The following is a 134,116-nucleotide window of genomic DNA, read 5'->3' on the forward strand; positions in this document are numbered from 1 at the left end:
CCATTTATGCTGGTATAACTTAGTAAATGTTTCCATATGAAACCCTAAGGAGCAGAAACTCTTATTTACGTATATCCACCCACAGGAGCAATTCCTCCAAAGGTAGCCTGCAGAAGACATTTTTGAAGGTGCTCTCAAGCCTCTTCATACCTTGAAGTAGAAGGCCTGGAAATGGTTGCAGTTAAGTCGTATATGTTCTTTAAATAATTGTTTCTTAGATACAGAGTGTGTCGGATTAGTTACTTAGATCTTAGGAATGGTGGTCAGGTTTTCCATAGCGTGTGTTTTTGAAGGTTTGCAAGGTACAGGACAACAAATGGAATTTCTTCAAAATTCATGTCACTAAAGTATTTATTAGTTCTTTAAGTATTAAAGTATTAATTAGTTCTTTAATGACTAATAAAAATAAATTCTCCATTTAACACAGAGATTTTTCTTCATGAAGAGAAGGCACTAGAGTAAGTACAAACTTAGACTTTCTCCAAGTCCTGGATTCTCAGGAAAGATGTTGATCTTTCAAATTAAATGTTGAAACCTGCAAGCAGATTGGCTGAACTGCTTTTCTGGTTCTTCAGATTTTATACTTTTCAAGAAAGGGGCATTTTATATGGGAAGATGCTCTTTTCTCTATCCCTCAACCCTCAAGAAAATCCAGACCAAAACCTCTATTTTTCCAGCTGTTTTGTCAACAACAGCAACAAAAAGCATATAATCCTATGTGTATGACAGTAGCACGAGAACTAGTGCTTGTACAATCACCTGAGCTTTTTGTTAGAAAAGACCTGAAGCTTTGGTGTGAAAATTATTTGAAAGTAAGAAAAACTTACTCAGAAAAGGATACCATAAAGGTTGAGTCCACAGACTGCTTTTGTAAAGTGAAGGAAGCCAAGTTCTCCTTTTTACAGTAAAGAAAGTGAAACAGATGGACCAAGTGGTTTGGCAGAAGCAGAAAGTTTTATTGTTGGAAAGGATTAGAGTTTAGGAATTTTGGTTTAGTGGTTTGCACACACCCTTCTGACTATGTACTTATTAATTTTTTTTAATAAGGATGTGGTTGAGATGCCGAATATCTTGGGCTTTTTTTTTGAGAGGTGGGGGAGGTAGTCTTTCTTGACAATTTAACTCATATGTGCTTACTACTATGCGCTGGAAATGCAGCACAGACAAAACTCCAAAGATCAACTCCAAAAATCTCTGTCTTGCTAGGGAGAGGGATATCCATGATTTGTTTGCCCTAGTGGAGGAAAATGTGGTCACAGATATGTGCTTGCATTCAGGCCTTCCAGTGACTGGAAGAGTTGAGGTGCAACCCAAACAGATTTTCATGCCACTCACCAGAACACGTGTGAGCCTGTTTTGGGACTGGCAATGAGAGAGGTTAACCTATTTCTTCTCTTTTGGTGAAGCCTTATGAAATGTACGTTCTGTGGATGGTTCTTGGTGTGTCGTCCCCCCAGTGGATTTCTTTCTCCTTCAACAGTCCATGTCTGGCTCTGGGCTGCAGAGTGTAGCAAATCAGGCAGGTGGAACATGTGTGTCACCTGGCTACTAGGCTAGCACTTTGAGAAAAGCAGCCATGGCTTTACACAAACTACAGCTCTAACCATGGAATTAAATGAAGGGGAAAAAACCTCCAGCAATTTCAGGCTTGTTAAGCTTGGTGGGGATTTCAAGTTAACTTATTTCAGGTTAAATGCCATGTTCCTGCACAAATAATTAAGAAAGTTTAAAGTCAGTTTCCATTAATTACTCTGGAAACAAATGTTACTGAATACAAAATAATTATTCCACCATAAAATAGATGGAGGTACTTTTTAGGATAAGCTACTTTGCATCTTTTAGCTGTCAGTGTGCTCTTTTAAATTGTACTATTACTTGTCTCAACCTGTCTACTGTTGTGTCCTTAAGTGCTCTGGAATAATCTTGCTTGCTTATAGTCTCACCTCTGTGTGTGTGTGTGTGTGTGTACATACATATACACACATGTAACATGTATCTTGTATGTACATAGAGCGAGAGCCTGAAGCCAAGAGTGTCTGCGTTGTAGCTTACAGTCTGTGTGCTCTGCTTCCCTGTTGCCTTGGTTCAAGATCTTTTCCTCCCTGCACTTCAGGGTCCTGTCCTGAGAATAGCAACCAGACTGCTGGGAGAGAGGCAGTGTGTCTGGATCAGTACTGCAGGGAAGTTGTAAAAACTGAGATGGCCTCAGGGAGAGAAATCCCAAAGCCTCTATGTGTCACTTCAGATAGTAAGACAGATGATGGGGCAGGTCCTCCTTTTGCCAAGCAGACTGCCAGAGATACTTTTGCCATCACAAAACAATAGAGAACTGAAGCTCCATTAAGATCTTAAACAGAAAGAAATCTGATGCAAAATCCAGTGGCAGTGCTGTAATTCCTGGGCATAGGAGCGAGCACAGGGCAGGTGCTGGGCTGGGCTGCACGTAAAGCAGAGTACATTCTCCACTGAGCAGCTTATCTCTCTAACCATGGCATGCCGTGGCTGTCTGGCTTGCTCTTCTGAAAGCTGTGCCTTTTGAGGGAAGGTCTCTCTGCACCAGCAGTGTCTCCACTGCAAGGGCAGCCTCTGGGAGTGCAGATGCTGTTACTGCGCCTGCTGCTGCTGTCACTTTTCCATTCCCTGGGATCTCCTGGCACTGCTAGAGCCTGGTCCAGAGTCCAGTCTCAAACAGCCTCCCATGCATGGTCAGAACTCTCATCCCAGTACTTTTCCCTCCCTATAAGCACTTCCAGTGACTAATGTGGCTTAATGGAAGTTGTCTTCGGTTACCTTTCCCTTCCCTTCTGTGCTCTCCACAGCAGTGCCTTGTGTTTTGGCCTAGAGCTATGGGCCTCCCTGAGGAGCTTTTCCTCCTCTGATTCCCAGTTTAATCTGCTGCATTGGTTTTGGCTGTTTCCCAACATTGCCAGTGCTGACTATGCTGTTTATTTATCCCATTGGACATTGTTAAAATAAAGTTTCAGTGTCATTTTTAGGCTATTCAGTGGATCAGTGCTGTTTGTACCTAAGGTGTCGTAGTCTCACTGATATTCAGAGGTTTAACTGAAAGCAGCAATCTTTCCTGAGTTCTGTCAAGTACTGAAGTCCTATTTAAAACTTACCTTTAAACAGCTTTGCACTTTGAACATTTTCTTTTTTCTTTGGTGCTTTTTTTCCTTCCATGAGCATCTGTTTCCAGATACAGACTGTTGGTGTTAGCTCTCCTGTTCACCTGAATCACCCCTTCTGCTCCTGGGTATCACAGCTGCTTGTTAGGATAGGGCCTGGGCATGGGGAAGGAGGTTGGTTGTTAAATCTCTTCATCTTTTTGCTGGCAGGAAGATGGTGATTCATCCTGTCAGCTTTCACTTGGTGTATTTCTAGACTCCAGATGTGTTCTGAGCATTCCCAGATTGGCTCTACTTCCTTGGAAGCAGAAGCTGTGGGGGAATGCAATAGAGACATCCAATTTTAGCGGCACAAGAGCTATGTAAATGCAGCTATATTGTTGCTGGCCCAGGGTGAATATCCAGCTGCACTGCATCATGTGGCTTTACGAGCCTGCGTTGTTGCTAGCTCATGAGTCTCTGTTTCTGATCTGTTTCTTGGTGTAGGCACGCACATCTTTCCAGATGTGTGTGCTCAAGGGTTCAGTCTGAGATGGTTGTAATTCTTTATCTTACCATTTCAAGTACTGGCTCTTGAGCTGTGACTGGCAAGGAGCCCAGCAGCCATATGGCAAAGGGCATACTGCCCAGTGCAGTATTCTCTTCACTGACTCCATTTGAAGTCATATCTAAGTTTTGAACCCTCCAAACTTTTGGATGGGCTAGCTTGGTCTTCCGCTTTGAAGCACACTCTCAGGAAACAAGTGGGCAACTGTGATCCTTAAACTACAAAGGAGAATGTAAAACCTTTTTCTTACTAACATCATGAAGTGAACTCTCCAGAACGACTTTTCTCAGGGAGGCGTGCTTGAAATGTGATAAGCAACATAAGCAAACCCAAATGGGTGATGATGGAGTGACTCAAGATAATAGCATTAATGAAGAGATCAGCTCTTCTAGATCAGTCGTAACTATTTTAAAAAGCCTAATCTGTCAGTTTCTGATAAACAGTACCATATTGAATCTTGCTTTGTTTGGCTCCCAGGGTTGTCCTGGCTTGCTTGTGTCTTAGGCTATAAAGTTAAGCATGTAGTATTTTTAATAAATTCTTATTCCTGTATCTTGGTCCAGTGAAGAGATGCTTCAGAATAAGCAGAACGTTGCAAAACCTTATTTCAGCGTTTTGTTTCTTTTTCCTCAAGTAATGTACTAAATGACAGACTGCATAGCAACTAAAGCAGTGTTGTCTAGGAAAGCATCTAGATATGAACTGGCGAGATCTTAACTAAGCTTTTTGTGGTAGAGCTGTTTTGTCAGTCAGGTCCCTGCTTATTTATGTGTTGGAAGAATGGTATTAAATTAATTGTTCTGCTTGAGTTAAAAATTACATACACACCTCAGCCTGCTGTTCCATAGTTTTCTACTATAAAAATTGAGAAATCCAGTGCAGAATGGCATGAATAAACCCACTGTAAATTACTTGTTTTAAACAAATGTGTCCAATATCGGTAGAAAGTCATGCCTCTGGCATGCATGTAATACTTGCTAAACTTGAAGCCTTAACTCTAGCTTTTTTCTTCCTTTAAAGCCTACTAAATATTGTTAGATACCTGAAGATCATGGATAATTTTTCAGTAATCCTGGCTTCAAATTTCTTCTAAAGGGAGAAATTAATATGCTGCATCTAAATGCTGATGGAGAGAAATGGCGGGATGGTCCCTGGCAACTACTGGAGTAATAAAACCCTTTCTTGGGCACAGGTTTAGATCATCATTTGTCAGAGTAATGTTGTGGAAGTATGGCTAATAGGGTCAAGGTACATGACTTGATATTGAAATGCTTTCTATTTCAAAGTGTGTACACCTAAAACAGAGGCACAAAACTTATCTGTACAGTTGCCTCTGATGCTCAAGTTTTGAGATCTAAAGAAACTGGGCAGCTCCAGGGAAGGAACTGCTTGCTGTACATGGTGTACATGCTGGTTGTATAAGCATAGCAGTATTCACCTGGAAGACTCAGGCACAACTACTTGCTTTTAAGCTTTGAGAGAATCCTTTCTGAATGTATTTGATAGAAACAAGCAATTTTTTTTTAGAGTTTATTACTTAAAACATCTCCTACTCAATTCCTCCAATTTAGTCTTCTCTAAAAAGCAGGTTCTTTCTGAAAAGATTACTCCTCCTAGAGTCAAGGCAGGTACTAAATGTTTATAGATAGAAGATCACCCAAAATATCAGAAGAACTGTGTGTTTTGCTATACTCCTGTGACTAACTTAAAGATAATGCAATAGAAGGGAGGTGGGAGGGAGAGGACAAAAGAAAGGAAGGGAGAGACTACGCGTGTGCAAGTCACAATCACAACCTGTACTACTTTGCTGCCGGGGGCATGGAAGGCGAGGGCATATAAATATGTGTTAGCTAAGATGGAATACAGCCCTAAGACAAAACTGCTTTTAACTTGCATGTTATCACACATCAGCCTGTCACCAGTGGAGATTAGGGGTTTATTTTGCCTTTTTTTGGTCAGTTTTGTTAAAACTACAATGTGCCCTGTGTTATGGGTGAGCACTGCGAGGTGTCATACACTGGTGTAAACTGCTCTTGCAGCTTTGCTGCTGAGACAGGTGGAAAGTATTTGGAGCTCTGCTGGTATAGTGTAACTTGCTGGGATGTTACAATATAGTAGCTTTCGTTTGCATGCTGTGCTCTTTGTAATCGTGCTTGCAGAAACTGATCATGGGAGGTCCAAGTGAAAGTTTCTTTTTCCCATCTGAAGGGAACTAGAAAAAGGACAATTCCTTCAGTAAAGATTGAATCTAACCCCTAAGTTTAGAGTAATTTCTAGAATCAAAACTTACTTTAATTGTGATCTGTTTGTGCTTTCAACAGACATGTTTTAGAGTAGATGACCTTGATTTGCTGTGGGTCACATGTTTACTCCTATGTGTAAACTGTGGCCTGTTGATCAGACAGGAAATGTTTTGGTTTGAAAAGCTTCCTGTCATGTCCTCATTCATGTGAAAATGAAGCTTCTTGCTGTTATAATCCTTTCTGGCACATCTCGTTACCAGTGTCCCAAGCTAACACATCGAAGGAACTGCACTGCGGATGTTCCAAAGACATTGCAGTGCTCTTTCCAAAAGATGCTTCTCTGTCCAAGCAGATGGTTGGCCCGAAAAAACGAGGCTTGGACTCTGGGCTGTTGCTCCAAAGAAACTGGGGAGAGAGCTAAGTGAAAAGGAATTTTAAAAGATGAATGACGTGCAAACTTGTTATGCTCAGTTTAGGAGATCTTTGCTTAAAACATACGGTTTATTTGTGAAGGAAGGTCACAGATCAAATATTGGGAAAGGTCTGAGGCAAGTCATCTTAAATCTAGATAAAGGTACGTGCATCCAGCGTTAATGCAAACTGGCAGATGTGGGATGACCACGTTTGCACCTTAACAAGTACGATCTATATCATATGATCCTGTAATAACTGGAGAACAGCCAGTCAGTCCAGGCTGACTGTGCACAGTCTCCTCACTACTTGATTCCATATAGCAAGCTAACAAACAAACCCCTTGTCTCTTTCATCATCCAAGGGAGTACCAGCTCCAAGGTAGTTCCTGCCTATGCAGCCAGCTTAAAATGAATACAGGCTGGTGGGTCAGACAAGCAGCTAATCAACAGATCTGCCTTTCCAAATGTCCACTCCTGTAAGTTTTCCTCAGTAGTACTACTGTCTGTGTGTTTTCTCCTGTCCAAAGGAGTGTTGCAGGTTTGTGGGATCAAAGCAAGTCCTACTGGGCCTGGCTTCCTGCTACAGCAGGTTTGTCAAACCTGGTATTGTAGTAACCTTGTTTCTCTCTTGGCCAGGTATAGGCTTCTCTGTACACAGGAAAACAAGGTGACCTGCTTTGGAAATAGAGGCATGTGATGGATTTGCTGCACTTCACACGACTTTTTTTATTATCTGCTTTTCATTTGCCTAGTGAAGACAAATACCTCTGCATGAAAAAGTTTGTTGGATAGTGATGGCATAGAGAACTTGGCAAAACCAAAGCATTTACAACATCTGTATCTTTGAAGTGCCTGTTTAATAGTGCCATTGTCATGCCAGTTAGAGGCAACACTTCTCTTTGCAATTGAAAGGCTCAGCAGAGCTAGCTGATAAGCACTGGTGCCCTGCTGGGAAATTGACCCTTTGAACTGGGAAGAATCTCTGCAGATAAGCAAGTAATGGAATTTTTATCAGGTCTTGTTTTTTATTGTAGCACGTTTAGAGTTGTCAGGCTTTCTAAGTTGCAAAAGTGTTTTCTCTCTAGCCTAGTAGGCGTGTGGGCAGTGTAATACTCCCAATCTAAAGATGCTGCTTCCAAGCTTGAAGCGGATAACCATGCCTTGTGCTCACAGAACGGAAAGGAAGCAATGACAATATAACCTAAATAACAAACGTATGTTGATTTAAGAGCCAAACTTTCTGAGCATCCTAACTCCCAAGGGAAGGAGTTTTGAGAATACTCTTAGTATCTTTGTAGATATAATGATATGAAGTTTTTTTCACTGTTCCCTTTTTTCTAAAACAAAACAAACAAATAAAAACACAAAACCCCCGAACCAAACCAATAAGCCAGGAAGTTTATTTAACAAACTTCTGTTTTCATTTCACTGTAGAAATAAATGCTCTTTTCTATATTAAACCTTATAGATAACATTTGTCTCTTTTTAGAGACAAATGTTGTCTCTTTTTAGAGACAAATGTTTGTCTCAACAACATAATAATGTTTGCAAGGGAAGGACTGTTAAGCACCAAGCTTCCTCTGTGCGGGTGAGAATCTGCTTTTGTTTAAATCAGGGATCAAGCTCTTCAAGGCTTTTATTTCTAAGCCCTAAAATTGAACCATTAGACTTCTTATCTCAAATCTCAGTACCAGAAAGCAAAGAGAAGGAAACAAAAATTCAGACTTGACCTGGGTTTGAGCCTTGTTGTGTCCCTGTCCTGGACACTGTTGATATTTCCATTATGGCCATTCCAGGAAAGCTCAGTGTGGGTCTTGTGGAAGGGCTGCTGTCGCCTGTGGGAGTGTTTGAGTTGGCTTTCCGTGTTCTGAACCAGGACTTTGTATATTCAGCCCATGCAATCTGTTTGGCAAAGCAGCCGTCTCTGGCAGGCTACACATCCAATACAGATGGTTTGATTAGTGAAGTTTGAGACAATAATAGAGAAGAGATGGCTCTATTAAATATGTTGATTTGAACAAATTTGTCTGGTGGACGACCTGCAGATCAGAAGAAAGCTGTAAAGGAGGGTACAACAAAATTATGTGGGAAGCTGCTGCCATTGCAGTGGGGGACGGGATATGTTGTTCTGAGTACAAATTAATCGAGTTCAGGCTGACATTCCTTCGTGTCAGGTTTCCCCTTTGGTCTCCCTGAGACAATGCTGCAGTGGAAAACCTCTCTCTCCAAGTAGTTTTATATCACTTCATTGCTCTTTAAAATGTGCTTTATTCCTTGCTAACAATATAGCACTGCTATGCTATATTAATGAATTTGTAATTTAAAGAAGGGGGGCAGGGGCTGACCTATGGCAAATACGTGCTTTAGTTCTGGTACACACATGATTTTGAAGATAAACAAAGCTGTTTCCTTATCCTCAGCATGTACTTATTTTGTTTTGCTGATAATGAGAAAAAATTAACTGAGTTAAACATGATTGAAAACAGCAGTATCTTCTGAAATTAATGTCTATGTGAATGGCATTGATAGTCCATTTGCTTCTTTGCAACTCTAGAGTTCATTTATAAAATGCATGAAAAAATTATCCTAACTCCAAAAGTTTCAAATTTCTCTATTTTGTTTTCAGTCTGGTAACAATGGTCTCTCTGCATTTGCTTCTCAAATATGTATAAAACTAAAAGTTATTTTTATTAAAAATTGGATGCTATCAAAAATTTTCCAGATTATGAAAGAGTTTCTGAAAGTATTTTATAACATAGATGTTTTGCATTGAAGTTTGTAACTACTTCCAGCACTCAGGCTGGAGTAAATCATAGTTCCAAATTTTCTTTTTTAATAAGGATGTGTTTAAAAGACATGTAGATGTGGCACTTGGAGACATGGTTTAGTAATGGGCTTAGCAGTGTTAAATTAGTGATTAGAGTTGATGATTTAAAAGGTATTTTCCAATCTAAATGATTATGTTATTCTAAGGAAAGCAATGAAAACCTAAAAATTCAGGGAAGGCAGCAGTTATTCTGCTATTCCCCATTTTAACCATGTTTATTAAAGCCAGTGGAAGACTTCTCAGAAGCCCAAGACTATATCTATCTGGGCAGTGTTTCATTCACAGTAACTCGTCCCTGACCCTGAGACCAGACTGCCCAAATCCATTGCCCTTGGCCGTAGTTTCCCTGCACTGTACACTGCAACACATACATGCCCTTCTCAGAGACATTAGTCTTTGGTGGATTATCTTTTCTCACATTCAACGTGCTTGAAATATTCATCATGGTGCTGAGAGTGTGTGTTGCATATGTTGGGGTACTATGTGAAAGCATGGCTGAGTATTCAAAGATCCTCTGAGCTAGTACTAGAGGACTGTGGAGGGAGGATGGAAATACTCAAGCCCAATCCTTTCCTGGTCTACCTGATAGGAACGGTTCATGGCCTTTCTTGTTTCCCACTCACTGTGTCCAGTGGGGCTGGTTACTCAAAACCATGCCATGGAATGTACCACCGGTGAAAGGGTGTGAGTGGCTGCAGGTTGGTGCTTGCACTTATGCGCTGTTCCTGTTTAACTTAACAGTGCAGAGATGGTTGGAGTGTGCTTTCCGTTAAAGGAGGGAGGGTTGAGGTGTTCTACGTGCTAGTATTTGGGACACTTGGCACTGAGCAGGCTGCAACTGCAGTGAAAGCTCATGGCTCATGTGTCCTGGCTGGTCATCCCTACTGATGCTCTGATGTGAGTGTTCTCCAGTGCCTCCTGGGCTGGGGTCTGAAGGTTCTCAGCACTGTCTTCTGGCAGAAGTGCTCAGTGTGACCTGCTCACCCAGTCTGCTCTGGGGGGTTCCTTTTTGGTGACTGCCTGTTTCCAAGGGCACAGTGGGCTGGGAGGCCCCAGAACACCACTCCGCAGCTACAAGAGATATGTGCAGTTAGATTATTCTGCACATGCAGTACATGAGAAGTTAATTTAAGGTTTAAAAAGAGCTGGGTTGAGGAAGTGCTATGATGGGTACCCTTTTTGAGACCAAGCTGAGATCAGTGATCTGTCCAGAAAAAAGTGTGGCACTGCTGCCTCACAATACTGTTGCAGAGGGAGCATCATCTCTAACTCTGTGCTGAAGCATTCTAGCAGAGAGTCTCATTAAAGTCATGGGAATGGAGGCTGATGCCATCAAAAACAGGAACTAGTTTATAAAGATCTCTGGCATAACCAAAGTCTATTCTCAGTTTAAAAGATAAGACCCTTCTTAATACAAAACCCAACCTCTGAATTGACATCTCTCCACCAGATCTGAAAAATGTCTTTGTGCCCTTGAGTTGTAGGAGGGGAAAAAAAAAAAAGAGAGCATGCAATTTGGAGACTTTGTTATTTTTTTTTCCTATTTCTTTTAAAGTAGAGAGGTGATCTATCCCTTCTTATCTTTTTTCATAGGCTGAGCTGTAATGTAAAATTTTTTTAACTCCTTGTTGTTAATGCTATGATGTTCTGCTACAAAATCACTGTATTGTGAACAGCACAGAACAAGCAGTGGGTTGTTTTATGCTTCTTCGTAATTCCAATTAATGGTGTCTGGTTTCTTCTAACACCTCTCACATGAGGGTTCTAGCTCTGCTCTTTGAAACAGATGTACAGCTATGACAGTAATTAGATAAACTCCAGTGACTGAACTTGGCATGCACTTCCCAGAGGGATTCTCCTGTTTTGCTTACATCAGTGCCCAAAAGTAAGAGAGCACCATGCAGAGCAAAACATGTTAGTTAGCTGGAAAAGTGGATTCTGTTGCTGCATTGGTCTTCAAGAGAAAAGATGTGCGTGATGAAACAGTTTATTAATCAAGTTCTAGTCATTCAGAACAAACCAAGCTTATTGTTTTCAGTATTTCATGAAGCATGTTTTCTTGTAAAATAACCAGACTTTCTCCATAAATTTGAACAGTGTGACATAATTCCTCTACTGTTGTGAAAAGCTTTCCTTTGCCTCTCTTTAATAACATCAAAGTAGCAAAATGTTGATAATACACTGATGCACTATTTTACAGTATTGTCAAAGTAGTGTTCAAATAAGTAATAAATCTTTGCAAGAAAAGGGTGGTATCAGCCCATGTTTCAGATGAGGAAAGCTGACAAACAATGCTGGTGATGTGTTCGTAGTCACAGGAAGGTGATACTATACCTTGCTCTGTATTTGAGGAGTTTAGTTTGTATGGGACACTTGTTTTCATAGCTGCGGTATCTTTCTTTAGATGTTCTGCATGGGTCTAACAATACAGAAGCTTCATTTGGTCTCATAGATCAAAATTCAAGGGTAATACACAAGCATCTTCCTGGGAAATGTGACAAGATACTATTATTTGGCAGGGGATACACTTGCTACGGCTTAGGATAACTAAGAAAATGTCCAGCTCTGCCTCAGATAGCATTGTCCCAAAAAAAAGCCCACTGTTAGAGGGATGCAGTCTTTCCCAGGACAGACCATGTACTTAATTATTGCCTGGGTGTTAAGAGCAGAGACTGGCTTTCTAAAGGATGGGATTTGCTTTGGGTTCTCATTAAATATTGTGTGCCGTAGTGTGACACACAATATGCCCTGCAGTGTGTCATGTGCTATGATGCTAATCAACATTCAATACCAAAGGAGGAGAGCAGCTGCTCTGCAGTCAGCATGTCTGAACAGTCCTGCACCCAGCAGGGTATCACTTAATTCACGCTAATGGATAAAGAACTGGCCTCGTAACACTTCTGTAAATGAGGCTAATGATCAGGGAAAAAATGCAAACTAGTTCTCATTTATTCATACAGATAGATATAATTAGAGGTAATAGCTGGATCCAAAAACTTGCTCTCCAGCATTTATTTGTTGATAGTACAAAATGTGAATGGCTTGTTCCACTGTTTATCTCTTGTGAAGTTATTAACTTCACACAGAAGTTGAAATATGTATGCTCTTAAATTCTGACTGAGAGAGTTACAAGGTTTAATGGGGATAATTGCATCTCTTAAACTTACCTCAGTCATTTTCACTATGTGTTAACGGATCTCTATTGTAAATCCACTGCTGAGAGGATCAGTTTATTGCTTCAATTTTTTTACCTTTTTCCATTAGCTTCACTGTCTTCTTGTAGATTAGAGAAATCAAGAGGCAACCTGTCTATTGCAATTATGGCAGCTGAGTAATAAGGTCACAATTAGGTACGAAGGTCTTACTTTAGCATCTAAGCTGCAGAGTACGAACTGCACTCTTCCATTTCCCCTGGCTTTCTTCCTCCTTCCTGGTGTTCCCCCTGCAGGTGTGTCATCCCAGTGGCACAGCTGATGCCATTTAATCATTCATGTCTTGAAGAATCAATCAGTCACAGTGACATAGTACAATGGTGTCAAGCAGAAGTTGATCAACCTGAAATTTTAACAAGTCATCATCTACTCGGGTTTGCTAAGCAGTGCCAAGTACATGTTTCTCACCCTACTCTACATGCTGGTTTTGACTATGCATATTTCTCCAAAAGTAGGTAGTCTTCCCAGTGTGATGAGTAGAGAAGAAGTAAATCCAGCCTTTATCTAATTTAGAAGTGGAAGCCGAGTAACACTTGAGGCGCTGTGGTCCCAACACAGAGCCAGTCTGATTTTATACAGGCATTCCTTATTTTCTGTAGTTCAGTGTTGTGCAAACTAGCTACACAAAATTCTGTGAGAGCAGGTTTTACTGCAGCTGATCAGGCCCCTTTCTGGACCTTTGCATGCTAACTAAGTCTTGCAAAATTTTAGGTATTATCTGACCAGTACACCAAGAATTGAGAAAGGACATTCTAATCTAACTTGCCATAATGGCGTCAAGTTGGTCGAGAAAGCAGTAGCAGTGGTCAAAACAAGGTCAGGATTATCCCTTCTTAATTAATCCATTTCCTAATGAAACTGTAGCTAATTTAACTAGATGATGTTTTCGAACCTTTTATCTTTTTTCTCTTCTTTGATGTGCCCATTAGTAATTTCTTAAGGTCCTTTCTGCATGAAGCTTACACAGCAATCTGGAGGGGTGTGTGGGATATTTGCTGATGAAAGCAAATCATCCAAACCTAAAAAGTGATTCTTGCCCAAATCCCCACCCTGCTCTTGTTGGAAAAAGTGGTTCTTGCTTTAAAACTTGGACAGTGGAAGGTTCAGAGTACCTTCAAAAGACTTGAGTTCTTGTTATCCCATGGAAGGAAAGTCCAGGCCAGCTGTCAATCAGTTGCATTTACAAAAAGAATGTAATTATTATTGACTAATTAATTATGCCTATCAGAAAAGGAGTATTGTGAAAAAGTACCAGTGAAGAGAAAGTAGATGGTGACTGAGGAGGGAGGGATGTGTGTGTAACAGAGAAATCCAAATATTACATTAAGCTGGAGAGTCAGATGTATATGACTGTTGTGAAACATTTATTCTTATCTTTCCCCTGCTTACTGATTATCTGCAAGTTAATCTTGTCCTAGCAATATCTGTTGTAGACAAGAAAGCAAATCAGGATAATACACAAGTTTAAAGGGAAAAAATAATTGAAAATTTGAACTAATACTACGCATACATGAGTATTTCAGGACATTTTTATAGACTCTGTATGTGACTTGCCATTTTTCAGGCCTCTAAAAACACTGTGTCTTGACAAATCACCTGCCAGACATATCTGAAGTCATATTAAGCAGCTCTGTTATTCACAGGTTTTACTTAACAAAACCTGGTTTGTCGAAATTTAGGGTTTTGCCTTGAGTTCACATCGCTATCTCAAGTATATGCTTTCAAAACCTGTTTAAAAGATAATGAAACATCGTGTATTTGGAAGGTTTGTATGTTTTTCTGCTATCTCATGCTGAAAGAGATTGAACTTTTTTCCTTAGAAACTGCAGAATTTTAGAAATGAGTCTTGAGCTATCTTTATGCAAGTGGTTTGACACTTGAGTAGATTAGCTCAGCCTCTGACATTGGAAGTTGTAGCATTGGTAAAATGGTTCACTTCATATTGGCTGAATGTAAATATATTTCAAAAAAATGCGTGTGGAAGTTGTCTATTCTAGAAGCATACGTTGTCTATGGCCGTAGATTGCATTAGCTCTTGTTCACTTCCATTAAATTCTGGTACTCTTTCAAAGCTAGGCATTATTACTTCAAGGAATCCAGCCTCCTGAGCAAGCTTCTAAGAAAAGCTGGGACGTGCTGGCAAGCCCAGGTGGGCGTAGCTTAAAGCTCAGAGGCTGCCAGCTGAGTATCAGGTGTCAGTTATTGTCAAGCAGTTGCTGTTTCAGCAGCTGACAGTATCATGAGAACTTAAGGATCAATGGATGCTTCTACAAAGGTCACTCATGTCAAGGGTACCAGTTGAGTGTTCTTAAAACAATCTCATTTGTACTATTTGCTTCATGCATAAGGATTTGCAGTACTATGAATAAGCAAAAATATTTTATTCCTAAAATATCCTCATATATTTTTAAGAGTCTGCAAACATTTCTATAAATACAGTTAAGGGTATACACACGTACTGGAGACTCCAGAATTTTCTGTAGTAACGTCATGTTGGTGTTGAGATGAAGCTTGATATGTAGAGGATTTAAACTGATTTTCTCTATTGTAGTTACAATTAATTATCTTGCCAGTTGGTTTGGAAAGGATAATGACTGCTAGCTAAGAAACATAATTAACCGGATTTCTATTTGAATATTTATTTAACTAAGATCTTCAATATTATGCTCCTGAACAAACAGACATCTTGAACGGACACTTCCTGCCCACTTGGTCTTTCAGTTCAAGTGCAGTGAAGATTAAGAGAAGGAAAGGAACACTTTTATATGTCCAACCACTTGATCCAACCACCACCCACTAGATGCTTAGGCCTCTAGTTCTGTGGTGAAGGGAATACTCTTTCATAGTATCACCATTGAATCATAGAATGGTTTGGGTTGGAAGGGACCTTAAAGATCATCTAGTTCGAACCCCCTTGCTATGGGCAGGGACACTTTCCACTGGAACTGGTTGCTCAAAGCCCCATCCAACCTGGCCTTGAACACTCCCAGGGGCATATCGGGCCATTGACTGCAGGTCTTTGAGTGCCACCATCCAGCCAATCCCTAATCCTTTCAAATGCTGTGGATGGTGACTCTACTAGGTCTGAGGTTTTTATTGATCTAGCACTTCTTGCCTAATCTTTCTCCTCAGTTCATACTTGAGTGTCTGTAATCCCAAGGATACTTGGCATGCAACTGAGAAGTGCTGTTGAAGCCATCTTCCTGATTGCCTTTTGATGTGGTTTTGATGTGTCAGTGTAGTTATGATAGATAGCTTCTTACTAGGAGTGGGACCATCCCTCTCAGCTTTCCTCCTATCCCATTCCTAATACTGACAACTGTGCTCAACTAATCCTGCAATAAACCAGTTCTGTGACCTAAAACAGCAGAGAAAAACTGATCAGGCTTAGAGGGAAAAAAAAAAACAAACACACAAAACCAAGTAAACAAACCCAAAATCAAACAAACAAACCAACTCCCCCCAAAAAATAAAACATAGAGAAGCAAAAGGGGGGGTGGGGAGGTGGGAGGAAGTAACCTCTAGATCAGCATTCCTCATTCTCTTAAGCAGAAAGCCTCTTTGGGTTTTCCAGAAAATGTGCTGAATCCTCCCCCTCCTAGGAAAAGAAACAGCAAGCTTCAGCCATGCATGTTTACCCCATATCTTATTAGTCATACACAGATTCATACTGGTGAGGTGAAGTTTGTACTAAGGGCAAAACCCCCTTAACACTGATTTTTATTTGCCTAGGCATGTAAATGGGGGCTGGTTTGGTGCCCATTGTGGAGTAATGGGTTACATTAACAGTACTTCCACTGGGAAACGACACTGGGAAAATTGTTAGCAAAATGCCAGCATATAGAGGTTTACGGTGCATTTAAGAAAGACATGGGAGTGAGGGGGAAACCTTCATGGCTCTCACTGAAGGAACTTCAGTTAGGTGGAGGACTTTTTCTTATTCCTCTTTTTTTTTTTCTTCCTATTTTTTAAATTTGTTTAGGGTTGAAAAGAATAAGAAGGGGGAGGAGGAGATTTGAGTATCATTTTTGTTTTAAGGCAGCAACAAAGTATAGGAACACATTGCAAAACCATGTCTTAGTGTCTGGAGTCAGTGTGTCATTCTGATGCTGTCTATCCCATGACAAGCTTTCTTAAGTGTGAAGAAAAAGTAACCTTATACAGATCAAGAAAGCTACGGTAACAGTAGTGGCAGAGAGCATGAGCTGCCTGGATAGAGGAGCAGTGAACCTCTGGTGAAGTAGAAGCCCGCCCAGGTTTGAGACAGGGGTTTTCGTTTGCTGAGCAAGAAGTGAGAGCACTGTTCCTCAGCTCACCTGGCTCAGATAATTATTTAGCTATTGATCTTTCTATGCAAAATACTAAAATACTTATCATGTTTTGGTGATGCCTTTTGGTAGAACTTCATAACCTTCTGTCTTGACAGCTCATCAATCAGGTAGTGTCTCTTGCAGCGCTCTGTTAAGGAAAGCTGATAAAGGTGTAATGCATCTTGTTATCCACCTGACATTTTTGCATCCTTCTTGCATCACTTTCTGCCCTGAGGTTGACCTGTGAGATTAATTTGGTAAAATAAACTAATAGTTAATCTAAGCATTGTTCTCTCCCCTGTATTTGTAGGGTGCTGTGCATGAAGCTTGTGGAAAATGTCGCATAGAACTGTGCAGGGTACCCATTTCACTGGCTGCTGGATTTCCCTCCTGCAGATTTTAAGCAAGAGGAGGTTACCACAAACCTTTGCATATCTCACCCTTGGCTTAAAACTGAGTTTTGTTTTTCCTGGATATAATGCTGCAGGAGCAGTGGCAATCCTCCATGTCAAACTGTCTTCACTTAAACTCTGTCACTTGGGTTTTTTTCCTGAGTTCAGGCTTTTGAAAAGTATTGCCAGTGACAGGGAAGACTGAGTGTAACTGGAGCATCACTTGTGCAACAGTCATACTCACGAAGGGTTTGAAATTTGGTTTTAAATATTAGTTCAAATATTTGAATTATTAGTTTATAGTATTATTTTTTTGTTGTTGTTGTTATTGTTATTATTTTCTTTACATGGATGCCCCACCCCTAGGGTCAATGTCCCTTTGTGTGTGTGTATGAATGTTGACCACAGTGGAAGATCCACAGAGTTCACACCATTTCCTTTTTTAATCTAAATCAATTTCCAAACCAATTTAGATAAATTGTAAGGAGTTCTTCAGAGGCAGGCCTGGGAGCAGAGCTTGACATGGGTAAGAGTGTTATTGTGCACCATCTGCACAGGCTTTGGCACAATACTTGACTGAAATTCCCTCAATAAGCAAACAGTGCATTAGCCCTGGCCCTGCAACACCTTCCACGTTGCATAATAGTGTTTGTGCTGGGGTGTTATTAAAACCCCAGGCAGCGATTCCACCCTGCCTCAGCCTCTGCTACTGGCAAAATATTGCAGGCACATGTTGTTGCAACGCACTTTGTTGTGCCTTGTGCAGCCTGGGAACAGGGCACTGATGAACCGCGAGTGTCAGTGTGGGCAGGGGAGCCCCACTCGTGCCCATCAGCTGGTGGTTGTGGTAGTGGTGTGGAGCAGTTTCCTCTGGCCTGTGTGACCGTGGGCTGAGCGGAGCCAATTACGATAAAATCAAGATTGCTGTCTTCAGATGAGCCTGTGGGGTTAAGAGTTTCCAGATACAGCAACAGACCTGTTGGTTCAGGAGCAAGTCCTAGCCCGATCTGACAAGGAAGGGCATTTTAATGAAATTTTAATTCTCTGCTGCTGAAGCGAAGTAGGATCGTGGTTTTAGAAGGTGTGTTGGTCTTCAATTCTGAGAGCATTAAGGAAAGGAAATAAAATAAACCTCTCTTAGTCAAGCATTGCCAACACAGTAGCTGATGCCAGCCAGTCCTCAGGCCATCTGTAGCTGGTGTAGGCACTGTTTCTCTCCTTGATGCTTGATTGCTTGATGCCTCAGTGGATCTATGTACTACTGGTTGGTGAAAATAAAAATGAGCTTTTTTATTATTATTATCTATTTGCCTAGTGCTACTGGATTGTCTCATTTTGTTATCTGATGTTATTATATCCACTGGATGTATTGACTTACTTTCTGAAGTCATTTGTGGCAGTGTCCTGTCTGCATTGCAACTGAGGCAGGCAAAAGGCAAGCTTTTGGATCACAAGGAATGCAGCAAAGAGGAGAGTGGAAACCAAGCACCCTCATTTAATCACAAACCCTTGCTGGGCAAAAGTAATCTTAATCTTTTTTTTTTTTTTTAACTTGTTTCATTTCACATGCACTCTTCCTTTTAATTCCTGTATCTTGTGTTTTACTACTATGTCTCCTATAGAGCTGGTTTTCTCTGGATCTTAAATGTTATTTTTAAACATTATTTAAAAATTGGCAAAGATTCAGACTTTGGAGCCATCAGAACTCATAAGATGCTGCCCCATGCCCTTTCTCTGCAGCCTCAAGAAAGAAAATACAGGCAGACACCAGTCAGTGGCACAGTTGAGAGGCCAAATTATGTTGGTAACGACACTGGTTTGCCCCTGCTGCCAGCAGCACATGGTGATCCACTGTTGGCACCAAACTCTCCCATTTGGTGAGCAGGAGGAAGCAGTGTTGAATGGGGAGAGGTTTCACCTATGGCTGCAGGTGTGAAGTGGCTCAGAGAGGAGCTGGTGGCTCAATGGGGTCCTTCAGGGCTTGAGCTTTGCTTCAAGGACATCCAGTGTGTCAGGTGTCTCCTAGTAATTGTATATAGTGTTAAAATAGTGTAGACTGTTCCCACCTGTGAAGGCATACTTCCAGCCCTCATATCTTTAACCTGTGAGAGGAAACTTAAGGGATTGACAAGTATTCCAAGTATCTGGAGATGCAAGTGGATGTCCACAGGGGTTTCTGAACACACCGAGGCAAACAGAGTAAATGTAAAGTGGTCTTGGAGGTCAGGATGTTTATATACCACTAAGCAAGTGTGTATAAACAGCCAGTTTTCCCAGAAGAGAGAGGAAACAAGGCCGGGAACTGAGCCTGCAGCTCCACAACAGTCGAGCCTCTCAGGAGTTTGTCATGGTTTTTCCTTGTGCTAACAGTGGCAGGTCAAGGAAATTAAACCAGCATTTTTCACTGGACTGGGTTTTCCAGTGGATCATCTCAGATCATGGTGAAACTACTTCCCTTATTCTGGTCTCTTCACTCCCTTGGGGCATAGACCTGGGACCACTGAAGGTGAAAAGGACTTTAGTGCTCTAAATGCATCCTAGAGCTAGCTCCCTGTGCTGTAACCTGCAGGCAGGACCGTACATGGTCAAGTCATCATCCCTAAAGTTCCTGAAGGGCATATCTGCCTGCCTGCATCAGAGATTGGCTTTGATTTGTGCATAACCCTTGGGAAACAGTTGCAGTTGTAGCTCCATGGACGACTCCTGTGCTGTCAAGTATATGAAAAACCTTTCCTGGTTTGTTTTATTTCAAAGCAGAAAACCTGGTTTATTTTGAAGAGTTTTCTCTCTGACTTCTCTGAAAGAATTATTACTGAGATTTTTTTTTTTTTTTGTTCTAGCTTCCATCCACCTTACTGCATGCTTTTACCTTTCATAGCTGACTTGCAGCTTTTTATTTTAAATGAACAGGTGAGATGATGATTAATTAAAATTCTTGGGATGGAGGTGGTGATCATTACAGGGTGATGATGCAGAGGGTGAACTCTTCTGTTTATCCACAGAAAGCTGCCTCTGAAGCACAAGCAGTTCATTACTTTTCTGCTCCTTGGTCTCTCTTCTGTGATTGCCAACAAAGGTAGCAATTACCAGGTTGTGTCAGGGGATGGTTCCTGACGTGGATAATTTGGAACTGGGAAACCACACTGACAACTCAGCAGATTTCTTTCAGGCCAGAGAACACCCCTGGCCTGGTCAGTAGTAAAAGAAAGTTATTACCAAGACTAAATTTGCCTTAGGACAAAAGGTTCCATATTCATCACAGGTCCCCTGAAGCATTCGGTTGTTTGAAGGATCAATTCCACACAAACACTCAAGAATGTGTTACGTGCTGTAAAGGGTGAGTCGTTTTGTGCCTGTCTTTTTAGTGTCTTTTTTTTAGGCAACTTCTGTGGCATAGTTTGTGCTTCACATAACAGGTATGTATGCTGTAGTATTTGTTGTTAAAAATAAAGAAAAAATCATAGCAACACATTTGTTCTTGTGGAAGCAGCCTGAATCAAAGGAGGTAGTTCAGGAATGACTTTCACAATTTGCAAATGCCTAAGGGGAGTTATGATAGCTGGTTCTTTAGCCTAACGTTCAAGGGTACCATACAATCAAGTGTTTGAGCACTGAAACACAGCAATTTGAGATTTAAAAAAAAAAGAAAAAAAAAAGAAAAAAAGACAAAAAAAAGTAGTATAAAATAATTGACTAATTGAAATAATTTAACAGGGACTGTAGTGAATTTATCAGGAGTTGTAATGGGTTTTTCATTGCTAGTACTTTTGAATCAAGATCAGATGTTTTGTTCATGCAGCCAGTAATTGTAGGAAAATCTTATGAGCACATTAGTTCAGACTAGAAGATCACAATGGTTGGTTTTGGCCTGATAATCTATAAGTGCATTGTCTAGAACAATATAGTAGTTTCTGTACTCAAAGTAGAAAAGTCCAGGAAAAAAAAGAGCCATGCAGCCAACTATCTCTGTACGTCCTCCAACACTTCAGTGTCAGAGAAAGCTTTAGTAAAATGGGGGACAGTTTGACTGACCAGGAAAGTAAGTGAACATTTCTTTGTTGGCTTCAGTAGACTCGTGGTCAGGAAACTTTGCAAACTTATCTGCAATCACTGTGTTGGTTGTGGTGCAGAAGTTCCCAAAGGTGATTCTCATTTTTGCAATGTGCTGTGCAGAGGTGTTGAGCCTCTGGTGGGGGGAGGTGCTGAGAAAAGGTCAGGCACCTCTGGAAAAGGAGTAGGTGGTATATGCAAAATTGTTGGTATTTATTCAGTCACGTAGTGGGAAAGAATAAACATTGTCCCTGACATTTCCATTTTTGATTAATGATGAACGGAGTTGGCAGATGTTCAGCTGGAAGCCACATGGGGTCTGGTCAGTCCAACAAACAGAACAGGATCAGTCTGGGTCTCGTAAAGTTTGTTCAAGTGATATGCCAATTTTGATCTCAAAATTACTTAGCCATTTCAGAACGGAGGTAGTACAACCAGTGAAACTGCTTATGGAAGCAAAATGGGGTGTGGAAGGATGGGAGCTGGTTAGTTTGCTGGAGTTTCAGCAGGTTTTTTTCAGCCGCAGGAGCCGCGGAGTGTGGCTTTGATTCCCTGAGGTTGGATCCGCGCTGGGCCTCTTGCATTCACGGTTACAGGTGACATGGTCAGGTCTCCGGCCACATCTAGTCGGTCGGTGGTGGGGATCGGCTGCTTGTAGCGTCGTTAGCCCGGGATGGGCTGTGCCACGCGAGATCTGATAGCCCGGCGTTGGTCCTGGTCTATCGGCCAGCAGGTCTGTCTGCCTGCTCCTGGCCGTGGGGAATCAGCCCACGGGAGCAGAGGGTGTGGGCTTCTCCTAGCCCGCCGTGAGACTCGCGTGTACCCGGCCGAGGGTTGGGGGAGCCCGCGGGGACGGAGGGGAACAGGGCTGGGGACAGGGACGCTGCTCTGAGCGCCTCAGCCCGCGGCACCCGCCGCGCCTGTACCCGTCAGGGCTGGCTTTCCTCAGCGCCCTGCGGACAAAGCCATTCAAATTTAGAGGAGTGAATTTAAATCCATGCAAATTCAGTTCCTGGGGGAAGCGATAAGTGTCTGTGAAGTGCCCCGTCTCAGTCCCGCACGGCGGGTCGGGCAGATAAATCCGCCCCCGGCCGCGGGGTCTCGGGGACAGACGGGACACAACATGGGGTTGGGTCACCGCTGCCCCTCGCAGCGGAAGGGAGGTGGGGGGTGTGTGTTGCCGCTTTGACCCCGAGATGCAGCGCGAATAAATTCCCTTTGATAATGACTTCCCCAGGGAGACAAAAGAGCGGGAGGGAAGAGGAAATTTGACCGCAGTGTTCACGGTTACACTGGCGGTGCCGGGGGGAAGCTGGCCGCCTGCCTTTGAAGCCGAAACAACCGCCTCTCGGGGCTTTTTATGCCTACGGGGGTGGGGGAAGTGGTAAAAGCGGGGGCTGGCAGCCGCTTAGGAAATGCACCGGTAGTCCCGGTGCTACTTCTCTGTACATAAGCTGGGGCTCGGACACCTCATTCCCCCTTGAGATGTGGTACAGGAGGCAGCGATGGACAGCTGCTCTCTGTGGTCTTCGGCTCCAGATTTGGTTTATTATTTTTATTATTCATGCACAGCGATCTAGAACAAATGATTTCCCGTCCTGACCCGAGCCCTTCCCGTCCCGGTGCGCGGGGCGGCGGTGGCTGGGCCGGGCAGGGTCAGCCCGGGGAGACCGGAGCGTGGCCAGGGTGGGGTGGGAAATCTATTTCAGGCGTAAACACGAACAAAAGCGCTGTCCATCGTGTCCTGAGCGCAGAATTTATTGTTTCTGCAGGCGCTCGGTCCCTGGGGTGGGCAGGCGGCGGGGCCGACGACCCTTCCTACCTCGGGGCCGGTGGCAGGAGCCTCTCCCCCTTCCCTCGCTCCCTCCCCCGCCTCGGGCAGCACTTTGAACGAAGATCCTCGGTGGGAGAGGTTCCTCCCGCCGCCTGACGAGGAGCGGTGAGGGCGCCCGGCGCTGGGGTACGGCGGGGTCGGGGGAGCCCCTGGGGGGAGGCGGGACGCGCTGCCCGTTCGGGGCGAGTCTGGGGAGGAGCGCTCGGGAGGCTGCTTCCTCCCTGGCTTGCCGCCCCGGGGGAGGGGGACGGAGGGCGGCGCAGGTATCTCTCCCGCTGCGCTCCCACCAGGCGGGACGGGGAAGGGAAGTGGCGGCGCCGCCCGGCAGGGACAAGGCTGGAGGAGCTCCCCGCTGCCCCTTCCCTCGGCAGAGTGGTGCCTGGCGCTGACCGCTCCTCCGTACCTGCCGGGCACGGGGGAAGCCGCGGGGAGCTGCCGGCGCCTGCCCGGGTGCAGCCCCGGGTCTCGGTGTGAAACTGCCGCGACGGGGCGCGGGTCGGGTCTGCAGCCGGCATCGCCGCTCCTGCGCCTCCTGCCCCGGCTCCGCGGCAGCCTGGCCGCTGTTCTGTACTTCTGAGGTAATTTGCGGTTACTTGTATCCGCTCTCCCTGGAGGCAGCTCGGCCGGAGGGGCAGGGTGAGTGGGTGGGTGCCGGTGCCTTGGGCCATCCGGCTGCAGAGCGTGGGGACCCAAAGGGGCTGGGTGCACCTCTGCCCCACCGGAACATCTTTGGAACTTGGTCAGGATGGAGAGAACCCCACCTGTCCTTCAGGGAGCTCTGCCTGCTGAGAACGGCACCGTCCCAGCTCGTCCGGGATAAGCGCTCGTGGTGGGGCTGTCAGGGTACACAGGGCTGGGCGCGGAATTTTTTTACTTTTCTATTCTTTACAATTCCAGCCTTGTGACTTATTGAACACTTTCTTCAAGTGTTTTCACTGGAAACTTGTCTCAAATGAGGGCTGTGAGCCCTAACAAAGAAGGGTGTTGTTCGAGAGCCAACAGGTGACGGGGTGAAACCTGAGTATATGTGTACATTGGAGTAAAGTCTGGCTGCTGTTTAAAATAGAATTTAAAAAAATCAATGGGAGACTGTAAAAGGCAAGATTTCTTTCTTTCTAAATCTGTACACTCTCCTAAGGAGAGAGGGGGGAAGCATCCGTGAGAAAACCGCTTCCTCGTCTGGAAGTTTGGGGTTTGCCTTACTGCAGCGTGCGCTTGAGTTTCCATCATCGCTGTGAAGTGCCAAGGATAACACGGCGAAATCAGATGTGTTGGCGTGGGGCGATGCTTTGTCATGGGGCTTCCTCCTTTTGTTAATAGAGGTAGCCTGTCTTTGCATTGTGGCTCGTCAAAAGAAAATACCCTGAAAAGGAAAGTCTAATTTTCAGTTGGAAAAGTAATCTTTGCGCCAGAATGCTAGAGGATGAAAGCAGTTGACTCCTCTGTCGGTCCTTGTTCGCTGGCTCATGAAAGGGGAAAAAGTTCTTACTTCTAGGGTCCATCTAGAGGTCTGTTGAATAAACAAGTAGACAGGCTCCATTCTTTCCGCTACTGCTCTGGGTAGTTCATTACTCAAAGGAATCAACAGCTGAAGAAGTCGGTGGTGCTGATACAGATTCTGCTCATCAACTGGATACAGATTTTCCAAGCATAGAGCTATAGAGCTCACTGCAAATATGTTACTTGTTCTGTAGCTAGGGAAGGGGACTTCCTGATGATGTGTGTGATACATATTGGAAATAGTCTTTGAATTATTAATAGGTTACTTTATGGTTGTTTATTGCTGCTGTATTACACCCTTCCTCTTTTAATGTAGTTATCTTGCACCAGGGATTAAATAAGCAGGTGAATGAGCTGGTCATGCTAATCTTAACTCGTTGAGCCTTCATTGTGAATGGATGCATGTGATATGCATCTTGTATCCCCTATAGCCTTGTTAACAAGCCTTCTAACAAAAAAAGTTGTTAAAACAATTTACCCTGCAGGACAGAGTAAAACAGCAGGGGATGGGCAAGGAGATGTTTGTCTAACTGTGCTCACAAATCATGACCTTTCTATCTGGTCAGGGGGGAACATAATCAGTGAGCTGGAAATCCTAGCACAGGGATAACCTTCTTACAGGCTTCAGCAACAGCTTTACTCTAAGTTTGATATCCCAGTATTTTTTGTACCCATAGGTTTGTAATTAAGAGTGTAGTTTGTCTTTGCTTCTAAGGAATTTGTCGTATTATGGTTGTTTTAATTCATCAGTGGAAAAAACACATTAATTGCTTTTCTTTTTAAATCGAATTTAGCTGTGTAATTCAATTATGTTATTCATAGTTGTCAACCTGCCAGTGAAATACCTCCTTGTAGACTATAAAGCCTTTTTTAAGAGGTACTATTTGAACAGAGCTGAAACCTCAAAATGTTCCACAGACTTAAAAAAGCAAAGCAAAACAAATCATCCTTGCTGTGTTGTGTAGGTGTCACGCCAGGAGTAGAAAACCCACCTTTCTACTCATCCCTTGGAAAGCACTTATTTTTTCAGCTGTTGTTTATATTCATTTGAATCCTCCTTAGGATGTAATCATTTTAAACAGATCACTTTGAAGGATGAGTGTGGTTTGGAGGCGGGGAGGAAAAACCCTGTAGTTTTAAAATGCAAACCAAATCACACTTGAGCAGGAGAGGAAGAAGAACTCCTAAACAAGCAATTGCTAAAACAGTTCTGCAGACAGCCTGCTGTTAAACTAGGCTGGATTAGAAACCTTGCTCTCAGCAACACCACAGTATTTGTGGCATGACCGTATTGATATGTGACGTACTGTCAGTCATTTTGTAGCCAGCTTCACGTTTGCTCTGTGGGAGCATTTTTCTTTGAAAGTGAATGATGTCCTTAGAGTAATCTCAGTTCACTGAAGATTTGTGGACCTTGCCTTGAACATTTCCAATTGCCTTCTCTGGGAAGGAGAATCCTGACAGTAAAGTTGCATTTTACTGTTGGAGGTAAGGTATATTTTTCCTTTATTCTCTATCAGCCAAACTTTCAGCTGTCCTGTATGACTGGAAACTGGACCTGTGGGTCTGTGGTTTCCTCTTGTTGATGTGCAAGCTCTCTGAAATGGATTGGTCAGAGGAGGCCCAGGCAGGACCAGTTTCTGCAGAAAAGCCGTCTGGTCTCTTACCAGTGCCTTGTTTTCCTTAGGAATTAGGCAGCACTCCTACACTTGCATACTTTTGCTTAGTCGAATTCCTGCTGTTGCCCAGTGCTGCTTTTTGCAGTGTGGAAGTAGTATTTAGCCTTAGTATTCAGAATACTCAGAAAAGTTAACACATCACCATGCATTCAGATTTTGGGTTGTTTCCTTGCTTTTCGAGAGAAGTAAGTCAGGGAAGTTAATCTTTGATCTTGCAGAGAGAGGGTTTGCATAATCAATATGGAGCAATTACTCAGTGACTGGTGGGCTTGTGTTTGGCATTGTGTGAATGAGGCAAGGGTACACTCTGCTCAAGTGCCCAGGCACTGCCAGAGCTTAACCTGTCCCTTTGCCTAAATTATGTTTCAAATTTGCTTTGTGTGGGGTGCAGTTGAGGTCAGGCTGCCTAATGAAATATCAGCAAAGACGTTTCACCTGCTGACTCCTTTCGTTCCTGGGTTATTGGACAGGAGTCAGTTCTTGAAAACTGACTGTTTGACCAACACAAGTTCTTGCGTTGCAATGCCATAAGAATTGAAAATATCATCTTAGATGTCAGTGAGTGGCACAGTATTGTAAACCAGATATCTGCCTCTTTCTAAAGGGAAATGATAAAACAGTTCATCTGCTGCTGAGATAATCTTGGAAGGAATTGGGCTTCTCAGTGATTCTCATAGTGATTTAAGAGTTATTTGGATATAGATGATGCAGGACACAAGCTGCCAACCTGAGCACCCCATCCCTCAGCAACAGTGAGCACTGTTGCCTCTTTTTGCAAGAGTGATTTCCTGACTACATCACAATGTTCCTCTGTCCCCTCCTTCCTCAAACCCCAGTTTTATGCAAACAATAACAAAAACATACCTGATGCTTAACTTTACTTCCACTAGCAAGTTCAGAAGAGAAACAATCTCGTGTCTTGTCATTTGTTTCTGAGGGCAACTAATTCAAGGGATAGAGTATGTACCAGGAAGTCTGTTGTTCTATTTTAAATATATAGGATTGAGTTTGGTTATACTCACCCTCCTTGAGAAAGATGGTGACATGGCAATGTTAAACTCAGAAGCTGTTTTGCTAACCTTCAGCTGTTCAACTTGAGTAAGATTTCAGACATGTGCCTGACACCTCACCAGCTTTCCAGAAAAAGCCTCTTCTCAGAGGGGAAGTTGGCAGGTTTGCTTGCCCCGTCAAATATTAAATTATTCTCTTATTACAGTGCAGCTATGAAGTGTGTTGGCATGTCAGCCGTGCACCAAAAATAATGCCTATGTTTTTGGACCAGAAGGTTTTGGAGTAAAGTTAAACAACTTAATTTCTTTGAGCACTAGCCCAGTGGAAGAGTTAAGTAATGCCATCTCTTTTTATTGGGTGTGGGAATGTATAGATGTATAGAAAATAGGACTAGATAAGATTGTATACTACTGGATATTGTAATTTCTCTGAGTTTGTTGCTCTGGATATATGTGGCCACTTTTTATGGAACAGGTGTAGTTTATGTGCTGAATCATCAGCACTTGGCACTAACCAGTGTCTCATGCTTGAAGGAGAAACTCCTGTTAAGTAACCAGCAAAATACTTGGGTACACAGTCTTAAATCTTCCATCAGCAACTTATTTTCTCTAATACGGTGGTGATGAGACTAGATATGTAATAACGTGGGACCCACCAGAAGCTCTTAGATTGCTCTCCACATTAGACTCACCAGCAAGGTTATATGGCAAGATTAGAATTTTCTACAGCTCAGATCTAGCTCTCACAAAATTGAATCTGTGTTTAGATAAATAGGTGAAAAAATGTCCTAAAAACAGGGAAGACATAGCTCACGTGTAATGTAGTACTGTTACAGCAAGCTTGTTCCTACCCCGAGTGGTCAAGATGTCTGCCATATTAGGACACATCCTCTGTGGTTTTGGTTATGTGTATTTATATAAATATATATATATATTCATTGAAATTACTCATCTGAATTTCCTAAGAACTTCTGCTCTAAGTTCTAATGTAAGACATTTATCTTAAGCTTTTTACTGCAGACTGCTATGGATCTTGGTGAGAGCCTTCTTTGGCAGTTGTTACTCAAAATGATCCCACTGAAATTAAGCTTTGCAGGCTTCATGAATCAACAGAAGCATCACCCTGTAGGGTTTTAAATTGACAGAACAATCATGATGTATTTTACAGAGACTAATCTGGCATAATTGAATTTCAGATACTTAGCAGGACCAACGCCCTTCCACTCCCATACAGCTAAAACAAAGTTCTCAGAGGAATCCAGCAGATGTTTGCTGCTCTGTGCCTGCCTTGTGAACAGCAGGATGCTACTTGCACAACTGTCTTTCCGTAATAATTTCTTTAGTTTTTGACAGGTGGCTGTCATGTCTTTTGTTTTACTAGATTAGTGGTAGTAATGGCTTCAGGAAGAGCTTGTGTCGTTCATGCTGTTAATATCTGCTCAATGAGTCTTTCCTAGATATAGCTCTGTACAACCTGTGATGTGAAACAAGCAGAACTGTAAAAGACGAGAAGTGTTAATATTGAAATACATTGTGGTTGTCAAATGTGGTAGTGTGTGTCTAGGGTTTGTTTTGTTTGAGTAGTTTTATTTTTATAACTCTTTCAAGAACTTTTGAATTGCTTATAGCAAGTTGTAATGAAGCTTCAATAATTTATTATTCTGGGCAACAAAAGGAATACTGAACTGTTCTAAGATCATTTACACTGATAATTAGTTGTTGCATGTTCAAATTTATTAAAGCTCTATTAATCTCTTTCTCCAGATCAGTTTCTTGATGAGCTGCAGCCAAAATATTTAACGCTTCACACTCATGCCATTGGAGATGGAGCCCAAAGCCAATAACCTCGTTTTTGGGTGTCAGCGAAGCTCAACCTCTGACGATGACTCTGGATGTGCCTTGGAGGAATATGCCTGGGTTCCCCCAGGCCTCAGACCAGAGCAGGTACCAACTATGCTTCTGCATTTTAAAAATAAGCCTCGTAAGGACTGTCTGAGGGAGTTATGTGCTCCCTCTACAAGTGTAATTAAATTCTTATAATTTATAAAACTTTAATTCATATAGAACTTTTAACTTCTTATTTTGTTTGTTTCCTGTTCTAATGAGGCTGGGTGTAGGGAGCTTAGAATCCTCAACCCTGAGGATTTTTATGTTCCAAAGAACAGTTCCCAGTCAAGGTTTTTCACTAAGTATGGGCTGCAGAGATATGTACTGTCAAGTGTAAAAGCAGCACAGAAATGTGCTTTTTCTTTGAAAGTAGTTATTAGGTTAAATTAAAACCTATGGCATACCTCATGGCATTGTGCTCTTTGGCCAAGTACTTCACTGCACTTGTATGACTCTTTAAATAATTAGGCATTTGACATCTAGGACATGGATGGCACTACAGTGCACGTAAATGAAAGTGTTCTATCACTGTGACAAATAATAACATATTTTACATTTGTTTAAATAGTTGTATGGCTGTCATTTGTCCCTGCTAGGATTCCTCTTGCACGGTGTCTGGAACCGACACTCATATAGGAGATCAAAATGAACCTCTCATGGTATTCATTAACTTGATGATATTGCAACTGTGCTCAAGCTGTGTACTTGGTAATATCCAGAACTCAGACTTCAGTGTTAGGTGGCCAGGGTGGCTTTGCAACATCTGCTAAACGAGGCAGAGCAATCCTAGCAAGTTCATACAGTCCATAGTTAAAGTGCAGAAGATGTCTCCTTTTTTGCAATGCAGAGATTTTCTTAATAGTGAGTAAAGTAACAAGTCAGCAGGAATGGCAAATAATGGGCTATTTTTAGGGCAACTCTTTTTATCACTTACTTAAGCATCTATAAGAATCCTGATGAATCAGACCTTAAGGCAAACAGCAAGCTAACATTCTTCCAGAACAATTAAATGCCCTAAAATATCCTTATAATCCTAGCTAGCTCAAACTCCCTGAAGTTTTTTTTTCCAAGATGAATTAGAACAGTGCAATAAACTTGAGAAAAGGGCATAAAGTATCTTTAAAGCTTCACTTCTTACTGCAAGTTATCTTTTTCCAGAGCTTTTCAAAATACAGTTAGTAGCAAGTGGGCTGTAAGTCTACTGTAAGTAGACTTTGTTGTTTAAGTTTTGGTTAAATGAAGACCAAGTCATGTTTTGTACAGCCTGTCTCTAATAGTTTTGATTGCTTCCTGACTCAAGTGACAGATTACTGCTTCTTTTTCATCTGCCTTGAACAGTAATAAGCTGTTGACCTGAGCATTATTTAAATCTGGATGGCAAGTAATATTTTTCCCAAAAGCAAAATTTACAGCCCCAGGCCTCGTGACAAGCTGGAAGCTGCATAGGAAAAACAATAAATCTGTAGCTGTTCCACAAAAATATTTTTTGCCATTGGGCTTTGTCATAGTGTTCATTACAGCTTTCCTGTCATAATATTCTTCTGGAAAAAAAAAAAAAAAGAGAGTGAAGATTGATACAAAAACGTTCACCCCATGAAAATTCCATGGTTAATTTGCATCTGATTGAAATGTGGCTGGATCCAGCCTCCTCCCAAGGGAAGGATGTTTTCACCTTCTTACCAAAGGCCACATGGAAGCAATGAAAGCTGATGCTTTGGGTGAACCTGGTCAGCAGGAGACTACAAAACAGCTTTTGTCTCAACAATGTGTAAAATGCAGAGAGCAAATTAAATTTGTTTATATAGTGGCTGTTTTCTGGAAAGCTTCATGCCTTGTGTGGTAAATTGCAGAGGGAAACTTGGAATTTCCACAGAGCTGTTGACCAGCCCTAAAGGGGGTGGGAATAATGAGAACATTAAATGTGCATAATTTATGACACCCCTCTAATTGTCACTGCAAATTGCATTCCAGAAAAGCAATTCAGCAGCTGGGTGCTAGTTTCATCAGAGACAATTCAGGTTTGCTGAGCTGGTTCATTTGGGTCTCGTATTTTCAGCAAAAACCCTGTCATAGGTCTAATGTAGCGTGACTTTCTTCCTTCATAAATGAGACCTGAGATAAAACAGTAGCTAGAGGATGCTGGCAGTGCTTGGGTGATGCATCTCCCTTGGACTGAACTCTGCGTTTCTCCTGGTCAGGTCCAGCTGTATTTCGCCTGCTTGCCCGAGGAGAAGGTTCCTTATGTTAACAGTCCTGGAGAGAAACACCGGATTAAACAACTTCTCTATCAGCTGCCACCCCATGATAACGAGGTAAATACAGAATTTAGGATGAACCGTCAGGGCTTGGGATCTCCCTGCCGGCTTTTACGTGGAGAATTACCTGCCTATGTATTTATTACAAGCCTCAACTGTGGCCTGCAGTGGCATCTGAGCCATAAAGCAGCATGGTGTGTACACTGAGTCCATTGTTCAGCTGTCCGCTTGGCCTGTGTGCAGATAAGAGCTGTCTGGAAGGACACTGCTTCTGCTTGTTAGGGAGGCTGGTGTCACTGCAATAAACTTAACACAAGTTGGTTTTATAGTGTTTGCAGCCACCCACCAATTACCAGGAACCTACAAATTCCTGAAATTGCATTGTAGCGCTCAAAAAGGATGCTTTGTGATAGTAAAAGGTTTGCATCTCAGTTATGCAGTGTAATTTGGAGTAGAAGTGGAAATAACAAACAAGCTCTTTGTAAAGAAAGGGGCGGGGATGTCAATACTTAAGATCTTGTGTGTACTGCAATACTTAGTTGTGGGCACTTAACCATAAATCTAAAAGACAATGTTACGACTGATTTGGGTTCATTCCATTGTTTTAGGATAGCAGCAGATTTTGGTTTGGCTTTTAAAATCTTTTTTCTTTCCTAAACAACTCTTTAGTTTAGCATGGTGGAGTTTTCTTCCTCTAATGCAAAATCTCTCTCCATACTACTTCTGTGTTATGCCATATTATCTAAATATTAAGATGGTAGAGAAGGCAAGTTGGAAAAGTTTAATGATGAGTGGCAGCAGGCCTGATGAATTCCATGCATATAAGCACTTACTTATTAATCTGTTACTTTAAAGGCTCAGTATATAAAATACATTCTCTTGTGTTTTCACTGGAAGGTGAGATACTGCCAGTCTTTAAGTGAAGAAGAAAAGAAGGAACTGCAGATGTTCAGTTCTCAGCGCAAAAAGGAGGCACTTGGCCGAGGCACTATTAAACTACTCTCAAGAGCAGTGATGCATGCGGTTTGTGAACAGGTAATGCTCCTACTGCCACAAGCCAACTACCAGGCTGAATAATCTAAAACTGCAATATCTCAGTATTAAAATTTAAGCTTATCTCTGTCTATATCTGAAAACATCAACAAAAAACAAAACAAAACAAGTTTTTTTTGAAGCTGCATGGAAGAAGAAGGAAGGTAGTGCTTGCTTAAGCAAAACACAACCTTTGATACTGGGAATGAACTGAGTCTTTGATGTATTTCCTACTCAAAAAAAACCCCTAATGCTGGTTCATACTAAAGTAATGACAAATGAAAAACAGACATGTGCTTTAAAATATTATTTTATATAAAATAAACTTATACTCACAAAAGGTTCATTGAGACACATTTTGTCTGGACCAAAATTGATAATATTTTTTCTGTCTTGTCAGAATTTTGGAATAAAATCTCATATTGTGTTTGGCGTTTTAACTTAGTTTAAATGCAAGAAGCTAGAAGTTTGGGATGGGAAGTGTGTTCACTTTCTGGGTTTGTTCCTAGTGTGGTACAAAAGTAAATGGCGGTGAAGTTGCAGTTTTTGCCTCGAGAGCTGGGCCTGGTGTGTGCTGGCATCCCTCGTGTTTTGTGTGCTTCACATGCAACGAGCTGCTTGTTGACCTTATCTACTTCTACCAAGATGGAAAAATTCACTGTGGCAGACACCATGCTGAACTTCTCAAACCTCGATGTTCAGCCTGTGATGAGGTAAATAATTCACATTTTATAGCCAATCTACACTCCTGCTGTTCAGTTAACAAACTGCAGTTGGGAAACACCTAACTTCAGATGTAGTCACTTAAGAAGTCAGGGCTCTGCTGCATAGATACGTTGGAAGGCTGAGGGGTATTTCTTGTTAAATTGGCAATATTACAAGTAATATGATGGTATTTAGAAGGCACAAACCTGTTTGTGCTTAGAGTTGAACCTTGTAGATCGAATAAGAAAAAATATCTGTACAAATATTCCAAAATATCATCTTTATAGAAGCCTCTTTAATGGTTGAATTCTTAGGTTCCTTTTTTTTTTTCTTTAAAATGTGCTGGGGTTTTTTCTTTTTTTTGCTCTTACAGAAAAGGTCAGAATTCCACAATTGCTGTGGGAGATAGTTGTTTCTGTCTTTGTATTCAAAAGGCAGCAAAATAAAAATAACTTTAGCGTATGAACTGCAGAGCTAGGATATTTTACATGCTCTAACTCCCAAGGTAAGGTTTTGGCCACTTAACTAAAAGTATCCATTTTATTTCTGAAAAGATAATTTTTGCTGATGAGTGTACGGAAGCTGAAGGTCGCCACTGGCACATGAAGCATTTCTGTTGCCTCGAGTGTGAAACAATCCTGGGTGGACAGAGATACATCATGAAGGATGGGCGACCATTCTGCTGTAACTGTTTTGAATCTCTCTATGCGGAATACTGTGAGACCTGTGGGGAACATATTGGTAAGTCCTTTTTAAGCATTAAAGTTACAAACTAGGGGAAAGGGAAAGCCAATTTATGAACTGATTTCACATTCCAGAACTATGAATTCTGCAAGTAATTTTTTAGAGAAACCCAAAGCACTGCTTTTTCTCCCTTTCTAGGTGTTGACCATGCTCAGATGACCTATGATGGGCAGCACTGGCACGCCACAGAAGCTTGCTTTTCTTGTGCTCAGTGCAAGACCTCTTTGCTTGGCTGCCCTTTCCTTCCAAAGCAAGGGCAGATTTATTGTTCAAAAACCTGCAGCTTGGGAGAGGATGTTCACGCCTCCGACTCTTCTGATTCTGCGTTTCAGTCTGCTCGATCCAGAGATTCCAGGAGGAGTGTCCGCATGGGAAAAAGCAGCCGGTCAGCTGACCAATGCCGTCAGTCTCTCCTCCTGTCACCAGCCCTCAATTATAAATTTCCTGGCCTTTCAGACAATGCTGATGATACCCTCTCTCGTAAGCTGGATGATTTAAGCCTTTCAAGGGAAGAGGCAAGCTTTGTTAATGAAGATTTCTGGAAAGGAAGAGTAGAGCAAGAAATGCCTGAAGACCCTGAAGAATGGGCTGAACATGAAGATTACATGACTCAACTTCTTCTGAAATTTGGTGATAAAAGCCTCTTCCAGCAGCCCACTGAAGTAGACATTAGATCAAGTGAACACTGGATTTCTGATAGCATGGTCAAGAGCAAGTTGGACTTGAAAAAAAATAATCCAAGCCTAGCAAGTAAGAAGTATCAATCAGACATGTACTGGGCCCAGTCACAAGATGGTTTGGGAGACTCTGCATATGGCAGCCATCCAGGCCCTGCCAGCAGCAGGAAAATCCAGGAGCTAGACATGGAACATGGGGCATCAGGATACAAACACGACCAAACACCGTGGTATGGAGGTTCACTCGAATGTTTGTCTGACTTGAAACAGCAAGAACAAAGTGTTCGTGACTCAATGGATTCCTTGGCTTTGTCTAACATAACAGGTAATGGGGAAATAAATGAACAGTTTTGATAGAAAAGTCAACCAGAGTATGAGATTTGGAGTATTTTGAACAAAAATTTTTCATTTCTGTGATTTTTAAAAGCTTTAATAGTAGGAGACGCATGTAAAGTAGGCAACAGCTTTTATCAAGCACGTAATCTTTAGTGAGATGTGTTTCTGCTACTTAAATTCTATTAGACTCTTCTCCTTTTCTCTTGACTTCTCTTTGCTTAAAGCAAAAAAATTCATAATGTCAAACAGAGTAAGACTGGCCTTAAACTGTGCATTTGTTATATACAAACCACAGCTTTAAACAAATGACATTTTTTTTTGCCATACCTTAAGAAGTTGCATTATATATTAGGATAACATTAAAGGTAATCTGCAAAACACTTCAGATAATTTCCTGATTTGCTTGTAAAAATATGTAGAAAGTCTGAAAGGATGGTAAACTTCTTAGCCTTAGGAAATTAGGTTTATGAGATTATCTTTCTCCATTGACTAAAAGGAAACTGGTAATCCGCTTTTTTGAACCTCCTTGTCAAATGTGATTGAAGTTACCCAAAGGGATAAAGTGCGTGTTAACCTTCCTTTCCTATTTTCCTAACAAAACCCCCAAACCTGTGAGTTAGAGACTCATTTTAAAAGTTGTTCAATCATCTTCTCCATTTTTTTCCTCCTCTAACCTGAATTAGTGCAGCTACTCATGTAGCTCAGGCCCAAACACAGGCTGGCTGCAGTTGCCAAGCAGTAAGGAAGGAACTGAGGAGGGGAGGTTGTTTCAGGTGGCACAGGAGGAGAATGAACTAGAGGTAGAGGTGTTGCACCTGGGACCATCACAGGGCACATGACACTATCATGGGAATGAAAGGTCAGTGGACACAAATGTGGAGTACACCAGGCCAGCTTATTGTTGATGCTTTTTAGAGGGTAAGGATCCTTCTTTGCAAGGCAATAAGCTTGGCTTTCCTGTAGCAACAGCTGGAACATGAATTTAGCAGTACCAGAAACATGAAATATTTTAGCCCTAAAAATGGCAAGCATAGACTGCAGAATCCTTTTTAAGTAATCCTTTTTCTTAAAGGCCTAACTTGTATTCATGTTTCAAAATTTTAAACTCATTGAATTTCTGCTCTTGATGTCCTCATGTTAACTAATTCTTTGGTAATCAGAGCTATACTCAAATGTTTTAAGTCAAAACAAAGTTTAATCTTCTATGAAGCTAGTCCTTTGGGTAATAGTTCCAAAAAACACTAATAAGGTCTGCTTTGCTGACAAGAAATGTTTCGTATTTTGTTATAATAGTTGTCTCTGTCATGCTTCTCTCATCTTCCTTTTCCTCCTTTCTCCATTCCCACCACAGGTGCTTCAATGGATGGAGAAGGCAAGCCACGGCCATCTCTCTACTCTTTGCAAACTTTCCAAGAACTGGATGTGGAGGACTGTGAGAAGATGAGCAACATGGGAACTCTAAATTCTTCAATGCTCCACCGGAGCACAGAGTCCTTGAAGAGTCTGAGTTCAGAGCTGTGTCAGGAAAAAGTCTTGCCAGAGGAAAAGCCAGTCCATATGCCTGTACTGAGAAGATCTAAATCCCAATCCAGACCACAGCAAGTGAAGTTTTCAGATGACGTTATTGATAATGGAAGTTATGAGAATCTTGAAATACGTCAGCCTCCAATGAGTGAGAGGACTCGTAGGCGTGTTTACCATTTTGAAGAACGTGGAAATCGGCCTTCTCACCATCGCAGAAGAAGTAGGAAGTCTCGTTCAGATAATGCACTTAACCTGGCCACAGAAAGAAGAAGCTCTCCGAGAGAGAGATTTCGTTATTACTCCCCTCAGGATCATGAAAAATTTATTCAGAATAGGAGCTCACGTGAGCTTCGGGCATTTATTCAAAACGCGGAGCTGTATGGACAGTATGCCCATACGAGGTCTGACTATGCACTGAGGAATCAGGTGGTTGATAAGTTTTTTGGGTTGTATGGTGAGGAAGATGACTCCTGGTGTTCAACTTCATCCTCATCATCTGATTCTGAAGAGGAAGGATATTTTCTAGGACAGCCAATTCCACAACCACGGTCACTGAGATATCCGTACTATACAGATGATCTTTCTGGTCCAACTACTGCGTTATCTACTTCTCAGTTTGGACAAAGGACAACCAAATCAAAGAAGAAGAGGGGACACAAAGGAAAAAATTGCATTATTTCTTAATTAATTCTTAATTTTTCTTAATTGGGAAGACCAGTTAACTCTGTTGCTACAGTATGAACCACATCTTTTTATATTAATAATTGTACTTAGGCAAGTTGCTGAAGTTCTTAATGCTTTGCCATTGTAAATGATAACCCTGCCAGAGTTTACACTGTTCAAGTAACATTCAAAAATGTCCCCACACCAAATGATCTGCTCAGATACTGCTAGGTTTACATATTGTGTTTCAGCTGTCAAAATACTGTTACTGCAGTTCTTTAGATAGAGACTTTTTGTAGATATTTTATTTTATGCTCGCTACTCACCTACACTGAATTATCTGAGAGAGGATTCAGCAAAGATAAGTAAATAAAAATGTCAGTCCTGTGCTGTAGCTATATCCACATAGGTGATCTTTGACTTTTTCCTCTTGCTGCCAAGAAAAAGAAGGCTCCATGCTGTATCTTTTCTTCACAGATAAAGCTCACTCTTCCTCTTTCAAGTTTCCTCACAAAAACTGGAATTTTTTTATTTTAATTTGGGAAAATGCTCCTTAAAGAGGCAAAAATCAGAATGTGGGAGCTGAAATGCTCGAACCCTTGATGTATCCTAAAGCAACAGTAAATGGTTTATACACTTAACTTTCATAGGTTTTCCTCCACAATTTTTTGACAAACTGTAAGGTGAATGTTTTGGGTTTGGGGTTTTTTTTGTGCCTATTTAAAGGAAGGTGTTAATTCAGCTGCTGGAATTGGACTTAGCTGCCACTGAGTGGTGATGTTTCTTCTGTCATTCCCCCCCACCCCTCAGCAGTGAGAGAGGTAAAACTGCTGGAGTCCTTTGCTCAGGCATGTAACCCCATTTAAGTCAATGAATCCACTTACTTACGTAACAAATATTTTCATAAGGGCTTAAGGGATTAGGCTCCAGAATTGTGTCTTTTCACATGCATTATCCAGGTTTTAAAATGTATTAGCTGCAATTCTAAGTCAAAAAACATTGATATTTATAATGTAGTATTTCATAGGCTTAAATGTATTCATAATTTAACAGTGCAAATACTAATGTACATATTGTACAGTTAAAATTTTAAAATCTGAATATTTTTATATCCCTGAATTTGAAGAAGTTTGTTACAAGATCAAACTAGATTTGTTAAGGGTTTAACAGCAGCATTATGGATGAAATATTGCTTGTATTTTAGTCAGGGGGTTTAAGCTGAAAAATATTGAAAAATGTTCAGTGCAAAACAGCTTAATTTTGTCTACTAGGTATTAAAAGCTCTGTATGCATGGTGGGGCTATGTAAATACTCTCTATGGCCCTCTTAATCTTGCAAGTGTTATTTATGGGTCAAGCAAAATGTAAACTATATAAATGTAAAAACCACACAAGACTGGAATATATCAGTACAACCAGTATGCAACTCCTGTGGATGTGGATTTTATTATTATTGTTCCCCCTCCTTTCCCAAAAATAATTTCTGAAGTTCACCTACATAAAGGAAGAGAGATCCTGGGTGGTTCTAGAAGCCAAGCTGGCAAAAACTATGACCTAATAGCTAATCTCAAAAGATCTCTTGAACTCAGATGTGGAGCAGGAGCTACTTTAATTTATAATAAACTTCTTCCACTGTTTTAAATAAATTTGTTAACTGTGACATCCACTAATGAAGATAGTAAATGCTAAAGCCAAAGGTTTTCTGACCACCTGAAGAAAGGAAATGAATGAAATAGTAGAGGCTTCTTACCAGAAAAGCCTGTCAAATCAAACTAAGCTTGCCCTTCTTGAGGATATAAAAGTTGTAAATAAAAGCAGCTAAAAGTAAGGAATGGATACACAGGCACTGGCTTACACCAAAGAAAATGAAGCTATTGCAAAGGCTAAATCAGACTAGCACTTGCTTGCTTGTATTTTTCTAGGTAAAATGGGCAACAGATCCTTTACTCCCAGAAGTGGTACTCACGGTGTAAGTCACTTTTCTAGTACAAACAAGTCTCATGTAGGTGAAAGCTGATCAAAGCAATACCCTGTTACATTGCATGGGCCCATGGGTGCCTCGTGGGATGGTTCCAGCTGGCAGGCTCTGCCCTGGCTCAGGCAACAGCTGCTTTACAGCCACCAGACTGCCAGGAGTTACGGGGCATGAGGAGAGATGGTGACTTCTTAATACCTTCCCCAGGATGCTCCAACAATGATTCCCTTCTTGCCTGCATTTCCAAAAATGGGAAATTGGGGTCCTCAGAAACAAAATACTGTGCTACTACTGCTGTGTCCTTTGTTGGACCAAGTAACAGTCTCATGGAGAAATGTCTCCACCAGTATTTCCTCAGATCTTACATCATCTCCTGAGATGCAGCATTTGTACTCTCCAAATGGCAACGTCTTATGGAATATTAGATGAGTAAAGTTCTCCATACATTGCTAGTTGCTTCTTAATATTTTCTTATTTAAGAAAAAAATTTAAGATGACTATACAACTTTATTTAGTTTTCTCAGCTTGACATAAACAACTTCTAATAGTTTTGACCACTTCCTATGAGAAATATTTCTAACTGGTTCTTCTACCTTAAATAGAATGGTATGGGGTTAGCACATTAACAAGTGCTAGGAGTAACTTCCACTTTCAGGAGCTCTTACAGTGACAAAGAAATCAAATTCCTCCATCACAGCATGTTTTCTTACAACAGTGCTCTTTCTACCACTTTCCAGGAGCCCCACAGAGACTGTCCACTAGACCAGAGACATCTTTTTTTATACTGATCTGAAATAAATCCAAACTACATGCTTGTTCTAGAGGAAGCAAGACTAAAAGCCATCTTTCTGCCTTAAGTTAAGGAACTGGCATAGTATATTTTACTTACATCAGAAAGCATACATCCCAAAAGGTTAAACGTGAACATTCAACACAATGTCAAGTATTAAATGGAAAATCATTATCCTCTCACTTATGAATGCAAATGAAACCTTTCACAGAAATAACACAAAAAATTAAAGACTCCTTAGTTCATGAGTAAAATTTATCAATTTCTTCAAAAAAGTCAGATTAAGCAAAGGACAATGTAACAAAACTTTTGAAAGATCTTACTGACCTGTTAGCTAATATAAAATACTCAAGAATACTGGCTGACAGGTCAGGCTCAAAAAATTATAGTAAATGGGGTTACCTCAGGCTGGTAGCTGGTCACCAGTGGTGCTTCACAGGGCCAGTGCTCTTTAATATTTTTATAAATGGTTAAGAGAGGAGTCAAATGTACTTTAAGTGCTAACACTACTAAATTGAGAGGAGCTGTGGACTCCCCTCAAGGGCAGAGAGGTCTGGATAAGCTAGTGAACTGGGCAATCACCAGCTGCATGATGTTTAACAAGAGCAAGTGCCAGATTCTCCACCTGGGACAAGGGTAGTCCTGATTATACATACAAATTGGAGAATAAGAAGCTGGAGAGCAGCCCTGCAGAAAGGGACGTAGAGGTCCTGGTCAAAGGCAAGTTAAATATAAGTGAACACTGCCCTGGCAGCCGGGAGGGCCAACCATGTCCTGGGAGGCATCAGGCAAAGCATCACCGGCTGGTTGAGAGAGGGGATTGTCCCACTCTGCTCTGCACTGGTGCAGCCTCACCTTGAATATTGTGTGCAGGTTTGGGCACCACAATATAAAAAAGAGATTAAGCTCTTAGAGAGAGGAACGTGGTCAAGATGGTGAAAGGCCTTGAGGGAAGGAGTGTCTGAGGTCACTTAGTTTGTTCAGCCTGGAGGGGACTGAGGGGAGACCTCATGGCAATCTACAACTTCAAGATGGGCAGTGGAGGGGGAAGTGCTTATCTCCTCTCTGGTTACCAGTAACAGGACTGGTTACTAGTAACAAGGAAATTGAATGAAGCTGCATCAGGGGAAGTTCAGACTGGACATCAGGAAAAGATTCTCCACTGAGAGGGTGGTCAGTCACTGGAACAGGCTCCCCAGGGAAGTGGTCATGACCCCAAGCTGCCAGAGTTCAAGGAGCATCTGGACGATGCTCCTAGTCATATGGTTCCGTTTTCAGTAGTTCTGCGAGGAGCAGAGTTGTACCCAATGATCTTTACAGTTCCTTTCCAACTTGAGATATCTATGATCGTAAGCTTAGGTATTAATAGAAAAGCACTTGAAAAATCAGATACTTTTATCATAGTAAATTTAATCAGGATTCTAACAAAGGAAACTCCTAACAAACTGTACAGTAACAATGGAAATTTTTAATCAAAAATATATTAAACACAATTTCAGTATTTTTTAATTAGTATTTCTAACCCAAAGCAGAAACTGATGTAACACCCCAAAGGTTCTCTGTCCTGTAGACAAGTAGCGAAGTGCTGTAGTTATACATCTGCATCAGAGAAGACTGCCTGTGGTTCACAACTGATCTTCGTAGAACAATGGTAAAACTGATCTTGGTAAAACAACAAAAAAATTTTGCCAGAAGGGGCAGGTCAGGTCTTGGTACTGTGTCACGACAGGTTGCCTCTCTTTCCCTCTCTCCCTCACCAAATTAGCATCCTGTAGGACCCACGAGCTGATTTCCACTCACTGTGCAGCTCACACAATCCCGGTTGCCAAAAAGAGCAGTTGCTGGTCATCTCCTTTGAGCAATGTGAACTTTAAGAAACCAGCAAAAGCCAACTGCAAAACCGCACCCTACTGACATCAGAACTAACCAGGCATCTCAGGAATCTGATGCAATGAATACTTAATACACCATAGCGAGATTTGCATGTGCAAGATGCTGTGATACATTCAGTACCCTGTACATCCAAAATCAATGCTATTTCATTTATCTTTCTGTACCCCATTCTGACAAAATCGAGAAATGGTGAGTTTGGGTCATTAGTCCTTTTAGAGTTTCACATGTTCCTAAATGTATATGCAGACAAAACAATCATGCTATTACTTACCTCTTTGTGATTATGACTCAAATTATCCCTTTCCTAAAACTTTCATAAAAAACAGTACCTTAATAAATGTAGTAAATAGGATTCCACAAATGAGTCCTGAATATTTTTCACTAGCAGCCTCTTGACTTTCCTCAATCACTGTTCCCAAAATACAAGTTGCTCCATCATGTAAAAAATGATCCCAGACTCACCTAGGTTTGAAATTATGGTGAATTTGGGGTCTTACCGATCAACTTTGCTTTACACCTAATCCAAAGCTACGATCTACTAAAGAGGTGGTCCCGCTTGCTTTCCTTGATCATCTTTGCCACCCCAATTCCTGCTCCTTCTTGAAGCTGGAAATAAAGATTACACACAGCCTCCTTATTGTTAAAACTGATGGATGAAAAGTGGTGAGAACTTGTAAGGGGGGAGAGGAACAGAGTAGGAAAAGGGAACTTTCCCTGCTCAGTGGCTGCCTGCAGTTACATTCTGTAGGGTGTAGTCAAAAACGCAGCAAATACAAACAGTAAAAAAAAAAATAGAATCCATCCTACATAATACTGCTTACTAGTAATGAGTCCTGATATGGAAAACACCAAAATTTAAAAAGCATTTGCAGAACCTGCAATTATAAAAAAATACAGCACTTCTTATATCAAGCAGTTAGAGCTGCTCTAGCAGTCAGAGACTAGAGATAACCCCTTGTGTAATTTTACAGAATTAATTGGAATGTTTAAATTAAACCAAAACAGATTGTTTAAATCATAATTGTGACCAATTTTGCAAGTCATCCCTTTCTACAGTATATATGAAAACCAGATGTATTTCTGCATATGTTGAGGAATGGGAGTTGTGTCTTATTATTTCAATAAAAAATACATAGTTTGAAGTTACACTTATAAGCATCAAAACATAAGAGTGCATACATCACACCGAACAGTTTTTTACAAGCTAATGATGCAAAGGTTTCAAAAATAGTTTGTTGCTTTACAACATTTTTGAAAAGAACGTTCTTTAAAAGGAATATATGTCAACAAGTACAGGTAGGAACAATACAATTGTGGAGACCACAGTGAACAAGGGAACAGCCACCTGAGCTACCTCAAAGGAACACAGTCTTGGGTTCATATCTCCAACAACATATCTCCTCTTTCCCTGCAAAAAGCAGATTTATATACTATGGCATACACAATGAAGAGGATCTAAAAGCATATTTTTGACCTTAGTAGGAGCCCTCTTTGAAGGATTCTGAGAGATCTTGATTGGCAGCATCATACTCAGCAATGAAATGTTTGAGTTCTTCAATGCATCGCTCACCTATTTCATGCAAATTCTGCCTCAGGGCAAACTGAATGGACTTCTCTAATGATGGATCTTTATCAATTAGCATCTTCACTACCATGCCAAAGGTTTCACAGTCTTGTCTGTAGACCTAGAAACAACACATTTTACATTAAATGTAAGACTCTTCACATTAGCATACCAACAGCCCTCATTGAATTAGATCCAAACCAAAAAGGAATATTGGATATAAAGTGAGTTTCAACTGTAAAGCTTATTGGCACTTACCTCTTTTCTGACCTGTACTAATACAAATGTAACTAGCTCAGAACTATCTGGATACCAGACATAACTTTTATTGGATGAAATGCCTTCAAAGGAGATATTAAGTTCCTCTTGCAGAAATATTTAATAAATAATGGTAGAGCAAAGTGTAAATGCTAAACCAGATTTTCATTTCAATATATTTAAACTGTGGCATGTCTAGCAATCTAATCTTTATACAAAGCATCAATAACTTAGTTTGTAATATTTCCTTATACTTTAAATACAAGCTGTGTTTAAATAACGTCACCAAATTTTGTTTGTTTGTTGGATATCTGTTTATTGTAGAAGTCCTTGACAAATATGACTTTAATTAGTTTGGGTGCACTGGTGGCTCAATGACTAGAGAACAGAGAAATCCTGACAGTGGTTTACCTGAACCCATCTGACCTCATCCTGCAGGGAATGAGGAGTTTTCAAGTAAGTTATGCACCACATTTGAGGTGAAGGAACTTCTCATTATCACTGCAACTGTTCTTCTAACAAGCATCTGACTGTGCTCTTAGGAGGTTTTCAAAGCAATCAGTGGCATTTCAAATTTGTTTTTTTTCCAGATTCCAGCTAAGTTTATTAATCTAAACACCCAGAGAAAAAGGAATTTGTCAAAGTCTTTTCAACTGCCAGGTGCAGTTCATTTTCACACCTCTTTGGCCAATTTCCATTTAGAAAATAAATTGGCTTTTTGAATGAAGATAAGTAAGTAGTAATTTTTCTATCTCCATTTTTTTTTGAGGGGAAAAAAGCTAAAATGTTGATACTCTTCAAAGTATGATTACCTTTTAGTATTCTGTACTTGTCTTCGAATTTGTTTTTCACAGATATGTGCAAACCTTTCCTCCCACATTTATCTATATTGTGGACACCAATGATACAACTGTATATAAACAATTCCCCACTATTAAAACCAAAATTAAAAAACAAAGAAAACACACTCACCCTCAACCAAAACCCACCACACTATTGATCCATAAGAACCAGTTTGAGGTCACCTTAAGCATAGTCATGTCAGAGGAGCACTAAAAAAACCCAACATTCTGCACACAAACTAAACTATTCTCAGAGAAACAATGATTGACATGATACCTTTAATAAAGACAGTTCTCAAATGTTTGAAAGCATATTCTATAAAAACAGTCTAAAGCAAGACCCAAACACCGGTTGACAAATAAAAGAAAACCTTTCAGAAGAAACTGATCTTCAGTGGTGATTAACCAATTAAAAAGAAGAGTGCAGCCCAAACCAAACTGGAGCTAAACATCTTCAGTGTGGAAACATTGTGCACACGGGATTTTTTCAGAGAGGGGTTTGTTTTCTTCTTCGTATGTTTAGTTCTTTGGTAGTAAAATACCAGCACAAAACTCAGACTCCCAGAGCTCATGTTCCACAGCAAATAAAACGTGGTACTTGCTAAAAGAACTTCAGAGTAAATTGGGTAACTTTTTTCTCTGACTCTTTCCAAAGAAAAAGCTCAGGAAGAATTGCTGTCTCTGATAAGTCATGTGACAGACAGATGAGATTTTGCTTTGGGTAACTCAGGCCTTTCAAGTACTTGCAGTATGCTTGTTAGCACCTTCACAGGATGATTTATGAAATGCTTTTTCTCCCCAAAGACATTATGCTTTGGGGGAAATAGTTTAATTTTTTTTTTTCTTATTGCATGTCTATTTGTCCTATTTTGTCACCTTCAAAGTGGTCAGACCAAGGATCTGTGAATGATCTTCCACAACTAAACAAACCTGGTAACTCTGAGTCTTCAGAGGACGCTGGCACTAACAGACAGCACAGATGCATTGTCCAGTCTTCTGCACAGGAAGGCACTCAAAGCTACAACTGAAGGAAATGCTCTACTTTTAACTGGTCTTCAAATGAATGGCAAATAGTACTATTGGCTATTCCACTCACACACCACAAAGAACTAACCCAGATGAAATTCTCTGACCTTTAGCATACAAATATTAGCTCAATCTAAGCATATTTTTCTTTAAAACTTTCACAAAAGAAGACTTGGAGGAGAATCAAGAGAGCCATGGTTGCTGCATCTGGAATCAGAAGTCACTTTGCTGTCGTAACAATCTGGATATAAACACCTTCACACAAGAGATGAACGTTTTCAATACTTTATGACAAAAGACTTAAAAAAAATAGAATTGACCTAAATTAGGGGAAGAGGGCGAAGGTGGAGCAGGAAGACAGTTCTAACTACAGAAAACAAAGGAAACAGCTCAGCTTCTCTAACAATAATTGAGCAATTTTCCCTCAAGAAGCTTTCTGCCCCAGCTGCTAATTCTGATCCTCCTGGTGCAATCTGCCTCCTTTCCAATTGTGCTGATAAACTTATTTGTATAGTTGCAATGTAAATTGCATCACTGAGATTATCCCTTTTAAAATTACTTTCCCCCAATTAATGTGATTCAATGATTCAATTCTAAAATCAGATGCATCAGCACGACTGAAAGAACTGTAAGCCATGGTCCCTAAGTGAAAATAACTTCACAAACCAGTTTATATCTGTAGTCAGTGCACAACTACCAACCTTCAGAGAGAAGTTACTATGCTTTACAGAAGGAAATACAGATTATCAATTACAAGAATATAAATACAGAAGATGTTAATTACAACTTAGTGGTACAATCAACTATTTAAAAAATGTGTGAAAGCACTCAAAGCTCTTAAAAAAAGAGGACAGTGGCGTGACATTAAAATCCATCTTTACATAGAATACAAGGAGGATATTTCTGGAGAATAAGCCGAGAATGTGATGCTTGACAAAGGAAGAAAACTGCAGAAAAGACTCCAAACAAGCAAAAGAGCTCTGCTGGAGAAAAATACTGGAAGAACTTCTGCTACAACAAGGTACAAAAATAACCTTATCTTTGAAATTCCAGCTGATACTGATTTTGATCTCAGACCATGGAAATCTCATCTGTAAACATCTGGAACTAAAAGCTGAAAATTATTTCATGTGTGGGGAAAGAGGAAATAATGTTTTTAAAATGAAAACCAAGAAAGGGAATGATACCAATGACATGATTATTCTGTCCAACATATGTCAGATAATCCTGAACACAGCTAGAGCCATAGGGTGATCATTTACCAAGGCTTTAGCATACATTTATTCTCTGACCCAAGCTACAGAACCAGCATAATGGAAAGAGCATGTACGACTTCAGTAAGCAGATGAAGGAGAAGTATAAACAGCTGTTCTATTCCACAATACATAAATATATTTATTTTATATACATATACATGGTCTTCATTTTCCTATGAACCAGAAGTATTTAAGCTGAATTGAAGTTCTCTTTGAAGAGTTTTCCAAAATCAGCACATCTGACATCTGTGAAGTCAATATGCATACTTTTATTTTATTCTCATGGAATTTTAGCTCTTTTTATTGTTACATGATAACAGCTTAGAAGCTCTGGCTGAGATCAACCTTTTGCTGTGCTGGTCTCCATATAAGCACTTGATGCAAATCTAAAGGTGTGATGCACCTGTGACATGTTAGTGAACACTCCTCATTTATTTCAGAAAACTAAATCAAAACTTGCACTTAGAACTGCTTAAATATAGCTAAAAGACTTTTATTTCCCAATTTAACTAGAGAAAAAGAAATGTTAGTCCTCCAGGTGTGAGATGATCAAGCCCTAGAACTCTCCAGGCAGAATGAAACTTTTGAAAACTCCCTGATCTACGTCTATGCTATGTTTTCACAGTTAACCTCAAAATGGCATCAACAGTGTCTTAAATTACAATGTATGGCACTGACATGAAAGGAACGACAGACACCACACACTTCTTTCAGCTCAGCTCTTCTATGAACAGGAAGAAAGAGGGGCAGAAGCAAGCACATACGGACTGCTCAAGTCTCTGACTGCTATATCCCATCTTCAATGATAATCTAAAAATGATCTTTGCTTAAACCAAAGAAAAACGTGTTGAATGGCTTTGCTGATGGGTGATATTATACCTAGCTAGGGAATACCTTGACAACATGCCTACGTCACTCAAAGTCCACCTAATTTCCTTTCTCTGCCTAGCGCAGCCCCATGTTTTTCTCTCAAACTGTTCCACAGCTGCACATGCATTTTGTTCAACAGAGCTGTTAGACAACATAACTATAAGTAATGAGAATGAAAACCAGAACTTAAGATGTCCTCCCCTTCAAATGATTACAGGCTGCAGAAGAGTCATAAGAGTAATCTTGACCTCAAGGTCTTGCATACCTGGCCAAAAATCAGCTTCATTTCAACAGCAAGAGTACACATGATATTCAAAGGGGATGAAGACAACCCTTATTTCAACCCATGCACCAAGTTTACTTTAGCTCAGCTCTACAGTCTGTGCAAAGAAAGGCTTCTGAACCTCTCAAGATGACTCAGAACAGCTAAAACCACAGCATCTCTTCTAAACAGATTTGAAAAATAGGGAAACAAGGAAGAAGTTCCTTGATAACTGGAATGATCTCCAGGAAGACTGGTCCCACCAGGATACAAAAGTTAGCCTTTGCATCTCCCTTGTCCACAGCTCATAGACAGTAAAACTGAGTAGCAAATGAAAGATGCAAATTTCTACTGTCTCAGAAAGGACTCAACTGAATCTTCACTTCTCATTTGTAGAAGAACTGATCTAATGAATGTGCTTTCTTTTATATACAGGTGTTAAAACATTAACTTTCTTCTCCAGCTATGGTTTTGAATGAATATGACACTGTGGCACCTTTTTTTGAATGCTCTTGGCTTTATGTACATGTAAAAGCCTCTTGAATAGGAATCATCAAGAGACTTGCATATGCAAAGCTTGACCAGCTATATGCAAGAGATGGTCAAACTCACTTCAACGCAGAAGGGGGTACTGCTTGCAAACACAAGCGGGACCACCAGACATGACAAGGGCCATATCCATTAAGTGCATGTGATGATTTAGCAAGTGAAATCTATGCCCACGATTTAATCTGTAATTTCAAACCCCTTGCTCTTTTTCATCACAACTTTTCCTCCACTTTTTTCAGCGTTTTTACCATTCAATACATTTACAGATTCATCCAAAACTCTCTTGCCTCCACCAGGGCTCCTTCTTCACAGCAACACAACATGCATCTAAGGCCCCCTGAGCAGCTCCACACTACATCTATACAGCCTCAGTGCTTGTGAGTCATTGCTCATCTTCAGAGATGCCTGTTCTTAGGTCCTCATCCAAAAGGCCAAAGACCCTCAAGGCTCAGTTCACAGAGGGGAAGGAGTGAGGGTTGTGGCTCAGAAACCACGTTAAACAGCCTGCAACCCTTAGATACTAACTCACCTTTGAGAAGACCCAACATGCCCAGCGATCACAATCTGGCATCTGTGATACATGCAAGTACTCATTTAATATATTATCTTTCAGAAGACAGAAGCTCTTCAGTTACCAAGGGCACATTTCCCACAAGTATCAAATACCCCATGCAAGAAGGAAAGAAGCAACATGCTTGCTGGTAATTGTTTGATTTCTCACAAAGGCACAGCATGAACTTGCAGAGCACAAGTACAGCACAAGTTTGAAAGCTGTAGTACATCCCCTCCAGACACCTCAGTAATGAAAGAGCAAACTGTCAGAAATTTTCCTTGCTTCAATGATGCCCCAGGGCCCCCCCTACACCAGGGAGAGGTAACAGCTTTTGTTCCCCCACCTAAACCACGATAGCTGGGTTGGTATAGCCCTCTGGTGGTATAAACCAGCTTATTTCACCTCCTCAGCAGACCTGCTGAGCAGACCAAAATAAGTCTGACAAACACTCTTCTGTGACCCAGTTACATCTATGCCAGGTTTTCCCACCATGGGTAAGACTATGAGTAAAAATTTTTCTTCTACTCCCAACTAAAAGCAATACTGAAAATTTTTGTAATGTAGACTTAACTCTCAATTGATTGCATATGCAGTCAAATTTGCATTTTAATTGTGCCTGTAAGATCTAGCAAGCTGGGAAAGTACTATACAGAATAACATCTGAACCACAAGGGTCACAGTTTTTTCTCTGCCAAAGACATATTTTAAAAGGAATTATTACCTCTCCCCAAATCTCTCTTTTAAATTTATTTACATGTTATCTTGGATTTTTTTTCACCCTGCAAATTAGACTTCATTAACTTACCCAAAATTTACTCTCCTAAAGTACAATAAGGTAATCCTCTACTGAAAGAGTACAGAGAAATTTTCATTACTGCAGTGGCAGTGTAATTGTACTGTTATATTTATGAATACAATATATAAATTTATAGTTCCACAGTGCAAAGAATGCTCAGAACTGTTAAACCATTTGCAGACAATTCTCATGATCAAGACATTTAGAATTCACTTTCAACCAAAATAAACTATTTTTTATGGTTACAAAAAACTAAATTAACATACAAAAAAATTAATGCTTGGTTACAATAGTGGTATACGATTTTTAATTATACAGTATCAACAAGTCTATTCTATTCCTTTCTTAAAAATACACTAACAATTTTTTCCTGAATCTACGCAATATTTTCTGCACCCATTAATCAATGTCTTTATAGATCAACTAGATATTCATTGAAGTGCAAACTGGGAGAAATAAGTTAATTTACTATGTAATAATGAACAATTTCATGTTAATTTGCTACTTACTGAAGTTATGCAAAATATTGAAGTTATTTGCACTTCAATGCAATTCTGCCTCCCTTTCCATTGAACGTTTAAAATGCCTGGTTTAATAATCAGCTTTCAAAATGTAAACCTAAATACCTGACTGAAAGGTCTATTGGAAGCCTCTCATGTGGAACAGATGTCGATACAGCCCTCACTTTAAAAGCAGCATGAATTCAGATCTGGACTCTGCTTTGCCCTCCAGCACCAGGACTGGCCACGTGTCGGGGCAAGAGGGGAGCACAGCACAGCAGGGAGAGGTGCTGGGAGCTGCAGTGCCTGGGAGGAGGACTTTGGGCGAGGCAGCTGAGGCTGGCCCTGGACTCCCCAGGAGCTGGGGCCACAGTGTTTCTGTTTCAGCTGGTCTGCAGCTCCTTGCTTCTAGGTCACAGCATCTCCTTTCTGAGATTTTACTTATTCCTTTGACTAAATTAATCTGATAGAGGAAATGCAGTGTAAAACAATGCCGCTACAAGGCTTCCCCTTCATTTAAAAGTAGAATTCTAGAAAGCAGATGAAAAGAGCTCTGTAAAACTGAGGGGTGGGTATCTATGTCTACAGTAACAAACTCCCCGCTGAGTTTACACATACATTTTAAGGCTGAAAACCCTGAAAAGTTGGCTTGGGTCCTGAGACACAATCCTGGTCTTTTCCATGCTGTGTAATGCACTGGAAAGAAAACATTCAGGCTAAATTATTTACCTGTGTGAATCCATTACTTCCAGTTTAGGTGAAGACATCATCTGGATACTCCTTTGCTTCATACCGTGCCCCCAATGACACCTTTGATATTCTGGTGAAGCCATGGGGTTTAAATGGGATGGAGCCCATGACTGGCTCGGGCATGCCATGTCTGCAGTTGTGCTCCAACAAAGTCACACTGCCTTGTCTTCCACACATCAGCCTCCTCTGCCCATGGCTTCTGCTCTTCTCTGCCCCTCAAGAGCAATCACACTTCTAATCATCCCTGCAGAGAAGCACCACCCCTCCTCAACTCCCTTCTTCTTTTCATGATCCAAACAAAAAATTACATGGTTTTGTGCATTTGCTCAATGCTTATGCAGCATTATATTATAAATCTAAAGATGGGACATACAGCTTTTGTATGACACTGTTGAGGAGACCCAAAGAATAACAGGGTCTCCTATTATTAAATAATAGGAGAGTAATAAAAAAAGTAATAAAAAATACTAAAAAATAGTAATAAAAATAAAAAGCAATAAAAAGGTAAGTCCTCAACAAGTGCAGTACTTGTTTACAGCTCCAGTTACACAACAAGGACAGATCTGTAGAGCAAGGTTGTATGGTTTGGAACAATCAGCAAAAAAACCCCAAGTTAATACTACTTATAAAGCTGTTCATGCAAACTACTGAACTGTCTCAGCAATCTTTAAAGTCAAAGGGAACAGGGAAAGCATCACATTCAAAGTATTTAGCGCAATGCAAGATTAATATTAAACTGCTACAACTCATACTGCCTGGCAATGAAATTTGTATCTGGACAGCTCAGCAACAGAGTTTTCATTTATGAAAACTTACATTTTGCAACTAGTTCCCCATTGCTTTAAAGTTACTACACACAAGTTTTCAATAAAAAGCAAAAAATTATTTTAAATATATTGCTAGGAAATCCATGGATTTACTTTAATATTTTTTAATGCTATGGTGGAGGACTTGACACAAATGTTTAAATGAACAAGAACTGGTACACAACAGAAATGTACATGATTATACACTTCATTTAATGTTACATTTTGGCAAGAGCAAGCGTATTATTACTCCTTCAAGAAATGTCTTGCTCAGTCAAGCAGAAGTAGCTCCCATGTGGGAGAGCAAGGACTATTATGTTACATGGTTTTACCGGAGATAATTCTTTGCTAAACCAATCAGACCACATAATAACAGCATTCTAACACCAACTAAAGGCCCTTGGAGACCAGTTTGTGTGTGGCCTAGATTTCATAGGCTTCTTTACAACAGATGTATTGGATGAGGGTAGTGTTACTTCATATATTAACTTGTGTGTTCCTTAGGTAAAGCAGTAGTAAAAGTTTAAATTCTGCCTCTTACATATTCTTCTTATAGAAAGTGCGTGCCTTCTGTAAGCAGATGAAAAATCTGAATTCAAATAATCCATAGCAATTACAGTTCATCAGTTTCTAAATCTCACTAGGAGCACCGATAATCTCCTGAAGATATATCAATGACATCTTTTCAGCTCATGTGTAAGAATACCCAGCTGTATGTTTAAGAATGCCCAGATACAAACAACTGTGCAGCCAAGTCCAAAAATTGTCTGAAAGAGCAACCATTTATGTATCTAATTATTTCTCTTTGTTCTCTAATGATCTTCAAGTCTAGAAACTGTGTTTTCATAGGAACATGAATGAAAACAAATCCCTAAATACTCTCCTCTCTGACTGATGCTAAAAAACTCCCATTACTTGAAATACACCAGTTCTGGATTAAACAGGAAATAATCAGCTTTATGCCAAAGGAAGGACCTCGCCCTGCAACTTTTTATTTATAAAATACTGAATTGATGGAAAGCTATTTCCTAAATCTGCTCCATGGTAAACTTATTGCTCCATCCAAAACAGGAAGGGTGAAGTTTATCTACAGAAGACTCTACGTTAATTCTCTTGTTAAAAATGCTTTCAGTTATGTCCACTGACCATGAAGGAACACAGTATTCATTTAAGCTTCATCAGAATGGGCTGCATATTGACAGCAACAATGAAATGACGAACCAATCTTTCTTGTCATAAAATCACACAAATATTTTGTATGAAATGTACAGTAGTTCAAGATCCACACCGATCAGCTGTGTTGCAGTCAAGATCAACAATGATGCACTTGATTTTACCAAAAAGTGACTTGTGGTGATTTAGTTTTCCCTCAGTGAAAGTTGTCACACTTTCAATTTCAACAAATATTCTCAGACTCAACATTGTGTTAAGAGGGCTCATTTTCATTAATGAGGAAGACAGAATTTTATCCTGAGGTGTGGATCACCTGTATTTTCTCTAATTGCAAAATGAAAATAAGCAGCAATAGGAAAAAAACAACCAAAAAAACCCCTTTTTCCAACTAAGAGCAACTCCAAGTAGGTTAGCTGCACAATTAACTGGCAGCAGCATTGCTAATATAAATGCAAGGCTGGTGGATCCATGAGTTTAAGAACCAGTACTTATGAGAAGACTTCCTCATCATCACTATAAAAAGAGCAACTTCTTTTTTCTTCTTCTTTAATGGTTAAAAAAAATGCCAAAACAGGTTTGAAATTGCATGCCAAAGGGTAGGTTTTTTTCATCACATATGCAGCATAAAGGAAACACTACACAAAATAAGTAAACTACTGTATGTAATGGACAGTTTTTCAGAAGAGAAAAGCAACAGCTGCAAGAAGAAAACCAATTACTTCGATTACCCAGATTTTATTGCTTAGTTTATGTTAAACCTTACTGCTTCTGAAAGTTTAGAATTACTTCACACATTATATTAGCCTCACAAATCAGTTTTATTAGTGCCTCAATAATGGACCAAACTTTTTTTAATGTCCAAGTCATTGTCCTGTCTCTGCCCTTGAAACAGGCACTCTCATCATTTAAGTACTCACTTCAAATCTAAAATCAAATAAAGGAAAATGACAATTAAGACCATGTTTCTGAAGACTTCTGTGATTTTTCCCTAGCTTGTGTATGGGTGTCTTTTTCCACATGCAGCTGTGACAGCTGAAAAGACTATTCCCCCTTCACAGCTGTCAGTACCCCCACGCCAGAAACCATCACCCACTTGTTTGTGTGAGCTAGTAGGATACAGGACTAAAATGAATTTTTAGGCAAAACTAGCCTTATTAGGTCACATGATAGCATACTGGTTGGGTTGTGGAGAGGAATCATCTATCCTGGGTGAGAAGGTGACAAGCATCTGTGGATGACAACTTAAGAGGACATTTATCTATAGCTTTAGAGTAGTGTGTACAGTCTCCTTGAACTCATCTGGACCTACTCATAGAACTTCCACCTAACCCATAAAGACAACGCATACAGGATCCGTGTTTAGATGTTTGCATATCTTAGTAGGTATCTTCAGTAAAATACAAAACATACACAGAAACAAAATATAAAGCTAGCACAATGGCTGGGGTTGGAGCAGGTCAGAAAAGTTTTATGATGAAGTCTCATTTCTTACTGCAAATATATTCATTCCTTCTGTGTTTTTAGTATTCAACACCCATATCATCTCTACTTCTGAATCTGTTCCCACAATTCTAGCTATTTCCACTTCAATTTGGAAGCAGAAATCCAATCCAAAAATTGGTAAAAACAGAAAGCATGTCTCTCCCCAAAGAAAAAGCCACAAGGAGTAGAGATTGTCTTTTATGGTTAGCAAATCATATGTCTTAGGGCAGTGATTACCAACTGTGGTTCCAAGGGAATGTATTTCTAGAGTTCTGCATTTATTGAGTGGATATACCACTGACTGTATCCCACAGTACTTAGAAATAATTATTTGATAAGTTTGGGTTACAGCTCATAAGTAATACTGAAGAATCACAGCGATTATTCAGTTCAAAAGAGCTTGGGAATCTCTGGTTTTTTTCACTGTGAACTATTTTTCCACGTGAAAAACAAGCCTATTTTGTATTTAAAAACATCATCTTAGAACATTAGCTTTCTACATTCTCTTTAGAAGCCTTTCTTATTGAGATAGTTAAGCAACACTGCAGCATTTCAGCACAAGAACTGTTACCTATCAAACTCATTAAAGGAATGTTGGCCCTGTTCAATCCAGTGTCACTGAACACTTTCCAGAGGTTGTTCAATGGGGAGAACTGACAGAGGACATACTGGGAACAAACTTGGCAAGATATGTGAACACACTCATGACTTTTTGAAGTGTTTGCTTGTCTCCAGATTCTGGCATCCACCCACTGAAAAGCTTTGATTCTTTCTGAGTCTGGCTTCAGTCAGTCCTTACAAGAAGTTTTATGACCATAAGAAGAAAACCAGAATCATCAAATACTGTTCGGTGTTGGATTTTTTTTTTTTCTGAGACAGTTTTTGAGAGCTTTAGCTCTGTATTCTTCAGATAGCTCACAACACCTTTCTGTGATCTGTGACACCTGTAAATTGTGCTAACAGCATGATGCAACAAATCCACTAAATCAAAGAATAACAGAGATATTTCTTGTACTCAAACAACAAAACTCAGAATCACAGAGTCATTAAGGTTGCTCTCTAGTACCTTTAAGACTGAGTCCAAGTGTAAACATAACACTGCCAAGTCCACCATTAAACCATGTCCCTAAGTGCCACACCTACATATATTTTGAATACCACTATGGACAGTGACTCCACACTGCCCACTGGGCAGTCTGTTCCAGTGTTTTACAACTGTTTCAGTTAAGAAATTTTTCCTAATATCAAATCTTAACCTCCTCTGGTGCAACTTGAGGCCATTGCCTCTTTTTCCGTCACTTGTTACTTGGAAGAAGAGGCCAACCCCCCACCTTGCTACAACTTCCTGTCAGATAGTTATAGAGAGTGAGAAGGTCTCCCCCGAGCCTCTTTTTCCCCAGGCTAAACATCCCCAGCTCCCTCAGCTGCTCCTCGCAAGACTTGTGCTCCAGACCTTTCCCCAGTTCCATTGGCTTTCGCTGGACACGCTACAGCACCTCAACGTCTTTCTTGCAATGAGAGGCCCAAAACTGAACACAGGATTTGAGGTGTGGTCTCCCCAGTGCCCTGGGCCTGCTGGCCACACTATTTGTGATACAAGGATAGTATCACAGATACTATAGCAGTCTAGACTCAGTCCTCTTGGATATACTTCATGAAATATCTTATTTACTCTAACTGTAAAACAGGGAGGTTCATTATGGTACCAGTATTTGCTTATTAGTAACAACAGTAAAGCATCATGTAAATTAACAAGTCAATGAAAAAAAATATATAGCTAGAAGAAATCAGCAGCTGCCCTGAAACTGTCAACTTCCTGCAGGTTAAAAATTTGGTGAGTATTAGCATCAGGATTGACCATTTCTGAGATTCAGTTCAGAGATACAGCAAATTCTGCCTCTGGTCAAAATTCCAATGTGTAGAACTTCACTTGGGCAAATCACACAGACAGCTGAAGGTATGGGGGAATTGACCGTTTAACTAAACACTTCATAAAATTTCAAATTACCACCACCTTGTCAATGATTTGAAGAGATTCTCAAACAACTAGAAAATCTGCTAATATCTGCAAACATACTTTTCCATTTTAATCTTACCTTTAGAGATGTAAGTTATAGAGTTTGAATAGTCTAAAATAACTCACTTTAGAGCAGACATCACACCAGGTAATTTCACATCAAACAGCTAAACTCCAGGGAAATAGTACAGTAATAAGGAGGCAATACAAAAGAAGATCTGAACTAGATAATGAAGCTTAAAACCACAGAACTGTATCTTAAAGTATTTATTGAATAAAATGTACTGTTACAAGATAAATAAACTTTTTATGCTGAATCTTTAAGCAGAATAATAGCTGCTGCTGATAAAGTCTACTGATGCTGGATTGATACAGTGTGTTTTGGATAAGAAGAGCGTGGAAAGAGAGCAGTGAAGTCTCTTTTGATAAGCAGAACTAAACAGTTTACTGCCTAAGATAAAAACAGGTTGCTAAAGGTCAAACACTTCAATGCAACAGCCAAAAGAAACAATACCATACCATTTACCTTTTAACCTTACTTCATACGAGATTACCATGTGCTCTCAAAGATACAGAGTAGACAGGGGTTATTTGTGCAAACATATCCTGAAAAATAAGGCATTCCTCCCTTCATGGAGCCTTACAAAACTTTTTCATAAAAAAAAAAAACCAAACAAAATCTCAACACCAAAACTAGTTCATGCTTATAAAGATCTGGCTGAACTACACTGTCTAGAATCAAAATTAAATCAGGAAAAAGTATTTAATTATTTAGAACAGAGCAAGCCAAATTAAATAAAAAAGCACAATGAAAATGAATGACATTTTCTTATTTAAATTAAAAATTCCAGTGGGTTTTCTGTTCTTTAAAATCTCATAAAGGTATAAACATTGCAAACCTTTTATTTTCAAATCAGCAGGTAAGGGATTTTGCTATTTCAAGGATCAGCATCCACAAAGAATTCATTTATATAGTAAACAAAGGATTATTTCATTTATTTATATATTTATTTAAGAGTATCGTGGACTGTGTAGAATAATAACACTAACTGTTTAAAAAAAAAAAAAAAGAAAAGCTTCCTTCTCTAGGGTAAGTCAGTAGCTTACACTCTTAATGAAGAAAACACGACTAACACTTTCCGTTTGTTGGCTGCAATGCTCTGAAACTTGATCCTAAAATTATTGCTTAGTTCTAACATAATCCATTGACTCACATCATATTACCTCAACTTAGTAATAATCTCTTTTTCATTTGTTCACCTCTTCTCTTTGTTCTCCTTAGTTCTCCACCACTCAGCAAACTACACTGAGGACAAAGCCAAATCACTCTTCCTGCATCAAAGACCCTGCAGTTGGTCAATACACATCTAACAAAGGAACCACTGCTACCTCTGACAACCTTCACTTCTGCCACAATTTCATCTGAGTCCTTCCCACTCCTTGGCACGTCTTCACTCGAGCTGTCATATAATCTAACACTCTGAAGAATCAAAATTTCACTGAAAAATACTTCACGTCAATTGAATTATCTGAGCATCTTTATATCAATTTGTGATAGAAATGCACTTACATTTCATGCATTTCTGTCAAATAGTTTGTAAGGGGGATACTTTTGATTTAGATGATCAGTGGAGCATAGAGGGGTGAGAAAGTGATTGTATTAGCATGTGAAACTAGCCAGAGTGTTGTACAATGTAACTTTATTGCACAAGTTGACTGTAAGGCCCATTGTACTTTTAGCAAAGTCAACTAGATGTCTCTTATTATCATAGCTGAGTTCCTCCTTGGCTTGGTTACATTCTGCAAGATAGATACAAATACCCTTGAAACACAATGGTAGAGGTCATACATAGGGGTGAGGAAGGTGATGGAGAGAGGAAGATGATGTGGGCAGGGGTCGTTCGTCCCCTTGCCGTACAGTGGGGCACGCGCAGACTGTTGCCACGAGGTGATGAACAGGCGGTGTTTGGCTGCCACTCAAGCATCACCTTATACTGCGTACTGGCCCTACGTAGTGTAATGTAGAGCTGATAAAATGGGGTGTCAGGACTGCTGGGTTGAGTGATACTCATCCTTCCATTGAGACTGTGTTGCTCTGCGGGGACACCTGCTAAGCATGAGTGCTGACCAGCCGCTGCAGATGCTGGTAGCCCTGGCCTGTCTGTGCAGGTAAGCACAGTTTATTGACAGGAAGCAACCGAGAAAGTAAACACTTTATATCCTTTTTCTTGTATTCCTTTAATTCCCTTTTTATTAACTAATATCGTATCCCTTTAATTTTCCTTGTACTAACTAATACTTTAATAGAGGCTGTTCGTAATATTGTATGAACGCCAATAGATAAAGTAGGTTTTTTTGTAATCTTTTAAACTTTTGATTCTCTTTGCTAATATTTTTTTTTTAACTCTTACTGTAATAAAAGATATTTTGTAGTGCTTGAATGACTGTTGTACTCGTCTTTATTCCAGACATGTATCCTTGCGAACCTGGTACAAAGGTATGTTCTACAATGGCATGGAAATATCCATGAAAACACCTTCCACTCTATATATTATGTATATACGCACACATGTTCTTTCAGAGCTTAAATAGAATATATAATACGGCAGTTTTAAGGAATACAGTAAAAAGCTACCTACTTACTAATTACACATGCATGCTGAGTGAAATCAATTGCAAACATACCAATGAAAATCTCTATCCTTATACACATAAAACCTTATCTGACACCAGGCATTGAGTATTCATACTCGGGTAACATGCTAAGTGACCTTACCTCTTTTAAAATCTTAGTTGATCCACAAGAGATGAAAAAAAGCACAGCACTTTATCCCTAACAGACCTCTGCATATCTTAATATAACTCTTCAGCAATACACACACATCTTTTTTCAAGAATACTTTATACAACCTTAGCAGTAGATGGGATACTTTTCTTTGGGATCACTGCTTTGGCTGCTTACTGTGACACGAGTAACAACTACACACATTAAAAGGCTCCAGAGCCAACTCATTATGATGATACGTGCTTTTCTCAGTAGCAAAAAGTCCATCCTGCTTAAAATAGGAACACTCCTAAACCACAGTTTTCTTGGTGACTTATCTGGGTCATGAGAGACCATATAATTACTTGCTTATCTTTGCTTCTGAATTTAGCAAAAACATAGTTGCAAGAAAACCTCCTTCGATATCAACATAAGGAAAAGGAAAATTGTACAGTGAGCTGTAGTTACACCTACAAGTAAATTTGACAAAAACTAGGAAAAACACTTTAAAAATAATCAGGGCATTTTTGAGTTATGGTTAGACCTATGCTAGGGTAAACAGATTAATAATTTCATTAAAAACTCATTTTTACATTAATTTTTTTTTTTCCTGGTCGATGCCAATTGAACCAAAAGCACCGACTGATATGATCATCAAATTTTTTAGGAGGCAATTTCAGGTACTCGATGAAGGAACGCTGCATTTCCTGCCTTACAATTGTAGCCTCCTGCATACGCCTCAAGGGCATCCAGAAGGGAAGATACCAAGCTGGAAGCACCTGACTGCTCCTCACTTGTTTCTGGCACCAGAAATAGCAGCAAGTTTTCTTACATGATGTAGCGTCTCCACCCTCCAGCCAGGGAGTAAACTCCACTGCACTTGCCCATGGGCTTTAGAGCTTCTGTGGAATTAATTCCCATCTCCACCCATGTTCCCCATCTCATTCTTTCCCCCACCCTCTTGGCTGCAGTTTCTGATCTTGGCACAAATCTATTTTTTTTTTTTTTTCCAACTGCAAGTCCAGTCCCACCCTGGTTCATTGCTTCCCACACTCAGTTACTAACCCTACCTCTACCTCTCCAATCACCACAAATCCTTTCATCCCTTCCAGATTTCCTCCACCCTCCAATTCAGAGGTCACCTCATTCCTCAGCTAGACACAGTTCCTCTTCCACAGAAACTCTTGTATCCTTTTGTCCCTGCCTTCCCAAGGACTTATCCAGTCCTTCTCTCTTCCTTATGTTATGATCCACCTCTTGCCATATAAAAGAAGTTGGACAGGAAGATTCCTAATTTGACACTCACTTGCCTTCCTAGGTTGGTTTCTGCCTTTCAATTGTGTGGGGGAAAAAAAAATAAAATTTGTTGGGGGTGCAGGGGTCCACTGGTGCCTAATTACACATTTCAAGGAGGCTGCATCTAGCTCACAGGTCCTCCCAAATGAACAAAGAGACATCCTTATCTTAAACTGTAACAGTCCTTGACACAACTTCCCTGTTCAGTGGCAGGTAACAGACACATGCAAAAGGGCTTTCAGCTTTACTTCATGGCAAGTTGTGCCTTGGTGTGGGAACATTTCTCTATAATTGCACACTTCCAGTTTTTCATCACATTAGGTAAGAAACAATAAATAAACCAAAAATCTTTTGGTATTCATTTTCCTAAAGTGAAAATACTTCAGGAACTGCAAGTGATTAGAGTTTGAATTTAAAGAGACTATTTAGTTTACAAAACCAAGCTATCTCACTACCAAAAATACAGGTTTATTGTGACTGCTCTTTCTGCTCAAGATCTAGTCAAGAACTTCAAGGCTGGAGCCAACAGTTTGGTTCACAACTAAATCGAAGCTTGTCTCCAACAGGTCACGTGGAAGAGGCTGTTATGAGGGTGTCTAGTGATGCACCAGTGCTTCCAAGTGAGTAAATTTTTGAAAATATGCAGAACCAATGCTATCAAAGTTAGAAGATGGTGAGGTGTCTTGAAGAAGAGAGTTCTGGTTATGGCACCTTTAGAAAGAAATTGAACACAAATATTTTTTAAAGTTTTATCTTCCCTATGACAAAAATAAACAGTTACTATGCAAATAGCACCAAAGACTACAGCTTTCCATAGATTTCTCCCTGATGATTAAGTAACTAAGCAGTGTCTAAGCAGTACACTAAGTGTGTCTGAACAGAACTTTCAAGACAGTGAATGTTCAGAGATGGTAGTGGCTCAACACACAACCCAGCGTGAGTATAGCATCAGGCACATTTAAGGAGCCACACTGTGAATAAGAGAACTGAGTAAAGAAGTACCTACAAACTTTTCATTCTTTGTCTTGACCTGATTCATGATCAGACCCACAAAACCTACTGTGCCAGCACAGGGAACAGTATGGGGACATAATTTCTTAAAGTATGGTAACACCAAACTCTTTGTAATATCCAGCTGCAAGGGTAAAAATTGGTTTTGGTTTTTGGTTGTTTGGGTTTTTTGTTTGTTTTTAAAACACCAGCACTTGCTTAAAGGAGACTTTTGGGTGTCTAATGAGATGCAATCATAATATGGTCTCCACTGGAATGCATGCAGTTTCTGTTACTGTCTATTAAGGCTTATAACAACTAATCATCTTGCTTTATGCCTAAATTGAATTTAGTTGAAATCTGACAATGAAGTCGAAAGATGCAGAGCACAGATACTCTGTGACTGCATAAGCTAGTTTCTCCAGGAAGCCAAATTAAAAAGAAACATAATAAAATGGGCAAATTTCCAGTTGAAGCTTGTGTTAGATATCCTAATCTATTTATGATTTTCTGTTTAAAGATGCTTGCGTGGAGATTTTTTTTTCTTAAGGTAGCACATGACAAAAAGTTTAATATATAAATTATCTACTATACTGAGGTGGTAAACTGCTTGTGAGGTGTAATTATGGTCAAGTAAGCAGACACAGAACCCACATAAGTACAAGATTTCACTTTGTAATGAAACTAAGTATTTAAGCTATCTGCAGTCAGGAGAAGGGGAAAGACTGCTAACAAGCCGATTAAACACTGGAGAAACAGTATCAAAAACAGGTATTAAAGGTTATTAGCATCACTGAGAGCAATACTTGAAGTTCAGTAGTTTATAAAAATATATTGTATGAACAATCCTTCTCAAGAAGCGTGAGAAGCTAAAGAACCATGAAAAACATGACCCACTCAATTGGTCAGTATTCAGCTTCTGTGTTTGTTTCAAGTCAGGTCGACTCTATTAAATGCCTTGCAAGTCAAAGTACCAAGGAAAACTGGCACACTGTAACCTTTGTCCTGTGGGGATTCTCAGCCCTTGTTTTTCTGCCATGTTTTGTGAAGCGTGCCTTTGCGATATCCATACTAATGTACGTCCAGACAATCACTGAGGACTCAAAGTTGCAACATCAAAGCAAACAAGACTCAAGCAAAACAGGAAAAGTGATCCTTGCGGGTCAGCAATAAATGATGATGTGCATTAGTCATTTATACCCCAAGATAAAAATCTAATGTTTTCACAATCTTAACTTACAGAAGAAGCACATGCATAAACAGCTTGTGCTACAATAGATTTTTCTCCCCATATCATTTAGGAAAGTTCCTAAGTCTGATGCCTTTTAAAAGTATAATAGCACCTAGTATTTCAAAGGTCAGAGACAATTAATACTCTCTGTATGCGAAAGTTTTAAGACAAAAACTTCTATAAATACTAAATGCACTCAAAGTAATTTGAACAAAAAACTATGTAACAGTCTTCTGTTAATTGCAGCTAATTTAAAATAATCCACTAATATCCACAAAAAAGAACAAGCTATCACAAAATGGTGTAGTCTATCCATCTTTAGAACATGCTGAGTTTAACCTGCTCAGTGGAACAACTGCCAAAAGAAAGAAGACATCAGGCAGTGAGATTTAAGAACCAGGTGACAAATAATACCTGTCGCCCAAGTGTCTTTGGTCACAAATGTTCCTATATTTACACATGAATCAGATTTGTATATAAATCAGGTTACAAGCGGATCACAGGATTAAACTATATTCATCAGGAAAACTGTCATATACAAACCAAGTTTCCATAAAAATCCATAAAACTGTAGATTCACGCTTAAACAGATTTTCTCTCCCTACAGGTAGAGTGACGCTACTCGTCGCTGTCTACTTCAACCTTCTGAGGTCTGAAAGCTCTTGTCAGTGCAGGAGAAATGGAAACCTGCTCCCATGCCAAACATCAAGTCCTTCCTGTCACCACATTTCATTTACCACTTACAGGGCTTTCTGCATGTTTGCTCAGTTACCACATTCCCACCATCACATATGGTTTTACGAAATCTTTCCTTTATGACACTGTCCTCCGTCTGCTCTACATACATCTAATTTTAAGCACCACTTGGACTCCTGTTTCCTCTCTAAGTCTTTCAGAAGATCAATGCTCAGACTGTATTGGGAATGCTAATACAGATGAAGTGAAATCAGTAGGGAGGGAGGAGGCTTAGGTGTTAGTTAGACAGTAGTTCTTTGAGCTTGGGCTAATTTTAGGAAATTTAGATCTCTGGATCTAATTACTAGGTTTATGGGACTGATCCTATTCTCATTCTGTTTCAATCCAGGAAGCAGCAGGTTTCCCTAGTAACAATGCTGAAGAGACAGTAGGTTATAAGAATAAAAAATATTTAAAACTTTGATCATCAGTGCATTGAGTCAACTAAAAGAGAATTTGATCTTTAATCCTTAAAACAGACCAAAAATAAAATCAAACACCACGGCTAACCTACTTCTAAAGTCCACCAATGGCCTTCTGTTAAAGCAAGTTGAAGAGGAGCCTTTCTCTATCCTCTGAATTAAATCCAGGTTACCAAAAGCAACAAGAACAAAACTGCACCACCACCTCCACCACCAAAAAAACCAATAAAACTCCATACCAAAAAAAACCCACTCTACCCCCCCAAGAAAAAACGCAACACACCGCAAAACCAAAAACTCACTCCTACAGAAGTTACTGCCTTTATCACGGCTCAGACTATTCATTATTTCTGGTTTCATCCTTCAGCATTCTCAGGAGGTTCACCAGTGTCAGTTCAGCTTATCCTTCCAAGCATCTCAACTACTGACATTTTTTTCAGTAAGCAATTTCTCATAATTAGTTCCTAATTATATAACAAGGCCCACACATTTTTACTGAGTTTCTTCTCTTCCTAACACCTTTTCCAATCCTGTTTACACCCATCATCTCCTGAACTAATCTTTTTTTTTTCCAGCCTACTCAGTATTATCGTTTCCAAATCTTCTTTCATCCTGTTTTTATGTTCTGGTTTCTCACGAGAGAACCAGCAATTTTAAATCAAGCAATCACAGCTAGCTGTTGATTGAAAAAATGCTACTTAATTAATATCTCCTTAAACTTTCACTTTATCTGACCAAGAAGTGGATCTTGTCTTTCAGAATTGAACAACCTTCTTTCACATTTTCTTTGGTTTCAACTTGGTCCAGCAATTTTATCAAGTACCTAAAGACTAACCCTCTTTCCTTTAAGTCTTACAGAGATCTGTGACCACATTATAACACCTGTAAACAATTTCCCTTAAGACTGCCTGTAAGCAAACAATTCTTGAGATCTTGCAATCTGTAGTACTGCGTGGTCACATAGTGAAGTGCCTCTACACCAAAACTCTACATCTGTCAATGGGTTATATCCCCAGCATTCACCAACTCCAAAATAATGTGATCAGCACAGGCCTAAAGCTGTTTACATAAAAAAAATAAGATCTTCAATAGATAGTTAATGATAGAAAGCTAAAGGTGAATTATATCTAATTCCAACCTCTCTAAGAAATACCCTATTGTTACCAGATAAATGCGTACGCATTAAGTTCTCTTAAAAGTATTTCCCTAAGAATGTTGCATATTAAATAACACTTTCTATCAGTTTTCCAATGAAAAAAGCTGCTGGCAAAAAGCTGAAATGTGGTAATATATTTCCTTATTAAACCATACCTTCAGGTGCTGAAGTAAAATGAATGAGTTGTACTGATTTTGCATATGCAGCAGTTTGTAATTAAGAACACAGCCGTGCATACCAAATAACCCATTAATGTCCATGGAAAAGGAACAGAATACAGCTTAAAAATTGTAAAGTGAAGGACTACAACTTCTAAAGCATTGTGACCAAACACAAGAAAAGGAAAGTAGCTAAAGTCTTCACATCCTTTTACATGTATCCTGCTTTAAAGAAACGTATTTCTAAGAAGAATAAAAGATACTATGAAGATATTGACCAAAGGCTTTTATGTGCTCCATCTTGCAGTTTCATAAACATGAAAGCACAAACTTCTAACGAACAGCTCATATTTACAACACTGAAAGATCCTAATACGAAAAAAGACTTAACACAAGTGTGAACTATAAAGATCAAATAAGCATCGAAATGTAACTGATTTGATTTTGCAATGGTAAAAAGGAAGTCTAGAGTAAATATTAAAAGATGGTAGAAAAATCAGCAACTCAAAATTATTACAGAAGAAAAAGTGTCTAAGAATGTGTAAAAAGAAATCATTTGCCTTTTTTTATATAAGGAGAGGGATACTGATACAAGGAAACTAATAAACCACAAAAGGATGAAACAAGATCATAGGGAGATGATATAATTAAGTAAAGGGATTGTCATCAATTTTTAAGAGAAGCCTAAGGCAAAATATCAAAACCTGAGACAAATGCTTTCTTGATTATGAAAAAATAAATTACCTCTCTTAATTACAACTTACATTTAAATAAAATAAACATAAGCTCAGAGGAGGCATGATACACACTATGCTACCAACCAAATTAGATTGATGATGATGAGTCCATCATTAAGGCCTTGCCACTGTGTATTAAGTACACAGGGTTTGAAGGACAACAGAAAAGCTAGGAGGGAATGAAAATCTACAGCTTCCCCATCTTTTACTCTCATCTGGCATGTTACTCTTGTCTGGTCTATTCCTGTCAGAAACAAAGCATGCCTGACCTCATCCACAATCAGAAATAATCCTTTAATGTGTTTTTTAGCCACTGTTCCAGTTCCTTCAGCTTCACTTAACTCACCTACTTCTTAACTTATATTTTAATTAGGGGATTTTTTTCTAACCTAGATAATTTTGCCTGAAACAAGAAGCAGCACAAGCAGACCAACAAGCTAATCTGAGGAAACAGTAACCTGTTTCCCTGGCTCAGCTGAAGTCAAAAGAAAAGGTACACCCAAGGCCAGCTTTGAAAGCTTCTTTAATTTCTTCCTAGATTCCCAATATTCCAATTAGTAATTTTTTTTTATTTTACTACAACTGCTACAACTTAGGTGCTTAATCTATCATATCCAAGCCTTACAAAACTTTTCTGATATATTTACCATTAGCTTATTCCTAGCCAAGATGCAGAAGCTACTTTATATTTACACCCTCTTTCACCCTTACACTGTTTGAAGCAAAACAAAACTATCAATGGACACAGGGGGGGTTGGGGGCAGAGAGGAAGTACAGTATACTCCCATACATTACAGAAATTGTAACTATTTTATTACAAAATAAATGCCTGTAATAATGTTTTTATGTTCTGATATTAGAACCAGAGCTTTCTTAACTAAGTCCTTGCAATGTGAAGTACTGCTTTGTGACAGGTCAGTCTTCGCTCAGAGCAGCACCTCCAGAGAACAATCCCATTAATTGTGTTAAATATACACAAAGACAATTCAGCTATTGCTATATAGATTTTACCAGAACAAGAGATATGACAGAGAAGAGGAACAAGAAACAGTTCTTCTGAAACCGCACACACTATAATTGCTAAAACCTGTTTTTCTTATTTAACTGTAACTTCTAGGCCAGAGATTTTTAAGATTTACTTTTAAAAAAAAGGGAAAAAAAAAAAGAGTTAGCAGATGAGGAAACAGCATATGGGCAGCCTGTGGACCAAGCCACATATCTATTTTTCCTTCTTTCTATGCATCATAGCTATGAAGTTTCAAATGCAAGCTTTAGAAAAATCTCCTATTTACACCATCTTCCAGCAAGAAGGCTATTAACAAGCAACATTCATTTAGAAAGTCAAGTAAAAAAGCAATTAATCAAAATGTTTTGAACATTTAAAAATATGATTCCGCTGAACATTTAAAAGACATTGGTGAACTGAAAGCATACAGTCAGACAGGAATTCCCTTAACAGAAGAAAGCATTCATGAATGTGTTAATTCCTGTGCTTCCTTGTTAGATGCCAGAACTCTGTGGTAATAGCCAAATTGAAGTTCTGAGTGTCAAATCTCATTTAGAGACTTAGAGGTTTGACTTTTGCCGACATGAAGGAAGGTACTTGGTAAAATTGTCATTTGGTAAAATCTGTCTTCAGAAAATAATATATTTCCAGAGGTAACCCATGTCACTTGCATATGCAATGTGTAAGAAACTGGACACATAATAATGGACTAATTAACACAGTATTGCAGACTTGATGTCTAGACAAGATAAGACATTTCAAGAATCCCTGCTACTCCTGCTCATAAAGGAAGAACAAAGAGATAGCCTTTTGTGTAACACTGATGTTGAATAGCTCCAATTGTGAATTTAACACCAGGGACGTATTTTTCATCACTTCCAAAAAAAATATCACACTTCAGCAAATTACACACTAAAAGCATAAGCTGATCCTTAACTATGTAAAAACAGAAACTAAACAACTCCAAAACAATACTTTAATGTATATTGCATGTTATTAAATGCAAAAATATTTTAAAAGTGCATTAAATGGTTAAATTAACAAACTATAGACATTCATTGATCTTGACATGACAGTGCAAGCTTTTCTGCTACACTGTTTTCAAGTACCCAGACCAATCTTTTAAGCATCTCTTTAAAGGGGTTCTAACTCACTATGCTCAGACAAATACTCAGACAACATATAACATCTTATTTCAAAATTATAAATGTAGAACAAAGACAGAAAGGCACATTCAAAGGTCTAAGGAAACACCCAGCTTCAAAAAAACCCAAACAATCAAAAAACACCTCAACTGAGAAAGCTAATTACTTCCATATTTTATTTTTTAAAAAACTCTTCAAAGCTTCTAATTACAAACAGAACATTAAAAAACACATCATAGATCTAGACCTTACTTAATGGAATATATTACAATATGAGACACACATTAATGCTGTGGAATTTTCATTCAGTGCAAAGAGGCAAAAAGATTGCAAAGACTATGCACTTGGATGGAAGGAAACAGTTTTCCCAGTACTTGCTGTGCAAAAATGACAGGAAAATTTCTGTTCTTTCAACCACAAAGTGGCAGAGCCGGAGGATTCTAGGAAATCAGCCCTTCCCTGAGAGCAGCTGAGCCCACTCCCAGTGGAGCAGATCTCAAAAGCAGGGGACCACAGCAAGGAGCTGGAATTCTGCAGTTCAAGAATGGGGACAGGAAGCTGTCAAGAGAAGCAGCGAGCAGAAACCGTGTCCTCGGTGGAAGGAAAGCACGTTCTGGACTGTGATGGCAGCTGAGCTCAAGACAACATCTGTCCAGTAATTTTAAGGAATTCAGAGGCTCATCACCTGTCCCTGTAGTGTGGTCTGCTACTGCCCTATCTCAGAAAGGCAGCAAACAAATGGGTCACAAAAGCAAAGCCAAATAGCTGACCTGTAGGACATGTGCTGCTAACTCCTTTTAGCTCAGAAAGCAAGGGAAACACGCTTTCCAGAGAAACAGCAGAGTCTCCCTTCATTGGAAATACGCAGGACTCAATTTGACAATGCCCATAACAACCTGATCTAAGGCCCTGTTTCAAGAGGAGACTGGCTCAGGTGAGATCCCATCCAACCTGGATGTGTCCATGATACTGTCACTACTGTCACTGTTCTTTGAAAGACAAGATCAGAAATATCCAGGACCTGCAGTCCCAGTTCAGAAATGTTTTCAAGCACCTGTGCATCTTCAGCCATGCTCTTCCTTTCCAAGTAATACTGGCACACTTCAAATTAAATATAAACTTCAGAGTTTTTCTAGTTTGAGAGTGGCATAGATAATTCTTGTCTCTGTTCAAACAGTGTCTGGATTTTTCCAAGCTTTTATCTATGAGTAGAACTTCTAGTCTCCTCTCTTTATGTCAGCTTCAGTTAATACTTGCAAAGCACCTGCAGACTCTTAAAAGATAGTCACTATACAGCAACCACAACTTGGTCTGACACTTTTCCCCTTGTCATCATCAGCACACAAAGCTTCATTTTTCTTCAAATGGCATGATTTTACATGAATGCTTGCAGTAAGTCCCCCATCAAATAAATAATACACGAACATTTTCTTGATGAGTCAGAGTGATCATTTACAATCACATTTCCTTTAAAATTCTGAATCTGGGGATTGTGTTATTGTAGCTTAGAGGAAAGGCAAAGGGAATTTTGCAAAAGAGTGATATGAGTGATATATAAGATGTGGAGAAGCACTTATTTAAGCAGAACACCTGTATGAATATTTCATTCAATTGCTCAAGGGATTTTTTTTGTTTGTTTTTATTAAGAGAAATAACAGACTATATCACAAGCTGCCACCCTCCTCCCACCCAGGGCATCAGGCTGCCTGTTTCTCTGCTGTACAGCAGTGAATTTGCTCATTGTAACACTACATATTCTGTCAGCACAGTTTTTTGCCTCTGCTTTTGCCTGAAATAGTACCATACTGTGAAGTAAAAGTACATATTTGGAAAATTCTGCTCTTTGTCCTGTTTGGAGCTTTGGAGACAGGTGGAGAGGATAAAGCAAAGAGGGCTTTATCATTAGTTTGGAACAGCAAAAATACCTGGTAATCAGGTTGAGAATAAATATGAATGGAAAAGCAAACATGACTAGATCTGAGGCTCCAAGAAAAAGCAGAAAAACTTGGGAGACAGAAGTAGAAGAGGCTCAAGGTGAAGCCTTCTAATCAAGCCTCACTTCCTCAAACACAAGCTGAACCCTCACCAATTCTTTGACACCTACCCAGTGGCACAAGCCATGTCTGACTTCAATATTTATTTATTTCAAATACCTTAATAGCTGTCCAGTGTATACTGAAAAACAACCTTTTGGAAATCTTGCTTTGCAGAGGGATTACAGCTTCACTTGTGCAGCATAAGTCTTTGCAATAAATAATTTATTTTAGTAATCCTTCCACAAAATTGCATTCCAGAAATAATAACTAAAACTAGTTATTCAGAAACTATTTTAAACACCTGAATGAAATTTAACTGAAAAGAAGTCTATGGAACAAAAATTTTTTTCTGCTATTACTTGTGTCTTCAAGACAAAAAATCAGAAAAAAATAATGAAAAAGCTTTCTTATAAATATATTATATATTATCAGGTCACTCTTCCTAAAGTGTAATTATAGCTTACAGTTCACTTTAAAGATTTAAATGTTACATCTGTATAAACAATACAGCATGACTAGTGATAGTATTAAATATGTATGATAAGGACTAATTTTACTGCGTGGAAAACAGAAACACACTTTCAGTTAAAAAGTACTAAAATCAGTATAAATTATATTGAGAAATGCATCCAAAGAACTTTTAGTAAGCAGTTCACAACAGCACTGCAAATTTATTTTACATTCCACTCTTTGCTCCCTCTCTTGTTACTTGTCAAAGGAAGAGAACTCAAGCCACACAGAACTAAATTAAATTTACTTTTGGATGCTGAGAACTCAAAGTCAACAGAATAGCATATAAGTTTGTACAGAGAGACTGCTTCAATATACAGAAGGAAAATTCACTGTATTTCATTATGATTATTCATTATGCAATTAATGATGATTATGAAAATCATCAGGTCCATTACAATAATAAAAAAAATCCAGAAAATTTAATTGCTGAAGCAGAAGTTACTTTTAAATATTTATTTGAAGAAGATATAGGTAATTTTCCAGTCCTTGAGATTCAATGGTTAAATAAATATCTTGTCTAACTCTTAACAAATTCATAGTACCTGATTTCATAAGAAAATAAGCATTTTCTTCAATTAAAATACATTGAAGCTACTTCTAGCATCATTCTAAAATCTTATTCAAATTCTGCGGAAGCTGAGAGCTTAGATATTCAAATCAACAACAGGAGAAACTGGTTCTGCAAAGACCAAATCTTTAATTATTCCTCAGGCTTTTCTGAGCTAAGTTCCTAAAAGTATTCCATTTCACAGATCATAATCTAGATTTCCTTAGAATAAAGTGCAAACTCTACAAAGCACAATAGCATTAGATCATATTGAAAACAACATTAGGGTTTCATGTCCAAATTTTCATCTGTTTTCATCACTATAACCCTGTCTTTAGGACCTAAGGGAATTAAACCAATCCATAGATTCACCAGTATCAGGCTAAATAATCACAACTGCTATTTTTTAAAAAATCTGCTCCTAGTCTTTATATTTTTTCCAGTTTGTCATTTTTAAATAGTCATAAGTCTATGCATTTGGTAGTAGCTGATTTTTAGGCCATGTACAAGCCTGTGATCTGACACACAGGATAAACCAACTGCACTGACAGCGCACTCTGCTTAACTCCATTGCAGCCAGGCCCAGCACACATGGAAAGCCATGCTTACCAGCAACATGATTATGCAAAGTCACTATTAAAAGTAGAAAAAAAACCCAAACCCAAACGAGTAGAAAGCTATTTTTCAAGTGTCAATAAAATGGAACAGTGTTACAGTGCAGGAAATGGGCTCACAGACAACAGAACAAAGGCCACTAGAATTAAAATGAAAAATGGAGACCTAGAATAAGCTTATCTCAAACAAGACATGAAACCTATTTTCTTGAAGATGTTATTATGAGATAAACATGAGGGGGAAAACTGATGTGTATTTCTGTTTCACCCATCCCAGGCACACACTGAAAACACTGTACATTACAGCAAGTTTGAAGAAATTCATCTCTTTCTCTCATCTAAATTATAAATTTTAAATGCAATTTACAGAGTTGGACACAGTTGCATTTACATCAGAAAGATCAAGTCAGAAAAATCTCCAAACTCTGCATTTAAAATAACAAAAATTAGAAACAAAGTACTTTCAATTGTTTACAACAAATGAAGGTCATTGTAGATAATTTCCTTACTGTGAGGTGACATAAAAGAGACTAATACATGAATAAACTTTCATTGAACTACCTCAAAAACTCAGTGTTACAAGAATAATAGAAATCTTGTTTTGTATTAAATCAATCCCCAGTACTCAACACAAAAGAGAAAAAAATACAAGTTTTGAATAAAGTGACCCTCTCTCATCTGTTTATATCTAGATATAAAACACTGTAGTCAAAGCAAAATTTGAGAATGACAAAGGTCCTGAGATTCAAAGCAGATTTAAAAAAATCCAAAATAAATACAAAACCCCAACAACGCCCCCCCAATCACAACAACAAAAATAAACCCAACCAAGCAAACACAAACACAAAACAATAACAAGCAGCTTCTGATGTTCAATCCCAAACTGCATACATTTAAGTGAAGGAAACTACACTGCAAAATTGATTTTTTATTATTTAATCTCACATAAAGCCTTACTTTTTAATTACATTTGAAATTATTTGTATTATATTTGATTTTAAAACAATTATTCAAAGAAGCTGTCATTATCTTAGCTTGAAAAACAGAATTGCTGTATGTAAGTTACAGAAAATTACCACTACTTTCCATGTGCAGATAAATGTCATGGTTCTTCAGAATTAAATAGTCAAAGATGTTATCATCACATCATCTCCAGAAATCAAATTACATTCATATTATACTCCAAGAAGGAGGAAAAAATAAATCAAGATAATTCTAGCAGAGCAAACCATTATTGTATTAGTGACAAAATGCCAAGAGGACTCACCTGTTCAATCTCCTTTGTCTTAGTTGCAATTGCTTTTGAGCGACCAAGAAGCTGGCCATCCTCGTAGAGTTCTGTGTTATCTGTTATGTTTGCTTCTGTTTCCCCTGCTTGTTCAACATATAATGGAGCTGCAGATCCAGCCTTAAAAAAACCACAAACAAAAAATTCAGTTTTGAGAGCAAAATAAAAACCTCAGTGTGAGGAAAAAAAAAAAATCCCAGATGCAGTCATCAGGTCGATATGGAGTTTGCTCATCAAGATTGCTACAATCTTAACAGATACAGAAATTTTAAATTTTAAACATGTAGATTTTAATCATGTAGAAAACATGACATCATAAACCCCCCTGTGACTCAGTCTTAACTGTGTAAAGGCAACGATGTCAGATAACCTTTACCTGCCCATCCACTGAGAAGAGATTTGTATATGTAATATTTGTAACACCAGGTAGCAAGAAAAATTCACAATGAAAGTCTTATTAGTTTTCTGGGAAAGGATAAAAGTAACAAAATCAAATGTAAATAGGCACCAATAAAATAAAAATGCTGTCAGAGAGAACTCTTGCAGCATTCAGGACCAGAAGTCTAATATTAAATGAAAAATGATACCTACCGTATAGCAAAAGCAAACATTTTTTCACAACATGAAAAATTACACTAAAGTACTGAAATTGTATAAACTTCCCTCTAAAATAGAAATTAAGACAGTATCCCTATACCAAAGGAAACAGACTTCAAGTAACTGCAAGGAGTTTGTAGAGAAGATGTAGTAACTTCCTTTTACAGCATGATTTAAATCCGATATTATGGAATAAATTTGTAGAGTAGTAATATATTTTTTAAAAAATAGGATTTGAAAATTGAAGAAGATGAATAAAACTACTTTCTATTATTTGAAAACAGAGGTGAAGAATCTCAAGACTATACCAACATGAAAGAGAAAAGCATTAGACAGAAAAAAAAAGACAAAAGCTTAAGTGGTCCTGTGAGCACCTGCTCAAATCTTAGCAGCAACAAAAACCATTAAGATTGCATCCCAAATCTGGTCACCACAGTAAATACTGAAATGCCTAAGAGTGAGTAAAGGCTACTAAAAGGTTCAGTGCAACACAAAGCTCAACTGTTAAACACTATGTAAGATAAACTGCAAGAAGTTAAAAACTCTTGCAATTCATGCATGACAGCCTACCAATCAAGGTAAGAGGTATCCTTTCTTCTACAACTCAGAACGAGATGCCTCACCTCCTTCATTAGCATTCCTATAGTCCACTTTCTTAGTCAATAAATCATCTTAGACTGTGCCATAATCAACTGCAATTGCTTCATTTTGATTTTTTTTTAATCTTTTTGCCAGCGCAATTTTCCCTGAGGCACAGAGGAAGCTTTAAACAACTCTTCTCCATATGGCTCACTTTTCTTTCCTCCCTTGTATTACCTTCTCCTCATCAAGAACAGAACTGATAATTCACTTTTACTCTCCTGAACCTCTCAGAAATGTCCATCCATATGTTCTCCTCCATATGGCATTAATCTCTGGATCAGTTCTTGCTTTTTCCTTACTCTAACACTTCCTCCCCCTTTTTTTTTCCAATTACTTTTTTCAGTTTATTTATCCAACTAGATCTTCCTGGACAGTATTGAGGGATTGTTCATGCATTCACCCATTGCATCAATAGAAAAGACTTAAAAGCGTTTAGATAAATATGGATCCAGTGAGTTTATTTCTCTAACACAGCCCTTACATTCCACAAGCGTGAAATACAGGAGGAAAGACGCTTTAATTTTCCCTCAAATTATTTACAAAAAATAATAAAAAAACAAACCCAATAATTGTAAAGTTTAAGACTTTGTAAAGTAGGTCCTATTTTGTTTTTTAAAGAATGTCTCTAAAGTTTTAGAGACACTAAAACTTTATCTCTGTTGAAGCCAAGTTGAAAGTCAAAGAGCAAATTACCACAGAATTAAAACAGATAATTTTACATTAAATTACTTCTGGGTTGGTTTAAACAATACATCTTCCACTAACACAGCAGAATCCAAAAAAGACATCCTACCCAAGAGCAGCATAACAAAACAATGACTGAGAAGGGTTCTAATCAAACTCCAATATAGCCAGCAGTAGAAGACAAGGAGGGGCAAGAACAGATGGGAATAAACTAGTGAATAATTAATATTGATTATTAGTGAAATAAGGGTTCTCCTCTAAGTCTTATGTTTTACACGTACACTCATGTTTTGACTCAGAAGTCCCTTGGTAATTTTAATGAGTTCAGTAGGCATACCGACCTACACTGCTACAAGAGTTCCTTGGAGAATCCCTGGGACAGCTGGAGCCTTATTGTGTCAGTTGTAGCTCAACATGAATTCAAATTATACTAACAAAATGTACTCTGGCTTTGTCTATTTTTCTAAATAAATAAATAAATAAATCTCAAGACTTTAATCTCCCTCTCACTCCCTTTCAACAAATAGCATAAGCAGAAAAATTCAGGGGTAAGTTACAAAATGTGCTTTTCAGAGGAGTACAGAAAAACGACTGTATCATTGTAACATTTTAAAATAAGTGGATTAATAATCATATCTTACATCATACTCTGTTATTTCAGGTATATTGCTTTCCTCAGCCTTCTCTGACTTTTCAGCTGCCCACTTGCTCGCAGCTTCTGCAAGTTCCTTTTCTGATAATCTGTTACTCTTCTCCAAGGCCTGTACAAAAACATTACAGTCAAGATTTAACATGAAATACACTTACATACAGCAAAACATCTTCAAAATTAAAATAAGGAGTTATTCAGACCCCTAAAACATTTTAAAATAGGAAGTGAGAAAGTTGAAATTATTTTATTTGCTGATTTCTTTAAAGAAAAATAGGTAGGGAGAGAGCATATAATAAAGTAATAAAGGGAGAGAAATAAAAAAATAAATGAAGCTCATTAGACTGTTCAAAAACCACCACACTTTCAGAATCAGTTTTAGTAAATTCACAGGTCAGAGATAACAGAAAACTGATTTGAGACAAGTTGGGCACTGAAGGAAGTCAGACACAAGTGCGGAGTGATGTAATAATGTGATTTTCAAGCACAAAAGCTTGTAACAAATTTAACTTAAACTATTAAATACTAGGTAGGGTATACAACCTAAGCTAATTAGGGACAAAAAGTATTTTATACATACTTTAAGTGATCAGTGCTGCTTCCATTAAAAGCAATTATTTTTTACTGGGGGTAAAGCTGATCATTTATAATAGAGTCAGTCACAGCTTTATGGCCTTTCATTCTACCTTTTCATATGGAAATTCTTGTATAAATAATATTTAAAAATTGATTTCTCTCTAAGAATACTATTTTACTATCAGAGCAGCAAACAGACAATGACAAATACCAGTTTAGGAATAGCTAGCTTTATAGATCTTGTTACCACTAATGTGGGTACTTAATTTGAATTAACTGTATATATAGAAGCATCCACCCAAGAATCTATACCACTCTAGCTTTAAAAATTGCAACAGTAAGATGGATATCTAAAGAAAAAAAAGATAGTCCTACTGCCTGAAAAGGCTGTAATGATTTCTATTCAATGCCTGTTTCATCTTGGCAAACAGGAAGACAAAAAACAACCAAACAAACAAAAATCCAAATGAAAAAAACAACACCCCCTCTTATCATTAGTTCATTCTAAGTTACATAAATGGCCAGCGGAAGCAAATACTGTGACCTGTATCCAGACTGCTTCGTCTTCAGACATTTTGTGTTTACCTCAAGTAAACTATTACCCAAACATGTCTTTGTGCTACAGTATGGCATAAGTACACAATTCATAGAACCCTTCCATAATTCTGTGTTGTAAGGACACCACCTTTATCTGCATCAAGAAGAAAAGTGCAACACAATGTTCCACCAGGAATCCCTGTTTTTTATAACTGCAAATTACAGAATTATAACCAGCAAAGTCAGGAAGATCAATATGCAGGGGTATGAACAGGGCTCTTTAAAGCAAGTAATAATATAATTCATAGAATAGCTAGTCCAGTTCACCTTTCCAAACTATACAATTATTCTTACATTAGTTTAACTAAAAACTATCTGGTGCCAAGTTTTTTTCCCCTAATGTTCCTATTTCCCATAGTATGTCTGACTTTTATCTTTACCCTGACTTTTCCCTAATCCAAAAATCATGTACTGTACAAAAATTCTATTATGCATCTCTCCCTTTTCTTAAATGTTGCTCTGTCCATTACTAACAAAAAGACCAGTATTTTCATAACCAACAGTCAGCTTTGCATGAAATGAAGACAAATAAAATCTCACATGACCTAGTATATTTCCACAAGCCATAAAAAGAATCTAACAACTCTAATATCTAGTGGAATACAGAAAAACAACTGTTTGATTTAATCTCACTAAATTTAAGTCTATAGGTTGAATGTCGATACATATGTATTAAATGTCGAGTGAATTTTATGCAGTAAAGTAATGGTATTTCCCCAGGTTCACTACAACTGAAGGGAAAGAATTGGACATACTTCTCAGTTGAAAATATCTGCAGCTACACAGGCTGCAAACATGCAAGAAATGAACAAACTAGTATATCTTGTAAAAAACCCAAACTGCTCCCCCTCCCCACATTCTCTGCCTCAAAACAGAAGTCTCTTTTTTTTTGGGTGGGTTTTTTGGGTTTTTTTTTTACCTCATGGATAACCTAGAACAGTAAAAACCTGTCACTTTGCTGGGAAGATTTCCCTGTCTCACATATCTGTCTTTAACTATGCTGGATACAGCCTCCAAAGCTTACGGTCCACACAGCTATTAAAGAAAAACACAAAAGATTTGTGCTGTAGTCAATTAAACAGGTGGCTAAGATCTGATAACATCAACATGTATTAATTCACAAGCATGATTATGTAAAAAATTAATTATAAGATAGATAAGAATACCTTTTCAGATTTGCAAATAGATACTACAGCTAAAAGAGGTATTGGTGGAGAAACATACAGTTTTGTAAGTATTTCAAAGCTAAATTATAACTTAGAGCATTGAAAATCATCTCCTTTAATCTCTAATATAAAATATATAAGTAATTTCTCAAGCCTTAGTAGATGGTAAGACTCTGGCTCTAGAGATGTTCATGTTTTTGCCAACACTTTTTCTGTCACTACTTCTATGTCAGTGGAGCACTTATGTAACTTAACTGGTCAGTGTAATCCAGCCAAGAGGCTGATCCCAACACACCTCACTGACACAGGACAGTACATTACAAGCAGATTTGGAGACTTCAAGACAAAAGAAATAAACAGTCATGGAAGTACTTCCATTTCTGCAGCTAATGCATATCCAATAAATATTTGTGTTGTCTGGGGAAATGACTTTCATCAAAGTTTTATTTTGTGTAGCCTATACTGGATATGCATATACATGCAAACTGCTAGCAAAAAAACCAATACAGCATAGATCCCACCTGACTGAAGATGAAAGCAGAACATTTACAGAATACTTTATATTTCAAGGTCACATTACATATTAACACAAGAGCAAGAGATTCTGCAATCCCTCCTTCTTCTCAAAGTTTTGTATTGAGCAAGGATTTGATATTAAGCTGCAGTATGCTGAGTCTGTAGGTAAAGTAGGTGAACTAACTATAAAGTTTGTTTTATGATCTAAATCAGTGTAACTTATGCATAATAGTTTTTATCTTACTTTCCTTATTTACATCACTGAAAATACATCACGTGCCTCTACCCTTAAGGACATTGGCAATTAGCTGGCACAGCAGTTCTAAAAGAGCTGCATCAGGGATAAGTACTTAGAATAACACAGCTCAACCAAAGCCTGTTTTTTTTCCCCACCTAATTATTTTCTTCACTGTCCCCTTCTCCCAACAAAAAGTACTTTTGTGTTTTTTTTTTTTTTTTGTTTAAGCATTCCACTTTTATTAAAAAGACCTCATTTTTATTAAAAAGACCTCAAGAACTGAGCTAATACACCATGTTACTAAGGGCAAGTGCTACTTTTTAGTAGGACCTTATTAATTTCAAACAATATCACACATTGTTTCTTTAATTCTCATTAAAGTATTCCTCAACAATTTACAGAAAATACTCCCGTGGAAGTGTTAATTTTAACCTCAAATATAATTTGCAGGGAAGCAGTCTGTGCTGTGAAAATGATTTTGCTGCCACAGGAAAGCCAGAACAATAATGAATGCTGATTGTTCATTACTGTTTATTAGCCTGTCCATTTAACTAATTAGCAAGATTATGTAGTTGGTGCTCAGCCCACAAGATTTGATGGGAAATAAAATGGCATCAGTAAAAACATAAAGGGACATTTACCAAACTATCTTGCAATGCAGTTCCCTTCCCAATAAACGCCATCACTCTTGCCACATCCTCGAGCACCCTGTTTCTCTGCTATTTACATTATCTTCTCAGCCAGTCAGACACTTTACACACTATTTTCAAATCCAGGCACAGCCTAGGAATCCCTAAAGGATGAAGTTTAGTGCAAATATAGGCTTGTCCAACTGATCTGTTGCTCCTAAAAACCACCTGATCATTTTTTTTCTCCTTGACATTCCTTTTCTGGCACAATCTCAACTTTGAAAAATGGCAATTTTAAATACATACAAAACTGCCTTTTTCCTAAAACAAGACAGTGAATACGGAATAAAAAGGTCTGTCGGTGTCATCATTAGACACAAAGCATTATCAGCACCTTCCTACCAGAAAAGGAAAGTCTATCCTCTGGTGGATTGCTGAGCAATTCGAGATGCTCCCTTCCATAACAACTGCACACAGTATCTCCTTCTAACAGAGGAAAAAATCCACCAATGAGCAATCTAAAAACATGGCGAGAAATACTCGAAAATTCACCTTTGTTGAAGGTACTGCTGTGGACCCCGAAGGTGATGCATCTCTTGATGTTCTCAGTGTTCTCTCTTTACCTACAATTAAGGAAAAAGTTAATGACTGTGAAATTAAAGATATATGTTTCAAATACGCTTACTGGCTTACAAAAATTGCAGTGAAATTTGCTCCAGTCAGACATGAACCTTATCACTCTGTAAAAGTACCTGATGACAGGAGGCTGTGGCAAGATAGGAATTGGCCTCTTCTTGCAGGCAAGTAAGCAACAGGACAAGAGGAAATGGCCCCAAGCTGCACCGGGAGAGGTTCAATTTGGAGATAAGGAACAACATTTTCACTGAAAGGGTGGTCAAGCATTTGAACAGAATGTCCAGGTGGTGGACTCTGTATCTCTGTAAGTGTTCAAGAAACAACTGGACACAGCACTTAGTGCTAAGCTTTAGTTGACAAGGTGATGTTTGGTCAAAGGTTGGACTCAATCTTGTCTTTTCCAACCTTAGTGATTCAGTGATTCTGTGAAATGTACATGTTCCACCATCTGATAAAAATTGATAACACTGTCTTCTCTTCACAAGGAGAAAAGAGATACAGCTGTGTCATTTCACATGTTTAGAAAAATCCACTATCTTTTTGTCCATCATTAACTGAAAGGGTACATCAATATGATTTCGCAAGATGATGTAGTTTCACTTTTTAATATTCATGTAATAATATAAAGGGGTGAAATATTAAACACCAGTCAATCATTCCAAGCAACCAGGCAGTGTAGGAACTGGTTTAGCAGGCCACAGTATGCTGAAAAGCCCTGCCATGGGAAACACTCCTATATTGTATCAGCCACAAGCTAGATGTTCTTTGTATGATCAGTGTTTTTCTTATAAGAGTTACAATTGGCAAAATGACAAATCAAATTCACTGTGTTTATTGCAGTCTGTGCACGGTCTTGCCACAGACCAGTTTCAGGCAGCCCACAGCAGCAGAAATGGTTGCAGTGTAAAGTACTAGTTTTCAAGCTGTGGTCCACAGATTACATCTAAGGGATCTGCAAAAGGCAAATTCAAAAAGCAAGCATGTTGTCAGTAGGCCTAAATTAACTAGACTATTCACACTCACTGGGAAACAGTTTACTGTTCACAAATAAAATATAAACTTACCTTGGCTTCCATTAAATTTTTATCAATACAATATTAATAAAGAGATTAAAATTAAAGTGCCTATCAAATACTTACAAAATTATTTTAGTAGAGCTATAAACATGATTGTTCATTATGGCTTTAAATATGGCTTTAATTTAATGAATCAAAGAAACGAAGAGCAGACATAACATCTCACTCCTATAAGCTGAGCTATTTTCCTTTTTTTTACTCAATACCATAAAATAATACCGCATATGTATTTTAAAATACCTACACAAAAAATGTAAAGAAAAGTCTATGCAAAATGCATATCTTTAACAATATAAAATGTTTAGGAGGTCTTTGAAAAGCTAGTCTTCAGTCTTTGTTCCATTTTCATACCATATGTATACAAAGCAAAGATCAAAACCACGCACACTTTTGGAGGCAAGCAAGTTACTGCTGTAAGGTAATGCTACTAATCCATGCAAAAATCTTCACAGCTACTGATGGGCCTTTCAAAAATGCTAATGAAAATAGGTGGGAAAATTACTTCGACAAAAGCAAGTGTTCTAAATTGCACTTTAAACCTCAGTTTGAAGAGGATGCTAAATGGAGACCATTACTTTAAAAACATAGCAATCAAACTTATTTAAGTAAATTGACTTTTGACAGAAAAAAGCTTTTTTAAAATAAATAGTAAATAGAAAAACTATGAAAAATAAAAAGCTTTTATAAATACAAAGTATATGTCAAAGCCCAAATCAAGAAAATAGAAATAGTCATGTCTTTAATCTCTCATACTCCTCAAAGCACAGAACATCTCCCTTGTCACCACCAAGTAACCCTGAGGTTTTGTTCCTGTGATACCTGCTTTTCAGCCCCATGGCTGGGCCACCTCCTTTTAAATTTACAGACTACTCTAACTCTGCCTCTCACGTGCCTCCTTTATCAGACTGGATTCTTTAAAGATTATCACAGTTGAATGGATTATATGTTTGCACCTAAACAGAAGAAAATGAGCTGATACAAGGGGCAGTAAATTATTCAAAGTTAAGCAGAGAGAAAAAGCACTATTTAATTTGGAGACATTATTAGGCCATTTCTTCTGAATATGTGTGGCTATTCTGAACGCAAAAGCCCTACCTATAACATTAAACGTGACACTTTCCAAGCCCATATTTGCCTTTTTGCATTTCCTCTGCATAGCACCCTACAGACCCCTTACTTTCAGGTCCAGTGAAGGAATACCACCATGCTTTTCTCCATGCTCTCCCATCACAGAGGAATGCCTGTCCTTTCCATTAGTCCTTTCTCTCCCTTTAACAAGCTTATTCATGTCCCCCTGGTTTTCTTTGTTTAAGTCCTCTATTTATCCTAATGTACGAAGAGCTGTAGAGCATGGGACATTCCTTCTTCAGTGGAAGTCATGAGGCCAAACCAATTCAGATAGCATGATTTTAAACAGTCTTATGATATTCTAAAAAGATGCCATATTGCAAGTTCCACATGAAATAGTATATACTTTGCATGTTGTAAATCCATTTAAGTACCAGCTAAAATGTACTGCTGATATATATATGTCCCAATTTATGTTCCTTTTAAATATGTAATACATGAGCTTACCTAAGGCAAATCACATTCAAAAATTATTCTGAAAGTATTATTTAAGCCCATTTATACTTTGTGAATAGGCCATTTTAGTTCAGTCATCTAGAGGAACAATTTAGTAGTACTGTTTTCCAGGGACAGGCAGTTATAAAGAAACAGTCCTCCGTACAAGCCATCTGGTCGCTTAAAACTGATTTAAAGGTCATTGGAAAAGATGTTTAACCATGCAACTGGGAAAAACCAGCAAAAACCACAGACCTAGATGTAAGCTCCTCACTTGACCAGTATCTCTTCTGGTTTGTGAAGATGTCTGCTTCTACTTCACTACTCCCACTACTGTTTAAGAAATTCTAAAAATATTCCATATATCTGTACTTACATGATCAAAGTCAGCTCGAAATTTTAGGAATATCCTGAAACATTCCAAAATTTTATATGGCTTTGTCGCAACATTGTTTTCCTAGTAATTATGAGCTGCACACCTACAACACTTCTAAAATATAGTAAAATATATTTTCCTTTTCCTCTCCTACACTTAAGAGAAATTCATGTTCACTGAGTATTGCTACAAAATATTACAAGAATTGCAATGACTAAATAGAAGGATACCTGTATTCTACAAGGAATGAAATAATTCCTCAATATTTAAACAATCCTAACTAAACTATGAAGATCTTTTCTGGCAAGAAATGCTACATAATGGTTCAGTGTGTCACTCTGGAAACACAACATGTCTATCAGTGCAAAAAAAGAAACTAATTATATTATAAAAGTTGCCAAAATGAACAGTAGGTTTGCATCGTTCACTAGAAAGCACTTGCAGAAAGGGAAATCAAATCAGATTAATTTACATAATCAGTACAAACAGCAGTGACTAAGACCATAGTATACTAAAAAAAGCAATTTTATCTTTTTTATTTTCCCCAAATCATTTAAATAGGAAAACCTTGAATATTTTCAGAACAGATGATTCATTAGACTTCTGGAAAAAACTAACAGCCAAGTTTTCAAAAGGCAGAACACACACAGTATAGACTAAACTGAGATATGTTTCACATTTCTTTGAGGAAAGCAAGATCTGAGAGAATCTCACAATAAGACGAAATTGCTAAAAAACAATCAGCTTCAAAAGCCTAATAATAGAGTTCTAAGAACATCTGGAGAAAATGCAACAAGTATGTACTTTAATTTCTCCAATTTTTTAATCCCTCTTTTTCCCTGGCTGTAGGAAGAAATGTCTGATCTGCTATAGATGACAGCAAAGTTTCTTGTAAGGGAATCAAATGAAGCACACAAAGAAGTAACAGAAGGAGTTGATGCTGAAAGGAACATAAAATACTAGAAAAAGCTGTGCAGCTGAAACTCCTACAGTCAGTCTAGAGCTGCTACCAAAATAACATCTACAATCTCCCACATGAAATACATAAGGGAACAGAAAGTACAATGAAACAACCAGAGCAGACAACACAGAGATGGTACAAAATGTCTAGCTTTCTCATTGTAAAAGAGAGCATGTAAAGGATTATATAGTGAGTTGCAGTTTCACCTCACTAACCAGTTCTCATCAATAATCCAGCATTACCTGGCTGAGAAGAAATATTTCTTTTATGTAAAGATGACATACTTCTGCTATGCTGGTGGAAAGGATAGGCTTTGCTTCTGTCAGGAGAGTAGCTCCTGCTGCTGACACTAGAGCCAGATCTGCTGTGCGGAGAATCCCTTCGGCTCCCCGGTGATTCCCTGAAGAATGGAGTGTCCCTCTTATGAGGGGATCGCTCTCTCACATAATGAGAGGGATAGAAGCCTTTTCTCCTGAAGCCATCTCTGATGTCCCTTGGAAGACAACACAAAAATAAAAGTTACTTGGTTATCCTTCCAATGTTTCTGGAACAGCACTAGACAATACAAGGGTAACATTTTATGCCTGGTAAATACAAATAGGTTAGCTGTCCAAAATCTTAAGCACTGTTAAGAGTACTAGGCAATGAGTGAAAAACAAGTGGAAAAATAAAAGGTTGTAATTTTTTCAGATTTCATTGAACTACTTCATTGTTAGAAGCTAATTCCTTTTTATTTCTTGATAATACAGCTAAAATATAAGAAATTCAAGAAATGGGAGCTCTTGCAATTTTTTTTTTCAGATTCAGTCTACTTCCCCTGGAAATTAAGCCTTCATTTACAATTGCTAAAAATGCATATGCAAATATTGCTCAGACTATTTGGTATTTTTCAGCTCTGTTTTTCTCTTATTTTCAAGGAACTATATCCCTCATTTGATTTCACAAGTATTGCTATGGGAAATATCACTGAGGGATTTCAGTTTATATTGAGCAAAGACAAAAAGAAATCTGCAAAATATCTATTCTCATGCCCACACATCCACCCAAGATCAAATCTTGAATGAAAATATGAAGACTTATACGTCCTAAAAATGTTTTTCACAGAACACAATATTAATTTTGGACTTTACTGTAAAATGTCCCAGACTCAACTGATTTTAAACCATAATCTAGTAACCACCACACCTTTCTATTAAATTTAGATACTGTTACTCCAGATCATACCGCAAATGTGTTGGTTACTGTAAATTTTATTAATATATATATACATGTACAGGTAAAAAAAAAAAACAACAACCAAACCAAAACAATAAACCCAATATCCTTCTGAACTTGCCCTAAAGAATCTCAGAGCTAACAAACACACAAGCCAACTAATACAAAACTTGTCACATTTGCCTTGGTCAGAAGATTCATTGCTGAGAGAAGGAAGTACTTCTCAGCTTCTTCACAGCATTGCTAGAAGTGAAAATAAAGACTTCATAGCATTTCTAGTTAATCAGAATGTATCATATTTCACTTTTCTTCTCTCCTATTTCTCATCATAGTCCATTTAAATAAGGGAACGTCTCACAAAGATGACCAACAATCTGGTGGTGTCATTTAGCACAATGTAGTTAGAGCTAATTTTATGTTGGTGGAGAACAGGAAAAAAGCCCACTAGTGTACAATTCCTACACCATGTTACAGGTCTACATCTGTGACAGATAACAAAGGATTTCAGCATGCCAAATGTGTTTTGGACTACTGAAACTACATAGGCAGCACCTCAAAACACAGACTCTATGACACTGGTGTGTTTTATACAGTGCTGATTTACCTTTTGCTTGAAAAGCACATTTGCACAAATGGTTCTGCTTCAGAACAAGCAACATTAGGGTGTTCTACAGCAAAGTCATTGGAGTGGGGCACAGCCACAAAGACACCAACAATTGTTCAGCTTATTTCTCCAATTTCAGATGGAATAAAGTATCAGGAAAATAAAGTCTCTACTTTGAAAATTTTCTTATGAAGCTAAAGTATGAATCAATAGCCTCAGACATCCTGGTTTTTAGTAAAAAGCCAGTGAAGCAGAGTCAGGTTTTACAGTTCAGTAATTACCTCACTGTCAACAGACCCCAAGCTTTTTATAGGTATTGCATCATATAGAAAAGCATATTTTACAGGTCTGCATACCAAAACTGATACAAGAAAATGTTACATGGATTTATACCTAACAGGTGTGTTAAAACAAAATCAATATTCATTTCCTTTCTAAACATCTTTTCTTCTATTTGTTGCGACACTTTCTTCTTCCTAAGCAAGCCAGCAAAACAAAACAATTATGGAATTGCTAAGTAGTACTCATTAAATATCCTCTAATCAGTAGCCATTGTATAGATATTTACATCAAAGAATGAATCACCCCAGAACATACAGAAGGACAATCCTCCTGCTTTCTTTAAAGACCTAAGAGCAATGTGCCCACCCTTGGACACTACTCTTTAAAAAAATACAGATTACCAGGAGACTTCCTTCTGAATCTCTCTTTAAATAATGTTACTTATTTTTAGAGTACAAGCTTTCTGGCAGACCACTACACTACCTTTATGCGCAAAACACATTTTTATGATCATGCATTAAGCCCTCATATACAGAGAAGTTTATTACAGAAATGTTTACAGAGCCTCAGCTATCATACACATAAAAGAAATACACCAATATCCACATAAGAATTTAAAAAATATCACTGAAACATACTTTTAAACAGGAAAACATCAGAAAGCCTCCTTCTACAATAATATTATGCACCGTAAAATAGAATCTCACTTTCAATTTTTTCAATTTCCATTTCATCACTCCACATTAATTCCTAACTGGACCATATCTCACACATAACACTCAAACCATTAACTATATTAAATCTGTTTTGGACAGAATAGAAACAGTGCAGCATTTCTGATGTTTTCCATTAATGTAACAAACTACACTGAATAGAACAAAGTAAGTATTGTTTTGCTTTTATTTTTTTCCTTAAATACTTAAACTAACATACACCTGCAATTCGGTAATGAAGGCCCCAATTCAGCCAAGTAGTTAAGCACATGCTTTAGATTCCAACACATACTCAAAAGGTTTATTGAGCAGGGGCAATATTTAAGAGAGATGCAAGATTTTGTGCTCAGCTGTAACTTTAAAATAGAGCTACTGTCCTTAATAACAAATACAGGATTAATGCCTCTTATATAGCACCCCTCAAATCTTTTTATTTTGCATTCTTATTTCAAACTTAGTCCTGAAAGCACAATTTTGTTCTCTCAGCAGCGTTGCAACAGGAAGTAGTATCACTGTTAACCTCGATGACACCTAACCATTAAATTCTCACTAAAGCTGACAGTCCTGTATGACCTCCTAAAATTTTACAAGTAAACAGCCATACTCTGATATACCATTCACCAATGGCCACTGAGGGAGGAGTACAAGCCTGAAAGCTATTCCAGTTAACCATCAGTTCCAGTTTCCTCAAGGATAAAACACAACTACAGAATAGACAAAGCAGAAGACCAAGAGATTACAATACGGGAGATTTTCAGATGCCAAAGGATCAGAAACACCACCTTCTCTAAGCTATCACTGCCACAAAGAGTAGTTCTGGTCTCATTCCTCCCTGCAAACCGTTCAGCAGCAGTGTTGTGGAAAACTGAGGGCTACAGAAGTCATGTGGTTTACAACAGGGAAGCTTAAGCTATGTTAAACAAAGACAAACTGGTGTGTCAGTTGTGTATTTTAAGAGTACATAAAGGTAAAATTAATCACTTGCTCAAGGTGAAATGCCCAGGAATGGAGGTGTACTTGGGTACATGACAGCACATCATATGCAATACAGGAAAAGCTTTGTTGTAAGAAGAATCTTAGCGCACTCTCACTGAGTTCATGCTACTGGGCAACTGTGTGCAATACCTTATCTCTGGGACTTCTGTGTCCCAATACAGACATTCATCTTTTCAACTAAAACATCAATCTATGATATGGTCCACCCATAAAGGACATAACTGTCACTTTTGACACTGAAATGAGGAGACTGGCAACAGTCAAGATTTGAACTGAATTCTTAACTGAATATACTTTCTCTGTCTCATAATACACATGGAAGGGAGAGGGGGAGGAGAAGTGCAACTAAAAAAACCCTCTTGCCTTGTCAGGACACTGCAAGGGCTAACAGAACTCATGAGAACATGATTCAGAAGATGTAGAAAACATTTAATAAAAAATACTACACCCCCAATTGCTAAAAGAAGAGTCAAGAACACCTCCACTTTCAACATCTTCAACGTAAATGTAGGTGGTAGAAGATTCCAGCCACCACCCTCTCTCCCAGAAGTCATTCTATTTCTTTCCGAAGTACGTGGTTGTGCAACAAACCAACAACCTACTCAATTTCTGCTTTGGAGACTTATTATAATCTCATGTTGTTATCCAAAGATCCTTGTGCAGATGTATCATAAGCTAAAATAATACAGTGAATTACACCATCATAGATATAAAGTAATTGCACCTGGTTCAAGTGGCTTTCATTTGAACATACGAAATGATGACAAGATTTCTTATGACAACTGGTTTTCAACGTTTTATGACTAAGCAAGTAACTGTAGCACTTGTGATATTTGCATTTTCTTTAAATGAAATTAAGGTAATTAGGACTAGTCAATGGAATATTATTAACAGTTTTTTGCATGAAGGCAAAAAGAAATAGGCATTGTGAAACACTGCTAAGTCTCATGCAGGGAAGGGTAACTAGACATATAAAATGTGCTAAAAATCAAAAATATATAAATGTTTCACAATTTTTTTGATGCATGCAATAGTACTGAAGTTATCATATGCAAACACCAAAACTCCACATTGATGCCACTTGTCCACCTCACTCAATATGAAAGCTACTCATCTCCCACCACCTCAGGATGTCATGACAGATCAGAGAACAAAAACTAAGACAACTTGAATATCAATATTAGAAAGAAATGCCTCTTTGTCCTTTAATTAAACAGTAAAGCTGTGCACTTCAATTGCTCTGGAAATCCCAGTACATGCCTCTTTATGCTTAGTAAAGAGTACCTCATTTCTACCATCATCTATAATGTACTATTAGACTTGCTGGAAGATAAGTCCACACAATAAAAGCATACTTAAACTAAAACTCTCTATTATTTGACACAGAGAAATTATGCTCAAGCATACTGATAAGGGCAGAGAAACAAGTAGCAAAGTCCAGAAAAACACAGATTTAAGCACCAAAGAATTAAAAGCAAACAGTTTAATACAACTGTTTGCAGAATAAAGACAAAATATGTTAATCTGACAAATCAAGATCCCATTAGACAAAATAACTGCATTCAAATGCACGTGATCTTGGTTTCTCTCTTCAAAAACAAGGGCTTAGTAAGTTCCCTGAAATTTCTCTACAATAGAAAATAAATCATAGATCTGAAGTTCCAGAAGAGTATTTAAGTGATGGACCAACTTAAAATTTCTATGAACAGCTACAACATTTACAACAGCACTTTGAGCAGCATATCATTCCAGAAGAATCAAGCAGCTCAGATAACTAGATCAAGGAATAAACCCCTTTCATTCTGTGTAGAAGTAACTGAATTAATTCCTAAATGGACTTAATTCAAAATGGAAACAATTAAAATCTTCTATCTCAATACAAGTTAAAATTGGAAAAAAGAAGGAAGCACAATATGATACACCTTCAAATATATTTTTCCCCTTATACCAGAAAAACTAGTCATCATTACTGCTTTTAGACAAAGTTCTAATGGGACAGACCTTTCTAAGTAGATCTTTGTACATTTACTGTAATCCTGCCTCAAGCACATGGAAAAGAACTTTAAAATATTTCCCTGAGGTACCAAAGACATTGGTACCACTCAAAAGCATGTTTTCTTTGGGGTTTTAGAGTTTGTTTTTTCACTTCACATTCAGTATCAGTACTTGCAAGTGATTCAATGTAGGCAAGCATTTGCCTTATACACACACGAAGCACCAGAAAGAAAGAGATATTTTTGCACTTTAATTTAGGGACATCAATGCAGGTTACGTTCAGCAAGCTATTACCCTTTGCCCCAAAAGCCATCCTTAAAATCCTTAAGAAGAATCCAGAAACCTTGAAATATCTGCTGGAGGAGCTCTTAAGCTTTTCATCAGTGTGCCGCAGAATGCCATTAGTTTATTGACAATTAAAAGAAAGCACAAGTAGTGCACTGTAGTAGTATATACTAATTTGATCAACCCTAGGGGTTGACTTTCTGAGACTATCAATAAAAAGCTGCAAAAGGAAAGAACAAGTTGTGGAACAGGTTTGAAAGCAGTAATACCTTTTGTCAGTAATACTGACACACAATACCCTCATTATATTTACATCTCTTCTATTTTTAAATCCCTTAATGAGATCTATAAATCAGAAAAACACTCCATTTTTCTCTATAACAGAAAAATGCTTCACAGAACTCTATGTTTTTATTCTTAAATTGAAGTGAGATTTGAAGCAATTATGTCAAATAGGTTTCACCTGCTTCTGCCCCAAAGTGTTGTAACAGTGGTACGGACTTCTGCACAGCAAATTTTAAAAAACATTAGTAAACTACCTCTGCTTTTGGATTTCTCAATATAAAAGGCATTATACATATTTGACAAAAAAATTCATTGTACATAATGGTGTTTTTCTTTATGTGATCTCATTCCTTCCTGTCAAGTATACAGTTTGTTCAAAATCACAAAGTCTTAAGACAGACATTTCCTCTTATAAATTATTCAGCCATGTAGCTTTATCTTTTTTGTTTTCCAGTTTGCTTTTTCCCTTCACTTTGATTACAGTTTACAGTCTCTGTAACAAACACTAACATCTCTTGCCTCTTTTTGTAGGTCATTTCCTATATATTACAAATGGCACTTTCTTGAACATATTTAATGCAGAGGTAAACTATGCTGCTTGGGTAAATTCCTTATTAAAAATCCTTTTGCAACTCTTGTGTGCCTTCAGTTATTTCAGTGATTTAATAACAGTTAACTTCAGAGCATAGCTCCATGACAAACCATACTGATTGAAACCGGCGCTGCTACAATCCTAAACTTTGCCACCTTCCTTCGATCCATTTTCCCACTCCGTGCCTAACATGGATTGATATTTTCTTTCAGAAAACCAACCTGGTAGATAATTATTTAATTCACTGTGATAGTTTAGCACTCAGGACCAACTCACTGAACATTTAAGGTCAGGCTGGATAGGGCTCTGAGCCACCAGATCTAGTTGAAAACGTCTCTCCTTATTGCAGGGGGGGTGGACTAAATAACGTTTAAAGGTACCTTCTAACTCAAAACATTCTATGAAATAAAAAATCTTCTCTTTACAGCAAAATGCTTAGCAAAAGGATGCCTATACTGTCAGTAACACTAAACGTTTTCCTATGCTCTTCTGTATCCTAATATTCCCACCTTTTCTCAACAGGAATTAAATTCCCTGAAATTTTTAGTATACTCATTATAAAACAAGTCCTTGGAACCCAATAAATGGAAAATTTACCTCCTAGAGGAAATTATTTCAGTCCTTTGAGGCAATACTCCTCAACCTGAGAAAGCCACAACCACATTCACCAACCCAATTCATTGGCTGCCACTGAGATGATTTAGTTAGATGTCATCTGAACAGAAGCTGTCTGGACTTGAAGGCAGACTCCCTTCTCTTTCCCTCCCCACTGCCTCTCAGTACCTAGCTGTTTTTCCACAAAGTTGTTAGGAAAACTTTCCCAGAATAATCAAGTGCTACCCATGGGAGTCTGCCTCATTATTTCCCAATACATCATTAACTCGCTAATTTGATACCATCTATAGTGCAAGCTGTAAGACTGGACCAGACGAGCTTGCTTTTTAAAGTCTTCCCTTACTTGAGGTGTTAGCCAAGATCTTTCAGTGTAAATGTACATAATCTTATCTTTAGGCACGTTACCCTATCATACATTGTAAACAGAGCTTATAGTTTATTAGCATTATGTAAACAACACTGATAAGAAGAAATTATTAATTTTCCCAAGATGGACTTAGTTTTAAACAACAACTCAATGTTGTTACAAAATAAAACTGAGTTTGCACAGACTACTGAATGTTTCCTTATATGTATATCATAACATATTAACACCTACAGTAAAAGTTCTCACACAATAACCACTGTTAAAAAATATGATGGTAGCAATTCCATATGACAATTTAAAACCTTACAAAACTGCAGTGGGAAACACACAAATAGCAACAGATCCTTAAAACATAACACAGCCCTGGATCAAAAGCAAGTCAAATAAACCAGACAGCAGTTGAGAAGTGACAAGAGAAGAACTTCTGGTTTATGGGGTTTTTTTTACCAAGTTTGGTATGTTTGCTGTAATGTTGTCAAATATAAGTCAATTTATTACCTAGTCATTTCCTATTCAACAACAATTTTTTGAAATATAAAAATATTTTTTGAGAAGTTTATAACTATCTGTCTCTATCCTTTCTCAACACTTTGGAGTCACAAAATAGAGACCATATTTACATATAATTAAAACACTTGAAAGGACCAAATACCATACACACAGAATCAGAATGGAAATTATAAAAAATTATAAAAATTATAAAAAAATATAAAAATACAAAACTATTATAATTACACTTTTCAAAAATAAGCTTACCCAAATTTCTCTTACAGTTTTTAGAGTTAAACCCAAGATTTTGAACCATTCCACATTTCATATAACAGGTAAGCTCTACTGCATGAGGCTATATATTTACAAGGTCAGCAGGTTAAAAAAAAATCAGATAGTGGGAAGTTCTGCTACTTGATAACTTCCCTACATGAGAAATTCAGACATATTTTGAGCAGAAAAATAAAGCTTCCCTGACATCATTCAGAAATGAAACAGAACATCCAGAATTCTCTGTAACCAATAACAGCCAAAGGAGTCTCCCACCAGTTAGGAGGGGAAAAAAAAAAAAAAATCACAGCTCAGACTTGTGTGGGAAGTTTTAGGGTTCTGGTTGAACGGTACAAATACTGGCACTGCCCTTACAAGCTCATCATAAAAAATGATTATGAGAAAAAGGAATTAAATTATCAATACACCTTATGACTTCAAATTCCTTTCTCTCAACCTGAGATGGAAATTGCATAACCAATTAGAAGAATTCTGTAAAGCCCTCTGAAAGGAAAAAAATTATCAGTAAGCAATTTTTGAAAGTAAACTTTTTTTTAGAATTGGATTGATAAATTTTGCAAAAATAAAATGGCCTTCAATAAACATCCCAGTCAATTGTTAGACAAAGAAAAATACTTAAAAATTAAAAGCATTCACTCTGCAACTAAAACTAGCTGCCAGTGAAAGCAACATTCACCTCATAAAATAAGCACACAATCAGCTAAAACATGCAAAACAAAAAAAGTTGAAAATAAGAGCAATTTTTACCTCCTCTGCATTTTACATTACAAAGTGGGAGCAAAAAAATTCCACAGTTGAAATCCTCTGTACCAGTCTCTCCTTTTTTTCTCCATTCTCTCAAATGACAAACATTTCAGAAGCGATAGCAGTCTTGCTTTGAATGAAGTTTCTAGAATAATTCTATATATGTGGAAAGCAGGTTCCAACAACATAAATAAGAACAGAAACTCAGTTTGACATAAAGGTCTTAGTAAGAAATAAGGCAGTGTTCACACAGATAGTCCCTGGGTTCTAAGTTAAATAGAGGAAAGAGATTCATCACAGAAGCAAAAACAGACTTGTCCAAAAAGAAACTTTTACTTTCAACTGACATGCAAGAGTGGACAGTTCTGAACTTATATACAGTCTTCAGTATAGGGCAGTTTTAAAATGCCAACTGGTATCTCCATGAGAAGATTTGAGTTCTTAAAATCCATTCAAAATAAAAACACATGGTCCTACGGACCCCGAAGCACTGGTATACAATTAGACATATATAATTTTTACCAAGTAACACAAGTCAAATTATGAAACATAAATCTCAGTTTGCAAACAAATTAGTTATCCCAAAGCACAAAAGAGCTAAAGAGGCAGTGTAGCAGAGAACAGCTCTTAAAGAAAACATAGCAACTACTGAATCAATAAACCTCTGCGTAAGACATGAACTGTAATATGAAGTCACTATTTTGTGTAAACCAGAATCAACTTTTAAGTTACATATTACCTATTATCTTGTTCCAAAAAGTTCTAACTTCCTCCCTCCACCCTCAAAAATATCATAAGCCAAGGTAAACTAATTTAGCTAGCAGCCTAACACAATAGGTTTTCAGAACTAAAGATTTCAACAGACAAGTCCTTGCCTGGAGTTGCAGACTGGTATAATGAATCTACCACAATGATCTATTATAAGGAAACTGTAATTTGGTATATGAATAAACAAGCTACTCTTAGTTGGTCGTGTGAATACCTGAGAGGTTCAATGTTCTGGCAGGGATTTTATTTATTTATTAAAAGAAAAAGGCATGTGCTAGTCAATATGATTACAACTCTGCTTATCAATCTCTGTCAAAAGCAAGACCGTTTTCTTTGGGTGACTGCCATATTTATTTCCCTCCACACATGGTTTTTAATAAAGAATGAAGTTCTTGTATGGTGTCCCTTAAGACCTGTCAAATATTGCAACAGAATTGCAGACTTATGTACATTTATGGCACCAACACATAAATCCCATTGGCTAAGTTTATCTTTTATAAGCAAGACAAAGATCAGTTTACATTACAAGAAAGTTTAAATCCAAAGCCCAAAGACCTCCCACAATATAATACACTGTTTTAAACAAGTATAATATTTAAACAGGTTCACAATTTCATTAATTAAAGAACACATACAAGGGAGGAGAACATAAAACAAAAAGAAACAACCTACCCCCTGTAATTCAAAGGTGATTGCACAGTGATAATGTAAAGATAACTGCCTTGGCCTATGACACATCTGAACTCTCAATATTAAATGTTGGTTTATTGAGTCAGTGACCTTTTAGAGTGACCTTTTTAAGAGTCAGTGACCTTTAACCTCCATGTGCAGACTCCCTCATCAATGGTTTTCATTTAAGATAACTATTCTTGCTAAATAAGAATTTTCTTCTCAATGTACAATTTTCAGACCACTCCTCTACAACATTCTGTCACCACATAATCCACCCGTAAGGAATTAATCACTAAATGGATGGGTAGTTCAGGCAGAGATCAAAAAACCAGGATTGCTGGGCTTCTATCCCCCACTTTGTAACCAATTTTTAACATGCTCTTCAGTAAACACAATCTTACTGTGAAGGTGTATGCATCTATAAAAATTAAGATATATTATGCTGTACCAACCAACAGAGGTAATTCCAAGTTTAAATGTTCAGAAAAACACGTGAAATTGTCAAAGGAAAGCGATGTGCCATTGACTTAAAAGATTTTTAAAACAAAATATTGAACTGTCTGATGAGTCTTAGTTGTTCGCAGATCATTGCTTAAAATTAAGCTTCAATATTTTGCCCATTTTCTTTCATTTCTAGCACCAAAATTACTTTAGTATTTCCATTTCTTACACAATATTTTCTGTGCACTCCACAGACAGGCAGACCTGGTTTATATAGACAAATGGATTAGTATTAAAGACTAGACTAAGACTACTTCCTAATTTCACAGCGAATAAAGGAAAAAAACCCAACCAAAAACCAATAAACAAAACAACACACATAGTAGCAGCAAGTTTCCTTCATTAACAGAGAAAAAATTATTCATAACAACTGGAGAGGAGATACTAAAAATGTCCTAAGTAAGCCACCTCTCAGAAGCCCATTTCATATAAGCAGTATTACTACCAATGCAGAGTACTTAGTCTGTAAATACGGCAATCCTTATTTAACAAAAATCTGGGCCTCAGATAATTCTAAGGATCAAATTTAATGCATGTGTAGCTGGGATTTACAAGTGCGTCATTTTGTAATTTCTCTTTGAAGATGAGTCTTACACATCTTAAGTTGCCAAGTTTCACATATTTCACATCTTATGAACTTAGTTTGGTTGGGAAAAAAAAAATGAAGTAATGCTCTGTGCACTCAAAAGGATTATATTTTGGCATGACTAAAGTGAACTGCAGCTAGCAATCTTCTAAAGCATTTCACACTGAAAAGTTCATCAGACCTCACAAAAATGAACTTATGTGCAAAATTCATTGCTATGAGGCCCAGAGAGAAGTACTGAAAAACTAGAGTCCTTCAACATATAACAGCATAATTCCCTGTAACTTTTAAAAAAATCTGACATGCGTGAGTGCTTTGAATAAATGAGCTTAATGTATTGCTAAGGACTAATGACACAGCTCCAGAAGTGACAACATCAGTAAAAGATAAATATACAAGTAAGTCATGTCTTCATTGATCTCTATGCCTCTCAACTGCTAAATTTCACCATTCTCATAGCATCAGTGATCAAGAGAGTAAAACTGTCATAATGTGCAGAAACTTTTATCCAAACTAAGAGATCGTGTTTTGATGTAGAATTCTTTACGTATGTCAACTACACTTGAATCAAGAGCCACTTCAAACCAAACTAAAACTGTAAGGTTACGAAATTCTCATCAGTTCCCAGAGTTCAGAAAGCCAGCAAGAATTCCTTAGGTGACAAAAGAAGAAAAAGAGTTGGAACACAATATGAAATCTATACCCCACATACCTTCTGAATTACTTTATTATTTACATATAAAATACGATATTGCCATAAAGAAGTCATGGTCAGGACGACAGCTGTTCACTAGCATAGTATAAAACAGGGCTAACAACTCCCAAGAACCATGAGATCTAGAAAATCTGATCCATGAGATCTAGAAAAGGAGAAGGGATAGTAATGCTCCACTCCGTGGTAATGTCTTCTACGTAAACGACAGCTGTTTGGAAAGTGGAGCTTAACTCCGTAAGAAAGATGAAGACAAGAAAAAAAGACAGCTAAGCCAAGTGGTAGAACCTCAGCAATCCTCTTGTTGCTCACGGAGAAATGTTGCTGGTCAGTAGACACATCACAGCTGAAGCCTCAGCTCTGAAACTGCTAAGTAAGCAAGCACTTCCTATTTTTAGCAAAAAGGCAAGAAGTTCATAAAAAAAAAAAAAACAAACACCACAAAAGAAACAACAGCAGCCAAAACAGCAACTAAAAATAACACTACAAAAACCCTGACAGTTTGGTTTCTTCAACATAGCAAAGTTTCAGAGAATGGATTATCCTGAGCTGGAAGGGACTCACAAGGATCACTGAAGTCCAACTTCAGTGGCCCTGCACAGGACAGTCCCAAGAATAACACCATAGGTCTGAAAGGATTTTCCAAATGCTTCTTGAACTCTGTCAGGCTCAGTGCTGTGACCACTTTCCTGGGGAGCCTGTTCCAGTACCCTCCTGGTTGCCAGGGCACTGCTCACTCATCTTCAACTTGCCATCCACCAGGACCCTCAGGTCCCTTTCCATGGCACTGCTTTCCAGCATCTTATTCTCCAGTCTATATGTACATCTGGGGTTGCCCCATCCCAGGGTGAATTTTTAACTCCCCAAAATTCTGCATCATTTAAAGATTTTTGATATTGCAGATAAGCAGCATTTTACTTCCGGAGAATCTCATGAAATGTTTTTTAGCACTCTGAATCAAAATAGGGGGAACAAAAATGGAAATAGTAAGAGATCAGAAAGTACTTTTTGACAGTTATATCAAAAACCAAAGCAGGAAAATGTGAATGATGAATGCTTAAAAGGAAATGCTAACATGATATTGGCAACAACTTCTTACGACACATGGAAGCTATGGAATGAGTTTTTAAAAATACTCAAGAAAACTGATTATTTCTGTGAATAAAAGTGGTATTATTCTTAGAATTTATAGTCACTGCATTGCCTATGAAAACTCACTAATTATACAAGTCTCCTGAGTGTCTTTAGCTTCTAACTTTGTACTATGTTTTAGCCATGTTCCATGCAATTTAAGAAAAAAAATCCTTCTTAAAATAATCTTAAATCTCCTTCTCCTACCCCAAAGAAAAAAAAAATTTATATGTACTTCAAAAGAACTTACCAAAAATAACTGTCAGCATATTTCTCCAAAGAGAAAGTACTTCTGCATATAGTAACATTTTAATATCATGTTTTATAGAGCAAATGGAAAGCAATTAGTGTTTTCACCACAGGAGACAACATAGTACTGTACTTTGATTTCCTCTGTTGAGATCCACTACATAGCTCAATAGTGAACCATATGCAAAAAATCATAATTAAGTTTACTACAAACATGTAACACTGCAAGTCTTTAGCAGTTTGATCACAGGATTTTACTTATCAAGGTTATTTACTATATTTATATAATAAATCAGGAGGGTTTCAATTAATTGCAAATATATTCTCACACCCTCAACTGAACCATGGATCTTTATGAAGTTCTTCCGTAGCATTATTGCAGTTGTGTAAGTTACATGGTCTAAAGTATAAAATAAAGACTCAGATGGGACTATCACCTACCACACAATATGCTTTTAAAGACTTCAACAAAATGAGCTGACATTTTATCCACACATTTTAAAAGGAAGAAATCAGGACGCATTTAAGACAATCTTTTTGACCACTGGGTGCCACTCTTGTTCTGTGTACAGTAAACTGCCTGACAGTAAGTCACTCTTCTCAGCCTTTTAACTTACTCAGCTTTAAACAACTCTTAATTCTCCTAAACTGAGAGGAAAAATGGAAGAATTTTTACATAAATTTCTATTAAACATTACTTTTCAAAAGCCTTTACTATTGCTTTTAGCCCCAGGAACGCAATTTTGAAAGAAGTATAGTATACACAGACCCTTATGGTATATGGATTTCTTTCATGGTGAGATTATAGAATAACTCAGTTATGTTACATCTAAATAATAATCACATTCAAAGAAATAGATGTATCTACTGCAACTGCGTAGCCCTGTATTGATATTGTTATTAACAGCTTCATATTCAGTTTGCAACATCACAAGACTAAGGCCTTGAGCAAGCTTGTCAGGCTTGCTCTGTCTGAGCTTTTCCTGACCTGCCTGGAGTTGTTTTTTTAACTTGCTGCAGGTTTAATAAGAATATTTCTAACTGACCGGGTGTCTATAGCTAACCTGGTTTACTTTAGTTGAATTTTGTACGGTACAACCATAGTTTTTAATACACAGCAGTAAAACAGAGTTATTGTATGATATTTATGACTAACACCATAATGCAGTATATACAAATATAAGCCTAGTATAATACACATCTTGAGACGTGGAAACGCAGGATGTGGCATATAAAAGCACAGCCATGAGATAACATTCTTAGATTAGACTGTTAATATTTCAGGTATACTAGGAATTTTAAGGTGGGTTTCATCCTTTTCCATAAATTTTGTGTAACATTATCCCGTGCACTTTATTCGCTAACTCAAATAATCCCATATCAAACATCATTCCACTGTATTGTGGCCCCAAGACACTGCAATCACAGAATCAAATAACAGACCTAAGAATTCCCTGAAGTCATCCGAAAACTGTGACTGACCAGAGAGATGCATTAAATTACTTACAGGCCCAGGTTACCATCCTAAACATGTTATCATTATGCCTCCTATCCTTACTAAACACATACTAGAGACTTTCATGCCATACCATTTATTTTATTTCTATTTCAAACAATACAACTAAAAACCACTGTCCACTATTGTCTTTTACTTTGATAGATGTCCTTTCCCTGTCATTGTACTGCTCTGCTCTACCAACTGTTTGGAAAACAAAGTAAAATACCCTAAATATTTCCAGCTTATGCATGGCACTACGATAGTTTTATAAAGTACCTGTACTCAGGCTGCCGACTTGTCGGATGATCATCCCTTGCCCATCTGTATCCTGGTTCATCCTGCAAAACATACATGCAAAACAACTGTGTGACATGTATCTCAATGACGTCAGGTACAGTTAGTTACCACCTAGCTACTTAATGCAAAACCAAAACATTTAATGAGCTAAAAAAACCAGCATTAATCTCTCACACCAAGTATTCTCTCAATTTATTCACTGTACCCCATTTTCTTCCTCTATCAATACTGAAGAGGGTAACTTTGCAGTGCTGTAGAAAACACAAAAACTACAAAAGTTTCTGAAATAAATACAGATGCTTTGACTTAAAAAAAAATTTCCTCTTTGAAATACAAATTACTTCAATAGCTTGAAGTTACAGAATTTCAAACAGCTGGATAGCAGGAGGCAACAATAATAACTTTTACAAGAGACCATAGATTTTGTACTTATGTGCAGCTACTGGAAAAAAAATGCATTCATCATCACAACAGAGTTTAACTAAGTGAACAACTGGGTAAACTAGAAGGATATGTAGAAAACATTCATCAACTTGCATGTGCAAGGACTTAAATAGAAAGATTCTGCAATCATTCTTCCATTCATCCAGGGAACTTTGCACTGCATTACAGAGAGTGTTTCTGGCCATTTTGGTTTTCCCAGTTCACACTCTGGGCTTTCACATCCAAAACCTGGATTTTTTTTCTATTAATTCTATTTCAGTTTGTGATAACAGCAGTAGCACCAGCACTGTCTGAAACAGTACTCTAATTGTTTAGTATTCAAGTATTAATGAAAAAATAAATATCATAAACGGGTGAGAAGAATCACCTTACGTACACCTCGGTGTGGAGGGCCACTTCTTCGGTCATGGGCAAAACTACGACCCTCTTCATAGTCTCTGTACTCAGCGTGGCTGTAATTATCATACCGACTGTAATTCCCATCCCCAGGTCTCTCAAGCAGTGGTGGCTTCTTGGGCAAAACATTTACTATTCTATGGTAATCTCCCTAAACCACAAAACAAACAAAATCACATTGCTTTTAACAGTTGAAAATCTGTAGTGAATAAACAAAACTGAAAATAAATTATTTCTAAATATGGGACTTAAATAATCTTTAAAAAAGAAATTGCACAGGAAACCAATAAACACTAAAAATCATGCCAGTCTGATGGTGGAATAACTTAATAAATCTAATTGGGCACCTCTCAGATTGAAACCTTAGACATTACAAGTTTAATTACAGTGAGAAAATTTTCAACAGCATTAGCTACTTTCTAACCATCAGCTACATGTATTTCTCAGAGATCTTTATATTAATTTTGGAAACCAACACGAAAGTTACATCTGTAATGCCCGTAAAACAATGACCATATTTAAAAATATTAACAATTTACTTAATGTCCACAACATCCCTCCACACGGCAGAGACTATAATTAAGATAATCCTTGCTTCATAATCTGAAAAGATAAGCACCCACTCAATACAATGCAGTAGGTGATGTGAGTGTTCAAGTGACAGAGTTTTAACACTCTCATTTTTAATTTTAATGCAAGTTTCAGATAGTTTTTTGCGTGAACACAAAATTAATTTACTGTATTTCCTTCAAATAACTAACAAGTCATACACCATATGCCAATTAAAGAAATCCTTTGTTTATTAAGCAAAAATTGCCCAGCTGTAAAAGATGCAAATTCAACTTTCTGGAACCACGTTTTACCTAAGTCAATTGCAAATAAAAAGCAAATGAAAACATGAATGAAAGATTTTGTATTTTATGGCTTCTTCCTTTAGCAAAATATATTTTCTTTGGGCCTTAAACCAAAAGCTAGAAATGCAGAGAGTTGAGTTAGCATGTCCAATTTGGAGGGGGAAAAACATATTCAAACTATTCTTTTAATAGTAAGCACAAGTCACAACCTAATGAACCAAGAGTTTCTGTAGAAAAATACGTAAAAATTACACTCACAAACTGCTAAATATTGTCAAGCAAAACTTTAGTTCTGATTTCAGAGACCACCCAACAAATGGACTACAGGGCAATCAAAAGCGAGCCTACAGCCATACGGATGCAAAGTGGAGACTTCACACACAGTCATACAAAGGCACAATGCTTGATCTACCCTCACCTCATATAAAGAGGTCTTATAAAGATGTGCTCTGCAGCTAAAATAAAACTGCTTCATGCTTTTGCCTCATCCAGAAGACCCCATCACATAACTATATTGACACACAGAAGGACAGTTACATGAAAGCTCAAGGTGTATCTAGTTACAGATACAAGTTACTGTGCCAAGTACATGCAACTTTATGTTTCTTACCAGGATCTGAAAACATATGTTTCTGCTACAACCTATACTTGATATACAATTAGCACCCAGTTTAGATTAGGACAGGTCTCTTGCTCTCTCAAACAAAACATACTTCATTCTGTATCATTGGCACATCGCAGTTCCAACATATTCACCTATCAGCAAGCGCTAAGTGCATTCACAGATTGAATAAATTAATTCCATTTCACTTGCCTAGTCGAAATTAAGTCAGACTTCTACACACAGACACAGATACAATGGCACAGGCTTGCAAGGACAGAAACTGCCTTCCAACAGTCTTGAATCTGCAGAGCTCTGTGAAAAGGAACTTCATCTTTCAGTACGGCAGAGAGACACCACGTCTTGGTTTGCCCAGCTACTAGGGTGTTGTTTTGGTAGAGATGGACAGCATTAATTGTGGTGAGTGTATTCTGCTAGTCCCTTCATCCCCAGTTCCAAACACATGTAATATAAAGCTAGCTTTGAACTACCTAGTTCTTGCATCAAACTGAATGCATCACCTTATAAACTGTAAAGTAAATTTTCATAATGCATTTGTCATGATTTGTTCTCAGAACAGCCTGAAAGACTACATGGATTTAGAAATGTTATTGATGCAATGGTAAAATTAAATCAGCAACATGTTAGTCAAGTCAAAGTATTAAAAAAAGAAAAATCTGTGGAAATACTTTCTGCCTTTCCTCCTGTCCTACTGTTGATATTTTGGAGGAGGTAGCTAAACACCCTGTCCAAATGAATCTGATTTCCAGGTTGCTGAAAACACTGAAATTTTGTTGTTCCCTGTAAAGAGAGTTAAAAATGTCACAGAGCAGCCAAAGACTAATACACTACTCAACAGAGAAGCCTATGTAACTGGTTACCAAGTTACTGACATTGGTATGCTTCCAAAATCATGAGCTGAAAGTGTAACAAAGGGAACCCAGAAGGTATGCTAAATCAGCTATGCTATTATTTCACCATTTAAGATAATTAAAAGGAATGTCAGATAACAGGCACTGTTACATGAATTTTTTTTCTGCTTAGAGCACATTGCACAGCATGTAAGTATAAATATCAAACAGTATTCTTAAAGTTCTATTTAAGGCGTAATGCCTCAAAAGACAAAGCTGCAACTTGTTTGATTTCTTTCTTAGAGAATTCAGACAAAGGAGAAAAAAAATTACCCAACTCTTTGGCACAGACATTTTCTAAAAGCATTCTGAAGTTATTCTACAGCAGAGCAAGCATAGCACAACATACATACATAACATACCATGGAAGACTCCATGACTACAAAGTAGATTTCCACACTTCTTGAAAAGCATTTCCCTTACAAGGCTTCAAAGCACAATTTCTTTAGCAAAGATGTATTTTCAACATTTGTTATAAACACTTCCTCCTATACTTTAGGCATCAAAATAAAAAACTGTATTGTGACAAGAACTATTTTGCAAGTAGTTACTTCACAACCTCAAATTACTTAAAAGAATCACAGATCACAGAATATGCTGAGTTGGAAGGGATCCACAAGGATCATCAAGTCCAACTCTTAGCCCTGCACAGGATCATCCCCAAGAGTCACACCATGTGCCTGAGAGTATCGTCCATACTATTAACATAGAAAGACAAGACTGTGGAAAAATACAACACAGTATGGCCTTTTGTTCTTTAGTAGTTACTAAAAATCCTGTGTTTAATAACACAAATAATTACACCAAAAAAAAAAAAAATCAAAATACAAATATTCTGAAACAGTTCCAATAGATTTGAAATGAAGAAAAAAGTACCCAAGACTTAATTTTGTAGGCATCTTATGATTTCTGTGCAGATGCATTTGCTAGATTCAAAGAATGAGAAAAGAACTTGGGGTATATTAGGAACTTATATAGGTACATAAATCCAGCCCTTATGGTACAAGCCATTGTATAAAGGTAAAGTATAACACTATAATGCTACAGAAACTTACTATACACTTACATCACCATGAATCCTTGGAGGGAGACGATCTCTTGGAACTCTTTCATAGTCATATCGCCCTTCAGACCACATTTCATCTCTTCGATATGCCACTAAAGACAATAAAAATACAAGTAGCGAAAATCAATTTGTTATGAATAGACAAAAGGATACTGAGCATAGAAACAAAGGTTCACGGATTTCTCTCAATATTATGTATTATGCACAAGCCCTGTACATTCACTTCCTATTGTTAGCCCTTTAAAATAAGTATTTCTGGTTATACTAGAAATTGCTATAGAAAGTAATTAATGTACTTTAAGCAAAAATAACTCACAGTATGTGCAAGAACAACTGAACAACTGGAAATCAGTGTAGCATAATCAGCAAAATTACAAGACTTATAGACACTATAAACAGCTGTATTGAAATATGCATATACTGCAAATACTAGCTGTACATATAAATGCATACACACAGCAATTTTGATACTGCTCTGCTAAAAAATACTGGACTTTTTAAAAAGTTTTTTTAAAAAATATTTCGACTATTTATTAAATAACTTCTGAGCAGTCAAAACACAGCACAACATTCCCTTTGATTACATGAATAAAACACATTCTTCATATGCAGATACTTCCTGTTTTTAATTGGAAGCCAGCAGAATACAAAAATTCCTCTTTCCAAAGAAGGGCAGCTTTCGAAGTCAAAATTAGTAATTAAAGACAGACAGAATAAACCATGACCCTAAGAGATTCTAGTCGTGCTATGTTGGGCAATACAGACTTGAGGAGTTCAAACAACTGCTAGAATTATATTTTTCTAAGCTTCCCTTCACAATGGTAGCTCTGCTATTAAAAACAGTCAATAAGGAAAAGTAACAGCAAGTCATATTCAGAAGAAGAAATACATATTACCTACTTGCATCAAATAAAAACATTTTATTGGAAAAATAGACTTACGAGGCTATACAGAAATATTAATACAGATGTTAAGAATTAACATGACAAAGGGATTAATAACTGTAAACAGAGGTAGCACTAAGTCAGATGTAAACCATTGCAAAAAATAACCAACACTGACATACTCACTTTTCTGCCAGTTTTAGCAACTCTGCTCCTGAAGATCCATTCACCTTCCCACAAAAAAAGAGACTGAAGTTAGCAAAAAAATGCATTTATATTCATCCTGAGTAAATTTTTTTTTAAAGTAAACCAGACAGGTAAAACCTAAATGTTTTACCCCAGTGATCAGTCTGAATTAGTACAGTTCCTTACTACACTCAATTAAGAAAGAATATTAATTACTCAGTTAAATTCACAGTATCAAAAAACTTCCTGTGACAAATAATTACAGATAAAACACCTTCCTAATAAATTCCAGAATTTACTTTCCCTTTTGTCATCTTTTACTCACTATCTCAAATCCCAGTTTTACTTCCATTCATTAGCAGAAGCTTTTGGAAACTGCTTTCTTAAAAGCACTTAAAAATATTTAACATATTCACTTAATGTGTATTTATTTAACTGTCTTTAAATATCATTAAGTAAAGAAAAATAAAACTTCATTTGCACATGATGAGAGGTTACAATTTAACACAGGTTTTTCCTTTGATAATACATAGTAAATCCTGACAAAGCAGCTCTTTTCCTCAACTGTAAGAAGCATTTATATTCAGAGATTTTTACCCTACCATTGGTTCAAAGTACCTGACTTAAATATTGTTCTATTTTATAAAAGACCTGACCTTAAATTTGTTTGATAACCAAGACACAGGACTCGTCTGATGTAGTCACAGATTGTAAATCAAAAGCTGACTGAGCCAACCAGCTGATCCTGGTTTTAGTAAGGGCAAAAGGTAGAGGATCTACTGTCCCTACCCTCTAAGGGACAGAAGAGTTACTAATTCTGAAGCCACTTTTCATCTTGCTGTATTGGATGGTCAGTTGTATCATCAGAAGCACCTTCCTGGCACTTTCACAGTAACTGTCTCAACTTTTCTTCATTCTCTACTCGGGGACTTTTGCTAAAGCCTTAAAAATTCACACCAGTGGTTACATGTACATTAACAGTTCCTTGGCCAACTCCCTGCCCTCCTTCCCACGTTACAGAGAGGGTGCTCCATCTGCTCTCACACTGCCCCCACAGTCCTCTTTTTTTTCTAGAACAGAATCTGAATACTTCAGTGTTTTTACATACTGTAAGGGAGAGAATTAGATTAAGCAAGACATGAAGCATCACACAGTCTTCCTCAATTCACTTCACTGCTGGCCCCTCATGACCAACCCTTGCCCCAGGTTGGATCATTCCTTCTGCCAGACCTGTCCACAGCTGGGGAGCATCTGAGCCACCCACAGCGCCCACTCCCACACCTGCTTGTCCACAGCTCACCCACCTCTCACACGTGCAGAGATTTAGGTACTTGACAGCAAGCCTCAGTTTTTTAGACCAACAGCAAATACCAGAAGCTAGATTCGAATAAGGTTTTCATGTGGGCTTTTTTATTTTTTTCCATTTTGACAAACACAGTAGTGTCCCTGCCCTGGTGTCTGCAGCTGTTATGAAACTGTTAACTGAACACAACATTCAAAAAGCAACACATTTCAGATAAGTGCCACTGAAGATGAGAGCAAACTTACACATTGTGCTGCTCTGTCAGTCAAACCACCTCCAGCATCCCAACACACATCACTGGCAGCAGGCACCACCACCCATATTCAAGCTCCATTACATTATCAGGCAGCCAGGCTGATAAATACCCTCCCTTTTTTATCACTGTTGGACCTCACTGAAACCAGCAAGCATTATCACCAGTATTCTGACAAAGAAAAACACAAGCTGGAAAGAAGGCAGAGATACACTATCACAAAAGTCAACATATGGACATAAAAAAAATATACACCAGAAAACGAGCAACTATGGAGGTGGGGAAAAAAATCTCATTCACATTTAGAGGAATTAAATGAAGGAAGGTAATCAGACAGAATCAACTACCAAGTACATCGCTCAAAATGATGGTAAGGTGAACAAGTAGAAGACTAATTTTATAAAGAAGACTAAACAGAGAAATTTTAGCTGGGACTAATGAGATAAAGCTGGGATGTATCTGAAAATAGCAGAAGGAAAAAGGATGCTTAAAGGGAGGAAAATGCATTTCCCAGCATCTTGAGCACATTTCATCTGCTTCCATAGAAAAAGAAAAAAATCCATTGCTTAACGCAGCTTTAATAACAACCATGAAGAATATAAATTCCTAAGGTCAATATGAGAATATTCCATTAACAAAGATTCAAGAGATCAAATCTCAAGTTTATTATGCTGTATTCAGATTCATCTGTTCTCTCAATAAGTACAAAGGTGTTGTAAAACAAATAAAAAAAAATCTGTTCCTGTTTCACAGCTATCAACATTGCCACTATTTTCTATTAGCATGTACAGTAAAAGTAGTTGATATGTCTTCAACACAATGACACATAACCACTTGCTATATTATTTTAAACAATCTCTTCCTCATTTTAATCAGAGGTGACTGTTTTACCTAAAGCAAGGTCTTTATTTTCTCAAATGAGTACGCTCTGTGAACGCAGAAGCCATTCTATAAATGCAAAACAAGCTGCTCTACTGCGATTATCACAGCCCTTTGTCTGTATGTATATATGTATAATTTGTGATGCAGTGAGGGCTACTTCTCAAGTAGATTACATAGGTCACTTCAGATTTTTTTGCACGTCTGGGTTTTCTTTATCAATTACTATTTTTTATTCCTTTTTGCTTTCTAAATAATACGTGCTAAAAATCCTTGATGCATTTGCAAAAGCATTCCGGTATTCTGAAATATTTTGTACACAATTCTTGTCTGTTTACACTTACTTGAGACATCACTCTTCATCAAGGCTAGAAACACCTACTTCTCCAGGACTCACAATTTTCTAGTGTGTGTTATCATCCTTCTGCAGAATCTAAATTTTTGTTTCCAAAACATACAGCTCCCTAATCCAGGTGGCTACATCTTGCCTTATGTGAACAAAGCATAAAACCAATGCTGTGCCATAAACCCCGAGACAGGCAGCTGCCATGTCTCCCATGCCACAGGGATATACCTGGGTTCATAATATTACTCTGACAAACAGCAGACTGACAAATGTGGACCAGTTCTGTCTCTCCTCTGCTTTGGAAAGCTCTCAAAAACTTTCTCAACCTCCCGTCGTATCTGGGACAGGCAGAAAACACTGAATAGACACAGTTGTACTTGTAAGATGAAAAGCAGAAGTGTAAGAGTAGAGGAGAAAAATCCAACACCTCAGGAAACAAAATAATATGAAGAGGGCATGAAGAAAAAACAGAGATTCAAAGACAGTCCAGCTCTCCCTAATGGCAAATATTAGGCTGTAAGACTTTCAAAAGCAAACAGAAGTATGACTGCAACAAGCCTAGGCATATTCATGTAGATACCAAATCACTTGAGAGAAGCAGCTTTCTTCCAATCTTTCCCAAAGTGTTCACGATCACTTTGACTTAAGAAAAAAAAAAATTATTTTAAAAAATCATTGACCACAAAAGTCAAACTAACTCATATCTCAAAAGGAAAAATAGCCAGACATGCATAAACTGAATAAAATTATTAAGAGCAGCAGCATTCCAATGAGGATTTACAATCCCATCAATTCCGTTTTCTTACCACATCATGCCAATACGTCACTGGGAGCAAGAGAAATGGAGACAACGCGTTGGGGGTCATATTAATCCAGTGACTGATGTATTAGCACTTTTTTTTTTTTTTTTTTGCCTGACCACCTGCAGTTACCAAGCTGTCCTTCAGTTACCAGTGCCAGTGCCACGAAAAGAATATTCTACCAGGCTGCAATGGGGCTGCTGCGCCCGCGCACCATCAATGCAAACAAGTGAACAGACCTCCGCCTCCTGCGTGGCTTTGTCTTGCGGCACACGTGAACAACAAAATATGTCAGCTCTCCATACTGCTGTCGTAACAGGACAAAACGGCAACGCTCTCAACAATTACTGCTGAAAGTATCGACCGGTCCTGCGTATTTCACACGGGGGAAAAAAAATCACTGCATCAAACCGTCCTCACTGCTTGCACCGGTTGCGTGAGTCGCCACGTCTTTTCGTGTATTTCTGACCGTCTTGGTTCCCCTGAAGTCCCAGATATCCCAGACAAAGAATTTTACAGGCTACTCTTGAAAAGGGGTCGGTGGCCCCCGGGGCGCCCCGCAAGGACCGAGCGCACGGTTGTGCGCTCGGTCCTTGCGGGGCGCCCCGGGGGCCGCGCCATCGGCTGGGGCAGCGCGCAGTGCCCCGCTCGCCCCGCGGAGGGGACGTGCGGCCGGACACCGGCCCCGCTCCGCGCCCCGCCGCTCACCCGCGTCCAGCTCCTGCAGCCCCGCCGCTCACCCGCGTCCGGCTCCCGCGGCCCCACACCTCCCGGACAGCACCGCGCTCCCGGGGACGATCCCGGTGCCCACACCTCCCGGACGGGGATGCGGCTGCACCTCCACCACCGCTTCCGGCGCTGCCGCCGCGTCAGCGGAACCCCCACCCTGCCGGGGCCGCCTCCCGTTGGCCGCAGCCTTGACGGGCGCCGCGCGTCGGCGGAAGCGCGCCGGGATCGGGCAGGGAGGGGGGGAGAGCGGGAAAGCGACGAGGAGGGAGAGAGCGAGCCGTGAGCCCCGAGCGGTCCCGTCGGACCTGGCTGCGCATCTCCCGGTGCCGCGCCGCGGGATGGGCTCCCGCGCGGGCTGAGCCCGCCGAAGGCGGGGGCACCGCGCCCGTGGCAGCGCTCGTTTACAGCTCTCTCGCTTCGGGCTTTCGCGGAGGAGGAAGGGACGAAATAAGCAGCTGGTCGGTGGCGGTGCTGTGGTAAGGGAACCGCGGGGTGATGTTACGGCCGAAAGCTTTAGTGCGGCGTGTGGAGGTTCCTGAGCAGTCTGTGGTTCTGCTGCCTTAGCGGGGGTCCTGCACGTACCGAGCCCTGAAATGGAGTCAAGTCTCTCAGCTGGGGTTTGAGGAGGAAGGGCCGTCACCAAGTGAGCTACCCTGCTCTGTCCCTCCTGGGTGAGGTTCTGGGCGAGACCAGATGCGATCTAACCAAGCAGCTCTTCTCCCGTCTTGGCTATGCTGGAAATCGCTTTAAAAAGACTCTGCTAAGAAAGCGCTTAAGGTGGTCCCTGCTGGTGGTCTGGTGCCCGCTTACTTAATGTCCCTAAGTTTTTGTAGTTAGATTAGTGGACAAGAGTGGTTCAATTTAAACGGATCCTTTTTATGTTCCTCTTTGGCTTGGGCAGACTGTATTCTTTCTTTGCTGATAGCATTAACTTTATTTACCAGATTCTGATCCTGTTTGATATTTCCTCTGTGCTGTTTAAGTGACTATGAGATAAAACAGATTATGCTCTGACAGCTTATTCCATGCCCCCCTCTGTAGGACAGAATTGTAGCAAGGGGTTAATACCCATGTCAGGAACCAAGGAGAACATGAGTTTGGTTTCCTCCTTTACCACAGACATTTGATTATAAGCCTGAGCCAAACTCCTCTGAAACTAATGGTTTGTTGATTTGGGTCTAAACTCTGTTGATGCTATTAAATCAGGAATAAAATACTGTGTTTTAAGGATCGAGATAGAAGACCTCATATTAGTTGGCCTGAGTGAGCAAGCCTTGAGAAACTTATTCACAAATCACTTATGCTACTTTAATTGATTGAATTATAAATCTGACCTTGCTGCTGTGCACTTAAACACACAAATTTGTGCTTAAGTTGAAACACTTATGTTAAGTCATGAAAGTATGAGTAAATTTACACTTCACTTGATGCTTCAGAGGCATCTGAACAATTTTGCTGGTGTCCTTATCTGTTCTGGGACAGAGTAGAAAAGCCAGTTACTGAAATTAATCACTGTCTTTTCTTGTGATGTCCCTAGCGCTCGTGACAGATGCTGCATTAAGCATATTGGATTCAAGCAAAACATATTCATCTACCTGATCTATTTCTCAGGAGACTTAATCATTGCTGACAGATGGCTCTTGTCAAAGAATGGCTTCTTTTAGTTCAAGTTGTTAGAAAAGACAAAAAAGATTGAATTCAACAAGTCGTTGTAATGAGAGACAACTCTATTCTCAAAGTCAATATGTAAAAATTATGAAGAAGGCATTAATATTACAGAGAGGCTATTACATTAATGAGAATTTTGCTCAGTCCCATGGGGATAATGTACTGGCTTTCAGCTGATGCTTTAAAATTAAGTTACCAGGCAATACCTTAAAGATCAGGCAGTAATCCAGGATAAAAAAGAAATGTTTTGATTTGTTGGAGAGCTCTAGCAAGATATAGAAGTCAGGCTGTACATGACTCTAAGGTGAGTCTCCTGCGGCAATTAGAAAGCTCAGATGTTGTTTTTTGGTTGGTTTGTTTGTTTTTTTTTTCTTGAGGTCAGGGGATATTTACTGTTTTTTCTTGTCAGCTGAGCAGAGAGACTGGTGATCAAGGAAAAGGAATGTGATGAAAATGTTAAATTTTTATTGGACAATTCTATGAAGTCAGAAAATTCCTGAAATAGAAGGCCTCTCAGCCTTGTAATGATGAGTCTCCAGATGACACATCTCATCTAGAGATTTGACTTAAAGCTTGAACTGCATTTTTTTTACTCCTCCCACTAAAAAACATCAGATAGTAAATGGCGATAGCCCTACAGTTACAGTACTATGTCTTCTATTAAAGTTGTACCTGTCCAGTGAGCCAGACGTTAAAAATAAGAAAACTTTACCCAACAGTCCTAAACATTACAAATTGCTAAAAATATTTGGGCAGTTGGAGCAGGAAAACTGTTACACTTAAATATGTTCAGGAGACTAGAAACAAAGTTCAACCTCAGCTGTCTGGCAACCAGCACTCCAGGGTGCAACTCTTCCAGCTTGCTTCTGGAAAAAGTAGTGTGTAGCTGTAAATGGTCGTTCTGTAGGCTGCCTTCATTAATAATGTCGTAACAACTGAGCTATTAGGCCTGCAGTAATCCCTGCATGATGTATCACCTCCTCTTTGGAGGTTTGCACTGTGGTGCTGTGGAATATTCAAGCTGACTGCTCTCCAGCCGTGCTGTTCTCCCCAGCACCTGCCCATTACAAGGAGAGCTGCTTTATCTCCTGTTACAGGGTGCTCCAGCTTCTCTTGTCATTTAGGCAGAGTGAAATTGCTGTCTTCAGACACTTGAGGGTCACCTCTTCTGTTTTCTCCTCCACTGCTGAATATATTAGCACTGGCAATTTACTATGGTGCAGCATTAAGGTCAATCTTACCAAGTCCTTCTGTCCGCTGTACATCTGGATAACTTCACTTCAGGCCATCTATTCGCATGGAATGTTGCCAAGTCAGTTTGGTTAGGCTTGGCAAGGATACTGATGCCAAGCAGAAGGGGATTTGGGATAATGAATCCAGCCTGCATAACACCAGATGCAATGTGTGGCCTTTATTGGAAATTTATTCTGTTTTCATTTGCTTAACCTTTATGTTTCCATTTTTCCTCATGCCAAAAAACCAGGCTCTGAACACTGAGAACCTCAAAATTCAATCACTTGGAAACTGCCACTCAAATGAATTGTGATACAATAAGCATGTCAGGAAAAAGAAGCAAAACACTTGGATAATCAATGCCTGTTGGGAATATCAGGTCTTCAGATGGCTGAATCATGAAATGCCTGAAAACATCAGCTGGATTAGAGTATGATATTAGTTACTTTGTTGGCACTTGGCCAAGCAATCTGTTCAGACTAGCTGCCCAAGAAGTCCCATAAGAAACTCTGTGCTGTAGCAGATGTTGCTTTTAATACTTCAGGCTTTTATCCCATGATCAGCTTTTGTCTACATTTTAAAAATTAGTTGGTCTTGGTGAAGAAATGGCTTGATCCTCAGCTAGAAATAGGCTAGAAACGCCAAGAAGCAGTAATAAGGCTGTAGGAAACTGGACAAGGCGGTAGCAATTGGGCTGTGTGGGTAGTGGATTTGCTGTACTATTTGGTGTGCTCTTTCAAAAGCGCCATGTTTTGATCTTAAATTTTACTCACTTAGCTCTTGGCCTGAACTGTGGCTACAGAATGGATCAAAGAGAATGTTTTACACAGACCTTACATCGCTTAAAATTTTGGGAAATGTCCAAATGGGAAGAAAAACAGTGCCTGTTCTTTCTCTAGTTAGTTCAGTTACTTTTCACCTAGTATTAGAAGATATGTATGTGGTTATAACAGTATTTTTTAATTGATTCATTGTTTCCAGACATTCTCAGTTTCAAGACCGTAGAAAAGATTGGAAATTAAAATGGCTTTGAAATTTCCTCGTTTCCTGTGGGATCAAGCTGCTTAATTAGGAGGAGGAAGGGAAGTGCTTCTAGGGAGAATGCTGTCTTATAGTCAGCTGTGGAATACGCTTGCAGTTCTAGAGGAGTGTAGAAACCTGAGCAATAGCTACAAGAGGAAATGCATGCTGCTCTAGCGTCTTACTACCTTGACTTTAAAATATATCTCTCTCCCTCCCTGCAATAATTAGGGCTCTGCTTTAGGGAAGCTTTTTTTTCCCCTAACCTGTTTTGTGTCGAATGCAGCTGAACTGATAATTGTATAAAGAATCAGATCATGCAGGTACTTGAACAAAGGTCAGTAATTTCACATACATATGGCTCACATACAACAAAAATATGTTTGGATCAGGAGAGGAAGAAGGAATGTATGTCTTCTGTAGCACATGAAGGGAAGCACTAATTCCATGTAAAATGATGTAAGGAGATAAAGGGAAATGAGAGCTTTGCTTTTCTACAACTTTGTCATGGCTGTCTGGGCTAGGTTTGAAATACAACTGAAAGTCTTGGAGCTGTTTTTTAATTTATTTCTCCGCCGAATACAGTTTAACTCTTCTCTCTTTCTTCTGTTATCAGAAAAATGAGTGGTGGGTTGGCACCAAGCAAAAGCACAGTGTATGTGTCCAATTTACCCTTTGCTTTGACAAACAACGATCTGTACAGGGTAAGTTTTAAGAGCTGCGTTGTTTAGATTTAATTTGCTGACAACAATTTTGAGTGTAAAATCAATACTGATATATATCAGTTTGTCATGATAAATTTATTACTAATGAAATGCAATTGTCTGTTGCTAAATCTTTTCATTTTGTTTTATATTTCAGATATTTTCAAAGTATGGGAAAGTTGTCAAGTAAGTGACCTGATACGGCCTTCTATTTTTGTACCTCTCATTTTAAATATTTAATGTCTTTCCTTCACTTGAAAGTCTTGAGCTTTTTATAATTTAAGCATGGATGTGGAACTGTATTGAAGTTCTGTTCATTTTAATAAAGTATAGATTTAATTTAACAACTGGAAGTTCTTGCAGTTACATTCATAATACAAGAATATTTGTGCTGGGGACAGGTTTTGCTAACTGTTTCCTAAGAGGAAGTAGAATGTCGTTACATACCATCAGTCTTTTCTCTGAAATAGTTGAAATAGTATTATTCTACTAAGTATTGTTCTCTTTCCCTTGAACACATGTGGGGCACAATGGATAAGTGTGCAAGTGAGAGCTTCTACTTATGTTAATCAGATATCACAGTTCCCACAATTGCAATGTACAGTTCTCTACTTGTGATTCTAGAGGGACTTGTTATTGTGACTGCTTAGAATTTTACCTAAAATTAGATGTAAGGCTGCATTTGAAATCAGTAAGAACTGAAGTTGTGGGGGGGTTCCCACCACCCTGCCCTGTTTTGTAACTTTTTTCTTTCTTTTTTTTTTTTTTTTTTAGTGCATCTAGATCCTTTTTGAATTTCTCAATTTGCTATTGAAGCTGTTTATTTTGATGTTAGACTGAAGAATAACTTTTTATGTCATGTGAAATAACACATGTATCCATAATCCTTGGATTTCAGATGGAGATATTTGTAGAACAATCCTGCACATACTTAGCGTTTCCTACTGTGAACCTGTTTAGCTGATTAGTCCTACACAAACATAGATTTCTCAGTTTGGATGGAGTTCAGTACACTGGTTTTCAGCAATAATAGCAGTGATAAGATTAATTCTGAATTTTCCTTTCACTTCCAGTATGTGTAGTTCCCTCCTTCAAGTCATCCAAGGGAATTAGGAGTGACACTGTCCCCTGAAATACCCCACATCCTTTTTTAAAATCATCTCCACTCTACCTGTAAGCACATGGCTAGGTTAGCTGTTCCTTTGAATTTCTGTTTATTGAGCATTTTTATTGTTAGATATACTTTAACCTTTTTGCTGTATAACAAAGCTACAATCCCACTGAGATCTTTAAGGAAAAATGTCTTTGAAGTCATTTTAGTGTATCAATAATGCAGTTATATGTTTCCAGAGTTACTATTATGAAAGACAAAGACACCAGGAAGAGCAAAGGAGTTGCCTTTATTTTGTTTTTGGATAAAGAATCTGCACAAAACTGTTCTCGGGCACTTAATAACAAACAGGTAAATTGTGGAAAGTCGTTACGGCAAGAGGGCTGGGTTTGCAATCCCAAAACATTTACCTTTTCTTTCCAATTTTCTGCAGTTGTTTGGAAGAGTAATAAAAGCAAGTATTGCCATTGATAATGGAAGAGCAGCAGAATTCATTCGCAGGCGTAACTACTTTGATAAGTCTAAGTGTTACGAATGTGGGGTGAGTAAAACCAAAAATGTAGAGAAATGGAGAAAAGTTGTGGGTTGAAATAAGAACAGCTTAATAATTGAAATACCATAAAATAGTAGTAATAATAGTAAATGGTAATGAAAATGAAAATAACAAAGAGAAATAAAACCCAAGAAAGGCAAGTGATGCAAATGAAAACAATTGGTCACCACCAACCAATCAATGCCTAGGCAATCCCCAAGCAACAGCCCCCCTGCCAAACTTGCCACTAGTTTTATTGCCTAGCATAATATCATCCGGTCTGGAATATGCTTTGGGTGATTTTGGGTCAGCTGTCTTGGCTCTGCATAACCCAGCCCACTCAGTGGTGAGGGGGGTGAGCGGCAGAAAAGGCCTTGACTCTGTGTAAACTCTGCTCAGCAATAGCTAAAACATCCCCACATAATCAACACTGTTTCCAGGACAAATCCAAAACTATAGCTAGCCCCGTACCAGCTGCTGTGAAGAACATCAACTATCCAGCCAAAATGAGCCCAGAATCTTAGCTGGTGTCTTCAGTTTGGCCATTGTTCATCCTGCCTGTTAATTTTTTTTTTGTTGATATTATCAACTTGCATAGCACGTTGTGTCATTTTCAGGAATGATAGTACCCCTTCTGTCTTTTATTAGAAATTCTGGGGGTGGGGGGAAAATATGTGCATATTATGGATGCTTAACACGCTGATGAGCAGATAAATCTGAGTGTCAGTATAATGCTGCTTGAGAAAGAAAATTTCCTAATCTTTGCTTCAAAATGCTTGCTTTTGCTATATCTTTAGAAGTTCACAATACAGTTGGCAGTAAAATAAGCATTAGAAACAACTGGTTTCTAGAAGTGAGTTTTAAGTTTTAGGCAGTTTGTGACTTTCCCTGAATGTAATAATGTAGGACATTGAGATTTGGAAAGTATTTAATGTCTAATACAAACTTGATTTATATTCATAACAGCAAAAAATGTTGTCTCACTCCTGTGTCTTAACTTCTTAATTCTGAGGTTTCTATCTTGCATATAAAACCATGTGCAGTATATTCAGGTATTGCAGCAGCCAAAGAAATCTTTTGTGTTCATGGCTTGTTCTTAGTTTTCAGTTAAACGTGCATATCACCAACAATCTCTTAATTCCCATGGCAAGCTTATAGAGAGGAGTTTGTCTTCTGTGTGCTATTTCAACATTCCATTTATCTTACTAATTGCTTCCATTTTTTATTCTGTGAACTGTCTTACATTAACTTCCCTCATGATATGTTTTAACATATAGTTGTTTGTAATGGTTTCTGTTAAGCAATATTTCATTTTCTCCAAGGAAGCAGGACACTTAAGTTATGCTTGTCCTAAGAATATGCTAGGAGAGCGAGAGCCACCAAAGAAAAAAGAAAAGAAGAAGAGAAAGAAAATAGTTGAGCCAGAAGAAATGTACGTATATTTAGTTACATGTTACTACTTCTTTTAGGAAGCTTTTTCATACTAAACACTTAAACTAAAGAACTTTTATTCTTTTTCTCCCTGCACAATGAAGTGAGGAGGAAGGAGAAAGTGAAGAGGAAGGAGAAGACCCTGCTCTGGATAGCCTCAGCCAAGCCATAGCTTTTCAGGTACAAAATTGAAGCATTGCATATTTATTATTATTTTTTAAATGCAACTGTATTTCCTTCTTCAGTTGCTTTTCAAAAGCTCTGAGATACATACATAGGTATGTCTGCTCTATAGCACTCAGGGGCCTCTTGTTTGGCAGCAATAGTTGGTAACTGTAGTTGCATCTTCACACTGCAGGCATGTTCAATGGGATCTTGTTTGGGTTTTTTGCACTTTCATTATTGCTGGTTGATGTGTATTTATTTTGTCTTATTGTTGCAGCTTTTTATTTCCTTCAAGCTCCTTTGCTACTTAGTTTTCTCTCATCTCTGTTCCAGTGCCCTGCTAGATTTTTGTTCACAAATCCCTCTTTACTTTGTTAACTGAGCAGATGGGAAAACACAGTTATATATGAATGAGTGTACACATCCTCTGCCCTCACTGGACTATCCTTGAACAACATCTCTTTCTAGGGCACTTCCTTTGCCTAGTACAGTCCATTGCAGTCTCTAATAGACTCATCTCTCAAAACATATTGAATGCATATTTTATTAGATAGATAGATTGTCTGACATCTTTATTACCGCCTTTATTACTTGTTTACACACTTTTGCTTCACTATACTGAGCAAACCTGATCTGGTATTCAAATTTCTTGGCTCCCTGGTCAACAACTGTTCCCTGTGTGCTGTCCCCAAAAAAACCCTCAAGAGTTATTAGCACAACTTTGTTCTGAATCAGATTGTAATGAGTGCAGAATTTTCACATGATATAGTCCAAAAAAATTAATTCAAATATGCACAATTATCCCCCCTTTCCCCAAAAACTCTACAATTGAAAATAAAACCTATAAAGCCAAGAAATATTCCTGTATCTCTCACCATCCAAAATTTTTATCTGGTAAAAATAGGAAGCTTCTGTTTAAACCTTTAGCTGAATAACCTTCAGTAATAATCCCCAAAGGCATTCATTATGTGAATGAATGACTGCAAAGGACAATTGTTAGAAGACTTGTTAGTGGAACAAAGCTGATTCAATAATGTTAGTTTAAAACATGAGGCACTCTTTGCTTCAGATCTCAGCTTCTCTATAGTTTTGGAATTTTACCCATGGCAAAATTCCTCTTTTTGAAAATACGGGATACTCCATGTGGCCTGCATTGGTGTAGAAGATTGCATGTGAGAAGTACTTTCAGAAATGTTTCCTTGTGCATCGATCAAACACTTTACCTGGAAACGTAGATAAACCCTTGTCATTCTCCAACTTATTTAATGATTAAATGCGTATGAATAATTAGCATTATTATTTGTAATACATCTTAATTTTATTTAGTCCTAGCTAATACTTTTCCTTCTTTCATTGTAGCAAGCCAAAATTGAGGAAGAACAGCAACGATGGACACAGACTGCAGGGGAATCTTCAATTTCAGATGATTCAAAACGTCCACGGATTAAGAAAAGTGCTTATTTCAGTGATGAGGAAGAACTTAGTGATTGAAATAATACTATTCTATATGTATATATAATATATGTAGTGTACCTTTTGTAAAGTGATACAAGGTGATCTGTAATATAAGTTTGTTTTGGTGTTGAAGACACTGAAAATCCTGTTGTGTTTTATCCTGTCCTCTCACCCTCCTGTCTTTTTATACCTTTGTCTCAAAACTTCACCTTTCAAGGCAGCTTCTTCAGAAAATGATGTGTTCCTACACTTAAATCCAGAAGAGTATCTATGAGAATTCTTCTTACAGTTACTGTCTAGACCCAAACCCTGGAAGTGAAATCTTTCCTAAGAGAATTTCTGACAACTTTTTTCCCATGAGAATTCCTCTGAAGATGACTGTTACCACTACTGATTCTTTATGTATTGGTCTGTTTATTGCCTGTTTGGAAGCAGGAGGCTTTAGCAGTACTTTGGTGGATTATGAATCTTGGATTGTTCCTCTTCATAGTGTTAAATTTCAGCTTTAAGCATTGTACTAGTCTTTTAACTCCTCATGCAATAGATGATAAATTACTGTCACATCAGCATTGTTTCTCCTGACTGCAGTTTGGGTGCCTAACATGGTAATTATGGTTATCCATGGGGTTTTAAATATACTTGTATCTAACCTGGGTCACAGTTCTATGTTCACAACCCTCTGAACCTGTTGGTAAAATGCAAAAGGCACAAAGTTTCCTACATACTTTAATTATCTTTGATGTATACTTGGAACCATCGCAGTCTCTAAGCAAAGTGTGTCGGCACCTAGTTTGCACATAAAGCTGTCAAGACCTTTAAAATAGTGTCTCCATTCTTACCTCTCTAGGGTTCTAGTCATGTTCTCCTGTACTAGTGATTATTCCCAAAACCACAGACACATGGTGGTAACCGTTTTAAAAAAGTCTAAACTTTTCACTTTTAGAAAGCACAACATTAAATACTTTCACACTTGGAAGAAGAGATGAGCTGGCTTCTTTTTCTGTTTTCAGTTCTTCCTGTTTAACCATCAGGACTTGATTTTCTTCCAAATATTCCATTATCTGTTCTTAATATTAATTTACATTCAAATACATAAGGTGCAAAGCAAAGAAACACACGCGCACACACTCTCTAAGCTAGCATAAAGTAGTCTCATTCAGAAGGTCATTCTTGTCCTTGTTTTGCTCCATAAACACAAGAATTCAGAAACAAGAATAAGGCAATAATAGATTTTTCTCTGCAAGCTACTCAAACCGTTGGAATAAGGAGGAATATTGGGTTCTAGACATAGGAAGGTCTTGGGCTCAGTAATCAAAGAAATGTTTTTAAGACTGACTTTGACTTTTTGCTGAAAGTACTATATATTAAATCTGAAGCTTCCTTGACGGAATTTTGGAAGATCTCTTGATACTGAATAGCAGAGTGCTAAAGTGCCAGGCATAACTTGGTAATAATAAATGCAAATCACTCTACATTGTGTATGTAAGAATGAAGCCTGAGGAGTTCTAAACTCTGCTAAGGAAGAAAGTCTTGCTGCCAGCATGCTTCTCTACAAGTGCTAGGTTAGGGCCTAGTGACAATCAAAAAAAAGATGAAAGCAAAACAAGCAAAAATATTGGGCCACTACTTAAAATGGGAGTTTGTCTTCAAGTACCGTATTCGGTGCTGTTTTTAAAAAAAGATAGAAAACTGAAATGTGACAGAGGACCAGTTTGACATTGTCCATGACTTTGGTTTGGGAATATTTGGTAGCTTGTAAGAGTTAAGATTTCAGTGAAGTGATTAGGCAGCAAGTTTCAGACTTGTAATTCATTACACTATGTAATGTAGTAGTGGAACTTACTGCTAGGAGACTTAAGGGTCATGCAGTCAAATGGATTAGACTTGTATGTGAAACAGATTTTCAGATGTTAGTTTTAATAAAGTCTCCACTCAGAAATATCCTCAGTTGCTGGCTACCTCTAACAGTTAAAATATACAGAGGAATTAACATAGTCTAGGAATGTATTGTTCTTACACAAGTTACTGTTTCATATTTGCTACTGGTGTGTTGTCAGAAAGCATAAAACCCAAAATGGAGCCTTATTCTGACCTAATAAAGTACTTTTTCAAGAGTTGCAGTAGCTGAAGCAAGTTGATATATCTTTCTAGTCTGCTTGTCCTGTCTCACTGCTTTCCCAGTAGGATTTGCTCTTGTCAGCATGAAGCAGTAGCTCAGTCCAGACTATTACATCTGACCCAGTGTTGTTCCTCCATGCTCTTGTTCCAAGCATAAAATCACTTGAGGTAGGTAACATTGGAAGAGAAAAATAAAAATGAGCCTGCTTCTATGCATAATGGGCATCTAGAATTCCTTACCTTAAATCATCTTGCTGTAACAGTTTTCTTAACTCTGAACTTTTATTGTTTAGCAGTGCTTATAGTTTTTGCCTTAGAGTCAGGGTAAAGAAGAATACACCTAGTGCCTAAATCATGATCTAGAGGGACTTGGGATGAATCTGATTTATGCACTTGACCTTCTGAATAATTTTAAATGTCTTTTCTTTGTTGGCAAGATAAAAAAGCATTTCTAGGTGAGCACTAACCTAGAGCACTAACATTGGATAACCATTAAGTTAGATAGCGTGAGTACCTGTTCTACTTGCTTAAATCCAAAATTGTTTTTGGCAGCACCCCTGATGCAGCTGCCTCATCCTGAAAAAAAGGCCAGAATTTGTCAATGAAGTCTCTTTCTGATCTTTGAACCGGGAGAGGTTTGCTCCTGTTCATGTCCACTATCACCTACTATAAGCAGCATGGCTTCAAGTTGCCATCTGAGTCCCATCAGCGCTGAGGAGCAAGGGGGAGTGTTAACTAGGCTCCTGATTTAGATCAGGCCAATAGGGTGCAATTATTGTTGCTTCAGCAACAGAGTGGTGTTTTTGCCAGTTTGGTATCATAAACCACCAACTCCAGAAACAGAAAACAGTGTTGGTGGGTGTATGGCTCTGGGCCAGACAAGGTGAGACTGTGTAGCCTTGTTATCAAAAGAAAAATAAAAATCACATTGCAGAACACCTTCCTGTTAAAAAAACCACACGATTGTCTTCTGAGGGGGTTGTGTGTAGGAGGTGTGTTGGTTTGGGGTTATTTTTAGTACTTTGAGGAGTTAGCTTAGGCTAGCAAGCTGACTGCTAGTTTTAGAGTAGAGATAATATGGCTTTCATTAGTAACAGACTTTTTTTTCTAATAATGTCAAAAACTTGGATCTTTCTGCAAACATCCACTTATTAGGTTTTGTCTTTCATAGTTTCCAAACAGCTTGAAAATTGTCAAAATGTGTTCTGGGTCATAGGACCTCTCGTCTGTTGAAATGGCTAAGAGAGTAGTCTCTCAAAAGCCACTAGGAGATGCCTTTTATCTGTCCTTGTGGAAGAAGGGGCTATGGAAGAGAGATAAGGATGATCAGCTTAACTGAATGTAAATGGTATTACTCACACTGTGTCTTTGCAGCACTTGTTAAAACCATTGCAGCTATGAGACACAGGAGTAATTTTAGTCCATGTTTAGCAGGCTCCCACTATGTTCTTGGCATATTCAGATTACTACTCTCAACAGAGCAATAGGAGGGACTGCAAATACAAAGAACTGTGTGTAGCTAAATAGGTGATGTCTGGAACAAATTATGAACACTGGCTTCTAGGTCACTGTGTTCTCTGGGATAGCCCTTTAATCTGCAGAGATGACTTACTGTAGCATGGGAAGGTGAGCTGTGCAGACTGTCTAGCTGTAATCTTCTAAGGCAAAAATTGTTAAATTGCTTAGAAAAGCTAGATGTAAAATGCGATATTTTAAAATGCCATTTATGAAGTGCTACTAATAAGCATTTCTATTTTGCATCTGCAGTGTCAGTATGTTTATATATTCTGTCACTATTCCACCATTACTCTTCTATAAAAATATTTCAAACAATATTCTTCCAAATGTGCTATCTTAAAATAACTGGTATTGGATCTTACTTCTTTTTAATATAAATTACAAACCCACTTTTAGATATCCTTTACTCAGCAGCTTTATTTATCTTAACAGAGTGAGGGGTTTTTTTTCTGTTGCTGTCAAAGGCAATATTAAAAATTACTACACTGTTCCTTCTTTAGAGAAAAAGGTGTAAAATGGAGAGTTTAGTCACTTTTAACATACGTGACCTTGTTTTTCATATTTATTCTGGTATCTGTAAAACATACCCTATTAAAGCAATAAGCTGAGACTCTCCATGTAAAAAAAAAAAGCAATACTTCTTAAATTGAAGAATTGTACAGGTTTGAGAAACAAACCTCCATCATTGTCAGGCTAACCCTGACCCTGCTGTGTGTTCAGACAGACAAGATGTGTGTTTATGCATGTATTTTATGGATGTGATGAGTAATACAGCAAGCAGAGGGTTACAGAACTTGTGGCAGTAGAATGTGATAAAAGGGTGTGAAACATTTAACCAACTCAGTAAGGCAATGTAGGTCACAGTGGCTTGAAGAAATACCACAGTTACTAATCTGAGAAGTTTCCTGTCTGATGAATAGGATGCTCCAGAGAATCAAAAGCAACTCTGAGGTTTTAAGTTCATCAAATGCAACAGCCACAACCCTCCATCAAGATGAGCTAATCCATGAAAATTCAATGTGCAGTTACAGAGAATTAGAAGGCATCCAAATTTAGATACTGCAACAAGCTCCGTGCGGTACAGCAAAAAATGTCACCTGGTTGCAGGAGTAAAGATGCATTATTTTAACTGTGTATGTGGAGGCAGAGCATGTAGATGTGTTCTGCTCAAAGAATAGATGTGGGTATGGAAGAAGGAGAGACCCAAAATAGAACCAAAAGGGATATTAAGGACTCTGTGGCTATGCTGTGAAGTTCTAAGGTGCTGAACTGTATTTTCAGAGTGGGATAGAACTGATTGTACTGTGTTTGCTTAATTGAAGAATGAGTGTCTTATGTCTGAAAATTATAAACCTTTCGATAGTACAAGTTTGTACTGATGTTCAAATGCTCAAGAAAATGAGGCAAACTAAAGGAGGATACATTTCTACAAAGACCCTCACTTGGGATGTCTTTGATGTATGAATTTGATTAGGTGGCAAACAGCCATCTGCCCATGAAGCCTGGAGCCATGAGGGTGCATATAAAATTAAATGGCTGAGCAGCCTGTGGCAGTTAGGAAAGATGAGAACATGCAGTACTTAGATGTGATGGTTTTGAGTTCATGAACCTTGTATCTGGCATGAGTGATTGTGGTGCTTGATATTATGTTCTTTCAAAGAAAGTTTTTGAAGATTCATCAGCTAGATTTATTTTTATTTGCTGCAGCATAACATTTTTAAGGAGTGTTTTTACTGTGGGAGGGTTTCAGAGGAAAAGCTTAACAGTAGAAACTCAATTAATTAAAATCTGTAACACAGTTCTGCAGCAAGGGTGGATTCTCTGCGAGTCCCATGCTTGTGGCATCCTGGAGAATGCAGGGCCCCAGGGCCTTATTCATGTTCATATTTAATTTAGCTGAAACTGCTGGAGAATGTCCAGAATCCTCTCTTCATTTGCTGCACAATTTAGGTCAAGCCCATAACAAAGTACTTGAGTTCAGGACAAAGTAGCCCTTGCAAAACTTTCACCTTTTTTCACTCTTATGTTATTTGTTCTAGGATGGTGGATTTCTTGCCGTATTGCACACCTTTGAAATGGCAAACTGGTTGACAGGAAGTTGCTTAGTTCCCTTCATCCTAATGTGGTAGGAGTAGTGTACACAGATTACTCTGCTGCTTTAAAGAAGGGGCAAGGAGTAATTATTGTAACAGCATTCTCTGGATGCGATTTCACTGCTTCCAGTGGCTGGGAGCCAGAGAAGGAGGGAAGGAGGCAGACAGGACAAAGAATGAGTAAGCCAAATTTCCATCCAGAATAAGTGTACATGAGTTACACTAAACATTTTCAGGTTTCTCTCTACAGATTCTCCTCTTAACTGTAATTTAGATCAGAGTTTCTGTGGATAAAATTTATGTGGCTGTCTGGATTACATAGGTGTAATAGGTCTAACTGCAAAGACTGTATTTCAGTCGCATAGAAGCATAACTTATATTAGTTTAAAAGAAAGTTGCTACATTTTCACGTTATCTTCATGCTTTAACTGGCTTCTCCTGGGACGCAATGACACCTGTCTGATAGAAGAACTATTTATTGTGAACTATTTTTATGTAGGTGTTATATTTAAATAGATTCTGACATGAGAGGCTTGAATGTAGACAGCACAGTAGCTCTGTGGAAATCAACAGGATGTATTCTTGGTAGGAGAGGAAGGAGAACTTCAGAAGTGAGAAAAAAACAAGGCAAATACCAGGTGAGACTGAGAATATTGGTAATGCACAGTTCAGAATAAGTGGCAAAAGGGAGCAAAATAGTTTAAAAATCAACACACACAATCACCTGTAGCATTAATCCCCCTCTATTTAAAGAAGACTCTTACAGGAAATGAGTGATTTTGCATGTTGCAGTGAAGGCTTGTTTTTCACGTTGAACTCAGTTATCTGATTTTCTCAGGTGCTAGACTTCACAGCAATATGGCAAAGGTCAATACGGCTCAGCTTTTTTTGAAAACGAAAGCCACAAATGACTTCTCCGTCCATCTTTTGTGTCAGCAGTTATTGTTCAAGAGCACTTAAACCAATAATAAACTTGTAAGAGCTAATGATGCTTCTGAAAGCTAGTGTCTCTTAAACTCACTTCCCATCTCTCCTGTCCCTCCTTCCCCCATGGGATTGTCATTGTTCAGAATTTTCTCTAATTTTTCCAACTGTCTGGATGACAAAGTTGTCCTGTCTCTATTCATTTCTCCATTGATATGATCTATGCTCAGAGTTTTTTCCTTATTCATAACATGCTGTTTGTTTTTCTGCTTATGATAATTTCCTCCCTAGATTCTTGACTTTCAGATGGAGAGATTTCTGTTCTGTGGCTTCTTATCTGTTGATATCCAGTCTACAGACCAGCTTCATGATATCTCATTGTAACTGTACTTTACCTGCAAGATGTTTTCAAAAAAAAAACCAATGTTGCTTTCCAGCTATGCCATTCATTTAGTTATTTTGTCCAATTACTTTTCCACTTCTATTATCCTTGATTAAATGCAATATTTAAATAAAGGCCTAGGTTTCCAACTGAGGGAGGCTTCACTCATTCAGGGTTTTTTTTTTCTTCACTAAACTGCTAATAATGTGAGTGGTTCAGTTATCTTCTTTCTTAGCCCATCTATTTTTAATTAACCAAAAAAAAGTAAAATGTTTAAAAACAACCCTAGCGAGCTGAAGTGAACAACTAATAATAAGTTTGTCTAATGTTCTATTCTAAAATTACTTGTATTAATAATGAATAAGACACAAGAAATTAATTTCAGAATTTGCTCACTGGAGAAGTTCCTCTGCCATCTCTATTTCTTCTTGTATTGTTACAGTTCCTTCACATATTATGAATTAGTTAAATTTAATTCACTGAAATTACTTAAATATATATGATCATCATTAAATTAATTATATCAAAAACAGCAGTGAATTACACAGGCTAATGTTTGCTGCCATGTTTGTTGACAGATGTATCACTCTTAGGCTTCAGCTGATGAGAGAGGCCAACAAACTATATTTCAAATGTCTAGACATATCTGTCTGGAGAATATTCAAGAATGGATTTCATACATACCTCCAGTCTGAGTGAAAAGAGCATTATTCATTGATAACTGGTTTAAAAAGATGTATTTTATGCTATAGTATTGTGATAGGCAGCATTTTTTTGTTGCTATCTTAGAAGGGTTATTAGCTTTTTCCATTATATTTTTTCTTTCTTTTTTCCTGCCCCTTTTTATGGGTTTCAGAGTTCACTGTGGAAATATGCTGATGTCAGGCAGAAACTTTAGAATCTACTCGCTTTAGAATCATATCTTCCTTTCTGAAATAGAAAACAGTGTGCTGGGGAATCTCTGTAATGTTTGTACATGATTTCAAAGTTACTGACTTAAGGTTATGCAGTTCATTTATTGCACTGCTATTCACTTAGAAACAAAAATGAGCTGACTGTCGGTTTCAATAAGAAAAAGCCAACCAGCAGATGCTTATTTTACATTTTGATTTATATTTCTATAGATCCATAGTCAGGCTGTTTCCAAATGTTCATGTTTCATACTAGTACCACTACAGCTGAGTACTAGTTTAGAGAAACTGCATTTCAACTCAAATTTCCATCACAAGAGGGAACTGAGAGAGTGGAAGGAGCCTTAATAGACTCCTATCATTCACGTGGCAGGAATAATTTGTTAAGTAACAGGAAAGTCATATGAAGTAAAGAAGCCACCTTGCCAAGAAGAATTGCCACACAACTGGTCGTTTACTGATTTCCCAACCTGTTCAGAGAAAGTGGCTCAAGTTTCACTTCGTAAAAGTATTAATCCCATTAATTTTCAAACAGAGTCACAACAGAATTGAAGCAGTGAGAGGTGAGAACTTGGAGCTCATGGGAACTAGGCAAAATCAAAAAAGGCAATTCCTTAAAAAGCTGTGATAAAGGCACAATTGCAAACTACTTCAAAGTGAAATAAAATATGAGTGAGATAAGAGCCCAAGTTAAGTAAACCATGAAATTTTCAACAGTGGTTTAAAAAAAAAAAAAAAAGAACCTAGACCAGTTTGCTAAGTGTAACTAGCACAAGGATACAGAGTCAAAATCAAAAGATCAGCCAATCAAATGAGAAACAGTGGTGTGTGCCATACAAATATCATAAAACAAGGAGTATGTTCAAAGGAAGGGTAAAACCAGGGAGGAAGTTGATCCACCCTTCACGGGGAGGAATCTTCAGTGTAGCAGCTGGAAAGGCAGAGGTGTTTCATCCTTGATGGGATCAGCCCTCACTAAGGAAGTCAGTTGTAATGCTAGCAACAATCTATCAGAGTGCAAGCTACAGCTGGGACATAAAGGGGCAGGAAATGATTTAGTTGGTTAGGGGTTGTTAAAAGGTTGGGCCTTCCAGAGTATGTAAAGACCCTAGGCAATTTTAGGAGCTGTCTGTGAGAATTTGCATTTACAAGTGTATACTCAGATTCTGGTTTTAAAATGTGGGAGCTAAGGAATTTTTGGACCCATGGTTAAAAAGAAAAAAAAAAAAGTCTTGGAACAAAATTATCAAGCAAAGAGATGAGATTTAAAAAAATCAGTGCAGACTCTAATCATTCTAATGTCTTTTGGTACAAGGGTATAGATTTTACATGTACAAGAGAGGTGGTAGATGTCATTCATCTTGACTTCATTAAGATTTGTGCTGTTGTGACATAGTAACTACATGGTAAAAATGCTACTACTGTGACCCGAGTGAAAATTTTGTGGGAACACTGCTCAGCATTTCACAGATAAAGCGATGAGATCTGAGGGGGGTTCTGCAGAGATCTGTCACGAAAACACTCTTATACTCTCTTTAAACTTTAGATGGTGAAATGGAAAAAATGCTTGTGAAAACTTGTGAATAATGAGCATCACATAGGACACCATCTGTCTTGGGTTTTCATCTGATACTACTGAATATTGAATGGATATAAGAATTGCTCTTCCTTTCCTGGTTGCTTCTGAGCTAATCAGTTACCTCTGATGACCTCTGCGAGCACCTTCTGCTCAGCCCTTGCTTCTCCCCATGGTTTTTCCATGCTGGCACGCGCTGCTGCCCTCTGCTTATCGCACCAGCTGAACTGATCTGTGCTCCAGGCTTATGTCTTTGTGTCTTTTTCCTATGGAGACAATGGCAAGATAATTGCTAACTTTGGCAGACTATTTTATTGAAGTTTTTCTGCATAAAAATGAGGCTGAAACCCCTAAATCTGTTTTCACACACCTGACCATTTTTTTCCTGTCTGACCTAAGTTTTCAGTAGATTCTATATCTCTTTCCTGGAGAATGGTAGGTCTGCTAATGTTTGGTTCATGAGCACATTAACATTTCAGAAAGAGAGCCTTTAAAACTTGGTAGGGTGTGTTGCTTTGGTTTGGGGAGGGGTCTGCTTGCTTTGAGGGTTGTGTTTTTTGGGGAGGTTGTTCGGTTTTTTTCAAAATCTTCAAAGCTCCTGTCTAGCAAAACAAGACTCTCTTTTCCTTGGAGGGAAGTTATAAAATCTTCAAAGCTAATAACTGTTCTCTGTCTTTCAAGGCTATGTGGAAGCCTGGGGCCATAGACTGTATTTCCCACAACCCCCAACAAGTTCCATTATGCCTCTAGCTGTGATGCCCCTCTAAGTATCAATAACCTGCCATCACTAACAAGGTCAAATATCACATTTATAAAATACTTCAGTATTTTAGATTGAGGGCAATCCAATCTTTACCTGGGTTTATACACCTTTACAACAGGATGCTGGTGCTCTGGTGAAGTGGTTAGGGGAGACATCCATTGCCAATGTAGTAAATATCAAAGCTGAAATCCATACTTTTAGGACTTGTTTGTGTTCAACCCCTTCAGTTTGTCAGCATGGAGTTTATCAACATGTGAGAGAAAGGAAGAACGAGAAACAGACTTTGGAGCACAAATAAATGACAAAACTGGAAAAGAGGGGCTCTTTAAGTATCTTCCTACATTTCAAGACTTTTCATTAATAGCAAAGAGAGCCTTGTGTGGTATCATCATTTAAAGTGGAGGAAACTGCAAGCAATTGTCCTTAAACACCAAGAGACAGTTAACTTGGTTGAGGCGTTGTTCATTACATTTCTTATCTAATTGTGTGATACCATCAAGCCCTACTCACTGGAAACCCTGGCACTCTCATTACGTACAGAATCATGGTCCTAAAGAACAATGTGGTTAGATGAGAAGAGTCAACACTTAACAGTTTTGTGGCCTTTCACATGTGTTTGCAGAGCAATAAGATGAAAATTTCCAGGTCCTGCTTTGATAGATCACAGCTTATAATTATAGTCATGTTGCATGGGAATTTGGGTACACTACTGGCTACATTAGAGAAAGAGACAGACAAGCTTGAAGCCTCCCTATTACTTTTTTTCTCTCTCTGAGTATGCCAGCTTATGCCTATTTTAGAAATTTTGGTGAGCATATTTCCATACTTTTTCTCATTTCCTCATTTTTGTAGGTCTGAAAGTTCCAGTGGTTCTGCATTTTTTTCAGTTTTAATAAATTCTTCTTTCACTTGTCCTTTATTTATTCCACCGCGTTCATTTTACTGGTCCTCCTCTGGATCCCATGAGTGGTACCAGAAGTGCCAGGACCCCAAGATTATATACACTCATATACTCAGGTTTGGGCAGGAGTGCCCAGTACCTTCCCCAGGGCAGAGAGTTCCACAATGGGTGATTATGAGGTGTGGGTGTGAGGACAGGAACACTCTCCTATCTCACAGACCTCTTAACACCCAGCTTATAGCCTGAGGGGTCAGGTGTGCTCTGGGCAGCTGCTGCAAGTGGTCTGTTGTTAACAGTTTCTGGGAAATGATGTAGAGGGTGTAGAATACACAGTTTGGGTTACACCCACACAGTGATGAACTGGTCGCAGCTGTTCTAACTAGGACACTTGGGCATAGTTTAAGGACAGGCATCAAAAGGACTTGGAGTAGTAGAGCACCTAATCAAGACTTTGAAAAGGGCCTATAAAGAGTTTAAGAAAACTAATGTATAGTCCAGTACCAGAGGATGTCTTGTTTGTACCAGAATGAATTTGGCTGTGGTTAGTTTGGGAGTAGGGATGTAGTTCCCAAGTACAGCATGGATCTGGCAGTACAACCCCAAGGCCCCCTTCTGCAGGAGCCATTTCCTCTCCTCTGGATATGGTCATCCATCTTCACTGATCAGAGTATTGTGAGTGCAGTTTTAGGGGGGACAGTGAGCAAATGGGTAGGTACTCTTGAGAAGGTTCCAGGCTAACGAGCAAAATGAGAGGGACAAACCCCTTTGCAGGTGTGTTGCCTCTTTTCTCTTCTCTTCTGGGCGCGCTACCAAGCAGCAAGGTTTTCCAGCAAGGTTGTCATCTCACTTATCCCTCACACTGACCTTTCTGCAGCCGAGATACTCCCTTCTCTGACCCATCCCACCTCAGAAGTTTTTATCAAGACCATGTTCCATCCCAAGTAGTTTTGCTTACTCCCTCCTCAAGACCTTTCCCACTGAACATAGATAAAATTTTTAAAGTAATGGCAGACATATTCACACATTTCACACAAACCCAGAGCTGATGTTTATGATCAGAAAGTGTTTTGACAATGGATGGATATAGAATCAGCCTAGCTGCCCATTCTTTTCCAGTTTTCAATGGTCATTTATATCTGACTTAAGTGATACCAGAAATTTGGTGACTCCTTTAGTTATGTGTTTAATTCTACACAGAACACAGTTCAGTTACCTAATAGGTTTATTTATTTAGGTCTTAAAAGTAAGAACTGCACAGTTTACTTCTTACAGAGTAATGGTTCCTTTTAATTTCACAGTAGAATACATTCTCTTTTCCAAATGTTGAACTCAATTTTAAATCTCTCAGGCCTTGTCCAGATGCTAAGCAAATGCATCTAACAATGAAGATACAATAATTGTCCCCAAAAAGATCAACTGAAATGCTGCCCCTCAAGTAATGTTGCTTTTGTCCCTAACCTCCTAGGAGACAGTTAAAAAGATACTTCAATTTCACCCATATGTTCTACTCCATACCTGATATTACCCAAGACAACAAGAAATATGGGGGGGGGGGGGGGGGGGGGGGGGAATGCTGGATATGCACTTCTGATAGATGAATGCCCTGAAACAGTAGAAACATAAGACAGCTCCCTCAGGAGAAGAGTAGGATTAATAATCTTTATTGTTTTATAATGATCACTGGTATGTTTTTCCTGTTAAGATGGGGGGAAAAAGCTATTTGCTACACAGAGCCTACCTAGTGCTAAAGGGCAAGGATGTGAAGTATAAATAACTTAGTGAGAGAATGAGTACAGAAAGAGTCCTCCGTGGTTTCATCAAAAATGTATTTGTGGTAGTTTAAGGGGAAAAACAAAACAAAACAAACAAAAAAAAAACCCAAACACAAAACAAAACAAAGAAAACAAACCATTTAATTTGAAGGAGTTTTCACATGTATCTCATTTCTGAACTGCTTAAACTGTGTATCCAGCTGAAGGATAACTAAAGGATAACTGTGTATCCAGCTGAAGGAAAACTAAAGAACTCAAAAAGAGTGGGAAGTAGCTTATGTTACTTTATAATATTGTATTTTCCCTGAGTAGAAAAATTGTGGTCAACACATTCCTCTCCAAGAGTGGTTCACACTACACTGTTACAACTGTGGGCTGTCCTTTCTGTCTTCAGGTCCCCACTCCCACGTGTGTCCCTGTTCTCTTATTTGTATCACATAAAAGAATTATGCAACTTCAGGTTAATGAGCTCCCCTGATCTAGCAGAAAATAGACAGGGTTTTTTGGTGGGGTAGTTTGCTTTGGGATGACCCAAGAAAACTGAGCTGGAGGTAGATGGGAAGGATATGGAAGAAACTGGAGAGTGTATGGGACAGTGATCTTATTACTTACATCAGTTTTAGCCAGAGCAGCATTTCTGACTGTAGTCTTAGGCAGCTTCAAAACTGGGAAAGCACACTGTTCTCTATCAATATGCTGCTGGACCAACAGCAAAGATTTGGGGGAGGAGGAGGTGACAATAAATGTGATGGGAGAGGCAGAATTCTGAGAGGTTTGGATGCTAAAGCATATGGGATATTTGGAAGATGGGAAACCACCATCTCAGCTCTTTTTGAAGAACAGAAGGAAACAGACTCATGCATCTTCCATTACCTAGTGACTGAGCAGAGTTTTTACTGAGGAAATTAAAACCTCAGTTAGCTTCAACCAAGAAATATTGTTTTCTCATTTGCTCCTGTTCAGATATTTGCCACTTATCACAATTTAGCGGATGATGTGCTATGAAAGGTGGAGGCAGCATAAAACGTCTTGTTGAATAATTGATCGCCACCCCTCCAGGCTATGTCCATGGATGAATGCATATGCCAGTTAGGATGACTGTGTCCCCAGTTAATGCTCTTAATTGACAAACACTTGGTCTGAATTAAAATAGAGTCTTTAAAGACAGAAGGTTTCTCATATTTTACAGTGTTTCTTTTTTTCTTTTTTTTTTTTTTTTTTTTTTTTTTTTTTTTTTTTTTTTTTTTTTTGGTGTGTTTTCCTGATTAAATGCAGGAACGTTTTGGCCCTTTAATTGAATGGACATTTAGAAATGAGTTATGTATTTTTAAGAAACAGTAGTGTTAATCTTGATCACACCAAATCAATGGGAAACCTCCTGTTTACCTTCCTATTGTACTTCTTCATCCAATATCTGTTGCTACCAAGTGGTTATAATTTCCTCATCTCTTTACAGGAATTAGGAGACCAAATAAAAGTCAATATACCATGTCCCTGTATCTCATTCACAAAGGCAATATGAAGCAGTAAAGAGACGGAAGGCTAGACAACAGGGTTGTTGAACTCAGTATGTGGCAGAGATTTCCCACTTTAAGTCCATTCTACACATTTATTGTCCTTTCAAAAGAATCACAGGAGAATAAGAAATTTTACCTAAAAATAGCTCTGATTCTGAAAAACTAAAATTTTTAATGCAGCTGATGTTATGCATATGTTACCTTCTGGACTTTACTTCAGACTCTGGAAGAAGGAAAAATATACAAAGGAAAAAAAAAAAGCTGAAAGAATTAAAAGAGTTGGAAAAAAGGCAGGATTAGTACCAAAAGGTGTGCCTGTATGTGAGCTCTACTCTCGGCTTTCTGCCTCATCTCAGCATTCTCAGTGTTGCATCTTCTGAAATGCAGAGAGTCTGGCTCTTAGTGGCCTTAGGCCATTCTCATCTGTTCACCTTTGAGACAAATAATGGTTATTTGGAGGCAGCTGCTAAGATTTTCTGCTCATATGATGGTTCATGCAGTCGCATCCAAGCTTGGTCATATTTGTTTTACATTTGCTGTGATAAATTGATTTGCTATTTCCTATATAAATTGTTTAACGTGACCTTGTAAGTCCAAAGTGAACATGAATTATAGAGGGAGATAAAATCAAATCTCATCATTAATAATTTTTTTCTATCTTTTTCAAGACATTTTTATTTTTCTTTCAGGTAAGAACTTCCTTCAAAGCACGTGCTGGTGTGTCCACACATCATACATACTGCATGTAACCCTCTGCATTGCAGGAATATTAATTAGAATATAAGGTCTAAGGTGAAGCTTTTGAATGTTAAAAATGAGCAAGTTTAAAATCCCCTTATTAGTCTTCTTCATCTGTATTCTGCATTGAACCAGATAGAGATCCCATGGAGGAACAATACGTGTTGATACT

At 38.4% G+C, this 134,116-nt stretch overlaps 4 protein-coding genes across 9 annotated transcripts; 2 read left to right on the top strand and 2 right to left on the bottom strand.

The window, feature by feature from the left end:
* Positions 1 to 22,827: 22,827 nt before the first annotated feature.
* Positions 22,828 to 24,295, bottom strand: LOC114062226 (basic proline-rich protein-like). The gene is made up of 2 exons (XM_027893445.1): positions 24,125 to 24,295; positions 22,828 to 23,628 (listed from the first exon to the last, which is right to left on the bottom strand). Exons 1-2 carry the CDS (start codon positions 24,293 to 24,295, stop codon positions 22,828 to 22,830), a joined length of 972 nt encoding a protein of 323 aa, XP_027749246.1.
* Positions 22,901 to 38,393, top strand: PRICKLE1 (prickle planar cell polarity protein 1). 2 transcript variants are annotated; one of them, XM_027893438.1, is made up of 8 exons: positions 22,901 to 23,082; positions 28,910 to 29,089; positions 31,231 to 31,344; positions 32,185 to 32,322; positions 32,829 to 33,032; positions 33,579 to 33,765; positions 33,907 to 34,770; positions 36,133 to 38,393. In XM_027893438.1, the coding sequence occupies exons 2-8, from the start codon at positions 28,958 to 28,960 to the stop codon at positions 36,987 to 36,989; spliced, it is 2,496 nt and encodes an 831-aa protein (XP_027749239.1). In that variant the 5' UTR covers positions 22,901 to 23,082; positions 28,910 to 28,957; the 3' UTR covers positions 36,990 to 38,393. The 2 variants fall into 2 exon arrangements, with proteins under 2 accessions (XP_027749239.1, XP_027749240.1); XM_027893439.1 differs by having other exon boundaries at positions 22,901 to 23,061.
* A 3,000-nt stretch (positions 38,394 to 41,393) lies between these two features.
* PPHLN1 (periphilin 1) lies at positions 41,394 to 109,443 on the bottom strand. 5 transcript variants are annotated; one of them, XM_027893431.1, is made up of 12 exons: positions 109,424 to 109,443; positions 108,821 to 109,033; positions 105,103 to 105,151; positions 104,033 to 104,124; positions 100,572 to 100,751; positions 99,740 to 99,801; positions 84,116 to 84,366; positions 79,814 to 79,884; positions 75,532 to 75,651; positions 72,947 to 73,087; positions 43,196 to 43,310; positions 41,394 to 43,033 (listed from the first exon to the last, which is right to left on the bottom strand). In XM_027893431.1, coding segments are annotated over exons 3-12 (1,086 nt in total). In that variant the 5' UTR covers positions 105,104 to 105,151; positions 108,821 to 109,033; positions 109,424 to 109,443; the 3' UTR covers positions 41,394 to 42,980. The 5 variants fall into 5 exon arrangements, with proteins under 5 accessions (XP_027749232.1, XP_027749233.1, XP_027749234.1 ...); XM_027893432.1 differs by having other exon boundaries at positions 41,394 to 43,310; positions 84,158 to 84,366; positions 100,581 to 100,751; XM_027893433.1 differs by having other exon boundaries at positions 41,394 to 43,310; positions 100,581 to 100,751.
* A 301-nt stretch (positions 109,444 to 109,744) lies between these two features.
* ZCRB1 (zinc finger CCHC-type and RNA binding motif containing 1) lies at positions 109,745 to 120,845 on the top strand. The gene is made up of 9 exons (XM_027893436.1): positions 109,745 to 109,888; positions 113,950 to 114,037; positions 114,195 to 114,223; positions 115,388 to 115,499; positions 115,582 to 115,689; positions 117,003 to 117,112; positions 117,216 to 117,291; positions 118,636 to 119,633; positions 119,714 to 120,845. The coding sequence occupies exons 2-8, from the start codon at positions 113,954 to 113,956 to the stop codon at positions 118,765 to 118,767; spliced, it is 651 nt and encodes a 216-aa protein (XP_027749237.1). The 5' UTR covers positions 109,745 to 109,888; positions 113,950 to 113,953; the 3' UTR covers positions 118,768 to 119,633; positions 119,714 to 120,845.
* The last annotated feature ends 13,271 nt before the right edge of the window (positions 120,846 to 134,116 follow it).

The sequence above is a fragment of the Empidonax traillii genome, unplaced genomic scaffold (assembly GCF_003031625.1).
Source record: "Empidonax traillii isolate 1590-97213 ecotype Southwest subspecies unplaced genomic scaffold, ASM303162v1 scaffold388:size1278207, whole genome shotgun sequence".
NCBI classification, from domain to species: Eukaryota; Metazoa; Chordata; class Aves; order Passeriformes; family Tyrannidae; genus Empidonax; species Empidonax traillii.

Bases quoted from the DNA above. Each gene is read 5' to 3' on its own strand.
- ZCRB1 (XM_027893436.1), top strand. From the start codon at position 113,954: ATGAGTGGTGGGTTGGCACCAAGCAAAAGCACAGTGTATGTGTCCAAT. The intron at 114,038-114,194 runs GTAAGTTTTAAG...TTTATATTTCAG, and splicing joins CAAACAACGATCTGTACAGG to ATATTTTCAAAGTATGGGAA. The intron at 114,224-115,387 runs GTAAGTGACCTG...ATATGTTTCCAG, and splicing joins AAGTATGGGAAAGTTGTCAA to AGTTACTATTATGAAAGACA.
- LOC114062226 (XM_027893445.1), bottom strand. From the start codon at position 24,295: ATGCAAAGACAGGCTACCTCTATTAACAAAAGGAGGAAGCCCCATGAC. The intron at 23,629-24,124 runs GTTTTCTCACGG...CACGCTCTGCAG, and splicing joins AACTTCCAGACGAGGAAGCG to CCGGATGGCCCAAGGCACCG.
- PRICKLE1 (XM_027893438.1), top strand. From the start codon at position 28,958: ATGCCATTGGAGATGGAGCCCAAAGCCAATAACCTCGTTTTTGGGTGT. The intron at 29,090-31,230 runs GTACCAACTATG...TCTCCTGGTCAG, and splicing joins CAGGCCTCAGACCAGAGCAG to GTCCAGCTGTATTTCGCCTG. The intron at 33,766-33,906 runs GTAAGTCCTTTT...CTCCCTTTCTAG, and splicing joins GACCTGTGGGGAACATATTG to GTGTTGACCATGCTCAGATG.
- PPHLN1 (XM_027893428.1), bottom strand. The intron at 84,367-99,739 runs GTACTTTATAAA...TTGTCTTCCAAG, and splicing joins AGTCGGCAGCCTGAGTACAG to GGACATCAGAGATGGCTTCA. The intron at 79,885-84,115 runs GTAATGCTGGAT...CCTTAATTGTAG, and splicing joins AAATATTTCTTCTCAGCCAG to GTAAAGAGAGAACACTGAGA.